General features: G+C 35.1%; 5 protein-coding genes across 6 annotated transcripts; 4 read left to right on the top strand and 1 right to left on the bottom strand.

The window, feature by feature from the left end:
• The first annotated feature begins 8884 nt into the window (after window positions 1–8884).
• LOC126912911 (circadian clock-controlled protein daywake-like) lies at window positions 8885–17865 on the top strand. The gene is made up of 5 exons (XM_050707330.1): window positions 8885–9044; window positions 15740–15959; window positions 16454–16587; window positions 17038–17193; window positions 17618–17865. Exons 1-5 carry the CDS (start codon window positions 8984–8986, stop codon window positions 17767–17769), a joined length of 723 nt encoding a protein of 240 aa, XP_050563287.1. The 5' UTR covers window positions 8885–8983; the 3' UTR covers window positions 17770–17865.
• Window positions 17866–22201: 4336 nt separating this feature from the next.
• Window positions 22202–28863, top strand: LOC118276000 (circadian clock-controlled protein daywake). Its single transcript, XM_035594127.2, has 5 exons — window positions 22202–22364; window positions 26669–26888; window positions 27172–27302; window positions 27655–27810; window positions 28623–28863. The coding sequence occupies exons 1-5, from the start codon at window positions 22307–22309 to the stop codon at window positions 28772–28774; spliced, it is 717 nt and encodes a 238-aa protein (XP_035450020.2). The 5' UTR covers window positions 22202–22306; the 3' UTR covers window positions 28775–28863.
• Window positions 28864–39992: 11129 nt separating this feature from the next.
• Window positions 39993–115937, top strand: LOC118276473 (trace amine-associated receptor 1). Of its 2 annotated transcripts, XM_035594808.2 has the most exons (10): window positions 39997–40015; window positions 40178–40250; window positions 104464–104876; window positions 105243–105368; window positions 106575–106691; window positions 110161–110300; window positions 110424–110595; window positions 112159–112287; window positions 114085–114210; window positions 114291–115937. In XM_035594808.2, the coding sequence occupies exons 3-10, from the start codon at window positions 104658–104660 to the stop codon at window positions 114762–114764; spliced, it is 1503 nt and encodes a 500-aa protein (XP_035450701.1). In that variant the 5' UTR covers window positions 39997–40015; window positions 40178–40250; window positions 104464–104657; the 3' UTR covers window positions 114765–115937. The 2 variants fall into 2 exon arrangements, with proteins under 2 accessions (XP_035450700.1, XP_035450701.1); XM_035594807.2 differs by having other exon boundaries at window positions 39993–40250.
• Window positions 93081–96053, bottom strand: LOC118265152 (uncharacterized). Its single transcript, XM_050707183.1, has 2 exons — window positions 95657–96053; window positions 93081–94867 (listed from the first exon to the last, which is right to left on the bottom strand). Exons 1-2 carry the CDS (start codon window positions 96051–96053, stop codon window positions 93081–93083), a joined length of 2184 nt encoding a protein of 727 aa, XP_050563140.1.
• Window positions 114813–115937, top strand: LOC126912912 (uncharacterized). Its single transcript, XM_050707332.1, has one exon. It carries the CDS (start codon window positions 114813–114815, stop codon window positions 115188–115190), a length of 378 nt encoding a protein of 125 aa, XP_050563289.1. The 3' UTR covers window positions 115191–115937.
• Window positions 115938–135101: the final 19164 nt, after the last annotated feature.

Here is a 135101-nt window from a genome sequence, read left to right as displayed (position 1 = left end):
TTAGGCGAAAGGGTTAAATATTATGAAATTATAAAATATATTTACAATAAATTAATTTGATCAATAAAATAAATTGTTTTATTTTAGTTCTATATCAAAGATAAACGACAAAAACTGCCTCGTTGTTGACTGATGATGATCAGATGATCAACAATAATGCATAGAATAAGTCAACCAACCTGTCCTAGTTTCTTATATGAATGTATTTATCCAAAGCAAATAATAAATTGCTAGCTATATCTGCTACAAAACATAATTTAAATATTTATAGTTACATCATATAAATGTTGATTATTTTCCCGTGGGATAAAAGTAATCTATTACCCAAGTCAGCTCAAAATCTGTTCGGGAGTTTCTAGGGGACCCTATTGTGGTTTGATAACCAAAAGTAAGTATTTTTGCTTGGAGATTTTTCCAATTATTGTCGTTTTTATTCAAGTGTGAACATTGAGGGTGCGTTGGTGTTTGAAATGAAGCTCGCGGAATATGACATTGTGACTAATTTTTGTCTATCATTATTGTTACAATGACTAAAACTGAATTTTACCTAAAGTAGGAGTTGGGGACGGTTTGAAACATTTTTTTTGGGTACGGTTGAAACAGTGTACTTATTATTTATTGTTTTTACACCAAATGACGTGTGAAGAGTGATCTCGATTAGCATCTTTAAATTTGGCTTATTATCCTTATTGGGCTAATGAAAGCTTCAAAAATTGTTTTCTTTCAAACTTTTTTTGTCAATATTATTGTTTAGTTTGCTACTGATTAAAAAACAAACAGTTGATTTTGGTTTAATTTACGTAAATTTTATATCAATGTTAAGTAATTTGTAGTTACTTAGTTTTTTGATGATTGATAATATATATTTTAAATAGTGTACTTTAAAACATTAAAGGCTGATTAAAAATATCGTTTCAAGTATATAAATATTGAAGACTGATTACTAATGTCAAAGAATAACTTAATTATTCTTAGATTTAAAATAAACAATTAATAAAACGTGTTGTAATATTATATTTTGTATTATTTACATGTGTTTCAACTGACCCCATTCACTGTTTCAACCGCCCCTTATGGGGACGGTTGCAACAAATCCGATTTATTTTTTAATTTGATCTACTTTTAAAAATAACTCACCTGGGACTAAAAACATATTGCCTATTAGTAGACAGAAACATGCTCTTTTATTTAACATATCTTCTTCATCGCTCGGGTTATAAAAAGCAGAACTATGGAAGTTATAAGTGAAACTGTTTCAACCGTACCCAGTCTACCCTACAGCCTACGAATTTGATACCTATACGAATTCTTAAGTTCAACCTACTATGGTTGTGGGATTGTAATAGCTAGTTCTTCCTTTTTTGGCGAAATGTATCTACATCTTTTAGTTAATATTAGAAAAAAAGTCATAAGCAGCTTAATTATTGCGATTGATTGGGACTAAAATAAAAAAAGCCTGATTGATAGGCACGTACCTGTCTAATATCCATTCCTTTTTTGTGCCAGTCTAAAGTTTTTAAAAAGCCTAGCCGGCCTGTTTTGAAGCCTTCAATAACAATTTGACTTTTTGCTATCATACCGTTATGCTTGATTAGCAAATCTTAATTAATTCTTATCTAAATACTAGTACAAACATAAGTAGTTACAATCCTGCGTTAGTACCAATTTATGTAACTCCTCCAAAACCACAAAAGTTGTCATCCTTTTTTATTTAAATATTTAAATGTAACATCCTAAGAAAAAAATCTATTCAAAATGGCCCCGGAGTTCGATTAAATAATTCAGTCGTCAAGCGTTTTGCGGCAATTTGCATTGAAACGAGATAGAACAGAAGTCGCGACTCGAAACTGAAATTAAATTGCGATTATACTGAGATTGAAAAGAATCGTGGCTAATGCCCCGTAGAAAGAAATTTAATTTTGTACGCGACACAATTTCTTAGATTACTGCAAGTTGTTTCGGATTAGCCTGATCACTTGTGGGTAGCAGAAAATGGCGGTTTAATTTTGAAAATGGGAGTGTAGCAGTTCATTTCGAGGGTGAATATTGAGGAAGAGACAAAATGTTTGTTAGATTTTTGATGTTATTTACCCACTTTATTACGAAAAATCTTCCGGCTGATGTTGATTATAATAAAAGGGAGATATACATACAGTCGCGAGGAAGCAAATGCTTATAAGCCATATTGAACCCAACAACATCTCGAAGATAAGTACCAATTTAAATTAAAATATTTAAAGTAAAAACTTTGCCCCACATAAGCATTTTCTCCTGTGTCGTGGGTGCGTTTGCAAACGTAAAATTTCACACACACATGACACCAAGACTAGAAACGACTGTTTGTGGATCACACAAAGAGTTGCTCCGTGAATGAATGCAGTCAGTTTACACCTATACCTATGGCATAAAACCACATAAATCAATGTAAATAGGTAGTACCTATCTGTTTAGTTTCCTTGTATAACGAATTAATACAATCAAGAAACATGCATTTTTCTCACCTATTGTTAATATGCTGAGTAATTACCTAGAAGGCACTAAGTAGGTATGATTTTCTTGATAAACATGTACATCGCTCTATTTATGAACTTCGAACTTCGACTGGTAGCTTGTCATACAAAAAATCCCCATCAACATGTTTTTATTGACAGGAAGAAAAACAGTTAGAACTGGTCAGGTTAGTCGTTTTTATGAACGTGGACTGGACTTATTTACCTATCTATTTATCTACTTATACGTATTGCAACCTTTATAGTAGGTAATTAGGTATCTACTTACCTACTAAGCTACTTATGTGAACGTGTCAAACTGTTAATAGGTATAAGTAGGAACTTCATTTTACATATCTGACTGATCACTTAATATTTATGAATTTTTAGATCTTTATTTCATAAAATATCCTGAAATATCCTTTAAAAGAGGATTTCCGAAGTCCTGAGATAAAGTAGATCTTCCATATAAATGACGAAAGGAAATGCAGAATGATTGACAAAAACAAACAACTCAAAACCTATCTATTCGCTTAGTCATGTTGTGTGTTGCATGTTACATACATGTCATTATAAAATACCTAAAGGTTGTAAAAATCTACATATATTATTATGTACCTTTGTGTATGTTTCCCACAAAAACCATTTAAAATTAGAATTTCCTAGTTCTATTACTCTGTGTCCCATCGTCTCGTGATGGTTAGGTCATAACCTCTATGTGACTATATAAGAAGATGTTATACGAACAATTGAATGTTTTTATCCGATTTTAAAATTCAAGAGATTATGCATTCACAATTTCAGGGTCATTAACCTAAGCGTGTAAAGGATGGTCGAATGCCAGATGGAAATTGTAATTTTTTTATACAAATACAAACCTAAGTATCTGATGTCTACTTAGCGCTTGCCTGCTACAAAAAAAGTAATATTTTGTTTGATTGCAATTTTCAGACGTCTCTTTTGACATTTAGTTTGAAGAAATGCTTACCTACATCTCTTGCGTATAATTGCCTTGAGGACAGCTAAGCATATTTAGTGGTTTTTAGTCAGTAAGAGTCTGACATTCCCTCTCACCTCACCCAGGGTGGGAGAAGACATTGGATGATTTTCCCCCCTTAAAAAAGGCAAAGTTCGTATTTAGATCACTGAATAAAAATGTTGATATGCAAACCCCTCGGTGGCTTTACATTTTTAAGGTCTACTCGGGTCCAATGGTCAAGTGTAAGTAAATAATTATAGATACGACCACAAAATCAATAACACATTTTTAGTCACTGTCCTATCAATTTATGCAATTCAAAGCTAAGTATTATAACAAATAAAATACCAATGCAACTACAGATAATAATTTGCACATTGATATTAATAGAATACTTCGAACAATGGCCATGAAGGTTTGGTAATCTTTGCAATAATAAATTGCATCTGCTATAAAGTACTTTTGTTGAGAAATACCTAAGCATATTTTGCAATTTGCGGTGAAGATAGGTAATTTTTATAACTTTTTAGTTTGCATAGAAAGAGATAGAGAGAAGTTAGATTACAATCCACAGAATTGATACCATGATCCAAAAGAAGAAAGTAGGTACTAATCCTGATCACTATGTCTAAGGCAATGCAGTACTCTTAGTACGAGTTTGTTTTACATTTAAAGTAATCAAAAATAAAAAGAGCGCGTTCGGCGCTCTGATTGGCTGGTTTATTCAAGCCGGCCAACCAGAAACTCATACAGAATTGGATTTTTTTTTCGTAGACCGAAAGAAGATCAATCCAACCTCCGAATCATTGAAACCGCACTACAACATCCACTATAACATTAATAAATAGATAACAGTTAACCTGAATGGAATGCATAGAAAAATTAAGAATGAGCATACCTAGGTAAATAGACGTTGTTCATACCACACACAAATATTTGTGTGTAAAGGTCATATGACCTTTAATGTATTTTTTATTTAATTATATCATACCACGCCAAATAACACTTTTATAGACAAAAAATATCACGTAAATGTTTTGAATAGACAGAGCTAATATCGCGATGTCTGCGTTTTTTTCATAAAGTACAGAGAATTACAAAATTACCTTGGTGCTCGTAAAAAGACCATGAAACAGGTTTTTGTCAACGATGATAATAATACTTGTTGTAACTACTTTATGCATGTTTTAATGTGTTTGAGTATACACATACAACATCTAACTGTATATATACATCCGTTTTGTTCCAGTTGCTTATCCCATGTATGACAAAGTAGTTCTGAAATGAACCTTAAACCCTGTATAAAAAAGAACTGAATTTCAATGGCCATTATTACTTAAAAAATCGGAAGAAGGAAACATGAACAAAATGCGGAAATTAGGTATTCTACATTTATGACGCAAAAATATGTTTATTTTTAGGCTAATTTTATACAGGTTTCCAATTTAATTCTGATAATTTTTAATATTCGAAGTTTATTGACATTTTTCGATTCGAACCTTGAATGGGAATTTTTGAGCTAAATGTGTATAATATCAATCAAAGAAGCAAGTAGGTACCGGTTTTAGTTTATAATATATTTAGTTTTTTAAATCTATAAATTAAAGCCAAAATTAGAATACTTAGGCACCTTCCTATTTGTTACTAGCTTTTGCCCGTGACTTTGACCGCGCGGATGGTGACTTTCAGGCAGAAAAGTATAGATAGCTGTGCCCGCGTCAGCGTGTATTTCTACTGTCACCCCTTGATAGTTATTTTTTAAATATATTTCATGTACATAATTGACCTCTCTACTTTACTACATTTATTATAAGTATAGAATTATCGGTTCTTCTGAGCTGCTAAATCTGCCAGTTTGGAGTCAAAAAACTGCCCAGCAGTAATTTTTCATAAATACAGACAGACAGACGCAGCTTGGGAACTGCTATATAAACATACTAGCTTCTGCCAACGGCTTCGTTCCTATCACCCAAGTCAACTCATACCTCATCTGTATATCTTTCATCAAAATCCGTTCAGTAGTTTCAGCGTGTTTAACGGACAAACAACTAAACAAATAAACTTTTACATTAATAATATCAGTGCTAAGTGTGATAAGAATGTAATTACCGGATTAATAGCACGTGACCTAAGCAATCTATACATATAATAAAATCGTAGAAAAGTGCTGTCTGTACATTGAAAATAAAAATAAAAAAAATAGCAGGGGTTATTGTTATGTCGATGTCGAACCCAAAAATGTAATTAACTTTTTTTTTGTCTGTTTGTCTGTTTGTCTGTTTGTCTGTTGGTCTGTGCGCGCTAATCTCAGAAACGGCTGATCCGAGTTGGATGCGGTTTTCACGAATATATTGTGGGATGCTTAAATTTACATTTAGTGTTTGTTTCATGTCAATCGGTTCATAAATAAAAAAGTTATGTCAAATTAAAGAATCACGTCGAACATTCTATGCTTATACCATTAATCTCCGCAACTATTTGACGGATTTGGTTGAAATTTGGTACAGATATAGTTTAGAACCTTAGAAAGGACATAGATATATTTTTATTTCAAAAATCAAAAAATAAAAATAAGAAATAAATTATTTATAAATAATTCTATGTCGATCGTTACACGACTTCGGTTCATGTTATTGTTTTAATTTTCAAAAAAAGTAAATAAATAGTAAAAAGGTATGAAAAAAATAATATCAATATAATAAAACATTTAGTACAAAGAAAATGCTCTAACGGAGTATAGATAATTCTATGTCGATCGTTACACGACTTCGGTTCATGTTATTGTTTTAATTCATCGAAAAAAGTAAATAAATAGTAAAAAGGTATGAAAAAAATAATATCAATATAATTAAACTTTTAGTACAAAGAAAATGCCCGAACGGAGTATAAATAAATAATCCAAGTTGTCTTTATCCTCGATAGATGGCGTTGGGATCGAAATAGATCGCGCTATGGTTTCGTTACATTCATTTGGTTGGGTATCGGCCGAGCGCTTCGGTACTATCGTAGAAAAAGTGTATTATCAGTCGTATGATTATTTGTCTGTAGTGGTCCTGCTGTTTCGTATATTCTAAATTGGTTTCGTTGTATTTGTCAATTAATAAGTTTATTTGTTGGGTTTTCCTGGTTTTTTGGTTAAACTATTTAACGTAGGTTTAGTTTGATATCGATTATTAGTAGTTACTGTAGTTAGTTTTTTTAATAAAATTGTAAGTCTTTTTTTTTAATTAGATTAGATTTAAGTCGTTTCTTTTAAATTATTTAGTTTAAGCTTGGTTATTATAGCATAGAGGATAGGTTGTAATATAGTTTCTTTTTTAATTGTTATAAATTCGTAATTCGTAGCTTTCTTTAGTTTTAAGTTAGTTTAAGTCCGTTTTTAAACTATTTTTTCAATGCCCTAAGTGAGTATACATCTATTAAATTCAAACGCAGAGCTCATTATGTTGATTTTTGAAGAGTTCCCTGGAATATCTTCCACATCTCATTTTTGAAGAGATCCCGCGAGATCGGGAACTATGTGGTTAAAACCAAAAATTTGCCGGAAGTCACTATTCCACGCGAACGAAGTCGCGGGCAAAAGCTAGTACCTAATAAAACTAACGCTTTTTTATATAAAACATTAAGGTATAAGTAATAAGGTTGAGTATTGCATGCTTTCGTGTCAATTTTTTTCTTCACAAGTAGTATGTATGTACCTACATGTTTTTGTACAATTAAATAATATAATAATTTATGTTAGTTTTTTGATGACATTTAGTTGAGCGTTTTTGTATGCAAACATATTATTATTTTTACGACACACGAAACCAGTGTTACTAGTCCTAGAATTCTATTATTAAAATAAAACAGGAATAATGTTACCCATTTTTAATATTAAAATTCAGATACCATATTTCCTTCTTGTATAAAAAGAGACTCTTGCTGGTCGAGCAGCAGGACGTTTTACATGTGATTATGATTGTCTCCCGCCGTCCAATCGTCAGCGCCGTGATCACATACATCAACAGCCTATAGGTAAGTGGCCACTATTGACCAAAAGATTCTTCTCACACAGATAAGGTTTCAGCATTAATCATCACGCTTGCTCATGTCGATTTCAAACTTATAATATGAAATTTTAAGCCCAAGTTTCCTCACGATGCTTTCCTTCACCGTTAGTCACTGGTGTCTACATAATCTTAGATAGTATGCATAACTACGACAACGTCACATTTTTACTCATTTTTGGTAGGTTCGAACCCGCATTCTCATGCATGAGAAGCAGAGTCTTAGACTAAAGAAGTGTCTAATGCACAAATTAGTATTTTTGGAGAAATTCAGCTCTCTGATTGCCTGACCGCAGCTTGGAATTTTACCGTTACTGGGCTACTGCTCTTTATATCCTGAAACGTTTTTTTTTCATTGTTAAATATTTAAAAATGTATTTACAAGTATTAAAAATAAATAATAATACAAAATATCACCTTCAGTCAGTTCATCCGTAATCATGGCGCTTGCAACAGTGCCGAAATATCGGAAACTCATAGAAATAGAAAAACATGGTAAATATCCCGTTTCAAGTTCCAATTCTAAAATATCGCCGGTTATTTATGCGCATTATGTTCTGGTATCTTTTTTCGTATGCATACTTTTACAGTAATCATGCGCTCACTTTTCATTATACTTTCTTGTTCTAGAGTGTCGTTAAGATAAAACTATCCTACGTAAGCCTGTATCAACACAGCCGTATGTAAGTTATCTACCTAAATTGATCTGATATTTAGACTCTAATTACTTCATGCTATCATTGATTTTAGTATGACAATCTAATAACACATTTCCCAACCAGGTAATACAACTTAGTTCTCAATTCACACTCAGTAATTAATCGATCTTACACCTTTTCTGAGGTGGGAAAATCATGCAATGACTTTTCCCGTCTTAGGTCAGGCGAGTAGGAGTATCAGACTCTTACTGACTAAAAACAACCCCGTTCCTTCTCCTGCTTTGAGCCGGAGCCCCGGTAACCTGTAGCGTTGTCCGCAGCTCCGGAATCAACAGTACCTGTAATAATTATTAATTTATTAACACACAATGATGATACTAATATATGTCCTTGAGATCAGATCGCGAAGTTTATATATAACAAGAGTTGTGATTACCCAGTGCGATTGCGACCCCTAACAAAACAAGTCTCAATAATCTCTCTTTTTTTTTTGAGAAGAGAAGGGTACATTATTCAATGCCTTTTTTCGCCTTGAGTGAGGCGAGTGGTAGTGTCTGACTCTCACTGACTAAAAACCACCCCGTTCCTTCTCCTAACCCGGGTAACCTGTTACGTTGTCCGCAGCTCAGGAATCAACAGTACCTGTAATAATGATTAATTTATTAACACAATGATGATACTAATATATGTCCTTGAGATCAGATCGCGAAGTTTATATATAACAAGAGTTGTGATTACCCAGTGATTTGTATCGTGACCGAGCTTTTGAGCGGACTGTTTACGATTAACCTTAAGTAGTTGTACACAATGAGTGCCATTTTAAATACGTTTATTTTATTAACGCAAGTCCTAGTTATATTTGCAGCGTGTAAGTGTTTCTTTTTTAATAATTATATTTATTTATTTACTGTTAGGAATTAACCTAATTTAAGTGTACCTAAGTGTCCTATTTTTGATATTAAGTTATGTATATCATTTTTACAATTTGCGATACTACGAGTATCAGTATAAGAGAAAAATTAAGTTCATATAAGACTTATTTAAGTTTTAACATTAACTGGTATTTCGTATTTGAACAAAGGCAATTTAGGATTTTGACGATTTTAACATAACGTTCCAAAAGCGCACTTTTCTCTTTTGAACAAATAATTTATTCTTAAGTAAAATTTTGTTCAGTTCGTAAAATTCACAAAGTTAAAGTACTCGTGTACTAATCACATTATTAGACACAAAATGACCGGGATTTTCGTCGCGTTTACAGACTACGTGCGACATCAATTATGACATTCCTTATTACGAGTATGTAGCATAATATTATCATGTTCCTAAAATATATTTAAACGTAACAATATTACGATAATCTTGTATGCTTGCTTATTAAATAATCATAATTTTATTTACTCCCAGTGCGTCTATTATAATTTTATTAACACTTCGCGAGAACCTTGTACCTAGTACAGTCAGTTGAAAAATAAGTTGACACACGTGAGTTAGGTACGCGAATATTTGCTAAGAATTTTTTATCACTTTCGATAAAATAAAAATATCGTTGGAATAAAAAAAGGGAATCGATAGTCATTAAATACCTATCTCTACATAAGTAGATCTTTTTACTTGATTTATTTTCTCGATTTGTAAAGAAATATTTATTTTGTTGATCATCTCAACAAATTTTTGTACCTACTATTGATAGTGAAATATTTTTTTTACATAAATATTTTGTATTGGCTTAATAAAATCAGATTGGCAGTAACAGATATTAGCGTACATTTTATTGGTCTATCATGTGGAAAATCAAACAAACAAACTCGTCAGCTTTATAAATATAGCATAACTGTACGACCTATGACAAGTAATTAGGATCCTGAGCTACTGTAGGTTATGATCATAGTCATTAAATAACACATAAGTAGTAGCGTCGGCCATAAGGTCAATGATGCAGTTAATGGACACTAAAATAATTATGTTCTAACCATTTACTAGGCTCTTTAACTAGGAATTTGAATTGGAAAACTGAAGGTAAAGGCACATTTTTGCTTTATTACTACAAAGGTTTTACGCTACTTTTGATAAAGAGGATTTTTTGACAAACTTTTTAATTACAATCTCTGATTGCGTGCGAAAAACCAGATTAGATAAGCCAATAGAGTATAGCCGTATTTTTTTTTTTTTGTTTGGAAGGGGGAAAATCATCCAATGAGTTCTCCGGTCTTGGGCAAGGTGAGATTGAATGTCATACTCTTACTGACTAAAAACCACCCCCATCTTACTCCTGCTTTTCTAGCCGGAGTCCCGGTAAACTCGCCAGGTAATCCGCAGCTCGAATATAAGTAGAATAATATAACTTTGGTTTACGTAAATAGAATATAGTTTTGACTCTTCATGTCATGTCATATACTTATATACATAGATGCCCACATCAATGAGCTGTATGAACAATAGGTATATAAGTTAGACAGTTTACGGTCTGTTAAAGATAAACTTCATAGTTTTGAACCTATTGAACTAAATTTTGATCTTACGTTAACACAGACAGCGAGATAACAATTTGAAAGGACCTTGACACTAACTTGTGAATAAGTCCTATAGGACTTAGCGTGCTAATACAATTTAGGTACTAATTTTTGTCTGCGAAGTTATTTGGAGTTACAAAGTTGATTAATTTAGTTAATTAGTACCTAGATTTCGGTAGTTTCTCATACCACGTAGATATGTATAGAAGCGAATCATTATCAACGGTCTGTGGCAGTCCATTGCTGAACTATGAGCCTCTTCTATTTATGTGTCCTTACTTTATTGGAGATCGAAATATATGTGATACAATGACTTATTTTGACTTAAGGTCATATGTCCCCTAGATGGGGCAGAGAGCGTCCACGAAGATCCTCTATTTCGTCATACAATACCACAATCAATATTTAGTAGTTACCACACATATTTACAATCTTTTAGAAGCCTTCCTGTCTTTAAAATAAGACGCAGATTATATAAATAGAACTTATTTGTTTAAAACAAATATTATGTATGTTGATATGTACTACATATTTATTGACACGGTACAAATACTTAGAACGAGGAATATTAAGATCTCACACAGTTTAATGAAACATTTCAACTCAACACACGTACGAACATTAAACATTATATCTATGTAGGTAATACTAGCTTCCGACTGTGTCTTCACTCGTGTAAATTGAAAAGATTACTCTCTAGTAGGCCTCAATTTTGTAGGAATATTGGGGGTTAATCATACTTTATGTTACTTTCTTAATGTTTTGGAATGGTGAAAAAATTTTTCAAATCGGTTCAGTTGTTTCGAAGTTTACTTCATGCAAACAAACAAAGTATTGGTAGATATAACAATATTTATGCAATGTATGTGTTTGTTTACTGTTTGCTTTACATACTTTTTGTCATGGCCGACTGGATAAGGATGTTGGGTATTTACCTTGTCACTTTATGATGTTTCTAGAGATCATGTTTTGTTTTTAAACTGCATGTCTGATGCAGTGTCTAGGCGGTTATTGTGTTACGATTTAGAGGTTTCTAACTTGCTTGCAACGGATTGATTATCTTCTATTAACTATCTAAAATAGTTACTTAATATGGCTATCTAAAAGGGCTCGGAAAAAATATAAAAAAGGCAATTCTAAAATAAATACTGTATGTATTTTTGTGTTTATTATAAAGAATATTCTTTTTAGAGTTTTATAATTATTATAATTTAAAAATGTTATATTTTGTAAAGATAAATGTAATGTTTAAGATAAATAAATACATATACAAAATACAGCAATAACGTTTACATTTTCAACTTAAATCTTAGATATTTCTTAGATATCCTACAAGATTTTGGTAAAACAAAGGATTGCGCTGGACTTTTGCCAATTAAAGCAAATAATTCTTACCGTTGCCGACTCCAAATACCACCAAGAGAGATTCTAGATTTGGTTGCGTTTACAATTTATATTCAATTTAGAAAGAAGTTACTACTATATATTTTTTTTAAATATTTAAATGATAAATGATATTATATATTTTTGCAAATAGGTTACAAAATAACACTTTTACACGTCAATCTCTTAAATAACTAGACGAAAATGTGTTTGTTCGTGTTTCTTTTAAGTCACAAAAAAGCATTTTCATGGTGCAATTTTTGTATCTCATACCTAACATCTCTGTAGCGGCAGATTGATTCGGGATATTTTTTTTTCTTTGATAACACGCATACGGGTAAAAACATAGGCAGAAAGCTAGTTTAACTTTGTAAAATAATTTTATACGCTATTTAACTGCAACTATCTAGCAAAACCCACAGGATAAAGACTGGTCAGATAAAACAATGAGTAATGCCAGGTTCTTTTTATCTCATGTTGGTTTCTAAGATAGGTCGGTACTACTGTTTACATGTTTAGCTATAGGTTTGGCCTGCCGCCAAAATGTATTGTCACCATTTATACTCTAGTTTACAATACAGCGTACTAGACTAAGGATATAATAACATATTGTTTGCACCAAAATATTGTGGACAGAATGCATAAACCTAGTCCTTGCTGTAGTTTTAGCTTAGGTTATAGGATTAGATTCAATATTTGTGTGTATCATGTATGTATTGGAGATTTTGTTTATATTTTTCTCAAGTTATAGTATGAGATTCATATCATATACTCATAAATATTTGCTTGATACCAATATCGAGTTCTGTCGTAAAGTCTGAGTTCAATTTGTTTGCTTATTTATACGAGGTACTTGTAGGTATACAGGAAACCTTATAATGACAATAATGAAGTTTATTAATTCAAATAACTGAGATCCACATTAAAATAGGAAATAAGGAATACAATTAAATACCTATTAATTGTATTCCTTATTTAGAAACTTAGTCCGCTGCACTAATTTCCATATTATACAAGTACGTTTTAGTAAAACCAATCTTAATTGTTTTTGATGTCTATAAGTCAAAATACCTTGTCTACGGACAACATTCGTGTGTAGTTGTGTAGGATACTATTGACGTTTTGGTTGCGTCTCCGTGTACTTATTTGAGTACCTACCAAAAGTTTGAATTATTCGCTGACTGTACTTACATTATAATTATTATTTTATACCATTCTACTTAGTAAAAAGATTATTGTATAACGATAAGCCTTGACCGTAAACTTATCCATCATGTTTGTTTATTTAATAGCTAAGTACGTATATTTTTTGCCTTTGACTAATCACTATATTAATATGTATAGTAAAAAGTCTTATTACATACTTATATAAATAACATTTTTTACAAGTCAGTGCCTATCTGCACAAGATTTTTTATAAAACGTTTTTTGTTCTACATAGTACATCTCTAATATAATTTTCTTATTATACATCACGTGAATAGGTGATCGTACTCTTATTATTTTTTGTACGCCATTAGTAAAAAGTTATTAAAAATAGTTTTTAAAATTCATTTATTTTCTCGTTAAACCTGTTCTGTTACGTAATACATATTAAGAGACCTTGTTTTGACCAAAAACTAATGGAACTAGACTATAAAATTGCCTAATTTTAAAAATGTACCTAATAGCTAATTTTTGACGTCAGAGAACCATGCTTTGACGTACATTTTTAACTTATCTGTTGCTGCGAGTGTTATATAGTATTATACTCGTTTATTGCTATTCTATAATAAAATTCACGTCTTGTTTTTACATGCACAGTCCAACTGTAAAGTTAAATCGTAGGTCAATAATGGCCTGGTCCAAGACGGAAGAAGGCATTGCATGATTCTCTTCCCCCTCAAAAAAGCGTGCATTACAGTTAAAATTTGATTAATGAGATACTGTATTGAAATTGACAAGAGATCCTAAAAATAAAACAGTTTCTTATTTACCTATTCTATTTTCATTGATCTTGTTGTATTTATTTGTTTATTTATATATCATTCCACGTGTTTTACCAACTTTGACAGAAGTTCACCTCGATACATACATAATGTAGATTTAATTTCCTATGTTATTATTATGATTACATAAACATTATGTTAATTAAATATATTAAATACTCATGGTGATTTAATTAGCCTATACATAAACTGTATATAAATAAACATCGATTGGAAGATTTTCAAAAAAGTTTTTCTATGACTTCTTCAGCCTTGGGTGACGTGAGAGAGAGTATCAGACTTATACAACGTGTAACAAAAGGGGGTATACATATCAAGTACACGGCTTCTAGATAACATAACAAATGATACGGTAAGGGTTTTTTAAACAAATTTTTTCATGGTACCAAGTTATGAATTTTTCAAATCGCGCCGCCGTGTGATTCAAAATTAGGTAGACAGGTACTAGGCGATCAGATTGACAGAATAAATGTTTAGTAATATATTAGCGAGTCATCTCTGTAGTGTTGTGACATGTTTGTGTGATTTTAAATACAAGAACCATGCGACACCAAGTATTTGGTACAGATTTTTTTTTTCAACGTATTTTAAGCTGAAACTTTGTGTAGAGATTCAACCTGTATTCATCAGAGCTTCTTGATGTATATGGGTATTTTGTTACACGTTGTATAGACTAAAAACCACCCCGTTCCTACTCCTGTTTCGAGCCGGAGCCCGGTAGGTAACCTATTAAGCCGTCCGCAATACCACTACAATGCAATGTTGAACAGTTATAATTAAACTAATTCCCTTTAAATACATAGCGTGTTACAATGACACAAAGTCCTAATTGCATTACTTGTCGTTTAAAATGACAAGCAAATAGGCAGTCCATGTACACAAGGACTACGCATCAAGTTATACAACACCAGTATAAACTGACCTTTGAACGCGTGGAAAGATTGTACAAAACGAGACCATGATAAACTGGTTTTTATATAGCTGTGTGTATGTACTAACTAATTGTTATGATTAGCTACTCAATGTCCTAAGTTTACATGAATACCTAGTACTTAGGTAATTAGGTCTATTATGGCATGTTGCAACTGAATGGCGTATCTCCAATTATGATTTGTGTATAATAAGTGGTTTAATTGCAGTGGTTTTTTATATAATGCTAATTAGATTGGGAAACAAAAGAACAAGTTGTATGATGATATTACAAATGACTAGAAGACAATGTTTTCCGTTGCTTATTATTGATGATGTTAATAAGATAAAATTAAGTTGTTAGTAGATGAAGTTACTAATAACAAGTAGTATACTACTAAGTTACTAATACTAAGTTACTTATAAAATGAAGTTAACGTTTTTTCTAGAATGGGAACTTGAAACGGGATATTTACCATGTTTTTCAATTTCTATGAGTTTCCGATATTTCCCGTTTGGTAAATATCCCGTTTTAAAATTCCAATTCTAGTGTTAGTGACCATGTCAGTTTAAAAACTTATACGTTATTTCTTATGAAAAATAGGGACGTAGGTACATTTTATTCAATTTTAATTTCAAATATTTGGATAATTATAAGTACAGTGCTATTTTTACTTATGATGTGCTACAAAGACCTCCGAAATCCTAAGAAAAACCATTAAGTATAAGGAGAAATAGTAACAATATGTTTTTTTTTTCCTAAATTCCAGTACCACCGATCCAAAAATGCCAGTTATCTGATCCAGAATGTATCAAAAAGTCTGCCCAGAGTTTCGTAGAAACATTTACCGCTGGGATCCCAGAGGTGGGCACTGAAGTTTTGGAGCCAGTGCACATTGACGTCATCAAGATCGACCTGTCTGGCCTGAAGCTGACTGTCAGAGATGCTGACATTAAAGGACTCAAGAAATCCGTGATTGATAAACTTAAGTGAGTTTTAAAAACCTTTAGGTATCTGTCTATTTTACAAAGAAAGAAAGATATGTATTGTGTAGAATGAAAGGTGTTAATAGAAAGAAATATATTTTTAGTAGGATTGGCTGTGAAAGTGCAATTTTCAACGGCATTTGAATGGCCATAACGGTCATTTTGTAGGCTTTAAATACTTATTTATAGCAATAGAGGTAAAAAAGCTAACTTAACCTAACCTAACCAAAATCATACACTAAGTAGGAATTACAGAAGAAAATAAAACTGTGATGTAAAGAGAACACTTGTTTAAAGTCTTTTGAAATAATTTTAAAGGCGCTATTGTAGTTCTAATCAACCTCACAATTGGCTACTGTGTCAAGATGATAACAAACACTAATATGACTTGTAGTTTCGTCTACTATAATCTATCTGCTGCAAAGTTTAAATTGCATAGTTGTTCTATTTTATTATATTGTATAAAAGATTATTAAAAAGCCACGTTTTGGTTCCAGGGTGGACACAGCGAAGAAAGTCATCGAGCTGACCTACCATGTGGCTCCTATTGTGTTGAAGGGCAAGTACAAAGCTGGTGGTATGTTGCTCATCCTACCCATCAGTGGAGACGGAGATGTTACTATCAAAATCAGTAAGTATTACATGGTCTTTTCGCTTAGTTTACTTCATTTAAAAATGGTAAATGAAGTATAGGTTTAAGCATGTGGATTTATTCTCTATAGATGATAAAATTAAGTCCAAATGTTAGGATGATACCAGTATTTAAAAGTGTAAATTAATATAATGAAAAAGTCTTGTCAGAAATGTTTTTTTTATGCCAGGTTTTATGAATAGTACCTAAAATACATTCAGCTGTATAAGACAGCGGAAGTATTTAGAATCAGCCGAATTTTTGGTTTTAATTCAGCTGGCCTACACCGAAATTGTTAGTGTAGCATGGATTTCCGCAAAGTAACGCCTAACTCTATTCTATATATGAAGCTAATTATATGTATCTAGCTGATCTAGCCAGCCAGCATAGAAGTAACATTTTCAGAAATATACGCCAATTTTCCTTATGCCATAAAATACTTTTTTTTAGAAAATCTCGGAGTCACTCTGACTATGCCATACGACATCGTTAAAAATGATCAAGGCAAGGACGTCATCGAATTGAAGAGTTACAAATACACATACGAGAACAATGAAAACACTCACTTTAAACTGACCAACCTGTTCAATGGAAACAAACAATTGAGTGAGTATTTCATCATCATCATCTTATTTATCATCCTGCCTTTATTTCAAGTTATTAACCGACTTCAAAAATAAAGGTCGTCAGTTCGACCTGTACTATATGTATGTGCGCGATTACCTCACGTTTGACTGATCCGATTTTGATGCGGTTTTCAGCATAGCATTTTTCTGTTCTATTATCTTTAACTGTTCTATTTCCTTTTTATAAAAAAAGTTATATTCAGCTAACATTTTAATAATTCATATCAAACCATCGTGAAATATACTAAATTAACTAAAAACCACTGTTAACCTGCGTAAATACACTGGAGAAAAGCTCTACTAGTTTCTTGCTCATGGGCAACGTGCGCGGACGCGGCGACGTCACGTAACCTAACCATGTTAAATTACTGTTAAGTTAATGCTATTATGCTCTTGTTTTTCAGGTGACGCCATGCATACATTCATGAATGACAACTGGAAAGCGATTTCCCAGGAATTTGGTAACCCTATGTTGGACAAACCAATTCAAAAGATATACACCGCCATCAAGATTTTCCTGAAGTCTCAGCCCTTAGAAGAAATAGCTGTTGTTTAAGTTGTTGCCAAATATTAATTTATGCTTAGTTCTACGTACGTGGTTTAGGAATTGATTCGTGTTTCTTTTTTAATAAAAACAAAGTTGTAGATGTTTCATTTGTTTGTTTTTGTGTATCCCGCTTTGTTTTAGTAGTTATGCTTTGTAAAAGCTTATTATACTGTACATAAAATATATATATATATATATATATTTTAACTGCCTCTTTGGTTGAATGGTCGCAAGTGCGGCTACCGGATTCGGGTTCGATTCCCGGGTCGGGCAAAGTATTACTGTTTTTTTTTGGTTTTCAAAAATTTCTCAGTACTAACACGGAGTTTGGAATTGTGCCCAGTTTATGGCAATAGGCTCACCCCCTATTATATGGGACTTATCGCATAAATAGTGAAAAGTAGGTGTACATTGTATAGCGTTATTACGTGCTGTAATGTGCACCTCTACCTACCCCTTCGGGAATAAAAGGCGTGAAGTTGCAGAAGATATATTTTAACCTACATGATAAAAACGCATCATTTTTAATCATTTTTATCAAAATGAATTTTAAGATATATCATAATATGAAACTTATATTATAAGTTTTATATTCCCTCGCCTTCGAGAAATAGTATTAGATTCGTTGATACTAACGTTTACATAGAGCGATGCTCTAGCTCTAGGCAATTTGAGCGTAAATAGCAATCAACAGGACTTGACCGCATTAGACCAGTATCGTCCTCAAGAGACAAGTCAGTGCTGACATATTAAGCACATAACCGGCTAAAGATACCTATATCGACAATATATAAACACTACTACGAGTATGTATACGTACTACGGTAATAATATATCATCAAATGCCTATTCAATTTTTAATAGCAATGAAGTTAAAATTGTGAAATTTAATAATTATATCAGGCGCTTATTATAACTATACATTAAAATATACATTAAGTTGTTCATTTTAAAAACTTCCTTAAATAATTCCAGATTTGTGATAATTTTAATTTCTTTTTAATTTTCAAGTTTCTTAATTTAGAGTGTTTTTTATTCATGCTTGTTTGTTAGATTGAAATGAAAGAAATAGGATAAGGCAAACATAGAAAAACATTTTAGTCTGGTCTATTAAGTAATTTTTCAATACAAAACAGTCAATAATTAAATGTTATTATACAACATTGTTCTTGAAGTATTTACTGTATAATTAAAATTGCGTGCTATGTATGAAAAGTTACATTTAGTAGGTATATTACTAACATTTTCTCGTTGTTTCACTCACGAGTGAAACCTAAATGCTAGCCTAAAACCTTTTCAGGAATAGGAAAGATACCTAGAAAATTTATTTTTTTATTGTGTTTAACACATTAAACGCCACGTGGGCAAAAGTGACCGTCGCTAGCGGAAGATTTGTCTTCAACAGATTTAATTATTGGATAATGCCTTATGATATCTACCATGTCTATATGGGACTTTTACTTATATGAAAGCGTAGCTGTAGACATTATATGAAAGTGTAGCCATTAATATGTACTCAGATCATATAATTTTTTACTAGGTCTGTATAAATCTGATAGTTGATAGTCGGTTGGTCTGACAAACGAACAACATCATGGTCATCATAATATTAGTCTAGATCTATAGTCTGGCTACTGATACCTTACTCAAGTTCTTTGCCCTATGTCCTATAATAAATAGTAACAAAAAAAAAACACAAAAAACAACATTCCGAACTTTAATTTGTTATCAAGTAAAATTCGATACTGGAATCAATTAACTTAATCACGTCGTGTAACCACAGTCGTTCGACTTTATCGGTGCCATGCTATAAATTAACTCATTAATAAGTATTTTCGTTGCAATTCGAAACATTTCAAAGATGCTATAAATAAAAAAAAAGATTTAAACAGGAGCTGTTTTGGGTTTAGAGGTTTTAGTGAAATAGGTAATGGTGATGGAGAGTTTCGGAAGTCATGAACAAAAAATTTCGAATTATGACAGTATATGTACAGTATATATATATATGTTTTCAATGTACCCACATTTTACTAGTTATGTTATAAATGCGGTAATTTTTGTTACCATATTTTTGAGGGGGCAAAATCATCCAATGTTTCTCCCGCCTTGCGTGAGACGAGAGAGACTGTCAGATTGGCACTGTTTAAAAACCACCCTGTTCCTACTCCTACGCTTCGAGCCGAAGCCCTGGCAATCGATCCGTATCGGGCATCGTACCAACTGGGCTCCATCTGTGGTAGTCTAATGGCTTTTTGAAGCACACGGGAAATGTGACGTGTCGTAACGAGAGACGAGAGATGATGAGAAACGAGTGTGTGCTTGTTGCTATGTACCGGGCACGATTTCGGACACTGTGCTGTTACTGAGAAGTTTAATTAAACGGAAAACGTCCAATTAGCCGACCAAGAAATTGAATCCAGCTCTCTTTGGCACCCTATGGTCTCCTGCATTAAATTCACCTAAGGCACTATCGTTTTCTTTTATTTTTCTTCTTATAAAATTCTTCTATTCTTCTGATTCACCTCGTTGCGGAATCCAAGACAGCCATTCATATCTCTTTTTTTTGGGGGGGAAAATCATCCAATGACTTCTCCCGCCCTGGGCGAGGCGAGAGGGAGTGCCAGACTCTTACTGACTAAAAACCACCCCATTCCTACTCCTGCTTGTCGAGCCGGAGTCCGGATAAACCCGCTAGTTAGTCCGCAGCTCCGGAAGCTATTCATATCTCTGGGATGCGCTAGACTTCAGTGTGCCGGTGTTTTCATGGTTATGTATCTACTGTAGTTCCTAGCTTACAGGAGTTGCAGCGGTATCGGGAATAATCGGGAGCTGGTGGCGGGCTTATCCCAAAAACTTCCCTTTATCAGCGCTCACATCATTCATTCATTCATTCATTCATGGCCCATGGCCCATCGATCACTCCAACTACCGTGTCTAAAATAATAGTGAGTAAACAATTATAAAACAAGTTTGTTAACATAACATAGTACCGGAAAATTAAGAACTTTGTAATGTCAAGTTCATCTTAACTGCGACTTTAGTTAAAGTAAGGTAATCTAATTCATACCAGTATTTTTAGGAAGTAAAACATTTGGTGTTTATATTTGGTTTTATTAGTAAAAAACTCAAGTTTCTTATAGGTTGAGTAACCTTATGTATTTTGTCATCAAACCTATAAATAAAATATATTTTAGATACAGAACACTTAACAAGACTTAACTAAATCTAACTACTATAACGTAATTAGTTATATAATATTCACAACATGCCAGCTACTTGCACGCGATTTCACCCGCTCTGCTTGGCTCTTATTGTTTCGTAGTATAACCTTTCTCCAAAAATGGCCTATTCAACAAAAACTAATGATTCAATTCGGACTAGTAGTTTCGGAGATCAGCGCGTTCAAATAAACTAACAAACTTTGCAGCTTTATAACACCTCTAGATGGGGCCTGCAAACTGCAAACTATCACAAGTATCTGGGGTGCAATTTTGTTTTTAAGAGGAATTATTAGGAGAAACAATGAACACAACCAATCAATAAGTATTAAATGAAAGATTTATTTTCAAATTTTTCATATTTATTGTGAAACTTATATGTAAATTACTTGTATTGATGATGAATGATTTAACAATGGAAAATTATAATAATACTTTTGACAGCTATGAGTAATGGTCACTAAACATGGACCTTGGTTAAATGTAACCTTTATCATTTTTCGTTGCTACGATGAAATTCGATGAAGGATGGTTTTTCTATATGGATGCCCTCTACTCGAACTAAGGTACAAAACCTTTAGTCCCATCAAGCAAGCCACGATGCCATTATTTTGGCTTGTTGATAAGCCGTATTTATAAGGTTGCCAAAGAAAGAATAGTGGGTTCCAAAGAAATAATCTTCAGATCGTAACTATCTAGAATGTATTTACAAAGATTTCCTTACAAAACCATATGTATAGCTTCTGCCAGCGCGAACGGCTTCACTACCACTGAGACGATATGTACCAAATGTGTTATTCTGGAATATTTTGCCCCAAGATCTGTACTGTGCTACATTCATACATTATGTGCATTGCTTGAAAGTAACATACTCTGCCTATTCTCTTACTTTTATATGGAACTAGCTACTTCTGCAGAGCTTCTCCAGCTTTACTTGGCTGCTCTTCGCGAGATCTTAGCGAGATGTTGTATAGCCTATATTACCTTCCTCCATTTTTGAGCAATAGTTTCGGAGATTAGCTTGTTCAAACAAACGAACCCTTCAATCATCTAGTGTAGATGTAAAATCAAACAACCGAAGATCTATCACAGAATACGAAAACCCATTTCTTTTCAAAACATTCTGTCATTCAACCTTTACAATAAGTAGGTACATAATTATGATGGCCAGTCATAAATAATAGGCTTTTTTTCATAATTGCAATAGTATTTAATTTATGTTCATATATAATTATGTCCGCGGTTGACGTTTTGGTATATTAACGACACTCCTCAAGTTCACGATCAGTTCTAAGTTAACTGTAGGGAAGGTGGTATCAGAAGTTACTATGTTGTTTAAAGTTGTTTGTTTGGCCGTGTTGGCGTTTGCGGGTGTTCAGTCAGCTGGTGAGTTTACTATTTTTTATTTATTTATTTATTTGTTACTAGCTGGTGCCCGCGAACTCCGTTTCGCCAAGAGATGTTAATGCGCCAACAGAAGATAAAAAACTATTATAATAGAGTCATTTCCGTATGTTTTTAAAGTAAAGGTGTTGCATGCCAGTTAAATAACCACTTCTCATATATGTTGATCAGGACACTTTGTACTTCCACCATACCGAACGTCGAAATACATCGCAATAAGCCTAAAGAATTTCTTTATACACCACATTTGATGTTCTACCTGTAGGAGCCAATACAAACAAATTATCGGAGCTAGTGACACGCGAGAAAGCCACATAAAGCTGTCCGTGTGAAAAACAGCTCGTCCTAAGATCGACACCAGCGGCTCGAAGTGTCTGACCTTGTGACTTGTTAATGGTCATCGCAAAACATGGAGTAACGGGAAACTGCACGCGCTTAAATTGAAATGGGAAATGATTTGGGATTAGCGGTATGCGTGGTATAAATACTACTTCACCAGATCCACAACCCGTGAGAATTTCGGCTTCTATGATATTACTTTGAAGTGCAATTACTTTTAGCCGAGTTCCATTGCACAGCTTAGGGGTGTTAAATTACGAAGCAACATTATGGGAATGCCTACTTTTAAAGTAATATTACATATGTGCGGGGAGTCCAGGTGCAGCGAGAGAGTTTAAAAATTCAACCGGGTAATTTGTAACATCCATTTGATCTACCACTGTATTTATAGACCGGTATACAACTTGGTCTCCTTCAATTCGCTATATTAACTATATGAGAAGTGGTTATTTAACTGGCATGCAACACCTTCACTTTAAAAACATACGGAAATGACTCTATTATAATAGTTTTTTATCTTCTGTTGGCGCATTAACATCTCTTGGCGAAACGGAGTTCGCGGGCACCAGCTAGAATAATTCTTTAAACGAAGGGCAATTCACGTAAAAAGCGTTAATTTTCATCGATTTAGCTTCAAAATTAACGGAGTTTCATGGAAACTTACCCCCCCCTTTTTCAGCCCCTATTAGGCATATTTTCCAAAAATCCTCATTGCATCATTCTTAATTTGTAACCAAATAGCCGAATATTAATTTTAATCGAATTAGCTTCAAAACTGACGGAGTTTCATACAAACTTACTCCTCCCTTTTTACCCCCTTAAAGGGCGAATTTCCAAAAAAAGGATAGCCTATATGTTAGCGAGGACTAATAGCTATATAACAAAAAAAGTTTCATCAAAATCCGTCCAGTAGTTTTTGCGTGAAAAGCGAACAACAAACAGACAGACAGACAGACAGACAGACAGACAAAAATTTTTTAAATCATGTTTTTCGCTTCTATTGGTTGAATAAAGATCCCCCATCTTATTTTTTCTTAAATATCTGTAATGTACAGACATGGAGTTGTTATAATTTTATTATATGTATAGATGTTAACGTTTATCGAAGAAAGTTTTACTAATAGTGTTTGTGATTTGAAGTTGTAGAAGTACTCATTAGCACTTTTCCATTTCTTTGGCTCCAATATTGGCAAATATTTGTTACCAATGTTAGTACAAATATTATGTCGTGTCCAAAGTATTGTTTATTTAGTCTATTTCTTCGATTTGTTATTTATAAGAGGTTGATTCGCTGCAGCAGTAGTGTGATGTTATGTATAGCAAATGAAAATGTTTGACTTGTCCTAAGGGTTCAATTTGTGTTAAAAAAATAATTCTAAATAAGTCATGTTATTTATAATTCCATTTTTATAATTTACTAACAAAAAATGTTTTAAGACTTTATTTAAATTGAGGATAACGATAAAGTCAACGTTTTTTATTACCTACCGAGTTTTCAAAAAATATTTTAACAAGAATTTGCGTTTCCCCTCCACTCGTTTAAATAGCTATTAAGTCTTTTAAACTAATTAGCATACCGTTTAGAGTCCCATTTATCTTAATAATTATTTTTAATTTTATTAAACCTACGAAATATCTTTATGCGGAGAAATTGCTATGTTTATTTTTGAACATATCACTTCAAAAATTACTTAAAAATCGCTTTATTTATGTTTTGGATTCCATTTTATACAATGGCTTTTAGATACTTGCATGACGTTACACAAAGTAAAAGTACATTCCATGAAAAGTACATTGTATTAATTGTTGATTAAAACTACTTAATACGCTCGAGTAGGTAAGTGTTTTTATGCCTCAAATATCTCCCAATTACAGTGTTTTCGAATCAGAGAAAGATCTAGCCTGCACTCATCATAATGATTTCGTAATTCACGTAGATTTCCAGAGCAGTCCAATCCAATTGTGTCAATTCTGGTATGATGAGGGATTGTGAGTAATGCTCAATCCACTGATTACTACTTTGTCTGTTCAATACTGAAATTGGTTAGGATTTCTTAATAACACCTTCCTTCTTTCTTTCTTACTCGTAATACTCTAGGCAGAGTGCTAGTAGCATGTAGGTAGCAAGCCGTGGTCACAATAGGTAGGTGACTTTTTTTATTGTAATATCCGTCTTGTAGATTACGTACGTATTTTTATATTCTTGCGGAAACAAATACTTTCGAAGATATATTAGCAAAACGCGTCATTTCCATTGCACTATCAGTGCATTAGCGAGGCGAGGAATGCAAAAATTTGATTTCGATTGACGAACTGCAATTTGAGACCCCGTTGTTCATTAATTAAAGTCTCATTTTCCATGATTACTAATCACTAATGGTTATTGAGTCATTAGTTAGCCTATCAGTATAGTCAGCATTAGAGGGAATTCCTAACTGTATCATCATGAACAGCCTGTGTCTGTCCACTGCTGAACTATAAGCCTTCTCTACATAAAAGGGGTTTTGCCATTATTGTCCATAATTAGCTATCGGGCTGGACATTGTAGTTTAAAGTTTTCTGGTTTGCCAGAGCCTTTTTTTTTTTTTTATCGTTCTATGTTTTCTCCTGCCTTGGGTGAGTGAGGTGAGAGGTAGTGTCGGGCTCTTACTGACTATAAACCACCCCGTTCCCACTCCTGCTATTCAAGCCGAAGACCCGGTAACAAGCTAGGTAGTCCGCAGCTTCGGGGCGGGCATCAGCCTTCCTGGCACAAGCTAAGGTGGTCTTATGGCTCTTTGAGGCGCTTCTAGTTATGATCGGGTATCGAGCTCCCCTTGCTCACCAACCAGTCAGTAGGCTCGAGCCCCTTGTTGATCCTGAATAATAGAGTATTTTAATTTGCCGTCCTTACACGAAATCTGTCACACTCTAAAAGCCGTGCCAGAGATTGTCCCTTGTTTATTTAGTCTTATTACTTTGCAATGCCAGAATAGGTCACTAGCTAAGTACAATATTGAAATGATATATCCGCAAATTAAATTATAGCAACAATAGAATTAAGCCTTGGTTCTAAAGAAATTAGTCATTGTTATGTACTTTGTGTGATAAAGAAAATAATACCTTCATTGAACACATAAGATACACAGTACCTATACACACTCAAAAATATTAGAGAGTATTTACATTTCTTAGTAGATACCTATTTAAAACTTAGTGCGTCATAAATATAAAAAAAAAATGTATGTAAATAGTGATTTCATGCAAAGCATTACAAAGAAATGAAGTCGCTTGACATTGTAGCAATGACAATAATATTTATAATCTTTACAAATAGTAAATGATTGCATGTAATTTATAGTATTTTTATCGATCTACAAGGTTATTGTTACTTAAGTATTTAGTGACCGATAACTTTTCTCGTGTCCTTTCAAAGTTATCTTTTGGGAATAAATAAGGTAACTTTTCAAATCATTTCTTTTAAAGACATTTACCATGCTAAGCGAAAGTAATTTAATGGTAGGTATATTATCTATTTATTCATAAAAACATGAATAATTTTGCAGCATAAGCTAAACCATTACCCCTGACTTCGGTATGTGAATGTGCCGCCGACCAAGAGTTAGGTTCTTGGTTAGGTAAGGTTTTTATTGGGGTTTTCGTTTGTTCCAAAATTAGTAACACCACGGAGTCTGTCTATTCTTTCAGGTTTAAAAAGGCGTGTCATTTTGTTATGTACTTATTTAACCTAGCGATTCCGGGACCGTGTCACCCGCTGTGCTCAGCTCTTTTTGATCGTAACGTGATGTGTTACATAGCCTTTCTCGATAAATGGACTATCCACCATAAAAATAATCATTCAATTCGGACCAGTAGTTTCAAATATTAGCGCGTTAAAAAAACAAACAAACTCTTTAGCTTTATTTAATACTATGAGATATAACATTTCTTCTCATTTTCTTTCACAGAACTGCCGGTTGCAAAATGCAAGCTCGAAGAATCAAGCTGTCTGACGAAATCGTTCCAGAAAATGATGCCTGTATTCATGAGCGGTATACCTGATGCCAACGTTGAAGTGCTGGATCCTATGCAAATGGATGATCTGGCCTTCGATTTGGCTGGCTTGCAGTTTACCATGGACGGAGGTGTCATGAAAGGATTGAAGAACTCTGTCGTTGATAGTGTCAAGTAAGTATTAAGTATTCAGGCTTAAATTTTGTCACAAGGAAAGTAAAAAAAAATGTGCACATAACCTGCTTAATTAAGAGAATTTCGGAAAATCCGAAAAATGTGATCCTATATCCTTCCTTCCTTACTTTAAATTTTATTTTGTTTTATAATGGCTAAAATTAATAATACCACCAATACAAAACTAATTTCTCTAGCTATCTTACCAAGAAAAAATTAATTTAAAACTTATGCTAGTCAAAATATGGTCCATAATAAAATTTCGTATTATCTTTTTTCTCAGATGGGACACGGACAAAAAATCTTTCACAGTGGACTTCCATATGGACATTTCTGTGAAGGGTCACTACACAGCTAATGGACGTATCTTGATTCTGCCCATCACTGGTGACGGTCAGATCAAGATTAGGCTGAGTAAGTACATTGATAGAACTAATTATTTCAATGACAAAATAAGCTTTAAGGTGATAGAAATAAAACTTACATTGAATTGTTTACAATATATTATATACGTCTTTATCAATACGCTTAAAAAATCTCACCTTTTAAATCTTTCTTGGAGTTCCACAAATAATTCAAGATCAAAATTTGTCAAATCGGTCCAGCCGTTCTCGAATTTTACCGAGACTAACGAACAACAATTGATTTTTATACATAGAGATTTCAAATTAGAAAAAAATATACCAAAAGAACGTTACCATAAGGTCCTATAAACATTTCTTTCCATCATGTCTTCTCATTACTTAAAAAATTGTTTAATTTTCAGAGCATCTGCAGTTGAAAATCAAAATTACTTACGATGAGGTGAAGGGACCCAGCGGAAAGGATATCATCAAACCTAAGAAGTACAGCTTTGACTTCGATGTTCAGGAGAATGCCCATTACCAACTGACCAATTTGTTTAATGGCAATAAGGAGCTGAGTAAGTAGATTCTCTTCTTTTGCATTCTTCTTTATGACTATTATTAATATAGTGGAATTTAGGTAGAGTTGTAGTTACACCATAATCGTTCCTCAATATCACATTAGTTTTAACACCCTAATTGGATTAGGAGCGTGCGGTATAAAAGGAACCATACCAGCAAAACTACGAATCTATCTCCTAAAACAACAAATAATCTCATCTCCAAAATTCAACCTTAATTTCAGAAACGAACGATCGTTTCTTCAACTTGCAAAGTTTACTTTTTAAAATTGAATTTCTCTCAAATATCAACAATCTATTCCGTTGAATGTTTACAATAGATGCGGCATTAATCTTTGTCCTGCATAATAGATGGCGCCACATATTGCTTTTCGCTGCTCTGATATTCGATTTAAATGTATGCATAAGCAAGCGGGCCATTTTTTCTTGTGGCTTTTCCATTATAGTCTGATGATCGAGATTTTACTCAAAGGAAAATTTTAAAAGCGGGTCTTTTGATCCGATAATACAATTTAATGTACTCAATTTTATTTTTAATGCATTAATACTCTTGTAGTCTTTTAATAAGTCTTAATGTTTGATTCCTGTTCAAATCTTTGAATAGCCTTGTTAAATGATTTAATTTAATCTTCATTAACTTATTAATTTACTCATATCTTATTGTAAATAGTAAACATTCTCTTTTCTCTTAAACGAATACAATGAGCAATTCAGTTTGCAGTAACATTTAGGTACATATTTATATAACCTCCTATGAAACAAAAAATTCCATGAATAAATAAATAAACAACATATTATTTACCTTCCAGGTGAAACTATGCTGAAGTTCTTGAACGAAAACTGGAAGCAGATTGCTACCGAGTTCGGCAGGCCCATGATTGATTTAGCCTCAAAGAGATTATTCAAGAATGTTGTCAGCTTCCTTGAAGCTAACCCAATTGAAGAGATCACCGGTGCCTAAATCAAAGATGATTCCAGTGATATATATTGAAATAATTTATAATATTTGTTGTGTTTTTGTTAGAAAATATATGTAGTTATCCGTTATTATGTGGTTTTTTACTTTATTACTACTGTGTATTTACTTTTTTAAAGCTATAATTAAAGTTTATTACTTTCCTGACATATTATGATTAGGAATACAAGATAACACATAAGTAACCTAGTTCAATAGGTTTAACGTTAGTATTTTTGTTTACTATCAATTAGCGCTTAGAAATAGTAGAAAAAATCACAATGTTTTTTAACCCCAACTATCACCACTTTTGCAATTTCATTCACATTTCCTAACTACACGCCTGTCTCCCATGGAGGTAGGTAGACATAAAGGACCGCCAATTACTACGAATCTTACATGCCTCTTTCGCTTAATCAACAGTCATCAATCTTTTCATGCATACTTGTTGATTAAGGTTACTTTTAATTTGGCCCTTCTTTAATATATCGCCAATCTGGTCTCTATATTATGATGTCACAATTAGCAAAAAAAGCTACAAAGTCAATAATATATGTTGGAAAAAACTCTCCCCTAATCTATAAAACCATCAAACATCCCTGATTACACTGCCATGTCTATTTACAAGCACCACTGACATTGAAGAGTTGACGTTTAACAGGGGTGTTGCGGGTGTTTTAATTATTTTTATATCCTACGGGAAAGCTATCGGGGATGAAAAACTCGTTAACCTCGTCGAACGTTTCAATTGATTTTAAAGCCTATTAAGTTACATACATAATACCTATCCATATTTGATGTGTATTTTTCGGAAGCCTCTAGGCGAGGCTATTTTATTACCTTTTAAAGTTAAAATGGTGGCGAAATGGATTAAAAATTGTAATGTTATTGTCTTTTTAAATGGACGGCTCATAGTGTTTCATTTATGTAAAATGTTTTGAAGTAAGAACTTATAATGTATTTTATTTGTTTTTAATGTACCTACTAGTTACTAAGCGTTTCTCCTGTATCGTGGGTGCTTTTACAAACATACAAGTTCACATATACATGACACCAAGACCCGAAACAACAGCTTGTGGATCACACAAAGATTGGCTACGTCCGGGAATCGAACCCGCTACACGTTGTATGGAGCCAGTTGCCCAGCCACCGCCAACCGTGTAGTCAGTGTTCTTAATAACGAAGTTTGGTAGCCATGCGAAGTATGATTTATTTGCTAAATTTAGACTATAAATAATGATTCCACGAGTCGATGGTATACCCTATTGGGGGATAATCATCCAATCACTTCTCCCGGCTTGGGCGAGGCAAAAGGGAGTGTTAGACCCTTGCTGAGTAAAAACCACCCGTTCCTACTCCTGGTTTTCGAGCCGGAGCCCCGGTAATCTGCAGCTCTGGACGATTGCTATACCCTAGCTGGGAAATTATTAAAATTGTATTATTATTGTTCATGCATTCACTTAAGAGGTTTATGTATCCACGGAGCATGAAATTGACTTTGGTACTAATATTTAGCCAGAATAAAACAACATCTGCATCCAATACACTTGTGACACAAAAAAAAAACGACAAACAAAACAAAAAACAAACATTGCTTTACATTTTTTTTTAAATCTGTGCCGAAATTTTCGGGACTTTTTCGTCCCGTTATTGTCCTGTTTCAATGACCATGTCGAAACGTATAAAGTAAACGGTTCGGAAACGGTTGCCTCGTTAAATTCGTTGATCATAACAGGGTTAAAGTACAAAATTCACGTGAGTAATCATTGAAGGTACTGTGTCACCTGTTCGGCTGTTCCACGGTGTTTGTGTTAAGGCCTATTGACACTTTATTGAGTTTAACTGATGAGTTTACGTCGTGTTCAAGGGACTCGTGTCATGACGTGTTTGTTGATGTTTCGTGTTTCTACGACAGGTTGGTACAAAGTAGAGATGTCTATGTGTTCTGTTTAATTGGACTGGTGTTTAATTCCTCGTATTTATAAAATTAAATAAACTAGCATCTGTCAGCGGCTTCAGACGCGTTTTAGTGAGATAATACATATCTTATCACCCAAGTCAGCTTATACCAAATATACCAAATTTCATCAAAATCCGTTCAGGAGTTTCAGCATGATTGACGGACAAACATTCAAACAAAAACTTTTGAAGTTTTATCTGTATGGCAATATCATTTCTTTCAAATATGCTGATTAAACGCAGGGAGCCGCTGGATGCAGGTCACTTCCAACCAGCCTTGTGGCTTGTGTTCAGCAGTGGACGACTTGTGGTTGTTATGATGATGATACCGATTTAATAACTTAAGTTCATACACCAATCCTGCTACAGTGCTAAGTTTCTTTAGCTAATATCTTCTATAGGAAAAAATTACTGCAAGGCTAACAAAAAGGCTGCGTGGCGTATGCGTACGCTGCTCATGATGAAGAGTCCCTCTGTGACTCAAAACTAGTAGAGCTTTTTTCCATTAATATACGTGAGTAAACCGCGAATCTTTTAGTTAATTCAGTATGTCTCACGATAGTTACTATAAAAATATAGCTAAAATCTTCTCATTTAATTCACAATAAAGTATACGTATTGCCCTTAACAGTCCTGTGGATGTTTATATCATTTTTTCCAGCCAGACGACCATTGATAGGACTGCAGTATTAATATTTTATTTTGACGCAGTTGGTATACACGGACGGACATCGCCTTACAGAGGTCCCGTTAATTTTTTATCGCGTATCGCTACTGAGTTTTTTGGCTAGCTCGTGTTGGTACTAAATTGTGAAGGGGGATGTAAGATTTTGTTTATCTAAGTTCTTTTTTGTCAGCTTGTAACTTAAGTGTAATATTTTGTTGAACCAACTTTGTGATTTTGGCTACGGAGTTTGATATGAGTTAGTAAAAAAAAACATAAGAAATTTGACAAATGTATAGGTTTCAATTACCGTATTACTTTCGTGAGACATACCTACTATATTTATTATTATGTAAACTGTTGTCGCGGAATGCTGTTCATGAGTATGAGCCTTTTTCATGGCTTCAAACTAGTAGAGTTCCTTGTCAAACAGTTACGTGAGTAAGCCAATGCCATAATTTATTAAATGTAAAGGTCTTTTCATAACAAACAGATTGCTTCAGAAAATTGAAGACACATCCAAAAACAGCCCTAGCAGTAACACACACACAAAATACCTTTTACAATTTATTTTAAACACATACGAACCACAAACAAATAGTATCTAAAAACACAAAAACAGTCATACGCAAATTGATTAAGAAGTTCGTGGAACAATTAGCCATTTTAGCCGAAGTCTAGCAGACTTTACTCGAGTTTCAACCACTGGCCAATAAAGGTATACACACCACACACTGAGCTATACAACCAGTATAAGCTGACCGTTTGATACGTAGAAAGATCATATAAAGCGAGACCAAGATTAAGTGGTTTATTGTAGCTTAATATGCAGCCGTATGTACGTCTTGTCTCGTCAAGTCGATGTCCCAGGCCCCTATTCTATCGATGTAACAGACGTTGATTAATTCGCTCTACCTACCTTGAAGCCTGTCCCTAATTAGGGCAGATAAGGTTATCATTACAACTTGGCAATTGACAAGGGTTTCGAATAATGATATGGTTTAACACGTTTCTGTATGGTTTGTGAAGGTTACATAGATTATGGTGTTGTGTAAGGGTCGGTGGGTGAATCTAACAGGTTCTTAAGTTTTGAAAGTTACATTTTGTACACAACGTCTCGCTTTGTATCCCCGAAGGGGTAGGCAAAGGTGTACATTACGGCACTTAATGCCGCTGTACAATGTACACCTACTTTTCACCATTTTTGTTATAAGTCCCATGTAATAGGGAGTGAGCCTATTGCCATATACTGAGCACAATTTTACTGAGAAATTTTCGAAAATCCGAAATAAGCCGACCCGGGAATCGAACCCGAGACCCCTTATCCGATAGTCGCACTTGCGACTACTCGACCAACAAGGCAGTCGAGATACATTTTGTAAAGGTTGTTCATTTGGCAAATACATATTAATTTATCCCCTCAAAGACATAAAGCAGTGGTTGATTGGGTTGGGCAATCAAGCTTACAATAAATTAATTATTTATCGAACAGAAGAACAAGAACTTTTCCAAAGTAAAACATCATAAACAAATGAAGCGCCTTCTAAATGAATTGATGCGACAATCCAATTTATTGTCTACATTTAAAATCGAAGTTGTTAATTCACAAAGATTCAAGCTACGAGTGCGATTTGTCGCACGACTTTTCACCAGAGTCTACGTAGGACTTACAAAAATGTCTGGAGAAGTGTCATATGACATTTCACGCCTCTGTGTAGAGGCTTTAAGGCTTACTGGACGTAACCGATTTTAATAGCGTACGTGTCGTGTCAGACACAATCGGATACCGATTTTTCAGTCCAGTGACCACACGTTTTAGCACACTTGTCCTGCATTAATGCCTGTCCAGTGGGCCGGTTTATCCTTTTCTTCCAACAAGTGCTTACAATACCCAAGGTGGATTAAATTAGAGTCTGTTATATGCGTTACTAAACTAGTGGATCGGCTTGTTGAACCTTGTAAAAATGTTAGTAATATTCATTAGTTATATTCGGTTAGGTAAATCAAATGGTGTCAGTAATAAAAAGATTTTTAACCTCTTGTCTGTTAGTATATGAGACACAATGAAAAACACATTGTTCGCGTAGATTTGTTCCGACATAAAACGGGTTAATGGATCGGACAGATTTACTTTTAAAAGGACAGGACAAATAATCTGATTTGTTATTTTTCAATCATAATAGGGATGACGACGGGTATGTCCATCAGTTAGGTAATGAAAAAATATTGAAAATGATTTTTTTTAGTTAGTCGTATACGAAAAAAAAATCTAAGATAAAACGAATTAAAAGTTTAGGAGCGAGCAAATACCTCATTCCTACGTTTAAAATGTACCTTCGAAAGTACAAATACTTTACTCTGTAGGAAAATAAAAAATACGTGTCTATAAATTTAAAATAATTAATCTACCAGATGGACATTAAAATAACAATTCCTCATCTATCCTATTATTGTTGTATTGCATCTTGTAATCCTTTTTCTTGTACGAAATAAGTGTACTGTGACGCTAAACAAAAGAAGTTGGTCTTCTTCGTTCATTCTATACAAAATAATTGAATAAATTCTGAATCAATTCATTTAAAAGTTAAACGGCGCAGGAGAATTAGCAAAGCCAATAAGTTTAACAATCAAATGTTTTACTGTTGTTTTATGATTTGTTTAAAATTCATTGCTTGTAAAGTGTTTAAATACTTCTAAGTTAAATTGCTTTCATTAAAACGGTGATAAATGGTTCCTTGATTATAATAGCTAGTCTTGATGATAAACGCTGGTGCATCAAATGGAAGCTTCTCAGTAGCTATGGTCAGTAGAGTGTGTGTAACTTCAAGTGGTATGTAAATTTTGGAGTAGGTTATTTTAGATTCTACTAAGGGCCGATTTTTCCAATGCCAAATAATTTTATCGGTCATTCGGTTTATTCTACGAATAAAAAAATCTGTGATGATTAAATAAAATCAGCTAAAAGTCTGTAACAATATCAATGAAGTTACTTGATTATGCACGTTCGTTAATTATATATTTTATGCTATTTAATTGTAATATACATGACATACATTTTAATTAAAAATGCTTTATACTCCACACAAAAAACCAAAGAGCTTACAGTCCCGAAACATTACATATTTATACTTATTCACCTTAACGGATTAACCCTTTAAGCACAATTTTGTGCTTAATTCAATTACATAAGTCCCCATTTGACTTCCCTTTGAGCTTATGTAGTCTCACGGAGTCTCACCAAAGATAAGGACGGCTGATTTGCATAAAACAATTATTAATTATATCTCATGGGACGGTACCATTACGCTAGAATACCAAACATTGGTACCATTGCAAATGATTGTTATGCTAATTTCATTAATTTAGGTGACAATGTATTCATAGTTATGTCCTGGCATTTTGTTTTTGTCTTAAATTTTGTGTTTTTTACGAATTGCATTTATTCATAGAATAGGACATAGGTTAAACTAGATAAATAATTAAAAATATACTCTTAATTTTACGTCTGAACTGGTCCTGATTGAAAGTTGGATTAACTCAGGCTTTCAATCTTTAGACGCGTGACAATAGTAATTAAAATTGTTAAATTGAATGCATTTTAGATAGTTTGTAATCTATGATAGGTTTTTTAAAAGAACACTTTTTTGACGGTGTATCATCAGCCAATAATTTCGCCCGTCTCCCCGAGAGGGAGTGTTAGACTCTTACTGACTGCTTTTCGTGCCAGAGCCCCGGTAGCCCGCAATGCAGTTTAAAAGAGCACTGGGCACTAAGAAATAATACAAATATTTTAAGTAATAAATAACAGTGTAATCATCTCAAAGCCTTAACAACACCAATACGCGAATAAAACCACAATGTCACGCCGCCAATTTCGAACACCGTAACTCGAAAACTGTAATTACTCAAACAAATCTCGAACGAAGCCACATGTCTAAATTGTGCGACGTAACAAATTTATCACTTTACTATTTTTAACATTAATTTTCATTATGAGTGCCAACTAGAATCCGCGAAATTAATATTCAGCCGAAATACGGACAGTTCAATTTTAAACTCTTTCAACTTTGCCCATTATTCATGGAACCACCATGTTTCAAACTCGGCGTGTCAGTGGCCCATACAAAAAGTTTTACGGAAAATACGAGCTATGTAATAACAGAATCGGAAAATGAATGATGAAAACCCGGAAAACTGTATAATTTTTTCCTTGTTTGCAGTTCAACGATGTGCATTTTGCATGTCCTTTTTTGAGCTGCTATTTCTGTGAGTTAAAATAAATGTTTTTCTGCTAATAATGGTTGGTGGCTATATAAGTAGATACCTACGTTTCATTGCTCATCGCTTTATCAGCCAGTTTTATATGAATAATACTAGCTTCTGCTAGCGGCATCGCCCGCGTTTCCGTGGCATAAAAAGTGGCCTATGTGATATTGCAGACCATAATCTACCCCTCTTTTAAAATTCATTTCGTTTTGACGTGAAGGAGTAACAAATATACAGACTTTCGCATTTATTATTACTATCGCATTAGTAGGATTATAAAAATATCTAGACCTCTACACAAAATATGTAATTTTATAGTATAGTTTTAAATTTTCTTCAACTTTCTGTCCTAAATTTAACGATAATCCTATTGGCAGTATACCTACCTACTAGCTACAAGGTACCTACATATATCGATCATTTTGGAATCCTTGCAGGGTAATCTATCGGATTACTGACACTCGCAATATGTTACTGAGGATTAAGCAATTATAGGCAATTGAACTATCAAAATCCAATTAAAGAATCACGTCACGTCAGTCTCGTTGCTATGTTCATGTCAAATTTCAAACGATTTTTTTTAAATGGTGTTTGGATCACCCGATTGTATTAGAGAATGAATGAAGTTATTTTATTATTACTTTCGTGAGACGTACTAAATTAATTATTATGTTATCGGCCTACTCGCGTAAATGTTTGATGAGGAACTCAACTAGTTTCAACCCATGCTGGAGGCTCATTCATGAGCAGCATTGGCGATTGTCGCAATGTTATGGAGTAGTAACGCGTACAGCGTGATAATCGCCTAAGATGTGTATGGATAAAGTTAATTTAGTAAAGGCCTAAAAATAATGTAGGTGTTTAAGTCTGGAGATTCGCCTACTTTTGCAAATTGTTTTCCGTATGAAAAAGACGAAATAAATTTTAAAATTAATGAGAGTACGGTCCTTAAACACATGCCTTTTATGTGGTAAAAGCATTGTTTTTACTGAAAAACCTTGCATTAACCTCAAGATTCACATCTTAACACATCGCCCTTGATCTAAGTTCAACAAAGAATCGATTTCTATAGAGCTATTGTTTTTCAAGAGTTTCATACAACCTGCTAACCTTGACTATAAAAGTGGCAAACTTTGTAAAAGGTTGAAAGTCAATATAATACATCAAAAATGTTGATCTTTAAAGATATGGAAATTCCCTAACTTAAAAAGTTAGATAAATTTGAGTTAGACACCAAGTGTGTTTAACTCAGAAACTTAAATCCATCTTATAAAAATAGACCTTATTCAGAACTAGGGTTTTATTACAAACACTAATTTCACATTTATTCTTTTTTATTAAAGACGTTGCCCCACACTATGATTTTTTCCTGTGTCGTGCGTACAAGTAAACAACTTTACATAGACATAAACAACAATTTGTGGATTACATAAAGAGTTGCTTTAAAATTACTACTACAAAACTAAAATCCATCCCGTTCCTTCTCCTGCTTTTCGAGCCGGAGCCCCGGTAAACCCGCTAGGTAGTCCGCAGCTCCGGGTACTAACGGCCTGGAAATAATCTACGCGATAGCAGTTATATCACATCTCACAATCGCATTCGTTCACGACATTGGCACAGTGGCGACAGCCTTATCGGCAAGCTTCCTGCATATGGACTTCCCGCTGATCTGTGCAGATGGATTGCAGACTTCCTGAGGGATCGGTCAATTCGAGTAGTCATCGATGGCTGCTCGTCTGACCAATTTGGTATCAACGCCGGAGTCCCTCAGGGGTCAGTACTTTCAGCAACGCTCTTTTTGCTGCACATCAACGACCTGCTTAAGCCCGGTATCTTTGGGTATGCAGATGACAGCACAGTTGTTGAAAGGTATGTGTCCGATGCGCGGACTAGCGGAACACAGATCCAGTCTCTAAGAGAATCCATGGTCGAACGGTTGAACTCGTCCTTGAAGGCGGTCTCCGATTGGGGTGACGCCAACTTGGTCAAGTTCAACGCTACCAAAACCCAGGCGTGTCTATTCTCTGCCAAACGGAGTCAATTTCCGCTGGCTCCTACTTTCCGAAATGTATCCGTTCCAATATCGGATCATCTAGAGCTTCTGGGCGTAACTCTATCGCCAACGCTAAACTTCGGCTCTTATATAGAGTCGAAGGCGCATCTGGCTGGTAGGAAGTTGGGTATCCTCTCGAAGGTGAGACGGTACTTCACACCGAAACAACTGCTGAGCCTGTACCAAGCGCAGGTTCGGTCATGTATGGAGTACTGTTCTCACCTTTGGGACGGCTCGGCTAAATGCCAGCTAGATGCGCTCGAACACATTGAAAGGCGTGCCAAGAAGCTCATCAACGATGATGCGCTTGTGGAGGCCCGGCTTCAAAGCCTTGAACACAGGCGCAAGGTCGCAAGCCTTTCCGTTTTTTACCGGATACATTTCGGAGAGTGTGCGGGGGAATTGCACAACTTGATTCCCCCTAGTCCTTTTCATCATCGAACCACAAGACAATCGGCGAGGCGTCACCGCTTCATGGTAGATATCCCACCCACTCGCACGAAGCGTTTCGCTTCAAGCTTCCTTGTGCGAACTGCTAGGGAGTGGAACTCCTTGCCGGAGTCTGTGTTCCCTGATGGGTATAACCTGGGTGTCTTCAAGGCCCGAGTGAATAGGTTGCTTATGGGCAGACGTGCTCCACCGTAGGCCGCATCATCACTTACCATCAGGTGAGATAGCGGTCAAACGTCGACCCATTAAATGTAAAAAAAAAAAAAAAAAAAACATTGGCACAGTGTCCTTTATTTTTTTTTATTTGTGTAAAAGTAGGAAACAACAAACTTAACTTTTGTATGGATTCTTTATGATAAACTTTCATTCAAGTTTGTATGGGTTCACAACAAACTGACTATATACATAATCATAACATTATATAAATTACGTATTATTTTCCTTAAAAAAGGGGTGAGCAAGAATTAGGAAACAACGTTACCTAATTTTGGGGTACATTAAAAGGTGACACATACTAAATTAACCAAAAATCACGCGGCGACGTCGCGCGGGTTACTGACTACCGAGCGCGTATACTGTTCGTGATGAAAAGTCCCTCTGTGACTCGAAACTAGTAGACCTTTTCTCAACAAATTTACGTGAGTAAACTGTGATTTTAAGTTAACATTTAAAGGTATTACTCTTCTAGAACAGTAAGGAGACATTCACCGTATGCCAAACACATTTGAACTCAAATAGGATTAGTTATCGTTACTAATTGTATTGTAGCTATTAAAAAAAATCACCATAAATAATAAAAGTACGGTACTGAACTAGTTTTTAAATACCTATATAACTGGTGAATTGCCTTATGTTTTCTTATAATATATGGCAAAGAAAACTTTAACTTGTTAAAGTAGAGATTCCAGATATATTTACACTAATAATATAAAAAAATATTGTTTGTTTGCTTGTACCGCGAAATGACTCGACTTATTCGAAAAAGAATAATGCCATTGAAAAGCTTACTTTCTTAGAAAGCTATTTAGAGACCACAGCATTAACAAATTTTACACTCAAATAAATCTATATTCCACAAAGGCGAAGCCGCAGGCAAAAATTGGTTACTACAAAACTTTATTCTTTGTACAACTGAGATTTTATTTTTTCAATTTGAATAATGTTCGTAATTTTGTCATAGATGTTGAACATCAATTTTTGTAATGTCTTCAGATAATTCAAAGTCTTACAAAGTGAAGAAACTTTGTTATAAGAACAATAGAATTTGTTTTATATTTCTATAATTATATCTTCGGGCATTTTATTCGAAGAAAAAATGTGCCTAAAGTAACATGGTCTTAACTACTCTATGTAGGTTGTAATTTTTTTTTCATTAGCTGCTAGGTCAGTCCCAGTCTTAACAAATGTATTTCCTACTCTACGCTATAACCAGAAGGAAATTAATGTTAATTCCAAAGCAAGTTAAAGGATCCAAAGCAATAATTTCGAGCCCTATTTAATAGCTATAATTAGAGACAAAACACAACGAACATTTAAACATTAAACTTAAGAGCGCACAAACTCTAAGGTATTTGTACAAAATGCAAACAAACCAGATTAAACAAATACAAATGGCGGTATCAAAGTAATACCGCTCAATAATAACACCAAAACAATCCCCTAACTGGTTCTTAAAGGTGTCCATAATCTGTATACTTGAACATTGAAGATAGAGAAATCTGAAACAAGGCTCGTAATCAGCTTAGCGCAAGTACTATTGGACTTATCTTCTCGGCAGCGGGTGGCTGCCCACAGGGATCGTCAAATATTTCAGATTTTCAGCATCACTACCAGTCTCCAGTGAAACGCCGCGCGGGTAGGACGTCCGATCCCCCACCGCACCGTTCCCACTCCGTTCGATAAAACATCCCGATTATTAATATTCAAAGTTTATCATCGATTCAAATCATTCCGATTGATTGTTAATGTGGATTCATTTGACTTCAAAGTGAACTTCAAACTTTTTTTCCTTTTTTAGGTCAAAATTTTTAGTGTTTCAAAAGTGGTGGTGTCGAGTTAATGAATGTTGACTATGTTCACTGGTTCATGTGGTAAGTGTCTATTATGTAATTATAATGTTAACTTCCACATAAAAGCTCTTTAATAGGTAATTATGAGTCAGTAATTACGCATTTTACCTTTAGTTTAATCCTATTTTCGCAACTAGTTTTATAGATCACGCCCTTTGAAGTACCTACTCTTAAAAAGGTTTAGAATAGAATACCTACAGATATAAATAAATCAAGAAAATTTTGTTAAACTCCAAATATTGAATAGAGCTACAAAAATTGTACAATTCGAGACCCGTTCAGGAGAGATAACGAAATAAAACTTTGGTCCAAGTTCATCCGAAGGGTTCTGTACACTCGAGTGATTCGTCAACGTAACAAAGTGGAACCCGAGATTGACAGAGACAAAATTTTCCGACTAATTTTTCACTTTAATCACAATGGAGTCGTTGTTAGCAAAGGTTTAAATTCTCTTTTACATTCAATCTTGACTTGAAGTAATCAAATTTAAAATCTTGTCCCTTTTGTTGATTGAATGTTAAACCAAATGATCGAATGGAAATCACTTTGATCGTAACTGTTCGAGTCTTCATTCGATTTTTTGTTAAATGTTTTATTCGTGTAGATAGAGAGGTACGTTATTATTTTAGATGACTGTTCCAGTATTTGACAGTTACACAGAGGTGTGTAGGAGTTACATTTATAAGTATAAAATACAGCTCTAATTTACTTCTCTCATTTCACTAACCAAATTATTTTAATTAGATCGAAGATATCCAAGTAGCGTGAAATCTATAAATGAATCCATAACTTGGTTACAGCAAACGCTTTGATATTTCTTACTGTCGAATAATTGGTTTAACTTTTCTTTGCCGTTTGCCACTCCCGATGAAAGGCCCTTAAAGCAATTTTGTAAAGGAAACGAAATATCACGAAATATTTTTCGAAGACAATGGCTGAGCTAGTCGAGCGCGGTTTTTGATGCTCCCCCAGACATAATACTTGTCAGTGGATATTGTATTTTTGTATGGCACTTAAGAACGAACACAATAAAGGGAGTACACACAAATGAATAACTGGAATTGAAAGGTTTGTTAGATATAAACCTGTCATTAAGTTATACCGAATAGGGTAAGTGACAAATTTTTATTTTAATGTCCGTCGTGTAGATTGTTTCAAAATATCAGACACGTATTTTCTTACGGTAACAAATACTTTCGAAAATATGTTGATTTGAAATATCGCGTGACATTAGGGTACGTTTTATACAGAGAAATGACGTATTTGCGCCCACTGCTTTACTTTGATTCGTTTTATCTTGTATGACAAAATAAAAAATACGTGTCTAAAATTTTTTATTACCTAACTAGACGGACAATTTTTTTTTAAATTTTCATATGCCATCATCCCTATTTTTTTAAATACAGCCAGTGTTCTTCTGATATCATTAATATCTATGAACATAATATAGGTATCTAAAAGAAAATCGGTGTTAATAACACTAACACACAACAATTGATTTGGTTGAAAGTTTGTGGAATTTTTTTATCTAAACATTTCCCGACAATCCCATGAGAACGGGATGACACGTTGAAAGTCGCGAGCAGAAGCTAGTTACTTATAATTACGTATTAAACACACGTTTCAAAGTAGATCATTAATTACATTTTATGAGTAAACAATATGAATAGTACTATAACGTTAAATGGAATATAATTACAATATGTTCTGTATGCTTATTAAAATATCTCAGAATTTTAATTATCACTAGTGCCAAGTAATATTGTTTTATTAAAAGAGAAATTAATTGGTAAAGCCACTGTATAATGTAAACCATTTGTGTTATAAGTTCAATGTAATAATAACGCCAGACTCCGTGTTTACTACTGATAAATTCTTCGAAAAGCTAAAAAGCCAGAAAAAAATACTTTTCCCGATCCGGGAATCGAACTCGAGGCCCTAGCCGGGAGTCGCACTTGCGACCATTCGATCAACGAAGGCAGTCAGATAGATTAACTCTGTAGTGATGTATCTTATGAAAGAGGGTAGCCATTGCCCATACTGTGATGACGTCTAATAAGGGGGAATGAAAGAAAAAGATATATTTAATCGACTGTCGAGAAACACGAGATAAAGACAGACTTATTAAAGATATTGAGATATTATTTACCTAATTAATTTAATTGCTTACCTTAACTAAGCTCTATAAAAGGTTTTCTTCAAAAGGAAATTTCATACAGGAATGGAAATTTCTAAGAACACTGCAGTCAAAGCGTTTGTCTACTTAATGTTCTTGAATTCTTTGAGACACAATGCATAGTTTAAACAGCCTGGTCTAGAAACGTGAAATTTAACACAAGAGCTCTTTAGGTGAGGTAAATGTTGTTTAATGCACCTCTCTGTTACGTACAGTTTTAGAAAAAAGTGTTAAAAATTCACAGTCACCTTGGTCTCATTCAGGAAAATGGCTAAACTGAGCACATTATTTTGTCTTCCATACCATTATCAAAAGTGTTTGTAGCGAACCATTGCGCGCCTGTCAATCATTAAGTCGATATTTTTTTTTCATAAAACATAATAAGTAACTAAATAGAAAATTGTTATTTCTTTAATAACCATTACTCACAGTAATAACCAACGAGCCTTCAATAAATTTTTCGACTCACGAAATTTGTTTTCATAAAAAATATTTTGGCCATTATTCGAAGCGAGCGTGCAAATCAAAAAATTTTATAAAAATGAGGATAACAAATACAGTCAATATCCGGCAATATTGAAACAATAAATACTTTTCTCAATTAAAACGTGGAGTAGCAAAATTTTCGCGAGAGGAAATTTGAGTTCGCGAATTACTGGCCACAGATGAAAAAACAAAAGACAATAAAAATAAAAGGCTGGCAACAAATCACGGCGAAGGATGTGTAAGGATGCGTAAACAGCTTGTAGGGGTCCTGAACAATGTACTTTTTGAACTATTAGCAAAATTTACCGCAGAGTAACTGATGTTGGTGTTGGTAGAGCATTTAATGTAAACGAGCGACTTTTTGCCGAACAAATGTTGGACAGTTTCCATGCCGATATGGGTTTGGAAAATAAAATGGAGTGCTCGTTTGTTTTAGGGCTGTAGTACCGCAAAATTTTTGCAAAGTTGGTGAGTTTTAAAAATATATGAATATCGTAGTAAAAATATGAGGATATTTTTTATAGGCACTGTCTATTTTTTGATCAGTAGTGAGGTTGATGGGACCAAACCGGCTCATGAGGTAATTTTTGCTGCTTCTAAAATTACTTCTATTGTAACAACTTTAATTTATTATTAAGTTCTGATCTTTAAATATACAAATTTTTAGAAACTAGTTTACGTAGTATTGATTGATTTATTGTACCAGCGTACTGATACTCAACTGCTTCACGTTTATCCTTCAGGATAATATATCCTATTCGAAATGCATACGATGCGTGCGATGCGTACGATGCGGGCCTGTGGACGCGTACCTTTAGAATCCATTTTTTTAAACGATATCTTTGCTCCAACAATTTCCAACGACTATTAAACAATTGTTGTATCAAAATTTCCAATTAGACATCCTAGACCAACAAAGCTCGTCTATCATATTTCTGATCCTTTCATCGTTTATAGGTTATTAAATATCTTGGAATCTTTAGCTAAAATATTCACAGATTCACGATCGCTTTATGTTTTTAGTTTAGACAGACAATTACTAAGGCTTGTCTAGCTTTTGTTACTGGGTTTCTCTGCATAATAGTTAAGGTTCTTAATTACAACTATTCTTTTAGGTAAGGCTAAAGTTTTTTACGGTTTGAAAATTAAATCATGTATTGTTGTAGTTTTGGGGTCAAGGATAAAATGGTGTCTGTTAGGCTTAGGACTTTTAAGGCTTGAGAATCGATACTTTTTAATTAGGTACTGATGAGATGATATTGAAAATATTTATGTACTGTCTTTACCTTTTTACGTCTTGCCTGTCTCCCTAAAGATTGTAATTATTGTATTGACAGGACAAGAGCGGTAGTTAGCCTCTCGTTTCTAACCAAGTATATTTATTTAATATTTTTCTACAGAAGACTTAATAATTAAGTAATCAATTCAAAAATAATACGACTCAAATTATGATACGCCTTATTAAAATTTATAAGCAAGTTGCAGATACTTGACATTTCCTTTTTTTTTTCTTTGAAACACAACCTACCTAAAAATTATAAGTATTCACTATCAAACATTCTACCTTTTTGTTTTTGTTTAATTTTTTGACGCTGCTGATTGATTTTGCTGTTAAATAATGAGTCTCTATCGTGGCTTGAAACTAATCGAGTTCCTCGTCAAATAGTTACGTGCAGAGGTAGGATGTTAAACATAAAAAGGTTGACCCATTAATCTACACACGTTGCCAAACTTTCAGAACATCGAAGTATATCTATTAACCTACCTACTACAAGGTATTCGACTACCGTTCAAAACTTAACTAAAACAGAGCAAGCGCTACTGAACTCCTTTATAACACCAAGTTGGTTACGAAAGCAGTTACGTACACCAAAGGATCTTGGGATTATTACCAATAAGTTCCTTTAATCTTATTTTACAGGTTTAATTCAAGTGAATAATTAATTTACTCGAAATATTCCTGAGAACCAGAGACTGTTGTGTGATTGTTGGATTTAAGACGATTTTGATAAATTTTGGAAAGATAAATAAGAATTGTTTAGAATTCAGAGATTGTGATTTTGCTACCTACACAAATGGTATTGTCAATATCTTTAGAGAAGAAAATCTTGTGTTCTCACATAATTTTGTCAGATATTGGGTCTGTCTATCTAAAGGTTCTGGAGGTCTTCGTATCTGGAGAAAGTATGAAGTAAATACAAAGAGGAGATGTTATAAGTGAATTTCTCTTTAACATAATGCGTGTCACTTTACGGGAGCGCGAGACATTACAAACCACACCCCTCTCTATTTTCCATCTAGCGGTCCCATACTATAAAGACGTTGCCAATTGTTCACATTTTAATGTGCCACTTTCTGAGCGCTTATAACCCATCTACATCTTTTTATTTATTATATCATTGGGCAGGGCTGTTTTTTTGTATCACAGTGCACAATCACATTATGACATCTCCTCTTTGTACTTATTTCATAATCTAAACGAATGCAGTGGACTGGTAAAAACTAAGTTTAAAAGACCATGCTTAAAAGGCTTATTCACTCAATGATGAATGAATGAATTAAAAAACTTGAAATATAAAGATGCTTCACTCAACACATCAAATGTTTTTTTTTATTAAACAACATATGTTATTTAAGTAAACCATTTAAAAGAAAAAGGAAATAAACGATGGCCCATAATATTCTTTTTACACACACAAATCATTTACAAAAATAGTTTCGTCTCCACCTTCCCTGACAAATGCTACCCCTACAAGGGACGTAAATTACATTTTATTGTACAAGGAAAGACGGGGTTTTGAGTTATATTTTTAACCGTGTCTTTTTATGGCAAACATGATGACTTTCTGCAGTTTCCTGAACTGAATGTTAATGCTCAGTCTATGCATTGTTTGTTGTCATACACATAAATCCTACTACGTCTTCCTTCTTCATTATTCGTTTGTGTGTGAAGAGTGAATATATAACTTATTGTGTTGTTAATAAGGTCGTATTCTATTCTGGGCGATTTTTAATGAGTGGAAAAATGGGAAACATTTTTTTCGGTGATAAAAATAGAACTACGATTTTTGGAGCAGGTTGAGGCTGACTAAAACGTTACAGAAATACGAAAAATGTTTTCTACCTATGTAACTTTTATACAAAAAGAATATGATTTCGATCTTGGACTGACTATATAATTACACTAAGTTAGAACTTACTCGTAATATCAGTTACTAGCTTCTGCCTGCTTCTGCTGCTGGCTTATGTGTTATTCCAAACCATAATCTACCCCTGTTCTAAATTTTATTTCGATTTCTTCAGCCGTTTTGACGTGAAAGAGTAACAAAAAAACAAACATACAAACTTTCGCATTTATAATACTAGCTTTTGCCAGCAACTTAGCGTGACAGTAACCGAGGGATAAAAAGTAGCCTATGTGTTATTCCAGACCATAATCTGTCCCTGTACCAAATATGATCCCGATCCAGTCACTCATTCATTTCCATATTATTAGTAGGATTATAATAACGTAACTGTTAAAAATTATTTTCAATAGAGGGGAGGGGACTACAATGATCTACCAAACCTCTTTGGAGTTAGCAACACTTTAATACGTTAAACATAGCGTATGAAAACCCAACTAAAATATAAACAGTATTTAATGTGAAGCTCTTATAAACCTTCCGTTTCTATTAATATGAATAAAATATTCTATGTAGGTACCTAAGTATATTTACCTTATTTCCCACAAGACCTTATTTACCTATCAAAATATTTCTCCACGAAACATATTCGTAGTCTAGTTGTGTACGCAGAAGCTTATAATAATATTTATTTATGAATATAGGATAATGCCTAACGTTTCATACGTAAGTACTTATTTTAATATCAATTTTACGAGTACTAGCTTTTCTCGTGAATTTTCTGGCTTAATCTTCAGATTTTCATCTCAATTTCTCCGTCTTTAAGATGTTTTTTGTATAGAATGTTTATATTATCATTACTTTCTATCTTTCTATAAATATATACATAAATAACCTAACGCCTATGTGGCTAGGTGGAGGCTATGGAACGCCAATTGCAACGATTTTTACGTACCTCTATCGCTTCAGCAACAGTTATCAGTCTTTTCATGTATGCGGGCTGGGGATTGCTTTTTTTATATTTGTATCAAAATCGAATAAGGAATTTCAACAAAACAAACACTGTTACATTTATGGGATACCCTAGTGACTTGTGGACGCATACGTTGCTACATTATATACCATACATCAAGTCACGTCCTTGTCGTATGTACGTGTAGATAATTATGCAGAAACAGCACCACATACTGCGATACTCACACATTTCTCTTTGATTTTCCTCATAAAACAAAAGTTTCAGATACATTTATATGCCAGCTAATACCAGCAGTTTTATGTATGTACTTAATGAGGCATAGAAAACTCTTGAGTTGAAAATTATATACAACAAGCGTAACTTAGTAAAGAGTAGATTTGCACGATTGTAAATTAGCAACGAGTTTCTGTAAGTAAATTCACAAATACAAACAAACGTAATCATGCAACATTAAACCTTAATGCAGTGATCAAAACGTTTATTTTTCGCTAATGAGTAGAACAGTAGCTAATTTAGAAATGAGCATTTCAGTGTGTATTATGAAATTAGTGGAAATTGGGAAAATAATAAACAGACTTGAGACAATTGTTATAGCATCTTGAGTCCTCCACGTTATTGAATTACGTTGTATGTCCTTGGATGTTCAAGGGGCCTCTTGTACTGAAGTTGACCTCAATAGTAGCTGGAGGCGCCACTGAAGTGGCCAACTATTGGACGAAAATAATAGAAAGCTTTACAAAAGAAACGACGACTATCCTCTCGTATTATAACAATATCAAAAATATTTTCTATTTTCATGTGTATTTTGTGTTTTATTGTCGCCTGTTGGAGATTACGTACAGCGCATATTATATATTCAGGTTAGTTTAATTGCTGAATTTTGCTTACAAATTGTAAAACGCCTAAATTACATCTGTAATTTTATTACAACTTTCGAGAGACATAGTACATTAATTATTATATTTTCGGCTTACGCACATAACTCGACTTGGCGTGGTTGAAATTAGTCGAGTTCCTCATCAAAGAGTAACCTAATAATTAATAACGGCTGATAACATAACAATTAATTGTATCTGTAAATAAAAAGTTAAGTTTCAACCATTTTAATTACCTTTTCCAAACTGCAAACCAATAATGAACCCATAACAAAACTAAGCACCTGAAAACAGTTCAGGGTATATCTACAAGACATTACAATTTCACGGTACAAAGAACAACTGGTAAATTCACAAATACTGTTAGAATTTTCTGCTCAACAGAGCTTAAGTTAATGTTTTCGGCTTGTAGAATAACAACCAGTGAATAACTCGAGGATAAGTTGCTGCATCCATTATCACCACACGATTACCACGTCTGTGAGTACTGGGAGCTCTTTTGTGAGAATATCTTGTTCTAGGAAAAAGCCGCTAAAGTCAAAAGGGATTATTGTGATGTGAATATTGTTTGAATGTCATATTATTATGGTTCTTTGAGTGATTTGGTATTTGGTTTTGTGGTAGTGTTTTTGTACATTGTTACAATTTTCGATTCCTCTATCAGTATCTAAGATTACTATGTATTAAAATAGAAATTGAAAATGCAAATATCTAAAATTCATTTTACTTGATGAGTGATTCCAACAGACAGAACAGTTTCTGTATGACAATGTACAAAGGGTAAACTCAAAGGGTAATTAAGAAAGTGTAAGACGAGTAGTATTAGACAAATTAACTATCGTCATCTCGCCTTTTTTTGAGTGACTGACTTCTCCCGCCTTGGGGTAGGCGAGAGGGTAGAGGAGTGTCAGACTCTTACTGACTAAAAAGTACTCCGTCCATATTCCTACTCTTCGAGTTGGAGCCCCGATAACCCATTTGGCAGTCCATAGCTCCGGAACGTGATCTTTTGTTTGACTGTATTTTTCTTTAACGTGACATTTTAACACAATAATCTATACCTCTAGTAAAAGGTTGTCACATAACGCTATAATACGAACAAACATTTGAATGTAGTTCAATGTTTCGTGTCTATTAACGCACCATTGAATAAACCTTTATGGTTACTGCTAAATGCGAAACAAGCCTTGATGGTACGGTTAATCTCCTTAAGAGAGGGCTTACTAACTTCATACGGGTTTAACTTTAGTAATCGAAATAGGTAACTCCTGTTTGTGAATTTTGATGTAACTATTAATATGCTAAACTGAATGTAGGTAAGTGGAATGTTTTGTACCTAGGAATGACTTTAATACGTTTGACTATCCACAATACAGGAGACAAACCTAAAACAGTAAAACTTTACACAGAGTAAACGAATTGTCCAAAAATAAAATGTCACATCAATTTTTACTTTCAGTATGGCCATGTTCCGTCATTTGCTGAATGCATGCATTCGTCAAAAACGATAGGCGGATTTAACGTTGCCGTTTCATGGACAGTTTTCATTGTTTCTAAGCAAGATGCAAGCATTTGTGAAGGATGCATGCAATCGTCAATTGACGCAACGAGTTAGCTACACTTTTTTGTGAGTCCTAAGCTATTTTATGAGATTAATGTCAAACATTGGGCATAATACACACTCCATACTATTCCTGACAATTTTAGAATGCCAATATAAATATTTTTTTAGAGAGACTGTATAGTGAAATACGCAGTAATACAAACATGACTGCATATTTCACAGCTGACTGCGGTATTGAGTAAAACCGCAGCGGTCAATTTAATTAATTATTGACTATAATCTTGATTGTGGTTTTGCTCATTTTATGTCATTAAATACCGATAATAAACCACTGCACGTATCTATTACTGAGAATTATAGAAATGTATACTTTTAATTGAATCCTGTATTTATTTACTAGTCTTGTTGGTAGTTCCATGTAATGAAGGTAATTCCACTCACTGGCCATTCCGTAATTCAATATCGTTATATCAATGGGAAATTGATTCATTTTAGATAAATCGTTTATTTATAACCGTAACTATATATTTGTGTAGCTTTTCATATTATTTGTTTCTTTAGTAATCAGATTGATGAATTAACTAAGTAAAACATTTTACCGGTAAAATGTTCCGCCACATTTAAATCTATATTGGAACTCTAATCATCTATCACACAAATAACATTTCTATCTTTTTTCCACTCATCCACAATCATACAATTAGATTATCATTCAAATGAAGGAAGTCTCGAACTGGGAATAAGGTAGGATCAGAAATTTTAATTGAAAATGTTGAATAAATAATTTGTTAAAGTATGAAAGGAAAAGTTCGTGGTGAAATAATTTTCTGAGCCAACCGCTTCTTAATATTATTGAGTTGGTACAAGAATTAACATTTCCAACGTCTGCATTACCATTGAAGGTTTGGACTACGACTTTACGTTTTGTTTCTGTTTCTGTTAGATACTTAAGGAACAAAAATGTACGTGAAGGTTTTGTGTTTTATCAGCTACAATATTGTGTCTATAAATGTATTGTTAGGAGTCAAGGAATAACAGCTTTTAAGAGTTTATAAAAGCAAACTTCACACCGTTCTGAAGCCCATTTGCTCGAGAGTCGTCGAGGAGGTTACATCGCTCAAGGATCGTGAGACTTATATTTTTGTATTCTTATGTACTTTCTTATTGTTTCTTTGATCATTTATGTGCTAATTCAATGTGTGGTGATTTGTGGTAGATAAGGTTACTTTTCGTGATTGTTATTTTGTTCCTAAATAAAAAAATAAAGAGTTGTATAATTTTGGTTGTGTGTTGCGTTTTTTTTTAAATATCCAAACTTCTGATTCCTAAAATCAGAAGTGGGATAAAGAACAGCTTTAATTGCCCACTAGATTACCAGTAAAAACATTCAAGGAACAAAATATCAAAATATTTTTCTACCCGCAAGTTTCACTTTTGGTTTTCGCTTATCATTTTGATATTTTACGTGTGTGATTGTGATTTAATACCGAATCTTTGTGCTCATCATGCCGGGAAGCCATGAACGTCGTCGTTCACGAGGTCGATCTCAACGCGTTTCGCGAGACGAGTCCCCTAGCAGTGAAACCGAATGTAGGTCGCGCCGTAGATCACGACGGAACCGTCGTCGGGAGCGTAGCGACTCCGAGGAAAGCACGTATTGTCGCCGCCGCGAGGCTCGGGACCACCGCCATTCTAGATCTCGATCTCCACATACACCCCCGCGTGCAAGGTACCCGTCAGTGACTCCACGTACTAATAACTCGTTACAAGACACTCTCAGTAATATTATGACAAGGCTTGATGCTATCGAGCATAACGGTGCGAACGCGATATCCACGCCTAATAATTTGCCAAATTCTCACACTGAAGGAAACCTGCAGGATCCGGTTCGTGAAGCCGCTTCGCGTTCGCGTAGTCTCGACGTCTTGAGCGATGTTCCGCAACAAGTCCGCATTAATAATTCCGAGGGTTCTTCAACGACAGTTCATGCGGACAACTCAAGCGCTCGCGGATCCGAAGCCGTGTCCACTGTGACCATGCTCGCGGAAGCCTTGAGATCTTTGCAGCCTACTAGGTCGCACAATTATTACGTATCTAATTTCGATCCGAACATACACGATATTGACGCATGGTGCGAGGAAGTGGACCGAGCCGCGATCGCGAACGCTTGGAGGGACCATGAATGTTTGTCGCGAGTAGCTTCCTGCCTTAAAGGCGATGCTAAAGTTTGGCTCAACGAATGGGTCACCAATGATCGAACGTGGTCAAATTTTAAACTTGAGTTTAAACCCCTTTGTCCACGGAAGTTAGATTACGCAAATATTTTATTCGAAGCAATGAACACGACATCCGACAAATACACGACATATGCGGAATACGCTCGCCGTACTTTGTTACGCTTAAGGATAGTTAAGGGTCTTAGCGATGAGTTACGAACTCTAATCGTCATACGTGGTATTGATAACCCACAAATTAGAGCGGCCGCGGCGAATGCAAACCTAGCAACCGAAGATATAGTCTCGTTCCTTTCAATTTACGTGAAACCGAACCGCGCTAAACCTGATTCTCGTGGTACCGCGACAAATAAACATTCGTCTTCGAACTCATCTTTTGATCGCGGACCCAAGTGTTACATATGCAACCAGCGTGGACATGTGGGTCGCAATTGTATTAAAAAGACTCGCAAAGAATCCAGTGATAGGTCTACCGTAAAATCTGGGACACAAGGCTCTGTTAACGATACCACTGCTGCTAGCAAATCCGAATTGCTATGCTCGTTTTGTAAGAAAAGGGGGCACACAGAAGAAAAGTGCTTCGCCAAGAACCGCTCAGAACAAAGGAACCAGCGAAATGTTAATTTGTGCGCGAGTCACGCAAATAACAAGACAGATATTGTAACGGCCGTTGTCCAGGGTATCCCCATGGACGCGCTCATAGATAGTGGAGCCCAAAACGTGTCGCTGATTTCTTCAGATGTTCTGAAGCACCTTTCTTGCCAAGTTAAACCAACACACTGCGTTCTCAAGGGTATAAGCGAGCGGGAAATCGTAGCTTCTTCGTTCATTACGGCAACTATTGAGCTTAGTGATATTTCTATAGAAACTGACCTAGTGGTAGTGCCAAAGTCATGTATGAACACTTCTCTTATTATTGGAACAGACGTCCTTAACCGCGACGGGGTAACGTACGTACGCACCAAAGACAGACAGTACATCACTCGAGCTAGCGATACTCCTGCTTGTGTGAACGAAGTTCTACGTCTTGACCAAACGTTGGTCAATACCCCTTTGCAAGGCGCTCTGCGTGATTCTCTGATGTCTGTGATTAACAAATTTTCAAACTTTCTTATCACTGGTACCGCGACGAGTACAGTTACAACTGGTTACATGGAGATCAAACTAACTAATACCACTCCCATCGTATACCGACCGTACAAGCTCTCTTATAACGAGAAACTTGTAGTACGCGAAATAATTAGAGATTTATTGGATAAAGGCATCATCAGGGAATCACGATCAGAGTACGCCAGCCCCATAATACTGGTGAAGAAGAAGGATGGGTCCGACCGAATGTGTGTCGACTACAGGGCGCTCAATCGTATCACTGAAAAGGAGAGATATCCTCTCCCCCTGATAGACGACCACATTGATCGGTTGGGTCGCTACACCTTCTTCAGCAGCTTAGACATGGCTACTGGTTTCCACCAGATTCGAATCAAAGAGAGCTCCGTTCACGTGACGGGATTCGTCACACCAGAAGGGCACTACGAATTCCTGAAAATGCCGTATGGTTTGACGAACTCCCCGATCGTATACCAACGGATAATAAATCACACCCTTCGCGAATTTATCGACGCCGGAAACGCGCTAGTTTATATCGATGACGTCCTCTTGCTAAGTAATACCGCAGAGGATGGCATCGCTTTGCTCGAGAGAGTCCTGCAAACACTCACTAAATCAGGCTTTTCGATAAATTTAAAGAAATGCTCTTTCTTGACAACCGAAGTCGAATACTTGGGTAGGTCGATAAGTTTTGGTCAGGTACGACCGAGCTCTAGGAAAATAGCGGCGTTAAAAAACTCCCCAGCTCCCAAAAATGTCAGGCAGGTCCGTCAATTATTAGGACTGGCAGGATACTTCCGCAAATATATTAAAAACTACGCAACCAAGACCGCGTGCATCGCCCATTTAACTCGAAAGGGGGTAGATTTTCATTGGGGTCAGGAACAGGAACAAGTTCGGCAAGATTTAATACAATGCTTGACTAGTGAGCCTGTCCTCACCATTTTCAACCCTGAGCTAAAAACCGAAGTTCACACAGATGCGAGCTCTGCCGGTTATGGGGCAGTACTTTTACAAATGGACACTGATGGTGGAAGGCATGTGGTGGCATACTTCAGTAAGGTTACGCAAGGAGCAGAAAGCAAATACCATAGCTACGAATTGGAGACGTTAGCGGTCGTGAAGGCCTTGCAGCATTTTCGCCATTATTTGGTGGGCTTGCAATTCAAGGTCGTCACAGACTGCAACGCTCTCAAGTCTACGGAACGTAAAAAAGATCTGCTTCCTCGCGTAGCTCGATGGTGGATTTACCTCCAGGATTTTAATTTTTCTCTCGAGTACAGAAAAGGGGTTATGCTTCCGCATGCCGACTACCTCAGTAGAAACCCCGTTACCACCATAAATCAAATAACGAGACCTCGTAACTGGGCGCAAATAGCGCAAAACGCGGACCATGAAACTAAAGACCTTATACAGAAACTCTCAGAAGGTCAGCTCGACTCTAGTCGTTATGTCTTGAAAAATGACCTATTGCATTACAAATACACGCCAGTCGGTGAAGAAGCACGCCTTCTTTGTTTTATACCCAAGGGCCATCGACTCAGTCTTTTACGAATTTTCCACGATGAGCATGAGCACGTGGGTGCTGATAAAACTCTACATCTCATCCTAAAACATTTCTGGTTCCCCGGGCTCCGCCAATTTGTGTCTAAATACATCTCCCATTGTTTAGTATGTATTTCTAAAAAGCGAGTGCCCCGGGCACCGCTTCAGAATATCTCATCCTGGTCAAAACCCGAAACCCCTTTCGACACCGTTCATGTCGATGCCCTGGGACCACTGCCAGAATCGGAGGGTTACAAATTTATCTTAATACTAGTTGATGCTTTTACAAAGTTTTGTATGTTGTACCCTATTTACCGCCAAGACACCAGTGAGTTGAAACGCGTCATGTCTCAAGCCATTTCTTTATTTGGAGTTCCCAGACTGTTAGTTACTGACAGGGGTAGGATGTTTGAGTCTACGGACTTCGTGCAGTGGATATCCGAACTTGGTTCAGACCTGCACTATATAACTCCTGAAATGCACGGCGCGAACGGGCAAGTGGAACGGTATATAAGAACCGTTCTTAACATGCTTCGTATCGAAGTGGGACATAAGAACGCCTCCTGGTCGACCACACTTTGGAAGTTACAACTGGTACTAAATATCAGCAAGCAGAAAACTACCCAATCCTCAGCCATAAATTTAATGATTGGTACGGACGCCTCTACCCCAGCTATACGATCGTTGATACGGGACCTAGCTACAAGTACTCCAGATACCAACAGAGAAGCTCTGCGGGAGATGCGTCGAAGTCGCGCTAGCGAACTGATGAAAAAGAACCAGGAACAGCAAGATGCTTCAGCCAACCAGTTTAGACGTCCACCGCGCGAATACAAGGTGGATGACCTAGTTTTGTAATAAAGTACTCGCAATCAACGGGAAAATTAGACCCTGGAATGCGAGGACCATATAGAGTGTCCAAAGTCTTACCTAATGGGCGCTATGAACTTAAACTTCTCAGCGGAAGCTGCGGGAACACCACTCAAGCAGCCTCCCAATACATGGTGCCTTGGAAAGGAGAATGGTGCCCAGAAAGTTGTGCCGCTTTCTTTGAAAGTGAGTATGATTAACTGATCCTGTTTTTTTTTTGTTTTCAGAAGTGTTAGTCCCTGTGGCGTTAGTCGCCCTACAATGGGACGTCACCAATGGCGTTTGTCGCCAAACATACGGGTTAGTCCCAACGGCGTTAGTCGCCAAACATACGGGTTAGTCCCAACGGCGTTAGTCGCCAAACATACGGGTTAGTCCCAACGGCGTTAGTCGCCAAACATACGGGTTAGTCCCAACGGCGTTAGTCGCCAAACATACGGGTTAGTCCCAACGGCGTTAGTCGCCGAACATACGGGTTAGTCCCACCGGGTTAGTCCCACTGGGTTAGTCCCACCGGGTTAGTCCCACCGGGTTAGTCCCACCGGGTTAGTCCCACCGGGTTGGTCCCACCGGGTTAGTCCCACCGGGTTAGTCCCACCGGGTTAGTCCCAATGGCGTTAGTCGCCCAACAATGGGATGTGTTCCCCATCAATGGTGTTAATCGCATATAGACGGACGCCCCAGGGGCGTGTGTCGCCTAACCATGGGATACGCCCCACTGCGAAGGCGTGTGTCGCCCAACGTCGGTGACCGTCACCCATGTAGCGTCAGTCGCTGTGGTAACGTATAAGGCAATGATATGAAATGGTTGGGACGCCTACTATCTTATATCGTTAGCCATTTTCCTATTTATGTAATTATTAAGCGATCAGTATACTTGTGTTAATTGTGTGAATAACCATAGCAAGCTCTTTCAGATGACGATACTGACGAGGCTGAAAATAGGTCAGATCACTTGGAAGGCGACAACCCGGCACCAGCTTCGATTGGGTTATCCATGCCGAGCTTAGATGAGGAGGTGGGAACAGAACAGCATCCCAGTGCAGGCGCATCCCAAGAAGTTCAAGTCGAGGACGACTTGCTGTCAGGAGAGGCCGTGTTAGAAGTCAAGGAATAACAGCTTTTAATAGTCTATAAAAGCAAACTTCACACCGTTCTCAAGCCCATTTGCTCGAGAGTCGTCGAAGAGGTTACATCGCTCAAGGATCGTGAGACTTATATTTTTGTATTCTTATGTACTTTCTTATTATTTCTTTGATCATTTATGTGCTAATTCAATGTGTGGTGATTTGCGGTAGATAAGGTTACTTTTCGTGATTGTTATTTTGTTCCTAAATAAAAAAATAAAGAGTTGTATAATTTTGGTTGTGTGTTGCGTTGTTTTTTTTTTTTAAATATCCAAACTTCTGATTCCTAAAAATATTAATACAATGTATAAAGCAATCTGTGATTTATTCTTTTTATTCTTGTCTGCGATAAAACGTTGTTACTTGTTTGAATTTAAATTTGAAAAAAAACCGACTTCAATCTACTCGCTTTGATGTCGGTTAATATCCTTAAACTTGGTCGTAACAAACACTTTTCTGAAAACCGAATCATAATCAGTTTGGCCAATCGTAACATATACGTTCAGGTCAATTACAGATCCTCCTTCTTTTTTGAAGTCGGTTAAAAAGTGTGGCAGATCAGACACCCATGGAATACAAAACTTGAAATAACATTCCACCATTAAATAACCAACACTGACATCTAAATTCATTAAGATTCATTCAATAAATCAACCAATTTTTACTAAAGATTAAAATGGAAATGATTCACAAAAGTTTTTAATTAAAAACGACTCGGGAAGTTGTTGGGAATACCAAAGCTCTTCAATTTAAACCGGGTTTAGGCACGGCTACGCGCGGTCTAATCTAGGAACATCTTGAGACCTCGAGCTAGCTACAGTTCTTAGTCTCAACTCTTCACAGTGACGTGTAGCTGCTCTTGCTTTGATTTTATTTAGTACAGCAGCTGTCTTGGTTGAGCGTGGAAACGTTTGCAGTTTTGTAAAATATCGCGTTAAAAACGGGGACTTTTTAATGTTTTACAAAGTAGTTGTGCGTTAAACAAGGCTTGTGCGATTATAGTTTTAATTTTGTGCTATAAAAAAGTGATAATTTTTAAAAGCATTTAAACCTTTTAGTTCTATATCTGAAGCCAAAGCAGTATTAGAATGCCTTACTTTAATCACAACAAAAAACATTCAGATAGGGAAACAATTTATAAATCCAGAAAAATATTTAATGGACAACTTTCCCCATTCCTTTACTTCCCATTTTCCTTTACGGAACCTATATTGAAGTTATGATAAACTTCTCTCAACCGAAATTGTCTACGACAGTAGCGCCACGAGTATTTATTGTTACATTTTACTTTGGCACTATTTATTACAGCCACTACTCATGTGGTATCAAGAAATATACGACATTTTTCAAAACAACTTTACAACGCATTCCCCGAAGCTGACTTAAAACTACACTCACACACATATCACATTCATTCTTCTACTATACTTGTGTTGCATTTGCAAAATTTACTTTGTTTTAACTCCAAAACAAATTGTTTTATTCATACAGACAGTTATAAAGTCATTTATTCAAAAAGTTTTCAAACAAAATTTCCACAGGATTGTAATAAAATTCGAGTTTTATTTAATCTTGTACGTAGAGTTTTTACAAAGAGACATTTATTACATTCTTTCAAAGTTATGTTCACAGAAGTCTTTAGTAAACATAGTTAATTTGCGAAACAAGATTTAATTAACGCGAACATCATCATTTAGTATGAAATTTTCATAACTCCCGTCAAGTTATTAGGCGTCGTCGTCGCCTGCGTCAGGCCTTTGAAGCCCTTTGTGACAATACATGTAGATTTCACTGAGGTGTGCGTACCCCGCTTTTAATTAAGCCCCTAAGTTTACACAGTCTTAATATATTATAGTAATAATGTATATAATCCCAGGTTTACTCTTAGCGAGGAAGAATTAAATGAAGGCACTTTGGCGGATGTAAATTGTGGATAAATACCGTTTGGGTTAGCACGCTGTTAATCTTACTTAGCGGGGCGAACCGATTCTGTGAATTATTTCAACAATGTATTGGGTAATTAGTCTAATTTTTATTTATGGGGATTTGCTACGCCGTATTGATAAGGAGTTTTATAAAATACACAATGTCTACATTTTTTAATAATCGATTTATTAATGAAACAAACACTCGACATATAACATACGTTATAGCAACTGCTAAAGTAAAACTACGTATTACCAATAGAAGTAATAGGTAGGTTCGTATATTAACTATCAGTCCAACATACCCTTAAAAATACTTTAAAGCAGTGAAAAATTAAGCTAAAAGACCAAGAAACAAACCATCCCATCAAGAAGCAAGGGAATCATTGTTTAAATATGAGCAATACATATTTGAAACAATGGCCAAAGTTTGCATTTTGACCGAAACATTGAGACTTAAGTATTTTGGCCGTCTGTTCCCAAGAGTGACTGGAATTAACCCGACAACGTTGCATACAAAACTTGGTGAAATACACCGGAGCAAACTTCACGGTCGTTTATTTGGAATTTAATGGAATACTCCACTTTGACTGCAAAACAGTTTGCCATCTTTGTTTCTCCTTTTTTGTTCTCATTTTTATTCAAGTTCTCACTTAATACTTATTCAACAGTACACTTTGAGTTTTTACGTTTGTTTTATTTTTTGGTTGAAGGGTCACTTTGATTTAATTGCGTGTCGTTTGTTACGCTTATAAAATATCATGTAGACTTTTTTTAATGAAAGCTGTTTTGCTTGTTTTGTGTCCTAGACTAAGCTAGCTTAAACTAAATCACGTCAAGGTATAAACAAGATTGTTTCAAAGGTAAATCAGAGTACCTTTAATGAAATCAAGTTCATAAAGTTTCATTGTAATCAAATATTAGAGGATAAACCTATTCTATGTATAAATATTTACAATTTAGGGTAAATTAAACTAGACTAAGCGAAGCCAACAATAAATAGCAAACAAGATACTATCCAATTTTGTTAAACAAAGGCTAATATTATGATCATAGTAGGATCGCCTTACACGTCTATGCTAATAACAGACATTTCAATTTACCTATCGCGAGATTATTCCAAAGTGATAATAGGCACGGCTTTATCGCACTAAAGATCTTAAATATTTACTATTGAAATTCGTGGAACAGGACTTTCGGACCCCAGATTTTAATTCGGATTGTTCCCTATTATTACATTACATCCCTAAATAATAATCTACCTTTGAAGGATAAAATAAATAAAATTCCCATACCGCTGTGTAACATTTTCATTCTCTGGGAATATGAAATTCTGAGACATGTTCTTAAATTAGATTTCCTTATATATTCCGTACATTGAATTGATGTTTATTTCTTTATCATTTCTTGTGGGTAGATATTATTATTACTTTTGCATACTCTTTCTTAATTGTTTAGTCATCGAGTGGTTTATGGTTCCTGATCGTGCTTTGTAAAGAGTATGATCATCATCATCATCAGCCGAGATGTCCACTGCTGAAAGGCCTCCCCCTTAGTCCTCCACGTAGAACGACAAGCCGCCACCTGCATCCACTGGCTCAAAGAGTATCATCAGTTGGAATAAAAATAGATGGGAACCATTAGTGTTTTACTCTCAATGTAGATAAACCCTCCACTTTTCTCCACTCTCTGCTTGTGAAATAGCCATCTTTTCATCCCTTTGAACCATAAGAGTCTGAAAATAGAAAGTGCACTTTAATTTTCCTGTTCAATGAAGTTAGAAATATCAATACACACTACAGCTAGCATTACTGTTTTCTAGAATTACGTTAGAAAATAGAACAGAAATTAGAAAATCTCTGGAATGAAGCCTCATATTCATGGTAAACATTTGTTTAGCAACAGTTTATGAACAGCGAGAATGCTGCTGGAAACTTTGTTTAAATCAATATGGGTTGTCCATACACGCCAGTCTAGGTTAAAATGTTGCCTAACGCTTAAGATTGAAATAATTTTAATAATTTTATTACAACTATCGTCAGACGAACTACGTGCGTTATCGGCTTACTCATCCGCGACAAACGACGCTAAATGCTGCTCATAAATATGAGCCTCTAGCATGGCTTGAAAATAGTCGAGTTCTTCGTCGAATAGTTACGTGGGTAAGTCGATAACATAATAATTAATAATATTAATTGCATAATTTTATCGTTACTTACTACCGTTACGTTTATATAAAGTTGCAAATACGTCCGTAACTGCTTGTAACCGTAGCAAGTCGTCATGCGTCAACATTTGTTGATAAACTGATGTTTTCGCTCGCCGGGCGTCACCTCTGCAACATGGCATGACTTCAACTTTACAACACTAATGTTGCCCACAATATGTTCATGCAACTATATTGCTAAACAAATATCTACCATGAGGCTTTAGAATACGTATAATAATTATGTACATTAGTACATCACACAGCTACGATACATGTTGGGAAATATCTTTCAATAATATTAAAGAACTTGAGTGAACCTTTAAGAGGTCTCAGGCCTTAGATCCGTCGGTCATGTCATTGTTAACAGGTTCCGGACCCAGTAGGGAACCCTTTTGCTCGATATGTGATTTTATTTTGATAATAATATGAAAAGGTATTAGAAAAGAAAAAGCTGTGATATTTCAAGTGAAAAAGTTAAAGTTGGATATTTAATGGATTTGTTATTGTGAATAGTTTGCGAACACAATCACATAGTAATAAATAGATATTTTATTTTTCTATTGTTATAGCATTATTGCATATACATTTGCATTAACAATGCTTATTTGAGTGTGTATTATGCCCGAAAATAATGGCGTCTAGCAATTATTTTTGGTTTCCTGCAGCATTTATTTTTATAAATAAACGTAAATTCTTATTAGAAACAGTTTTTTCTACTTACTTTTCTACTATTGTAGCAGTTCAACATTGCATTTTAAGAAAAGCAAGAACAATTTTCGGACGTCCAAAAAACCCATAATAAAATTAATTCAAAACGATAGTCTATTCAAAATCGAAACACAGATAGGCTTCTATAATGAGGCCCTTTAAAACGAGCGACCTTTTGAATATCTGAAATAGCTTGGGAAGCGAGAAGGATTCCTTCAAACGTGCCGGTTCTACGTGCCACATTCACTCTAGCCCACCCTATTTTACTCAATTACGAAATAATTTTGTCCTCAATCGACCTATTTTCAACTCAATAGGAGACTTATTTGGTTTAGTTTCGTTATCCGACTCTTAGACTATTATTTTATTTTTTTAAACCGTTTTCTTAGTATGAAACGCTTTAACAAAAGTAAATTGATATTGTGATAGAAAATGGGTTCTAAGAATTATTCTATTTCGGTTTGTTTTTATGAATTGTGGGTGTTAGATTAGCATGCGCCTCTTAGCCTATCTTTACAGAGGATGAAGCGTGTGATAACGTATTTTCTAAGAAATGGGCCATTTAAGATTTTACTGTTGTAAGTAAAATTGGTGGCGAAATTACGTGAAGAACGTTTTGTTGAAAGGAGGTTCTCAGTTTGAGCTTTATGTATGTATGTATGTGCGCGATTATCTCGCGTTTGACTGAACCGATTTTGATGCGGTTTTCAGCATAGTGTTTTTCAGACTTTGGAGAAGTTTTAGGTATATTACCTGACTTAAAAATGGAGGTTCGCACTTTATGAAAGCGGTTCCCTTTAAAAACACTTTATTACTTACAAACATCGGTTTAGAGAGAATAGAGGTTACTTATTTTATTAGTCAAGTACAATAAGTACTATAGTATCCGTTCCTGTCTAAGTCGATTTTATCACATAATCAATATTCTAATTACAGTGTCTGAGGTCTGGCACACATCCCCTTACATAGCCTGATAACAGATCTCTATTTTGGGACCTTAACATTAAATAAAAGCCGTGAATAGACGAGGCGGGTCTAAGGGAACACTCTGTTGTGAATACGGCCTAGTGACCAATTTAAGTAAAAGGTTGCTTAGTTAATAGTATTACGAGTCAAAGAATTAAATCTTTATAGGATAATCTAAAAGGGTAAAAGGAACTCTAATGATATTATAATTGGGTATATTTTACGAGTATGTGCATTTATATGGATGAAGATTGGATAAGGAGGTACGTATACAATATTTAAAATTAATACATAATGTTAAACGAAGCTTGGAAACAACAGAAAATAAGACCTTTGATCTTCGAGGGTCATGTTACGTCGATTACCTTGATTTGTTAGAAAAATTTTGTAATAAAATTTTGAATATTTACACTAAACTGTTTCTTAACACGGTAATCCTTGTTTTTTTAAAGCGTTGCCCCCCACTTGTATTCAAAATTTGCAAAATAAGTTCACATACACATGACACCCAGACCCGAAACAATACTGTGTGAATAACACAAAGAGTTACATCTCAGATCGGCAGTCGGTTGTCTAGCTACCGCGCCAACCATGCAGTCTGTCAATTAATGTTTCTGATTATCATTTACACAGAAAAGAAATACATGTTGTGATGATTGAAAAAAAACTATTTTATTAATTTAATACTTATCACACGAAGTTATATTATAATAAAATTATAAATAATTATTTCTTTCTTTATTTTCATATCTAAATACGTTATCTAGTTTTCTCAATTATAATAAAATTGTGAGTGTAAAACTGACCTACTATTGTTTGTGAGACATTTCTTTGTTGGAATAATACTCGCTAACATTACATTTGCGTAAGATGATGTAGATGGCGCATTACACACATTCATGGGCCTACTCCCGTTGAATACAAATTGCCCTTACTTTCAGATCCGGTCAGTGTGGTGCCAGTTTTATTGCAATTTTATATATTTAAATACTTTTCTTTGTTCTGTCGCTCGCATTTTCTGTGGCGTAGCGGACCTATATTGTGGGGTATATAAGTCTGATTTAAGTGATGATCGATTTATCTTCTTTAATTGTTATTCGCGTCGTTTGTTGTACGTTTTATTTACATTATATATTTATGTGTTTAAATAAGCAACATAGATCAGGGTATTACCTGTTTTGTGGAAGAAAATCGTCCATGATGACTTCTCCCCCGCCTTGGACGAAGCGAGAGGGAGTGTCAGACTCTTACTGATTAAAAACCGCCCCGTTTTTTCGAGTCAGAGCCCCGGTAAACCCGCTATATAGTCTGCAGCTCCAGAGTCAGGGTATTACCTACCCATTTAGTATAAAAGTAGTACTGGCAGTTGGTTATAAGTTAAAGTATCTACAACAAAATATATAAAAAGTATGAAATGTTACAGCATGCAAACAATTTTATATATAGCTCAAATACTCATGCATGTTACACGAAGCAAAGGGAGAAATAGACAATTTGATATCTCACAGATGTTACCTGTATGTTCACTATTATATGGATTGCCATTTTGGTCAGTAACACCCGCAGTAGTTGCTCAGACAGGTGTATACAGACAGACAGATGTATCATACGTTTCGATGTGTTTGTAGTGTATAATATTAATATCTGCAGAATGCACATACATATTGTGTTTCACGGAACAATCTGTCGATTTGTACATATAGTTAAGTAACATATTTCAAGATAGTTATTACAGAATTTCAAATTAACGCAGTACAAAACTTTTGAATTTTTAAGGAGGTATATAAAAAATACCATTACTACATTGACCTTATGAAACACAAAACTCCAAAAATAAAAACAAAAAAAAACACTATCACAGTAATACATAAAAAAATAACAAAATAATTTATACATGTATATTTGACACGTGGTGCCACATTTTGGCACCAATATAAATAAAACTTGCTCGTTGTAGCAGAGGAGTCCCACCCCCACAACGGAGTCCAAGTGCGTTACCAGCCTTTTGGAGGCTGGTAGCGTGTTAGCGCATCTGTAATTCCTCCGGCGATGTGAGAATAACAACGCTGATCACCCACCATCGGGTGATCCGTCTGTTCACTACCTCCTATCCTATAAAAGAGCTTCTGTCTTTCAAATACCCATCACTGAAAATCGATTACATTAATTTTGAATTTACAGAATTAATACGGAAGGGTTTTCCACGTATTCTCTGATAGAATATTTAATGACTCCTGTTTGAGCAGTGGTTATGATTAATTTACATAGGGAGTATATAATTGAAATATTATTATATCAAAGCTATTACGAATGATTCAAATTTTCATTAAATTATCCTTTACCTTCCTGGAATAAGGTAGAAATTCGATTAAATTACTATTTTCTTTTAATATTAAAGTTTCATTATTAATTATCGGGCTTCAACAGACAAACTGGTATATAGAGAGAAGCGAGGCATACCAACCATGCAATTTTTATTTAAAAATATTGCTCAATTCTATCTCTATGTCTGTAGATTGAGCAAATAACTCTATTTCTTATTTATATTAATGATTTACCTTACCTTGTGAAGGATAACCATGGGATAGTACTGTTTGCTGATGATACATCTTTATTGTTTAAACTCAAACGTGGACAATTAGTCAGTGATCATGTAAATAGTGCTCTCTCAAAAATAGTACGCTGGTTTAGTGCCAATAATTTATTACTTAATGAATCAAAAACTAAATGCATTAAATTCACAACACCAAATGTTAGACATGTGAAAACCAGCGTGCTAATCAAGGGCGAGGAGTTGGACCCTGTAGATTCAACTGTCTTTTTAGGTATAACTCTGGACGCTAAGCTACAGTGGGCTCCACACGTAGATAAGTTGTCGAAAAGGCTCAGCTCTGCAGCATATGCCGTTAAAAAAATTAGAAATTTAACCGATGTAAATACAGCGCGATTAGTATACTTTAGTTATTTTCATAGTATCATGTCATATGGTATCCTCCTGTGGGGAAATGCTGCTGACATTCAGTCTGTCTTTGTGCTGCAGAAAAGAGCCATTCGATCAATTTATAATCTTAGTCCGAGGCACTCTCTTAGGGAACTATTTAAAGAAATTAATATATTGACTGTTGCTTCTCAATACATTTATGAAAATGTAGTGTATGCTCACAAAAACATTAATTTATTCAAAAAGTATTGTGATATACATAATATAAACACTAGAAGTAAAAACAAATATATTGTTCCCACTACTAGACTTAAGAAAATAAGTGGTTCGTTCAGATGTCAATGCATACGCTTTTACAATAAAATTCCCAGCGATATTCAAAGTTTGAGCCTGAATAAATTTAAAAATGTTATTAAAGAAAAACTGTATAGTAAAGCTTTTTATAAAATTAAAGACTACTTAGATGATAGTCAGGCTTGGGAGTGAGCCGCTATAATGTCCACACAGGTCATGTTGACATGTTTGTAACACAAGTTACATTTTTATACAATTTGACATGATATACATTAATATCATTCGATATTTTTTTTTTTTACATATTGTTTTTAAAATTGTTAGTTTGAGGACCGTGCGAGAGTTTGCCTAGTCATTTCACTTTTAGTTAATTATATTCTGACAGTGTGAGCATTTGTGTGGCCTACCCAAATGTTCTTTTGGTTAGTATTGTTCGTCGGATCATTCAGCAACAGCCGTCAGCTGAGCTAATTGTAAACTGACACATGCGTGCTGCCATCTGAACAGGTCCGCTCAAACTGCTGTGGTTCTTTCCTCAAAAGACCACTACAGAATAAACTTGCACGGTTCTCCGACATCTCTAATTGATTTTGTCTGGACTTTAAAAGAGACTATGACCTCTGAGTTTGTTTCGGCATTTCTTCTCAGAGTAGTCAGATAGGAAATGCCGGCCTCATCTAGCTATTTGAAATATTGACGTGTAAAAGTGTTATTTTATAATCTATTTACAGAAATAAATATCATTTATCATTTATCATTTATCATTATAACTGTTCCGATTTTGAATCGAATCTTTGTCATTTGGGTTAGTAAAAGGTATGGTTTTTAATTCATTACTTTATTTTACTTTACTTTACTTGTAGTACTATAAAATACGTAAAAATAAATATGGACACACCATAAAAATAAATATGGCCAACGGGTATTTTTAGAAAGTACCTAATAACTTACTTGAAAAATGTTTAGTTTCTGGAACTCTCGTGTATTAAGCGTTTTTCCGTCTGACTGCCGTAATTTTTACGGAAATTAGAACCATGGCATTTGCAAAAACGTTTAAGATATCAACACAAACACAATGTATTGAATACTATGTATGTAAAATAGTGTGTAACAGACTATAGAGACAATGTATTTTGGTAGTCGAATTGAACAAGCTGGCTGGAAACGATACCCATGTGCGGTTTAATTCAAGCTTCGGAAGTACGTATCCACAGATATTTACTGGAACCCACAAATGTTGGGTACGGGCACGTGGAGAACCAATTTATATTGAGAATTGGAATATGGCCTCCTTTTGGAATAAATGTTGTGAAATTGTGGTGTAAATTGGAACAGAATTGATAGATCTGCTCTCAAAAGTTTAGGAATTACTCTAAGGTATTTTTACCCGGAGTTACGGACTGCTTAGCCGGTTTGCCGGGCCACCGGCTCGAAAAATAGGAGAAAGAATGGGTTGTTGTTAGTTAGTAAGAGTCTGACTCCCTTTCCCCTCGCCCAAGGCGGGAAAAGCCATTGGATGTTTTTACCCCCTCTAAAAAAGATATTTAGATTTTTTTAAACTAAAAACAAAATATATATACTAAAAATGTGTTTGTTATTATTTTAACTCCTAAACAAATAGACCGAATAAGATGATTTACGTTTTGGGTAGGCTCAAATCACTAATTTAATATCATATTGCTACGATTTTCAGGTTGTATTCACCCTATAGATTAAAAAAATAAACTCCCACTTTTTTGTGATGTCATTTTAAGCCTATATTGCAAAAAGAAACTTTAAAAAGAAAAAGAAAACGTGATCCTCTTTGGTTAACAAGTATAACGAAGTAATAAGATATCATTTATTTTCTTAGAAACTAAGGGGCAAAGTTTTGAAAGTATTTTTTTATTATTTTTCTTGTTACCAAGTATCCAAAGGTAGTAATAATTTCCCACATTTTATAAAAGACATTTATCCACTTTTGATTGCCATACAAAAAAAATCATGCATTGGCTTTACTAAAAAAATACAAATTTAAATTTAGGACACCTGTAAATTATAACTTTTATGAGACATACTAAATTAATTATTATGTTTTTCGGCGAGTTCCTAGACTAGTTTTAAGCCATGCTAGAGTAGGAGCGTGATAGTCGCCGCATCGTGTCACTGAATATGAGTCTCTAGCATGAAACCGTAAGCTGAAAAACATAATAATCAATTCTTCCAGTCATAATTAAGCTTCACTTAACAAAAAACGAATTCAATCAAAACCATCAAAGTAAAATATGAAAAGATAACAATACTCGCGTATGAAGAGGTAGCTATTATTTACTCGCTTAAGTACCGAAACGCTGGGAAAATAAAATTCAACTGTGGACGTTTAATGAGCCGTAAAGCTGATTTCCTTTTAGTGGATAGTGGCTACATAAAAGTAAATGTCATGTTTTTCAATCTTTATAATGAAAACCCTTTTGAGAATCGACGTGATGTATGTAGTTTCGGACCTTTCATGCGGTGACTGGAAGAAAAGATGTAGCAGATACTTTTTCTTTCTTGTAAATCAGATAGAACTAACTCTAGAATTGGATAGATAGAAAGATACTTTTTCCGTAAATATGCCAGTTATTTCTACGAAGATATGGCTATTTTTGCTGTAAAATATAGAATACTACGTATCTATAAAAATATCTGAGTTAAGTAATTAATCTTCTCAGAAAATAGGCCGCATCATCGTTTACCACTAGGTGAGATAGTACTAAAACGTTGACCCATTTTTTATAAAAACCGGAGCTTTAGCCTGCCTAGCGGGTTACCAGGGCTCCGGTTCTAAAAGCAGGAGCATGAATGGGGTGGTTTTTTGTCAGTAAGAGTCTGACACTCCCTCTTGTCTCGCCCAAGGCGGGAGAAGTCATTGGATGATATCCCAACCAAAAAACAATTTTTATAAAAAAAAACTAGAATATTCTAAAACAATAGACTTTACTTCTACTAATAGTATTATAGAACACAGATTGTTTATGACATTTAAATTCGTAGATACTTATACAAAAATAGATCTTGACTCCAACTTAATTAAGCTACTTTTCCATAGGAAGAATTATTTAATAATTCTTTCATTGTTCGGCCAAAAGTTCATCAACGTTCAATGTCCCGTAGTGATCACAAAAGTTTTTTTATAAAACCATGTTCCTTTCTTAGAAAATAATCTAACTTCGTACCTGCCTGCCTACCTAAAAAACTTTTTAAATTTGGGGTCACCTATAAATTATTATTACTGGTTCTCGATTCACCATTTCGTAAAGTAACGCCATTAAATAATTTATTTTAAATGGAAAAAGGTTTGCGTTCACGAAATCAAAGCATTTTATTTTAATTAATTTACAAATGTACAAATATAGGCAGTTTTGAAACGCCAATAAAAATGTTTCGTCTTAATTATCATATTATCGGTTTTTCACGTAACTGTTTGACAAAGGATTCGACTAGTTTCAAGCCGTGCTAGAGGATCATATTCATGAGCAACATTTCGTGAAAACAGTTACATGTCTAAGCTGATAACATAATAATGAATTTAGTAGGTATGTCTACGAAAGTTATAATAAAAAAAATCGTCTGTCTATTTGTTAGTGAAGCTAGGTACACAAGTAACAAGTTTAATTTAATTCTTATTTTCATAGTTATGGTGTAAATTTTATAGGACAGAGTACGAGACTGTTGCCATTAGGCTCAATTTTAACCTGTATGTATGTGTAAATCTGTATGTATGTATGTACGCGACTATCTCGCGTTTGACTGAACTGATTTTAATGCGATATTCGGCAACTATTTTTCAGGCTTAGGTTCTACTTAAAAAATATAGGTTCGTATGAACTATGGATAGCGCTTCCCATTAAAAAAAAATCAGATTTATAATTCCAATGACACTTGGCCCGACCTGCTAACTCAACATTACCTCTCATACTTATTGCAGACTTACAACAATAATTCAGTCAACGAAATAATCTCCACCGTTACACAGATGTTGAAGATGTAGAACCTTATCGATTTGTATTGTCTATATTGTAGCTATGTGTGTATGTGTGTGTGTCTATACACTTAGTTTACAGGTCACGTTGTGGGCGTTGATTAAGCTGACGAATTAATAAATCAAATAATTATATTAGAAGCCAAGGCTTATTTCAGTATGTGACTAAAAGTCCCGTCTGTTTCCAAATGTACGTATCAAACATTAAACGTGTTGTTTGTATGTTTTCGATTATTAAATGTATGAGTAAATATTTTAATAGCTGCATTTGTTTTAGTTGCTCATTAATGTGGAGTACATTAGCTAAATTCAATTACCGGGTCTCCGGCTCGAAAAGCAGGAGTAGAAACGGGGTGGTTTTTTGTCAGTAAGAGTCTGACACTCTCTCTCGCCTCGCCTAAGACTAAAGATTGGATGATTTTCCCAGCTCAAAAAATAGCATAGCATATCTCTGCTGGAAAAGTACCCAAATTAATGAGAAGTACCTATAATAGGGGAAAGACTTTTATTAAACCTTTGTCAGTTGCAAATGCTGCTGATGATAATGTTGACCATTACAAAAATTACATAAAATTAATAATAATTTCCATCGATTCTTAAAAACGGGGTTAAAGGGGTCAGCCACAACCTCGGTTACTATGAAAGAGAACATTCGTATTAATTTAAATGAATCCCATGGGCGCTTTTTGGTCCGAATCCCGTAAAATCCCATATCATAATAACTGATTTTAATTACCGCCAACATTAATAAAAGAGGTAGAATTAATTGTGTAGGTAGTATTCGAGAAGAATCTTATTAAACATTATTACTCTTTGACGCTTGCACTGAACACTACGTACATAATTAAGTTTTATGCGTTTAATTATTGGAGTATATTAATGTAAATAAAACACTCCTCCATCGCATCTACTTTCATGTAATCTAGAAGAAATAGCTTCCAAGTATTTATTTTTTTATTTCTTACAAACCTTACTCTCACAATAAGAACTAATCAAGAAGTATTCGATTCTGTAAAGAATTTCTTAACATACAAATCTTTCAACAATTTATTGTCATTAATTTTCATAGATATAGCCAATAGTAATTACTAGATGTTTTCATTGAAAAACCAAATGTTAAACCAAAATCAATGTTTGCTATGAAGTACAAATAGTTATGACAGTTCGAAATAACTGATACCAATACTAGATCATGTTCTGACAATATGGAGTTGAACACTGCCACACAAATTTTAACCTTATTATTCAGTTCTACAACAGCTTGTGTCATATGGGTTTATGAAAGCTGAGTATGACTAACTATTGGGTTCAGTTTTCCTTGAAATTTAAATAAATATTTGTTCGTGGTAAGGTATATTGGCAGGTAATGTTGATGTCTCTAGTAACCGAGATTGTTACATATATTGGACAAAAAACATGATTTAACTACAAATAAGGTGGACTTTCCAATTAAAATTGTATTTAATTATTTGAGGTAGTAAATTATATCTCGTATTGTATGAGACTCAAATCTTGAGTGAAAATTACATGAATGGTTATCGAACACAAAAACGGTACTGATACAGCGTTTTTTGCTTTAAAAACAATACGAAAATGCTGTAAACTCGCTGTCAGCGCACGGACTGCGCGCTTACAGCTTTTGTGTATTGACGATATGAAATATATTAGGTATACTAGCTTCTGCCCGCGACTCCGTCCGCGTGGATGTCGGTCTTCGCGTGGAAGTTTTATTTCTCCATTTTGAGTAACTCTGACAATGACATCTTATAAATATCATCGAAATCGAACCGTTAGTTTTCACGTGATGCCTGAACATATATAGACAGACAGACAAAAAAAAATTAATCACATATTTGGGCTTGGTATCGATCCAGTAACACCCCCTGCTATTTATTTCTTCTATATTTTCAATAATTTTGCCCGCGACTTCGTTCGCGTGGAATAGTGACTTCCGGCAAATTTTTGGTTTTAACCACATAGTTCCCGATCTCGCGGGATCTCTTCAAAAATGAGATGTGGAAGATATTCCAGGGAACTCTTCAAAAATCAACATAATGAGCTCTGCGTTTGAATTTAATAGATGTATTGAGCCTTAGGGCATTGAAAAAATAGTTTAAAAACGGACTTAAAGTAACTTAAAACTAAAGAAAGCTACGAATTACGAATTTATAACAATTAAAAAAGAAACTATATTACAACCTATCCTCTATGCTATAATAACCAAGCTTAAACTAAATAATTTAAAAGAAACGACTTAAATCTAATCTAATTAATTTATAAATTAGACTTACAATTTTATTAAAAAAACTAACTACAGTAACTACTAATAATCGATATCAAACTAAACCTACGTTAAATAGTTTAACCAAAAAACCAGGAAAACCCAACAAATAAACTTATTAATTGACAAATACAACGAAACCAATTTAGAATATACGAAACAGCAGGACCACTACAGACAAATAATCATACGACTGATAATACACTTTTTCTACGATAGTACCGAAGCGCTCGGCCGATACCCAACCAAATGAATGTAACGAAACCATAGCGCGATCTATTTCGATCCCAACGCCATATCGAGGATAAAGACAACTTGGATTATTTATTTATACTCCGTTCGGGCATTTTCTTTGTACTAAAAGTTTAATTATATTGATATTATTTTTTTCATACCTTTTTACTATTTATTTACTTTTTTCGATGAATTAAAACAATAACATGAACCGAAGTCGTGTAACGATCGACATAGAATTATCTATACTCCGTTAGAGCATTTTCTTTGTACTAAATGTTTTATTATATTGATATTATTTTTTTCATACCTTTTTACTATTTATTTACTTTTTTTCGATAAATTAAAACAATAACATGAACCGAAGTCGTGTAACGATCGACATAGAATTATTTATAAATAATTTATTTCTTATTTTTATTTTTTGATTTTTGAAATAAAAATATATCTATGACCTTTCTAAAGTTCTAAACTATATCTGTACCAAATTTCAACCAAATCCGTCAAATAGTTGCGGAGATTAATGGTATAAGCATAGAATGTTCGACGTGATTCTTTAATTTGACATAACTTTTTTATTTATGAACCGATTGACATGAAACAAACACTAAATGTAAATTTAAGCATCCCACAATATATTCGTGAAAACCGCATCCAACTCGGATCAGCCGTTTCTGAGATTAGCGCGCACAGACGAACAGACAAACAGACAAACAGACAAACAGACAAACAGACAAAAAAAAAGTTAATTACATTTTTGGGTTCGACATCGACATAACAATAACCCCTGCTATTTTTTTTATTTTTATTTTCAATGTACAGACAGCACTACGATTTTATTATATGTATAGATTTACGATATAAGATTTAAATTTAAATGACAAATAATTTACTGGATGCTGTTAAAGTGTTATATGCCCTTTACTATGCTTCTTTACTTACTCAGCGTATGAAAACCGTATATCTTATACCTATATAAGAACTGAAGGGTAAAAGCATACTTATGCATATGACAAGTAACTTATTCTACCAATATTCATAGACATGTACCAATGCATATTCACAGAACGTTACGTAAGACGGTGTCAAAACAAGATGATTCACTATAACACGCGATGTCTTGTCTCAGACACACGACTATTGTTCCAAGTTCTGATCGTGATATGCGAGAATTATTGCTTCTAATAATTAATCGGAATGCTATTGACATTTCGGATTTTATCGTGTGAGAAATTATTTGTCTTTGTTTCATATAATTATTATGTGTTTGTGTTAATATTTAATGGTAATGGTAGTTTTTATAAATAGAGTAAAAACAAATTTGTGCGTTTGCATTTAGATTTTTGTTATTTATTAAAAAGTGTTTTAGTGTTGTAAATCAGCAGGCTTCCTAGAAACGGGTATTAAAGCTGAAAATTTTATTCATTTTTTATTTATTTACTTTTTTGTTTGGGTCGAACTCATATAGTACTCGTAAGTTAAAGTGAGTAAGATTGGTGACCAGCTCCCCGATCACCGGTTTACTGCATAGATACCACCCCATTTGATATACATCAAATATAATTGAGTAGAAACTAGGCATTTGCTTAGTGGAAAAGGTCTCTCTATCTCTATGTAACAACAACGAAATATGTAACACGTAGGTACAATATAGGAACGAACATGTAAGCTCAGACTGCTGACGTTATATAATATTATTTCCTTCCTTACAATTCGTGGAAATGTACATCCATATCACGCCCTATCTTCATGCGTAGATCAAGCCGTCGAATATATCGGCATTTTTCATTCCATTTTCAGTCTAGGTACGCATTTATGCCGCACGTGATGTTGGTAAAAGGTAGGGAAAATGTCAAAGTACACAATACATTTTGGTACGTAGCACGTGTAATAATAAGCGATAAATTCGAAAAGTTCGTGCCAAACTTGGTGACAAAGTTGGTATAAAGAAAAAGTTTGCGTACGTGCGGCTTGGGAATAGCTGCGGGGAAAGAAAAGTGTTTCTTACTTAAATAATTATCTGACAACGGATTTTTGTTAAGTGAATAATGAGTTTGTTGTAATCTTTGTTTACTTGAACTTTATTTATTTATTAGTTTCTGTTTCTGTTTCGTATTGCGTAAGTCGAGGGTCACTTCAGTTACTGTCAATAAATTAATTAGCAATAGTATCCACGTGCCTCACGTTATTGAAAAGAAAAAATAATGCAGAGGGTGCTCAAAATTTTATTCTAAATCAGGAAAAAATATATATGAATCTTTCGTGGTACACTTTACACAAATATTGACTAATAAAGACAATGACGGGAGGGTTTTTTTTATTTTGTCATAGAAGATAATAATACTCAGATAAAACGAATCAAGGTTTCAGAGTGGGAGCAAATACATGATTTCTACGAATAAAACATACCTAGATATTTCAAATCAATATATTCGAAAGTATTCGTTTCCGAGAGAAAATAAAAAACAATGTTTTAAAATAATTCATTAAACGGACATTAAAGAAAAATTAGTCAGCCCTATTATATTTTGACCAATACCCATTCAAAATCGCGTGTGTGTTGATGCGAACCTCGTACCATGTATTATCACTTGTAGTTAAATAACAATTTCTTTTGATATAATTATTAAGTTAAATATCTAACTACTAAAACCCCACTGCACTATCTAATTAGTAATCACTATTCCTTAAGTATCACTTAGCGAGAATGGCAGTAATTTACCGCTGTTATCTGACGTCACAAAGGTGGGGACAGCTGTTCTATTGTCTCATTTGTCTTCGAGATTGAGTGGTTCCTGAGCGTTAAACCGTAATAGTGTAATCTCATGGTTCAGATGATATAACTTTGTTGGTAAGAACATAATGTCTGTTTAAGGTTAAGGTGAAACTAAGTTTCTATTTCTCTACAAGTAAAGTTGAAATTGAGTAGATATTATTAGTTTTTCGAAAATATTTATTCATAGCATAATGCCCGATACGTGGAACTCGTAATATAATAAGAAAAAATCTGTATTTCCAACACCGACTTTTCAGGCCCGTGCCCTTCTATCTACTTCTGAAAAGACATGACGTTAATAATACTCATGATATGTCTTCTTGCGTTGTCGTTAGTAGAGGGCACCCGAGACGAATATATAGCGACCAGATTGGCGATATATAAAAAAATGGGTCAAATTAAAAGTACGCTTATCCGACGAGCATGCATAAAAAGACTGATGACTGCCAATGAAGCAAAAGGTGTAAGGTTCGTAGCATTTGGCGTTCCATTGTCTCTGCCTACCCCCATGGGAGACAGACATGAAGTTATGTATGTATGTCTCCTTGTAACACTTCTGCTTACTCGTATTCGTGTAGACACATTACATATATTATACATAGTTGAACATAATGTTCATTGCATGTTAAACAAGTCATTGATTGTGATTAGCAATAGCACCCGCGGCAACTACTGAATTCGTTACGTTAATTGTATTATACGGTACCTACATTACAATCTTATTGAGTAAATTATACTTGATGTAAGTAATTTACTACACAATATGTATAATGTAGTACATATAATTATTATTAGATCTTCCTTGAAAGTTAAGTCTGTCTATCACATCACACACATCACATCAACAGCCTATAAGTGGCCACTACTGACCAAAGGCCTCTTCTCACACGGAGAAGGTTTGAGCATTAATCATCACGCTTGTTCAATGCGGGTTGGCGAATTCAAACTTATAAGACCAAGACGATGTTTTCCTTCACCAAGTATGTCTATAGTTTGATTTTTTAGTTGCATAAATCTTTACCTTAAGGCTTTGTCCTCACGATGTTTTCCTTTATTACATCTCTGCCTAAGTATATCTAAAGTTTGATTTTTTAGTTTCTATAAAACTTTACCTAAAGGCCCAGAGCTGCGAAGTTTTTTACAACGATGTTTTAAGTCCCTCACTGTTTTGTTGTGACAGAGGATAGCGTTATCTGTCACAACTCCATCTCAGGGCTTATGTAAAACATAGCTGTCCAGCAATTTGTTCATGGTTTAAATGAAATTTTAATACATAGTGCAAAAAAGAAACTATGAAGAATTGTTCGTTTTTAACGTAGAAACAAGACGTAGGTACCTGCAATTTCCGTTACAGTCGAGGCTATCTGACGGACAGATCCGTCATCTACCCCGGTCACCGAGGTGAACCGGCAATTTGCGGCGTTCCACAGGGATCGGTCCTGGGACACTCCTGTGGAACATAGGCTACGACTTGCTCGCACTGACCTGAACGGCGTCAGCGTGGTTTGCTACGCTGACGATACGCTGGTACTACACACGGGAGGTCGCACCAGGCGGCGGCCGACCTGATGATGAGAGGCCATGTGTTTTTATGCCCGGGAATGCGCCACCTCCGGGTGGGTTCCAGATCATGGCAGGAGGGGTTTCCATCGGCGTCGAGTGACGATGAAGTACCTGGGACTCGTCCTCGACAGCCGGTGGAAATTTGAAGAACATTTCGACGTTTGGCTCCCAAATTGGAACGAACGGGGGCTGCTCTTAAGCGGCTCCTACCCAACCTCTCCTGCCGGAGGTTGTACGCGGGGATCGTGCGGTCCATGGCCCTCTACGGGGCCCCGGTACATCTAAGGCGACGACCAGCTGTGATGTCACGTTAACATTTACAAAAAACACGTTTCTATAAAAACATGAAGTGTCGTGCAAAAAATAATTGGGCCAAAGGCCCAGAGCTGCAAAGTTTTTTACAACGATGTTTTAAGTCCCTCACTGTTTTGTTGTGACAGAGGATAGCGTTATCTGTCACAACTCCATCTCAGGGCTTATGTAAAACATAGCTGTCCAGCAATTTGTTCATGGTAAGTGCGGGTCTGCGGACGACGAGCAAGAGTAGCTTGCCGCCCGACCAGAACCAGACTCGTGCGTACGACGCGATGCGTTCCGCGCGTGGTTCAAATAGCCATCAGACCACCATTGATGGGGCCCAGTAGGGCTGATGCCCGATCCGGAGCTGCGGACAACGTAAAAGGTTACCGGGGCTCCGGCTCAAAGCAGGAGAAGGAACGGGGTGGTTTTTAGTCAGTAAGAGTCTGACACTCCCTCTCGCCTCACCCAAGGCAGGAGAAGTCATTGGATGATTTTCCACCCTCAAAAAAAAAAAAAAAAAAAAGGTACCTGCAATTTGGAACACGCTCAAAATGGGTGATCTGATCCTATTGAATAGATTATTTGAATTTAGCTTAAGTTACAAGTTTGCATAGTATTTGTTGTTAAAAATGGTGGTCGATAGTTCATAAATAAAAAAATATGTCGTCGCCAATAGGTGCTATAATAATTTCGCCGTCTACGCTAAAGTACAGACACTTTACGCAAGTACCGGTTTTGACCTTTACCGAAACAGTGCTCAACTCGACTGTCACGTACAAATATGATATTTTACGCATAGAAACTGAACAAGCCTTTGAGAAAGCCACTACTATTTTTACGACCCTGCGTTCTAAGGAGATAAGTTCTAAATCACACGGACTAGAAATATACGATGCTATTTATGGCCGAATCTAAGAGGTCAAATGTCCTTACACTATTGCGATGAAAAATACTCATAAACTGGAATAAATTTCACAGAAAATTGAATACAGTGTACTCCATTACGTAGTAGTACAAATATCAGAGGAGATGTGTGTTGACGCGAACCTCGTACCATGCATTATCACTTGTGTGAAAGCAAGTGACGTCGATTCCCTGAGTACGGGCCATTAGTCGTCTGCTTTCGCACTCTCCAACGCTTCCTTTGTGACGGTGGGAGACAAACGATGCGATTATAGTGCGGAAATGGACACCAATTTATGGTATCTGACGTTTGGGTTCACGAAAAGTATCATATTATCTTTATGGGAGGTCAAAAGGCTATTGAGTAGCAGGTAAAAGTTTAAAAGGCAGAAAGCAATACAATTTATTACTTAACTAAATATTATAACACTAGGCTATTAAGCTACCAAGGTACATACTAAGTTTTATTCACTTGAGTCTCACTCACTTACCATTTGTTGAGCATGTTGAACAAAGTTGGAGGACTTTATAATAATAAACTAAACAGTCGCCATTATCGCCACCAAACTGATGAAGCTAAAATAAAACTTAGCAAGCAAATAAGTAGTGCCAATTCACAATAATCAGATTTAAAATTTAAAGTCGCCAACTCAATACATATAAATTGAGTTTGAACTAACTCGTAACATTTTTCTCAAGTTGTTAGCAAAACAAAATTCTAAACCTATTAAATGAACTTTGTAACTGTTTATAAGGTACTTTGTTTGATAAAATGTAAAGTATATTTTAGTTTTAAATAATTGACTAATATGATGGAGAACCTCAAAGTTTTCAGATTCCAAAAGTTTGACGACTTATTTGTTTGGGTATTTGTGAGCCAAAACTTCTCACTATTTGTAAAATATTACTTACTTGTTAATTCAACAACTATGATGTGTGAATTGTAAAAACCAAGGCACAACACTGATATTTGGTAGACTGAAAATGAAAAATTAAACAATTAATAGCAGAGTTAATCGCACCTTCTGCACAAGGAGTTCCTTTCTTTGGGATATCAAAAGCATCATTGTACTTAGGTCAGTTTCTTCTGGTGCAGATGATGGCCACCTGGAAGGTTTTAGTGAGTTAAAAACCCAAGTTCCCTAGTCTTTTCTCCCTAAGAGCTTGGCCCATTTGAAGGTTTCCCCCCATCAACAAAACAAAGGTTGCATGGCAAACGTAATAATACTGCCTACATGAACATTATCAAAAAATGCTACTGATAACTCATCCCTAATATTGTTATTATAAATATTTCCATTTCAATTCATTCTTTCGTAAATTCCCACAAAAAATGCAAATCTTCAAAAAGTGTGAAATAAATAAGGACACATTGAAATTTTGGTTCGACACGTTTATTACATAGTTAATAAAGAAAATGAACATATATCATCAAATATCACGGGTGTCGGCGGTTGTTCAGATATGCAAATTCTCCTATTGATTTTCCATCAGGTGAGAGAACCTCGTTCGTCTTCGGAGAGAATGCCTCTTGAATGCCTTTAACTTCTATACTGAAATGTATTAATGAAATAGCTGTGTTATTTTTAATGTGTGAAGGTAATACTCGTAGAGCAATATTAAGGTATTAAATATAAACATACAAGCTTACTCAAACCTATATTTTACTTGACTGCCTCGTTGGTCAAGCGGTCGGTAGCGTGACTCATGGGTTCGTTTTTCGGAATAGGCCACGCATTACTGGGCGTTTTCGGTTTTTTACAAATAATAGAGAAAGCTAGTCTGGAATTGTGCCTGGTACCAACACGATAATGGCTCACACTCATGGGGCTCACATAACTGGTGCAAAGTGGATATTAGACTTAATATGACGTATACCTATTTCTGCCTAACCTTTTCTGAAATAAAAGGCATGATGTTAAATTAATTTATTACGTTAAGCAATCATACATTACGTAAATAAACTATTTCAGTATTCAGCGTTTACTTACCTACTAGTTAAGTAAACAAACAACCAAGTTATTAGGCAATGAGATTTGAGCTGCGACAAACCCGACAAACAAACAATTTCGCACTTATAACATTTACATATGAATGGGTTTCGCAAAGATTATTCGCTTTAGGTCTATGACGAACACGATGCAACAAAAATATGCAAATGTATGGAAAGTAGTGTTGAGTACAATTTGCGCTAACAAAGTGATAAACAACGCGTGAACGTAGGAATCCATTTGTCGGAACATGTCTTACTCAAATATGCAATGAAAATGAGTAAGGGAAATATACGAACTATAACACAACTGCAAAAAATTAACCTTACATACTAAATCTATAGCACTTCTACCTTCCTTTCAGGGAATAAAAAGTATGATGATACGTAATTATATAAGGTGTTTAAAAATTACTTGCTATAGGGTGCGAAATTTCGTACCCAGTGGCGAACAATTAATTCAATTTGAAAACATAAAGAAGTTAATAAACATTGACTCTACTCTGCATAACGTGGTTCACAAATACACACGATGCGTCGCTTCATCATCGTCATGACGAAGCGACAGAGACAATGAAAGAGATAGCTTTCATTTCACTTATACGTAGATTATTTTGTATGAAACTAATCATAATTTATAATCAATCATTATATTTATATTTACAACTGTAATCTTCAAACACAACACCTCTCATTAAAGCCATGGCAGATATTATTAAAACTCCTTATATCTTATGAATGTGCCTAAAACAACTAGCCTCTATCTTTTGAAACAGCTTTCAGTTAACCACGATGTTTCTTTCCAATGCCTAAAAAATGTTATCCCTGTCATCTTGTCTGTGGCATAGTGTCTCTTCACAACGTCATCAGTGGTCGTATCAACGGTATTGAGGTCATCTTTAGTGCAGGTGCAGGGCTCTCGAAGCAAACGAGATAGCGTGGCCAGGTTAATAAACAACACTGATGATAGTGTCACTGTTTTAGAGATACTAACAGTGTTGGTTTGGGGTTGAAAAGTGTGTTAAAGGTTTTAGTATACGGTTGTATCCTCAAGTTCATATGGAAATACAAAGGGGCCAAGTGTTACTTTTAGTTTTTGTTTCTTTTATCTTTGTTTTCAAGATAAAATAATTCAAGATAAAGTTTACGAAAACTAACATATAATATTTATTTTTTCTGTACATTACGTTATGTAAGAAAATGATAAGTTTTTTAATTTCTCTTTTGATTCTGAAGCAAGTGGAGAGGATCAACCAGTTTGAAAAGGTAGCTTTAGCTGAATAGAAGAAAGAATTGAATTAAAATTTTCAACAATAGGACAGTATTCGTTGGATGCAAAATTATCATATTAAGGACTTCATTTTAATACAGAGAAAGGAAAGAAGCACAGATGCGCATTGGTAAAGCTAAACTGTGAGAAAATTATTGAAAAAAAAATCGTAGTCGTAGTCAGACACAAACATGCTGAGGATTTCCACTAACCAGGGCTAAGTGCCTTTTGATAGCAGGCATAACACAGTTGAAATGTTTTAAGTTAGTTTCCTGGAAGGACAAAATGTTGGGTAATGTTCCACTTGTATAATTCTTGGAAACAATATGGTATATGGAATATGTATCTGGATATTGGTACCGTAGGCCTATTTACCACGCTTTCCAATCTTCCCAATCCTCGATTTCTCAACAACACTTGGATTCCTAAACCTCAAAAAAAAAGACCGACAACGCACTACTAACGCTTCTAGTGTTGCGGGTGTCCGTGGACGGCGGCGATTGCTTACTACTATCAACTAATCCGTCTGCTCGTTTACCTTGTTTTAAAATGTGAGAAGAATATTTACCTACATTATTATCATTGCACATTGTGTACTAATATAATAAAGAGACAAAAGATATTCAAAATTGAATGCGAATACTTATCATTTTATAATGTAGGTACGCTACCAAAGAAAACCAATTGGTATTAATAGAAAATTCGAGAATAAGCAATTAAGTCACCGTACCGCACATGTGAAATCATTGACAAAAATGTAGATACACCTAAATTCTTCGTTTAATAATAAATGCGAGGCATCTGTGTACTCAACACAAAGCCTTGGAGTATTCGAATAATTTATCCATTTCTGTCCTCATGGAATTGACATCTTTGTAAGATTTTTTTCTTCTGAAGGCCCATCGCAAGTATTTTTTACTTTAACGCGTTTGAAACGTTATCATGCCGCGTTTGGCGCTCTGATTGGTCGGTTAACTTGGAGCAGCCAATCAAAGGGCAGAAATGCAGTAACGTTTCAATTGTATAAACGTAAATGTAAACTCGTATGAGGCCTTTAGATGATGTTAGAGACACATCAAACGTGTGGGAAATTCGTAAATGTAGCAAAAGTTATTCACTGTCAATTGTTTACGAATCGGGAATACAAATAATGGTACAAAGAAACAGCATTAGTTTGTGTTGCTAGCAATATTTTTATTTGAAGTTCCCTTTTTGGAATAATAATAACGGCTTGTTACTATGTGTAGGTGCCTTATAAAGTAATTGTTTGCTTTTGAACTTTGCTGTTTCCTGAATCAAAATATGTTGAAATCAAAGGATGTTTTTCGTATACAGTTCGCTATCTTGTTATATACTTTTTTATGCTACAAGCTTTTGCGCTGTTGCTACCAGCTAAATTCAAAAGACTTAAACCAATAATGTTTTATCGATGTTGATACCTAGTATGCCAAAAAAGTACTCAACTGAAGATACTGTTGACATTTTTTTATTTATCAATTCAATATCCCCATGCATCTACTGGTCAGCTTATTTGATTAAATCAGTATGTGTACCGTATACAATAAGTAATTCCAAAATAATTCAATAAAAAAAAAAACTATAGAAATTCAATAAACCCTACATAAATAAAATAAGTCAATTAATAAAATATTCATAAACATATTCACAATCAGCTATTATTGATTTCCATCGAATTATTCGCCTGAGTAATCATAATACATATCGAATTATGGATGTAGTTACTTTTTTACTCGTTTAGCAGCGAATTTGGTTTTATTGTGGCATATCTCATATTCGATTACAGTAGCGGAGGCTTCAGTAATACGATCAGCGTCCTGCCTTACTTTTTCATTTCCCAGATTTTATGAGACCGAATAATGTGGAACAGGAAAAGATACGTGTTGCTATAAAGAAGAAAGTTGGATATATTCTAACATACATTACAGTGTGTGTATTAAAATCTTGAGTTCTTTATTAATTAAATGTTCAAAAGTTTTTGCTTGGTACGTAATTAGGTTTGGTTTGGTACGAGCAAGATTTTATGTTTCATATTTTAGACATTTTGCTGTTACTTTCTTGTTTAAATATGTAATGTTTGGACTGTTACATGTTTTAGGGTATAATTAGGAGTTACGAATGTGTGTACTTAAACGTGTGCTTTTGTAATTCTTGGATAAAGCCAGACAACTTTTTGAATAAATTAAGTAACCACGACATAAGAGGTTATCCAAATGTGGGGCAAAGTTTACAACCTAATTAATATTACAACCTAAACATGGCCAAAAATACATTAGGTATTATAATAAGCCACCTACTTATTTTCTCAGCAGAAAAATGTATGACTGTTATTTAAAACATAGCGAAACAAATAATAATTTTACAAATTGCTCTAAAATAATCATTTTTTAAGCCCCAAGAGTAGGTACGTAGCGCCATATGTCCTAACATATTCCTAAAAGCATTATCAAAAACAAAAACATGAAAATAGAAATGAATCCATCAGCTGCCTCTGACATCGGGTTAGAGGTCTGAGGTCTTACAAATGAAGGCGAAAAACGTGACGGACACATTTACACATAATCCCACTTTAGCTCTGATATTAATAATATCCCGTCGGAAAAGTAAAAATGGTCAAACAGATTGCTTTCATTTTTTTCCTCGCGAAGATTTGTCTCGGCGACACGTGTATATGTCACCATGTTTTGCGACTAGCAGTTACTACTACAGGCGAAATACTTCTCGCCACTTCTCGCCTGCCGGTTAAGTCATCCGAAACTGGCTAATGTCTTTTAAATAATTTCAACGTTATTGTTTTCGTAATAAAGACATTTAACGGTATAGAATAACTCAATGTGCATGGTATGATGGCATCTGTTGTACCTACCCTCATGTGATTCTACGTATCGCATCTCAGTTATCTTTATTTAGCCATTCTCTTTGGGAAAGCGATCATAAAAACACAAAGGACATTACCCGAGCCCTGATTTAAAGACAAAGACGAACTTGCAACCGTTTCCTGATCGGATGTTTATTTGTTTTTCCCTCAGAATTTGCGTTGGCAAACTTTCGTCAAATGTCTGGGTAATCAAATTTAATTTCGTTTCTCTTCAACTTTAGGGACTTTGAAGAACTTGTTTTGCAGTTACAAAGTAGGTAGGTATGTGTAGTTCATTGAGTTCTTTTTCAAACAAGTTTTCTAAGAGATTCGAGCAAGTACTGAACGAAAGTTCTGTCATATATTTACCTCCACAGATCTTTGATAGCAAAATAACGCTCCTTTCAGAATAGCTGTATTGAATCTTACGAACATTGAATAGCTATCGGATCGCAAAAAAACCGTGAACATAAAACAAAACCACATAACTAAGCTCGTTTCAATACGCCGCAATAATTTCGGTATCGGCATAACAATGTCTTAGAAATAGAAACCTATTTGGTACAAGTGATCGTAAAAATGTAAGGTTTCCCCACACGAGTGTACCAGACCGTATCAAATGTTGTTTTCGTCGGGGACTTGCAATGTGAGAGCGAACCTATTTCTCGTCGTCGCTAATTCTCGTGTCTTTACGGGAATAAGCTGACCAAGTTTCCTCACTTACTCTTAAACTTTTCCCTTTATAGCTTGTACCTTCAGATAATACGAGGTAAAAGTTAGAACGGTGTACAGGAAAACTACCCATTACGGTAATTGTTGGTCGTTATTTGTATAATAAGGATCGCTTTTTGATTGTGGTGCGGTAAATTTAGTGGAAAATTAACATTTTGTGGTACAAATGGGTGATTCGTTGCAACTGCAATGGCTTCCTTTTGGCATGTTTATTTCTTTCTTGTGTTGAAGAAAAACATTAAGTAGTTCATTTGAATTGTTTTGTCGTTTATTTGGAATGTCTTGTGGTATTATGTTTTTTTATAGTGGCTTGAAAATGGCGATGAAAACAAAGAAGTATCAAATAATATTGATCGTTAAAAATTCATAATTTTGTAGTGTAAAATTACACGTATACAGTGTATATGAAAATAATAGTTTACAACATACTATCTCACTAATATTATAAATGCCAATGTTTGTGAGTTTATAGGATACTTTTTCTCCCACGGGGATGCAGGCAAAACCACTGGCAGAAGCTAGTATTAAATATTTTTAATACATTTTATATTAGTTCATTCAGTCATTTTAATCAAACTCAAAACTATGTTAAAATTATTTCAAATTTATGTACAAAAACAGACTACGTGCCATAAATTATACTTAACTTAATTTAAAGTATTAAAACATCAACTACAAAACAAAATTCCACTATCAAAACTACAATAAAATAAAACAATGTTCTTTCACTAAAACACTATCCTCATTATTCTTAGACGACATTTATAAATCGCTCAGAATAACAAACAACAGAATGTTACCCATTTTATCTCGAAAATTTACATAAAACAGCTCTCAATTACTTTTTCAATCCAAAACAGTGTCAATTAAAAAGAAATCTCGAAACATAAAATCGTTACAAGCCGTCTGTAACTTAAGAAAAAAAAGTAATAATACCTAATGGGATTTAGTACATCATTAACCTATAAATGGCCACTGCTGACCAAAGCCTCCTCTCACATGGAGAAGGTTTGAGCATTAATCACCACGCTTGCTCAATGCTCAATAGAGGTTAAAACAATACACCTACATTTTGTCTGCTTATTTGTATGTATGTATATGTCTACATATTATGTCTATGTGTCTACATACAAACAACGTAATGCGTCTGTATTACGCAAGAAACTATTACACATAATTAAATACGATTTTTAGTCTTGTATTGCAATACGTTTATGGAATTATAAACTTCATAATGACTTCAAATCTATACCTCTAAAATCTTGCGCAAGAACCAGTTCCAAATAAAATTTTGATATTACTCTTTTCGTTACTATCTAAATATCCACAAAAGGTTTTTAATCAGCAAACGTGGTACAGTCGCCGTAATAATGTCGCAGTCTAAATAGAAAACACAAAGAAAACTGGGAGAATAATGTTCCTACATATTATAAGTTAGGAGTTGGTTTCGCTCACCAGTCTTGGCCGTCTAGCCAAGTTCATGTTGCAGCCAAATGGGACAACATATCCCTGACCTGTTTTGTGCGTTTATTTTAGGGACACTTAGTTGAATTTGTTGTTTTTATTTTTCGTTTTTTTTTTCGCTTCTGATGCACCAATTGTATTGAGGTTGTGTAGTTGTGAATATTATGTTGTGTCGTTCTTTAATTTAAAACAGCTTGTTGTTGCTCATTTACTCATCATCTGCATCCATTTCTTTGCATTTTATAAATTTGTTCGGCAGTCGCTTACAACTTTGCGGTTTTGTGGGAAATGTCTTTAACTCCATTGCGTCACCTTAATGGCAATAGTTAGGCAATAAAGACTTGGAATGGAAATGATTCCGTGGACCCAATTTGGAAACTCTACAAAAAATAAGATTTAAACCACGGATTTACAGTAAAATGTTGTAAAAATGGTCATTACGTAGTAAGAACTGGTATTTCATAATATATAATGGTTAACCAAATATCTCCGGTACTGATAGGTTTTGTATAATTATAAAGAACGTAGTGATTACATTTTAAGTCAATACCTAACGAGCATAAATAAAAACAATTGCGAGAACGAAAATAAAACAAACTTTAATTTAAAAATAGTTACCACAATTATCCATGACTTATTCAGAAATTATTTAGTTAACTAGTTCAAATTCGCCCAAAACAACGAGTTTCGACCGCAAATATATCTCCTTAGAGAAAATTCCAATTATTTCCACGATATCAAAGATAATAATGTAACAACGGTAATGTACCGTTGAACGGCAATGGACATTGGAAAGCCCAAGCAATTTTAGACACAGAAAAATAATGATAAGAGGAAAATACTCGTATTATTTCACGAAATAAAGATACTAGATGCTCAATAAAGTGGGAGAATTGTTAAATGAATCGTGATTTTAGTTGTAAGTCTCTCAGTGGGCGGTCCGTGAGAAGCCAACTCGATATTCTATACGGCTTCCGGGGTGCTAGCCAATTCACTCACACACGAAACCTCATAATAATATCGAGTTTTATTGTTGCTAATATTTGTTTTTTTTTTTTTTACATTATTGTCTCAGACTGTAACGGGAAATTTATGTTTTGATGTTAGATTCAGGATCTTTAGTTTGTTTTAATTGATTGGGTAGTACCCATAATATAAATTTAATTTAAAGTGCATTAGCTATTATTATAAGTGCATTATTTAGACAGTGAATTGTTTAATCAATACAGAAGCTTATTTTGTATCAGTTTAATTATAAGACGAGGCAACGAGTCAACACTAAACTTATCCAAAATTGCCAATGAATCGGCTATATAGCAATCAGGATTTTCAACAACCTACAAATTACAACAAAGGACGATATAAAATAGTATCTCAATCCGAGAACAAAAGACAATCACAAAAGTAAGGAGAAAAGAAATAGCGGTAATTTGCACCCGTTGTCGCATAAAACTTATAGTCGGTCTTAAATCTTTCAGTTTTTGAGACATCCATTATACCTAGGTAAGCTCAATGGTTTCACAAACATAAATTATTTCAAATACCGCTGTCTTTTGAGGTAACAAATAAAACAAGTTAACTTCAAGAAGATTTCAAAGAAAATCGGCTGACTAGATTTATTCGGCGAAAATTTTGAAGCTATCATCGTATGAAGTCGTACGAGCGCGCCGAAGCATAAAAGACGGATTTTACGATTGCGACTGTGTAAATAACTCATTTTGTGAAAATATTATTTGGTTTTATGCTGCGACACTGGTTTAAGCGTGGTATACACATACGGGTACTACGGAATAGCACCAATTCTCATAGAATCGCGACTGAACTCGACATGCGTCGATGACGTGGCTGTGTGTGTGATATCGCCTCAATTTTGACACAAAACAATTATTTTTATTGGGGAAATTTCGTGTTCATATTTTGTGAGTGTTGGCTTCGTTCCAAAACGCGAAGGTACGGAAGTATAGGGACCAAATGCCTAAAATGGCAACAACAGTAAAAGCTTTTTCGCGTTTATCGTGCGATATCTGTATTGAATGAACTGTGACCGAGGCAAAAGTTTATCTATTATCGTTGAAGTCATATTGTAACGAACTGTTTGGCAAGAAAGTCTTGGTAAAACCATCTTGCCAAGTCCGAACGATTATTTGTTGAAAAATGTGACTACGCCTTCCTATTGTGGGTGCAGTGAAAAAATGTGCAACGCCCTTTACAATATCAAATGGTGATTCTATTTTATCGTCTTGGCAATGTGCCGGTGAAGATATAAAGTCTTAATTTCGGTCTAATAACTTTTCTCGGCGTGTTAAGCTGAGTGTAACGAAAACCTATTGTAGCTTAAGTATGCAAAGCAAATCACTTAGCAAGATTAAATTCAGTGAAATGAAGTTTGCTTATTTATTGTGATGCTACAAAATGTGAATTTGTATTTTGGAAATGTGGATTTAAAGTGTAATTTAATAAATCGTTGTAGGCACTGTAAAGTCTGAGAAAGGGTAACTAACGAATTGAAAACCTGTAACTTAATTACGATTAAAATTACGTGTAAATTCTTAAAATATCTAAGCTATTTTTTTTTCACTTAACAAACGTCTATTAAAATTTAAAATATCACCTATGACACGGTCAAAATGTGATCATAATATGCGCACATATTATGATATATGATACATGCAAAGACTTATAGCTAAAGAAAAACATACATAGCTAATAATAGCTATACTTAATTTAGATTCCAAAATTCTTTAAAAGTTCATCTTTGAAGTCCGTAATCGTTAACATCAGGTTTCTGGAGGCAGTTACTCATAAAATATAGCTGGGGTTAAAGCGAGACGCATTTTTACAACGAAATTCGCCCCATCTTTGCGGGGTGATTCCGGAAAACAGAGATGCTTGAATTTGTAAAGTAGGTCGTCTGTTGTCAAGTCAAAGGACTGTTTTGATATTATTTTATGTTGTTTTTGGTTTTTTTATGTTTTTGATTTTGTGGTCAGACTCTTTATTATTATATTTTTTTTGCGGTCAGGTACTACGTTTAAAAGTAGATAATGGTTAATAAGCAATTTAGCACGTGGCTTCGGAATTGATTCAGGTGCAATATTTAAGACGTACTTTTCGTACGACTTAAGTAAAAATCATTATAACCAGTACTTACAAGAGTAGATATAATTAAATTGTGATATATATTTTATTATTCTATAAGAACTCCATAACGGCTACATAAACATAATTCTTACACCGACAAATAACATAACTCACGGCATTATTACTGAGAGTTAAACAAAAAATCTTACAGCTTCACGCTTCGTATCGTTTTATAGCTCCAGATTACAGAAGCTTAGAGTCAAGTCTCATAAAAAATTTAAGATTTATAGGTCCCTAGCGGTGTACCCAATAGCTTTTATTAGATTTAAACGATGCTCACACGAAAATTATTATGATAAATTGTCAGTACGTTGTTACAATATGTTTGTCGAAGAACTTTGTTGTTTACTTCGAAATAATTGTTAGTTAATTATGTAGTAGTAATTTGCTTCGTTGGTTAATTAGTTGGAAGTCTGAGAGACCAGTTAAACATTTTGTTTGAAATTGGCTGAAAATAAATATCTTCGTGCTTTTTAGTCCGTAGGGATAGGCAGAGATGCACATGGTTGCAGCACTTACGTTATTAGTCCAATATTATAGGAGGTGTGTCTATTCCTATATAGACATTTCTAGACTCCGTGCTACTACTAAGATTTTTTGCAAAACCTAAACCAGCCATACTTTGGCCAAACCGGGAACGAATCCGAGACCCATGCCCAGCACTTGATACCAATAGATCAACGAGGCAGAAAACCATTTCTTTTGAAGATTTCTCTTTGAAATTAATTAACATAAGACACGTTACAACTAGCATAATCTACATCAAAACTTAATTAGGATTACACTATAAACATGACATTTGACATTACTAGCTTAAAGATATTTAGTTTAGTTACACAATCACCTATCTACAGGCCAGTGGCTAGCCTAATTTCTAAATTAATTTACCCTGAAGCACTAGCAATACTAATTAAGGTAGCGACGTCTTAATGCGACATTTAACAGCGAGTGTTGAGGTAAGGATGGCTTCGCGAGTGACAGTGTGATTAACTATTATAGGTTTGGTGTTGATCCGTTTGTGGTTGATCGCTGTCTTGCGTGTGATGTGTCTGGTGTACTGTCTATGTGTTGTGTGTTGTCTGGTATGTATTTTTTGTGATTATGATGTACCTGCTAGCGTAATCTGTAGTTATATCTCAGTGAATTTTAGCATTTATAATACCTAAGTAGGAAAAGCTTATGGTTATTTTAACTTTGATTCGGTATTTATTATATTAAGATAATACACAAACCAACACACTCACTTTCCTATTGTACTGTATGTATCATATTATAATGTATTACACATATTGTAATGTATGTAGCTTTCTAGTTACCTACTAAAATTGTACGGGCAGAAGCCCGTCATTGTCATTGATTTTTCCAGTAACCAAAACGGAATCTTAAAACACTTTATAGTCATTAATATCTGCAATATTCTGTATAATCGTATTGGAATTCTATTTAGGTACGAGTAGGTACCTTTTCATTTAATAAATTCCACTTCCAATAAAAAATAAAACTCATATTTTAGCCTTTTAATCAATACTCAAAATATTACATTACGTACATTGTTCACGTCCCAAAAATATCTCGTGAGAAATAAAACAATCGTGTCCAGAGTAAGACAATTTATTGCATAAAACACTGCTCAGGTCATATATTGACGGAGAATCTTAACACCGCGATGTACAATATGACGTCACGGCACAGTGTCATCTATTATTTAATAAAGGTACTAAACTAAGAACATTTGACTTGACATTGACTTTTGTCATAGTAAATAAATAAGTAATGTAAACAGAATAGACATTCCGCCCACCATGGACGGCTCTGTCCATCAACCAAACATGACAATATTAACTTAAATTAATTCGTTCTTGACTACCCATTACAATCTAAATCTAGGGCCTTATATCTACAATACAAGTTCATGCTTTATGTAATAATATATAAATTTCATCAATAAAATGATAAACAATAACTAAGTATTGACAGGTAAGATAATTAATTTAGATATAGGTCTTTTAATCTCATTATTTTTACACCGTATTGTTACCACGCGAGTAATATTGTCCAAACCTGGATGTTTATTTGTAATGATACCGTATAGCCATCTAGCGGGTGGAAGACCATCCTCCTTCACCAGAACTACGTCTCCAATCTCAGGTTCAGGCTTACAATCTGTCCATTTATATCGGTGCTGCAATTGAGTTAAGTACTCTAGTGACCATCTACGCCAGAAATTTTGAAGCATTTTTTGGGTAAGATGCCACCGCTTCAGATTACTAACAGATGAATTTTCATAATTAACATCAGGTACAGTTACCAGAGGTTCACCCACGAGAAAATGCCCAGGCGTCAATGGACACGAATCCTCTGGATTATTAGAAAGCTGAGAGATAGGCCTCGAGTTTAGGCAGGCCTCAATTTGAGCCAGCACAGTTGTCATTTCTTCAAATGTCAATGTACTGGTGCCTATAATTCTCTTTAAATGGTGCTTCGTGGACTTGACACCCGCCTCCCACAATCCTCCAAAGTTTGGAGCATGGGGAGGTATGAAATGCCATGTCGTACCATTCATAGAAAGGAAATCCGCTATCTCGGAAGCTACCACAGACTTTTCAGCATTGAATAGTTGTCGCAATTCTTTTGCACTACCAACAAATGTGGTCCCGTTATCACTCCACAGGTCCAATACTCGGCCACGTCTGGCTACAAAACGCTTGAAAGCCGCAAGAAAACTCTGAGAAGTCATGTCGCTGACAACCTCGAGGTGAATGGCTCGAGTGGACATGCAGACGAATAAACATATATAACCCTTAGTGGAGTGACGACCACGACCTTTAGAGCTTCGGATGCTGATTGGACCTGCGTAATCCACACCACTGCATTGGAAAGGCTTCTGAACAGACACCCTGGCCTTCGGTAACTGACCCATCATTTGTTGATTTGTTTGTGTGGAATGTCGAATACAGATTACACACTTATGAACATGTTGCCTAACGAGAGTCTTTGCATTGATTATCCAGTATTTGGATCTTAAGTAATTCAACATCAATTGCGGCCCGCCATGCAAAGTTCTCTCGTGAGCCTCTGCAATCAAAAGATTGGTAAAGTGTGATTTGTGAGGAATTAAAATGGGATGCTTCATATTCTCATCAATCGAAGCCCGGTGCAAGCGGCCGCCAACTCTTAAGATCCCGTCATCGTCAAGAAAAGGACTCAACGAGGTAAGTCTACTACCCTTATTTAATTTACGGTTCTTTTTCACAGATTCTATTTCATCACTAAAGGACTGGAGTTGACAGAGTTTGATACAGGTAAGTACAGCTTCATTTAATTCCTTTGTAGTTAGCCAAGTAGTTATTTTAATTTTATTACGTTCTGATTCTTTCATTCGTAGAAACCTTCTACAGTAAGCTATTACTCTTATTAACCTACTGAACTTAGAAAATCTAGTTAATAGACTGTCATCAAATTCTACTGCAGTTGCATGACATTTTCTTTTTATCTTTCTTTCTTCTAACGTAGTTTCTTGTATATTTCCTCTATTATAGTCTATTTTTTCATTCTGTAACCATACCGGACCTCTTTTCCAGAGTTGCAGGTCGCTACATTCAGAAGGGCTAACTCCCCGAGATGCGCAATCTGCTGGATTTTCCGACGACAACACATGTGACCACTGACTTCTATCCATAATGGTAAGTATTTCGGAAACACGATTCGCGATGAACGTTTTCCACCGACTAGGGTGGCTGCTTAACCATGCCAATACGACGGAGGAGTCTGTCCACGCATATAAGTGCTGTTTGGGAACTTCTAGAGTTGAAGCGACTTCTTGAAGAAGTTTTGCTAGTAAGACAGCTCCACAGAGCTCTAAACGAGGGATTGATACCTGCTTAACAGGAGCAACCTTGGTTTTTGAAGTCACCAAGGTTGTATGAATTTGTCCTTCTCTATCAATGATGCGAACGTATACCACCGCGGCGTATGCTACATTGGATGCGTCTGAAAAGCCATGCAATTCTAGAACCCTGTTCTCTTTGCTAGAGTTGATCCAACGAGGCAGACGAAACTTAACAAGGTTACAAAGGTTCTTCCGAAAGTCAAGCCACTCTTTTAGCAATGGTGCAGGTAGTTCCGCGTCCCATTCGATCCCAGTCATCCATATTCGTTGAATGAACACCTTCGCAGTGATGATTATCGGTGCTAACCATCCGAGGGATCGAATAGTCGCGCTATGTCCGAAATAACCTTACGCTTCGTAACTGGCAAATCTAGCTCATTAAGCTGAATAGTATAAACGAACTCATCATTGTCTTTGTCCCACGTTAAACCTAATATCTTTGAAATTGCATCCGTTTTTAGTTCCATGTTCCCTTGTGTTTGTGGTATTTGTTGACCGTCTTCAATTAATCTATATAATTCCCTGTTATTACTAGCCCACTTTTGGAGCTGAAACCCTCCACGTTTAAGTAGCTCCGATATCTGCTTGTATATCTCTACACCTTCCTCTATGGTTTGACAGCCCGTCATAAGGTCATCCATGTAGAAGTCTGAAAGAACGCGGTTCTTTGCTAAAGGAAATTCAGCGCCTTCGTCCTGAGCTAACTGCTGCAATGATCTTACCGCCAGGTAAGGCGCCGATGATGTTCCGAACGTTACTCGCAAATGACGTAATACCTGAATTTCGTCATCTGGATTCTCACGCCACAATATGCGCTGAAAATCTGTGTGATCATTGCACACCCTAATCTGTCGATACATCTTGACGATGTCCGCGACCAGACAGATAGGTTCACAACGCCACCGCATGATAATATGACGAAGTTCAGGTTGTAGAGGAGGACCCACCATTAAATCGTGATTAAGAGATACCCCGTTGCTACCTACACATGATGCATCAAACACGATGCGCACCTTTGTTGTACTTTTTTCATTACGGATGACGGCATGATGAGGTAGGTACACACAACCTTCTTTATCCTTATCTTGTACTATATCCATATGATTAAGAGCTATATATTCATTGATAACAGCTGAATACTGAGCCTTGAACTCTGGATTCCTTAGAAATCGCTTTTCTAAGGTTAAAAAGCGTTTAAGAGCAATGTCTTTTGATCCACCATATTTACAAGCAGGATCGCTTGACCTGAAGGGCATGTGCACAATATAGCGACCAGATTCATCTCGTTTGGTCGTGCTCTTAAATATTTCTTCACACCTTTGTTCTTCTGGGGTCAAGTAGACCTTGTCGCTAACGCCTTTGGGTTCAGCTTCTAGTTCCCAGAATTGTTTGAGGAGTGTATTCTCATCTGTGAGAGTAGAATGCAATGTGACGACTGTATTGTGGCATGTCTCGCTTTGATTGATTTCACCTACTTGACCAGACAAGATCCATCCTAGTCTTGTATTTTGTGCGATGAGTTGACCAAGTGAACCTCTGATTAAACTTTCTAACAAAATCTGGCCATAAACTTCAGCACCTAAAAGCAAATCAATCTTGTTCGGAGTATCGAACGAAGGATCTGCTAAAGTCAAAGACGAGATTGTAGTCAAAACGTTTGCCATAACTTTCCTTTCCGGTAAAATAGTCGTCAATTTCTTTAAAACATAAGCCTTAACCGTGATAATAAAACTAGGGTCAACGCGTGATTTTACCTTAATGAGAACCATCGAATTTAATGAAATTGTTGATTGGTCTTGATCACAACCTATACCTGAAATTGAACCTTTAGTTGGTATTCTTTTGAGACCTAAGAGCTGGACTGCGGACTCCGTCACAAAGGAAGCCTGAGATCCCTGGTCTAACAGAGATCTTAATACTATAGCAGTACCGCTCTTTGATTCCACTGCAATCAGCGCAGTAGCCAATAATATTTGGCTATGACTATTAGCAAAACAACTTACAATATTAGTGGAATTACTCTGGTTTGAAGTGGCAACAGCAGACACACTGCTTTCTGCAACTTGATCAGGTTTGTTACTATCACCACCTGATTTGGAGACATTTTTGAGATGAAGAAGACTATGATGCTTCTTTTTACATATATGACATCTAGTGGACTGGCGGCATGTATATACGGAGTGATTTGCCCCTAGACAATTATAACATAAACCGTTTGTTTGGACAAAATTACGACGCTTATCAATATCGAGACCGGCGAACTTTTTACAATTAGCAAGCTTGTGGTTATCCTGACAAAATATACACAATATAGTCGATACATGAAGTGACTTGACTGGCACATTACGATTGAACTGACGACCTTGACCTTTGTTATCTAAAAATTCCAAAGACCGAAATCTTTGTTCAAGGAAAGATTTGAACTGATTCATTGTAGGCAATTCGTCTGAACAATCACTAATTTTCATTTCCCATTGTTTACGTGACTCAGTATCTAGTTTTAAACTCAATACGTAAATAACTATAACATCCCAATGCTCAACCGTTATGCCTAAATTTCCCAAAGCATGCAAACATTCATTAGAAGTATCTAATAACTCCTTAATAGCACTAGAAGATTCTGTTACAATATTTTTTTGACTCATAAAACGTTTAATTATACAATTAGCTAAATATTTTTTATTGTTATAGCGATTCTCTAATTTACTCCAACAGGTTGCATAATTACTACTAGTAATAGGGATGTGCCGTAAAAGACCTTCAGCCTCTCCAGACAAATGTGATTTCAAATAATGCAATTTTTGAACGTCGTCAAGTGCATTATTATCGTGTATTAAGGATTTAAATAAATCTCTAAAACTAATCCATTCAGAATAACTTCCAGTAAACATAGGCAATTCAATCTTAGGCAATTTCACAGAACATATCTCTTTAGAACCTTTCGCAGAAGATTCAAGCACTTTAGCTGAACTATCTGAACGAACAATTTTTTTCAATGCTTCCTTCAACTCTGTTTTATACTCAGTAAATAATTCTTCCGTAGTCTCATAAGTGTTTTTTATGTTATATTGAGATTTTTCATAATCAATAGACTTAACAGATGACACAATTTTCATATGAGTTTCAAAAAAGGCTGACCAGTTAGCTTCTAAATTTTCTAGTCTAGTTTCTATATAAGAACTGGTTAGTCGCTCCTTAGGTGATTTCTTAAAATTAGACCTTGCTTTACTGATAGTAGACTCTAGATTAAATTGTAAATTACTCAACGCTTCCATGTTGATATCAACAAATAAAGTACTTTACACAAACTGTTCGGGAAAGTTATGCTAAGTCCGTAGTCAACACGTAAAAAATCACAAGTCTTTGAACTTATTACACTTCGCTGCAAAATCGGGCATAGGTTCCCCGTAGTTCACTTTTTATCGAAATTATTCTAAGTCCAAATTGTTAAGTAAATTTTTCTAAGTTAATAAGGTCTAAATTTGCCTGTTATTGTTAAGTCTCAATGTATTAATTTAGTTACTTTGATATTATAAAGTACTCACAGTTTGTCCTCGTATCACATCACTTCACTGTCACTCACTTTTACGTAGCTCGTCGCAATGATATGCGGGGTACTCCTCCCCCCGCACCGCAGCTGCCGCGCACGCCAACAGGAACCACCGCCGACCGCTGTGTACCACTTGTACATATACGCGTAAGCGCCAAACTTATACGATCCGCCGATGCTGCCCGCGCTGACGTTACACTCGCGCCACTCGCGGCAGGTTGACCATGCAACCCTACGACCACAGGAAGACGATGCACACCAGTCCTTCACCCGGCTCCGAAGGACCACTTGTTCACGTCCCAAAAATATCTCGTGAGAAATAAAACAATCGTGTCCAGAGTAAGACAATTTATTGCATAAAACACTGCTCAGGTCATATATTGACGGAGAATCTTAACACCGCGATGTACAATATGACGTCACGGCACAGTGTCATCTATTATTTAATAAAGGTACTAAACTAAGAACATTTGACTTGACATTGACTTTTGTCATAGTAAATAAATAAGTAATGTAAACAGAATAGACATACATCCATTAATAACATTTCATAGAAAAGAAGATTTATATTATAAAAATATTAAAAAATCTGCATGATATAAAATGGACTGAGTTGAATTGGCGCATGCAGTAACTGTGTCAGCAAAAGATCGTGCAGGGATCCCGGCCATTTGATAGCCGGAACATTCTATGATGGAAGTTAAGCTTGAAATAACGCATGACTGAGTGCAGATTTTAAAAATAGTTTTAGATAGGAAAATGTCCCTTTCAAACGCGGATATTTTGACACATTTCTGCTAGGTCATGTTGAAATATGCATTTGATTGGATTTTGTTAGAACTATTGAAACATATTTTACAGTTTTACAAGGATATTTTAAACTCTTGGCAATGTTTTCACGAGTACGAGATTTTGATTAGGCACTTAATTGAATTTTTGCTTTTATTTATATGCTGCACAGTTATTTATCCCTGGTTATCATTGGTTTGTTTTACTGTTATATATTCTTAATCTAATTTTTGCTAGGATTCCACAACAAAGGTAATAATTATAATTGCATAGCAGAAATAATATTGTCTCAGTCTGCCCCCGTGGGAGACAGGCGTGAGGTCATGTATGTACATACATACATGTATGTAAGAAACAATAATATCATTGAACAAAATTAATTCGTCCATATTGCATCCGATCGATCGCAAGCACCAATAGATAAATTAATCGCAAAATAAAAAACCTCAACACGTCTTCACTTGTACAGAATTTCCTCAAGATACACTTGAAGAACTAATAAAAAAGTATACAATTTTTATTCAAGCCTCGTTCCCAATAAAAATATGAAAACCAAAACAAAGGTCACCGTTGGGGCCAGACACGTTGTCGCCAAATGTGGCATTAAGTTTGCCCGAAGCGGGGATATTATCGCAACAATATAATGGAACTTATTTTGGCGGCTTTTATTGTTTTTGTGCAGAATTTATTCGTGAAATATTATATAAGTGTAGTAATTATTACAAGTTTTAAGATGATTTCAGTAATTTATAAGTAGGTGGTGGTTTCATAGCAGCAAGGATAAATACGACCAGAATAGACCAATAATTATTAAGAGTTAATAACCAAATAAAAAAAAAACTTTAAAAAAATCTATATTACATATAATAAAATCGTAGAAAAGTGCTGTCTGTACATTGAAAATAAAAATAAAAAAAATAGCAGGGGTTATTGTTATGTCGATGTCGAACCCAAAAATGTAATTAACTTTTTTTTTGTCTGTTTGTCTGTTTGTCTGTTTGTCTGTTCGTCTGTGCGCGCTAATCTCAGAAACGGCTGATCCGAGTTGGATGCGGTTTTCACGAATATATTGTGGGATGCTTAAATTTACATTTAGTGTTTGTTTCATGTCAATCGGTTCATAAATAAAAAAGTTATGTCAAATTAAAGAATCACGTCGAACATTCTATGCTTATACCATTAATCTCCGCAACTATTTGACGGATTTGGTTGAAATTTGGTACAGATATAGTTTAGAACCTTAGAAAGGACATAGCTATATTTTTATTTCAAAAATCAAAAAATAAAAATAAGAAATAAATTATTTATAAATAATTCTATGTCGATCGTTACACGACTTCGGTTCATGTTATTGTTTTAATTCATCGAAAAAAGTAAATAAATAGTAAAAAGGTATGAAAAAAATAATATCAATATAATAAAACATTTAGTACAAAGAAAATGCTCTAACGGAGTATAGATAATTCTATGTCGATCGTTACACGACTTCGGTTCATGTTATTGTTTTAATTCATCGAAAAAAAGTAAATAAATAGTAAAAAGGTATGAAAAAAATAATATCAATATAATTAAACTTTTAGTACAAAGAAAATGCCGGAACGGAGTATAAATAAATAATCCAAGTTGTCTTTCGATTTCGAATCGAAATAGATCGCGTTATGGTTTCGTTACATTCATTTGGTTGGGTATCGGCCGAGCGCTTCGGTACTATCGTAGAAAAAGTGTATTATCAGTCGTATGATTATTTGTCTGTAGTGGTCCTGCTGTTTCGTATCTTCTAAATTGGTTTCGTTGTATTTGTCAATTAATAAGTTTATTTGTTGGGTTTTCCTGGTTTTTTGGTTAAACTATTTAATCTATACTAATATTATAAAGCTGAAGAGTTTGTTTGTTTGTTTGTTTGAACGCGCTAATCTCCGGAACTACTGATCCGATTTGAATAATTCTTTTTGTGTTGGATAGTCCATTTATCGAGGAAGGCTATAGGCTATAAAACATTACGCTATAACTATTAGGAGCGAAGAAATAAAGGAAAATGTGGACAAAACGGGGGAAATTATTAATTCTTGAGGGCTTCCGTTGCGTGCGCTGCGAAAATGGTTCAAGATACGAAAATTATATGTATGAAAGAATTATTCCTCTTAAAATGATCTAAAAAAAGTCCGCGACAGTATATGTCTATCTTTTAGGAATAACTTACTAGAATCGTTTTTATGGTAATCAAACTGGGTCGAAATTAATGCATTATTTGTTAAGAGTTGTATTAACGAAAAAATATTAATCTTTATCGAAATAAATGTGTTGTTCATTAAGAGTATTTAATTGTGAACAAAATTGTCTTTGACATCACTAAACTTCAATAAACATCTTAGAAGATATTACAATTTTAAAATAACTCCGATATAAAATTCACCCGCGCCGCCTGATGTGCGAAACATGACGCTGCCAGGAAGAGAGGCATTGTTTGCGAACGACGCGGAGCCTGGTGTAACTATACTCAAAAAAATTATAGTCTTACTAACGAAGTAAAACATTTTTTGACCATCGAAAGCGTTTGTTTACAGCGTAGAATGGCAAAAAAGCGGTTTACCATACGCCCACATTTTATTGTGGCTGTCTAACAAAGTATAACCAGATTCTACGTATAGTGCAATAATATCGGCTGAAACATTTGACAAACAAAAAAATCCAATTCTTCAATTTATTGTCATAAAAATATGATAAGGTATAAAAATATGGTCCTTAAGGATTTCATAACCTTGCGTCACCATGTATGGAAGAAAACATTTGTTCTAGAACGTACTCTTTCTTTTTTTTTTGAGGAGGGAAAATCATCCGTTGGCTACTCCTGACTAGGGTGAAGCGAGAAGGAGTGTAAAAATCACCCCGTTCTGATTTGAGCCGGGGCCCCGGTAATCTTTTACGTTGTCTGCAGCACCGGATCGGGCATCAGCCCTATTGGGTCCCATCTGTAGTGGCCTGGCTCTTTGAGGCGCGCACAGAACGCGACGCACGGTACGCACGGGTCTGGTTTTGATCGGGCGACGAGCTACTCTTACTAGCCGTCCGCAGACCCGCGCTTACGGTGGCCGGGGATCGTCACGAAATCCTCGACGCCCGGAGTGTCTTCTGCGGCGGCTGGGGCGTGATGAGGATCGTTCCCTCACGCGCTCCGCCTCCTCCTTAGCTAGGATGACTGCTTCGCAGAAGGGGGAGACGGCGTCCCTTTCCCCTTTCGCTCCGCACCTTGGCCTGAACTAGAGCCGGACGTGAGAGGTTACCGTCGCCATTCACATCCCTGAGGACATGGCGGCTCAGCACATGCAATGCACACCGCCACTGTATGCTCCACCATATCTTCTGGGCGGTCCTCACAATGACGACACCCAGAAGAAACGTCCGGGTGTTTCCTCCCGCCGAATTCGAAACAGGTACCAACCGAAACTTCCGTGTCCGGTACCTACCTGCGTCAGGCGGTAGGTGAGGACGCCGTGACGCCTCTCAAGCCACTCTTCAAAGAGGGGACTTACCACTGCTATAACGCGCATGTAGCGAGCCCATCTAAAAAGTACCCTAGGAATTTTATTTCTGAAACACAAACCTGGGTGGCGGTTACCCAACCTATAGGCGCAGGTTTCCGGAAAACAGTGGAAACACATATAGTATAGAAATGAGTGTGGATTGTTCCTTATAATCATAATGCAGTGCTATCACGAATTTTCAATGCACAAATTAACCGTGGGTAGCTATAATTTATGAAGCTGAGAAAGTTGTTTACAAAAATAAATATAATGCCTAAAATAACTATTCCACGCGGACGAAGTCGCGGGCACAGCTAGTAATTGGAATAAGAAACAGTTTTTTTTTTAATGTTGCCGCACTCTGTGATTTTTTCTCTTTCGTCGTGGGCGTTTACTAGCAGACAAGTTCACATACACTTGATACCCAGACCAGAATCAACGATTTGTGGATCACACTAAGAGTTACTCCTTGTGGATTTCGAATACGTTGCGCGACGGCCGGACCGACCGTACTGATCTTACTAAAAGAATCAGGCTTAAAAATCTACAATCAAAGTTTTTAATACAGTACAATAACAACCATATAATTATTTTTTACATAGAATGTGTAATTATTTTTTTCTTAGAATGTGATGTTTTGTTTGAATATTCTCATTTTTCATTAGTGTTAAAAGTCCAGAGACTTTATCACAGCGAAAAACAACGAAACATGTGAGTATATTCTTTCTATATCATAAAACCAGTATTCTTTATTTATTATCTATTAAGTGTGGGAGAGCCATGTTTCGGCACGAATGGGCCGGCTCGACCGGAGTAATACCACGGCCTCACAGAAAACCGACGTGAAACAACGCTTGCGTTGTGTTTCGTTGTGTGAGTGAGGTTACCGGAGGCCCAATTCCCCCCTTCCCAATCTTCCCCATCCCCATTCCCGAACAACAACCCTTAAATTCCTAACTCCCAAAAAGCCAGTAACGCACTTGTAAAGCCTCTGGTGTTTCAAGTGTCCATGGGCGGCGGCGATTGCTTACCATCAGGTAATACGTCTGCTCGATTACCGGCATGTCCCATAAAAAAAAAAAAAAAAAAAAAAAACCAGTATTATAATCCACGACCCCAACTCTTCCGTGAGTAATAAAACGCTGCTACTAAAAGTAAGTGGACGCCCGCAGTGCTCCAAGCATCTTTGCAACACGTTGAAGTCATCTTGTGTATTATAAAATTAGAATTGTCCACTATACATTATATCCATATTTTTTACTTAAAAAGAAATGCCTTTTTTAAGGATGGAAAATCATCCAATGACTCCTCTCATCGTGGACTTAGCGAGAGGGAGAGTCAGACTCTTACTGACTAAAAATCACCCTCACTTTTGCTCTTTGAGCCGGAACCCCGGCAAACCCGCTTGGTAGTTTGCAGCTCCGGATAAAGAGATGCCTGATTGTTTTAAAGTTACATGAAAGAGTTAATATTTGTTATTACTCTTATTTTAAAATATGAATGATCAGATAGAGTCAGGTTGATGTTCCATGTATAGCAATACACTTATTAGTCTCGTTAGATTCTAACTCATAACATCCTGGTTTATGAAATCCTATCATGTGCACTTGCATTCACTTCTTTTTGCAATTAAAGACTAACCACCGTACCCAGTCTTTTGATGGTTACTTAACGCAGTCTTTAGCTATTGTTTTCAAAATAAAATCGTTACTAAGGTGTAATTTAAATGTCTAATAATCATTAAATGTCTCTGAGTACGGCACTTAGTCTATATATGAACATGACTATGTTATTAGGCATTTACGCTTCCACACTATCAGCTTACTATCGATATAATTTCGGTGACGGAGGCGAAGCACTAATATACTATACCACACATAAGACGTCTAAATAATTATAATTATTAAAACCACATCACTTCTAAGGTATCTCGTTATGTAAAGAGCTTTTACTGATACACTCTAATGAGTATAGCGAAGTACGTATTTACGTCAGACCAACACGCGACATTCAAAACTCGAGACCCAGTTTCTTTGATCTTAGATAAAGTCGTGTCCCCACTTTGGACTTTGAGAACCGCGAGCAATGAGTGACCCTGAAGATATTATTAATAAGATATTTATTTAAAAAAGCTATAGTAGTATCTTTGAGTCTGAAGGTAAATGGTAAATGTAAGTAAATCAAGAAATAGCTTTTTCTTTTTTTTAATATTCATGAATTGACCTAAAGTGGCCCCAAAGTCTTCAAGTCCTATAACAGTAGAATCAATAGACGTCGATAATGGTGATAGAAAAACGTAAGGTGAATCACATAAGCATTTTATGTCAACCTACAAACAAGTTACCACTTAAATCTTTTAGGTTTCTTTTCAATTGTTTAAAAACAACCTCAAACATTCTAGATTTCATACGAAAGCTGTTTTTACGAGAAAACATTTTGAACCTTGCGACCTTCTCAGTCTTCTTAATGAAGGTTTTTTATTATGTTTTGGTCCTTTGGCACTAGATGTGAAGCTCCCTGTATTTACAGTGTTGGCTCTCGAGTAGTAATAAACTTGTCGAGTCCAGACTTCAATTTCGGCTATTAAGATGTTTGTTTGTGATAATAAAAAACAATAATTAGTTCTAAATCTTCTCGATTATGTGTAACGAAATGTTTATTCAATTCTAAATTAGAAGGGAACACAAAACTTGCAATTTGCAACACATTTTGTACCTTCAAGTACTTTGAAAATGGTACGTTTTAAATATATTTTCTTAACCGTTACAAGGATCAATTTTCCTTGTAGCTTAACACTCTCGCCATTGACCTTCCAAATTGATCCTGTTAGTCTTAAAAAGGTTGGTGTAACAAAAGTTCTTCACGAACCGATGTGTTGTTGATACAAAAAGAAGTACTCACTATTTTATGGACGCGTTCCGTTTCTCCGTCAGATGGATCAATCTACTTAGCATTAACTTCCTAATATATCTCTTGAACAAAAACAAATTTATGGACGCCAGTAAAATTTCGCTTCTGGATCCCTTTTTCCTTTATTGATATAAGGGTGTCTACAACTTCGTATACAGTTTGGACAGCATTGAGATTACGAAGTTGTTTATGAGCTATGTTTCTTGTTTTAGTCTTATTGATCAATCTTTGATTAATGATAAAATGTGCTTTGTGACAACTTTTGTAACTTTGTAAATGTTACGAAAGAGTTTTTGGGCGTTCATTGACCTTATATATTTTGTTACAATTTTTGAATTATTTTACAACCTCAAAAATTCTTATATTTAATTAACTTGAATAAAAATATATGTATAGTATCGTATTACGCTTGACACAAGACTCTATTTCCTACAGGAAATTGACAAAGCTCTAGCCAACAATCTGAGGAAAAGTTCCGATTGGAAAAATATATCTCAAGGAAAAGATTCCAAAGACGCGTCTTGTCACGCACGCTCTATATATGATCTTTTATTTTTCCTTCCTTAAAAGTACTGCGAAGAATTTCTTGCTATCATAAAATGTTTTAAAGTAACAACGTGCGACACTAGGGATTTAGTCTTGGGAGTGCTTCACAATTTACTCCTAGTATTATTCGACGTCAAAAGTCTGATTAAGAAAAACAACCGTTTTTTGGGATGACGAAATTTACATAAACTAGATATTTACCAGCTACAAAAGTAAGTGTTTGGGATAATTGATTCTGTTTCCTAGAAACGATTCAATCAATTAATTTGGGACTTAATGTTGTTTACAGGAAGGACGCAAATACAACAAGACTGGTTATTTTTAGCTTAAGATAAAACAGGAACTTAATTTGAATTTCTATTGTTCCAGATTAAACATGAAGATAAGAAGAGTATTAGAAGAAAATCGAGTTGCAGTTGCCAATTTATGATGATGTTGATGCGAGTTCTAAGTGTGTTGTATTATGTTTGATAACAAAAACCAAGAAAGTCTGAATACAGTGTACATCAGATGATCTAAATGCCTTATTTAAGAGAAGCTTGCGCTGCCTTCAGGCGCCGACTATGTTTGACTCGACCAAAGGCGCACTACTCGTAGCGCCATCTTTGTCGAACAGCTCCTGTTGGCTAAACGGCAAGGGTTGGCCCTCTACATTTCCAGCACCAGCTGACATATTAAAAGCATTTTTCATATTCGCTCTTTCTATGTCTATTGTTTTTGGAAACTTGGTTCTCATCTGCGTGTTAAATAACAGGAGGTACATCAAGTATATTGACAATCAGGTATGTATGTACAGTAATTGTCTTCTGCCTATTTCATAATTTGAAGATTTTTTAATGTTCAAGACAATTAATGTCGTTAGCGTTCTTTAGTAGTCACCACTCGTAATGAATGCCCATTGTTAAATTTGAAATTTACCTCATTTCAGTGAAGATTTCTCTCAATTTTCAAACCGCCAATTATAATAAAACCTTGGTTGTGTCTGACTAATTGCTTGTCAGATAATAACATTGTTAGGCAGCTGAATAATGGTTGAATATTACTAGGTTCTACCTAAGTTATTTGGCGTCATAAGACATCTTTCTTGGTCATTAATTCACAATGATAGTTCTCAACGAAAATAATTTATGTGATGCCATATTTTACAGCCAAGATACTTACTGACCTCGCTCGCACTGAACGATTTATTCACGGGAATCTTGATAGCTCCTGTCGCCCTGCTCCCAGCTTTGTACAAGTGCTGGCCATACGGGGAGATATTCTGCCAAATACAGGTTAGTCACGAACGTTATCAATCAATTCCTTTGATTTTGTTTCAACTAAAATATTGATCGGATAACATACTGCAATTTATAGCTCACTTGCACCAAGAGCAGTAGATCACGTTACATAATTCATATTACACTTAAAGTGTGGCAAACTAACTTTACGCCTAAAGTACTTGGTAAATATTGAACTTGCAACGAAACTTACATAGTAGACAGAAATAAAATGAGTACATTAAAATTAGTTTGCCATCAAAATTTCAGGAGAGTTACTTAATTTAGTTAGAGCTAGGCGGAGTTACGAGGTCCTCGCAAAACTTTGTTTAAACAAGAGATGAAGAGAAAATGAGTAAAGTTGCCTCGAAGGAAAAAAGTTTGCAATTGGCAAAGCAAAGTTAAATGGTAATCGGATGTCAAGGAAAAAATTGCGTAACTCAGCTGATTTTTGATGATAATTTGGGAAGATGAATTTTATTTAAAAATATTCTAGCCCAAAAATTGTTCTCAACATTTACTAAAGAAATCAGTTTGAAGGCTGTTCGTAGTTAAAGGAGCAACTTTATAAAAGGGTAATTGTTGACGTACCAGAGAAGCGGCGATCCGTGAACAATAAAATTTGCTAAAACTTCTATGAAAGCACATAATGCGGTATCAGCTAATGGTTTATAGTGACCGAGCACAAAGTTAGGTTGGAGTTTCAGCTTTGTAACTGGCTCCAGACGCTTGCTGACTTGTTATTCCTTTTACGAAGTGGCTCTTTTGATACTAACATCAAGGCTATTTACATAGATACCAAGAATTCCTTATCTTTGATGTTGCTTAAAGGGTATGAAAGAAAAAATGGTTACCGAAACTTTGACATTTCATTGTTGTTCTTGTGATGTCAGCTCTCTTAGAATATTACCAATTCCGTAATGCCTGTGGTACAGATTAAATTCTATATAGGCAACGTGTTGTAAGCTACATCGAATAAAATTAATTTATAAATTAAGATATATTTTGTACAAATTGGACATAAATATGGTTTTGTTTTTGGTTATTTTTAGGATTTTCTTGGCGATTAATTAAATGTCGCAACACAATACACAAGCATCAAATTAGATTTCAAAGAAAAACGTATCCATGATAAATATGAATACAGAAATATTTTTCCACGAAGCAATGTTAGTTTTTGCGGTGCTGATTCTTCGAATGAAACTATTTTCTTTATTTCAGGCTTTATTGCGAGGGGCTGTGAGTCAACAGAGTGCGGTTATTCTGGTCTGCATGGCTATCGACAGATATTTGTACTTGTTGCATCCGGACACCTATCACAAACATTCAAGTAAAAAGGTGAGTGGGCGGACATGTTGTTATGCTTCTTTTCTATATCGTATTGACCACACGTATGTTGCTTCTAACTACAGTTATTGGCTAACTGACTTCAAAGAAATCGTTTTCCAATTTTGTTTTACATTGAATTTGTTTGACGAGTATTGGGGTTAATTTCAAGAGCGTTATTTTCTTTTTCAAATCTGTATGCCATGTTATTATTGATTCGGTGTTAAAACAACAAACAAACTTCGTCGAATAATGACTGCACGGTTGGCGCGGTAGCTGGGCAACTGGCTGCCGTGCAACGTGTAGAGGGCTCGAATGCCGCAAGGAGCAACTCTTTGTGTGATCTACTAAATTGTTATTTCGGGTCTGGGTGTCATGTGCATGTAAATGCCATGTAAAAACACCAATGACACAGGAAAAAATGTTGGACAACGTTTAAAGAAATAAAATATAATAATTGAGTTAGTATTCCAAAGCTAAAAAGTTTAATGACTAAATCAAACGTTTCAAATACCTATTTAAACACCAATCTTAGTATCAAACATAGATTTGTTCCCAAAACACAACATTAGCCAACGTAAACAAGTTTATCATCTAAATATCTAATGTCTTCCTACTGCTCGAGTTCCATTGGAAACTTGTTTGTAAGTGAAGTTTCTACCTTCGTGTATCTTTCTTTGAGGGGATTAGTGTTACTTTATCGGAAGTAAACTTTGTTAGATGCAAAGGGTCGTTGAATACGAGAACATGTTTAAATTAACTCTACCGAGCTCCCATGCAAGATGTTTTGTGTAATGTAACTGAGATTTACTTAGAATATAGGTTTTAAATCGGTGTTTCATTTCCTTGTTAGTCGGTACATATAGAACTCTCTATAAAATAAATGTTTTGTTTCTTAAGTCACAGATGATTAACCATTAGACTTCGTAGGTCTGTAACAAATTGTTTGTTCCCGCGGTCTACGATACGTAGGATAGGATATGACAGAATTCAGTACTAGGAGACCCAAAATTCTGCTCGGTACTCGGTATAAGTTCTAGTCACAATATCGCATTAATATTATAAAATATGTGAAAGTTTGTTTGTTTGGAAGTTAGTCCCTTAATCACGCTGAAAGTACTGAACAATTTTGATGAAATTTGGTTTTTCTTTTTACTATCAATCGGATATTGTGACAAAACTATAAGTAAAGAACCTCATTTTCCTTTATTTTAAGAAGACCAAATGTGACGTCATTTATTTACTTGTTATCGTTTTTTATTCAATAGTAGTCCAGTCAATTTAGGATTTCACCTCGGAATTCGAGATACCCAGCTGTAATTTTGTATATACTTGTATATTGACCCCCTAAAACTTGTCTCAAAACCTACATATGGTAGGGTGTAAGCAACTATTAAATTTTAAGGTCTAACTAAGTGTGTTTTTTAAAAAATGTATCAATTCTCAAAAACTAATTATGATATCTCGTTCAAACCAATTTTCGTTGAAAGTTTCCATTAAAATCTATAGCATATATTTTTTTTAGTTTTCTTACTCACTTATTTTAAAAGTTAGAGGGCAGGACACATTCTATAGACCTCATTTTTCCACTTTGGAAGCGTCTATCTTTCAAACGATTGATTTTGACGAAAAATGGTTTTAGGAACCATGACGTATTTTTTAATGTCCTATCCATAGACAACCATCACGGATAGGTTAGACGAAAAAAAATTTTTTTGAAGAGATGCAGTGACCGCGCGCTCTCCTCCCTCTATCTCGAAAACGGTTCACCGTATAAAAAAAAGTTTACACAAAAGTTGTATAGAATTTTGTATTCTACAATATTGGTATTGAATGCAAATACCAAAAACCCATAGGAAATGAGATATTTCCAAAAAAACGATTTTTGGGACATTTGAAACTGAAGTTTAAAAGTTGCTTACACCCTACCATATGTAGGTTTTGAGACAAGTTTTAGGGGGTCAATATACAAGTATATACAAAATTACAGCTGGGTATCTTGCATTCCGAGATTCTTACCTAATTTAACCTTATTTGACTGGACTATAGGTACATACATTCAATAAGCATCTATGAGAGTCGAATCTATTTTTAGTAGACCCACGATGACTGCCACAAGGGAATCCCTTTTTTTACTTTGTACACATGTAACATACGCTGTGCCAGAGGGAATTTTACAGGATATATCTCTAAATGACACTGTAAATCCAACACAAAAAATGGCTCCTCAAAAAATCTTTGGATTTAAATTTTTTTGTTTGATTTTGTTCCAAGCAACTAAGTTTGTCTGTATGGTAGAGATTTGTATAGTTTAGTGTTAGTCCAATGTGGATGTAACAAAAATATAAAAACTACAAATGTAATGTCTAGTACGGTACTTTATCATTCTTCTTTTTCGTAAAAATATTTTTTAAGGGGGTAAATCATTCAATGACTTCGAGACGAGAGGGAGTGTCAGACTTTTGCTGACTAAAAACCACTCGTTCCTACTTCTGCTTTTCGGGCCGGAACCCCGGTAAACCCGCTAGTAGTAGTAGTAGCTCCGAATTTTCGTAAGAGTAAAGGATAAAAAAATTAAAACATCTGTCTGATTCAAACATAGCAATGGTCCTAGCTACCTATAAACCTATTGACTTTTGTAGCGGGCATCCGATATCTAATACGAGTAATACCTATTGTTAAAACTTGTTCAAAGTCACTTCGTATACTATAATAAATATAATTTGTTCCAGGACGATGTGTCATAACCTTAGTTTAGACATTATTACGGACATTTAATATTACTGACCTTATCCAGTGTCCAAGCTATTAAGGGACTTATTATTCATAACGTTAGAGTATAATTTAACTCCTAGAGCTCAACTCACTAGACTGTGACAATATATTCAAGTATAATTTATTAGAAGGACTAGGACATTTTGGCAATGAATATGATGAAACGGAAATTAAACATGTGACAGTTATAAAAGCTATTTATATTATGGCTTCTGATTTTTTTGGAGTTTGGCTCGTAATTACAAAGTCAATAATGTTACCAGTTTTTTAACTTTTTTTATGTCTGCCCCACACTAGGATATTCTCCTGTATCTTGGGTGCGTTTAAGAAACATAAAATTTTACAATCACATGACTCCCAGAGCCGAAACAACAATTTTTGGATCACACAAAGTGCTGCTCCATAGGGGTATGTAACCCGCAACACGCGTTATACGGCATTCAGTTGCCAGTGTGTCAGTCAGAATGTTCATTTATGACGTCAAAAAATAAAATCATTCTGTATTAAAATATCATACAGTCTATAATGTAATCGCGCTTGTAGTTTAACTATATGTGGTTATCAACCACATTTCATTAAATTATATATAAGTATATGTTACATTTCTCCATAATCAATATACATACGAACTATCTGGTTTTCTCCCAAACTCTTCGGACAGGAAGGAGTATCATATAAAGCCTGAAGCTTTTGTCTTTGTTCACAGGGTTGCGTCTTAGTTATCAGTATAACGTGGATACTATCAGTATCACTATTCGCGATCATGGTGCTACCACGATCTGGGTATTACTTCAACTCAACTGGACTTATGGCTTGTGATGTTTTTCATAGCAGAGTGGCTTTTAGGTAGGTGAAACGAAAATTCTTGACTTTACTTTTGAACCAGTTTCTTAGGAGTATTTGCTGTTCTATAATCTGTACTATGTAGTTCATAATAAAGTATATTTTAATATTTTCTATCTCTACAAGGATTTTATCATGCTGTGCCTACTACTTCCCGACGACGATGGCTCTGATGTACTGCTATGGGTCAGGGTTCCACGTCAGCAAAACCAGAGGGAAATGTGATCCCGAACCTTTAAGGCCTAATGGAGTACCTGTGCCTTGCGCGAAGACATCACATGGCGAACATGAAGTTGTGGTAAGCGATGACCTTGAGAATAATAAATAAAGTGTGTAGAATTATGACACTTATTACTATTAATAATATGGCTTGTGTTTGGTTGATTGGTTACGTGAGAAATTGCTGAACACAAGATTAGAATTTCGATTTTAAAGTGGATTTGTTTGTCTACCATACCATATTAAAATTAAAATATAATTAAATTAAATTATAATTATTTCCATATTTAAAAATTACTACAATGTACCTATTAACATGTTTTGGTTTATTGTCAAATAAGTACGTACAATATATTAACTAACACATTATTTAAAACTTAAAAATATACTAAATAACTATGTACCTATTTAAATGAAAAATATAGAGATAGAGGACAAACGTATACATGTCTATGTTAAATAACCCACCTTTTGTATAGATACTATGTTAAACCACGAGCATGTATTTTCCAGTAACATAATGTAGGTAAAGTTACAAGGACCTTGTAACTATGAACTAAAGCTGACTATGAAGTCGACGTCTAATAATAGACGCAAACATTTATAGGACCCATTAAGTTATTAGCTTTTCATACATAGTGACATTTTACAGAAGTTTTAGACTAATAAAACACTAAGTTATCATGTTATTGTCCTAAAAATAAATTATGATAACCATTAGGTATATCATTAGAAGGTTTTTGCAATTTATCAAAATAACTTTAGGGTATCCAAACCCCAATCACTTAACTTCCAATATTATCCATGCAAATTTTATTACAAACAAAGTCCGCAACGATTACACAAAAATATTTGTTTCTTTAAAAAGGTCACGTAGCGCATATTCATAATTTACGAGTTTAACTTGTTTTGCCTACCCCCGTATATCTTCTACCTTAGATGTAATTCTCGTATAAAATACAATAAGCATTCATTATACAGATAAAGTTACTTTCATAAATCAAAATGATAAATAAAATTTCGCTCACAAAGTAATTGTATCAAACGGAATAATATTATCTTGTGTGCGCCGTCTCAGAATCTTTTTTTCAAAACTTCGTTACCAATGTGCTTAGGCACTTCAATTATGATATATTGTTCTCTATTTTTAGTACAACTGACTCCCCCGTTTCATTGATTAAAGTGCCGTGTTCCTTAGCTTGTATTAAATCCACAACAATAAGCATTAAGTTCTAGAATTACGACTCTGTTTTATAAATCGTTAGATTGATTGGACTAGTATCCTTTGAAGTGAAGGAAGATTGTTAATGGAAAGATTTCGAGAACATTCTTGACGTTTTACTTGAGATAATTTTATTGTAAATGAACTGAAATTGACGTTGTTTCAGTGATAGTTTTGAGTTCAATTACTTGGATCAAATTGCTTTTCTATTTTGACGTTTTCAGAATTAAATTGCTACATTTAAATTGGCACCTTATTTACAAGACATAAAGAGTCATCTCAGCCTCTTATGTTGTATTATAAACATGAGCTGAAACTACTTTATCAACTTAAGTATCCGTATAGCTGTGTCCTCGTCCAATCTCATCCCATCTCGTAATTTTAAACACAAATGATGATGCTTTTATTACTCCATCACAGATTCAAGCGCCAGTGAGACCGCACAGCGTGAGCACATCACGAACGATGGCAGCAATGTCATTAGGTTTCATCGTTATGGTCACTCCAGCTACTATACAGGAAGTGGTTGCGGCCTGTACCGGCTGCAAGGTATGGATTTTAGCTTTGTTATCTATTGTTTTGAAATTTTGATTCATGAGTATTTCATGTGTCGTTATCAATGCCTTTTTTGTTTGAGTGGTTAGTACTAAGTAATCCTGGCACTCAATTTGAATCTTTAGGTACTAGTGTTGGGCTTTTCGTTGTAATATAGTATGGTGTAAAATAGTTTTCCCAATATCGTATAGAGGAAATTACGTTCTGTAAGTAATCGGTCCAATTGTATCGTCCTCTTCGAGAAATAAAATGCGTGACGCTATGTTATGTTGTTACCACCACTCGAAAAACGTCGTCCCAACATAAATTTCTGTACAAATGGCAAAGGGTCTAACACAATTCTTTTCTAAACGTGGCAATTACTAAACAGTGTCTTGGTTTTTTTTTTCTAAACCAAGGGAAAGGGCTTCTGAATCGAAATCTTACTTTCTCAACTGAATAATAATGAAAGCCTTTCGGTGATTACGAGGATAAACAGTGCAATTGCGCTCTTATTTGGTACTATTTTGTTTTGTTTACTTTGAAAGTAAATAAATACATGGTCCCAATTCGCTAATCCTTGTATTTTGATAAAACTAATAATATCTTGTAATAATATAGACTTGCAGTTGTACCGTCAATCTGGGGTGGACGAGCTACCTGATGCTATCAGCAGGCTTAATGGTGACTTGGCAGCTGTTCGAAGTTGGTCAAACAGGTTCGGCATAGCTGTCAATCCAAACAAGTGCCAAGCCATAATTATAGGAAGCTCTTGGAGCCTCAGATCGATTGACGGTGCGACACTGCCTCCCATCTCCTATAATGGTGTGACTATCCCATTCAGTCAGGACGTCAAGGACTTGGGCTTAATTATTGATAGCACATTGAGCTGGCGTGCACAGGTTACTAGTGTTTGCCAGAAAGTTACTGGGTCATTGAGGGCGCTGTATCGTTTGAGGAATTTCCTTCCATCCTCCGTAAAGGCACAGCTGGTGCAGAGCTTGATTTTCCCCATTATTGATTACGCTGATGTCTGTTACTACGACCTGAATGCAGATCTGCTCAACAAACTGGACCGACTTCTAAATAACTGCATTCGATTCGTTTTCAACTTACGTAAATATGATCATGTTTCTGCACATAGACTGCAACTAAAGTGGCTGCCCATACGCTTGCGCAGGCAGCAGAGGGCATTAACCACTTTATTCTCTTACCTTGACTCTCCTTCTTCGCCTAATTACCTTGCTTCTTATTTCCAATATTCTTGCGCTAACCACACTAAATTTCTTCGTTCGTCTCAAAATCGACACCTCCAGTGTGTCTCTCATCGCACTGACTTCCTTCACTCTTCTTTTTTCATTCAAGCTGTTCTTCTGTGGAATGCGCTCCCCAAGGAGATCAGAGTGGCAAAAAATCGCAGTTCCTTTAAATTTAAAGTCCGCGAGCATATATTTAAGGATTGGCAGTCGCAAAACAATTGAGGAAACTTATTTCTTCATTATGTGTATTTTATTATTTATGCAGTATATGTAGTCGTTTAGCAGTAGATATATATTGTATTGTGTGTATGTATACCTATGTATATAATATGTATTATATATGTATATGTATTGTATATATTGTATATTGTATTCTTATATTTATTCTTTTGTACCTGTGTTTTGGCTTCGCATCAATCCGCTTCATTTCTCTGCACTACCCTATGGTTGACTGTTAGAGAATGCCTTAAGGCATTAAGTCCGCCATTCACTGTTTTTTTTGTGATGAAGTATAAATAAATAAATAAATAAAATATCTTTTTGTCCCAAACAGGTTCCGCCTTCTTTGGATTTTATTGTGACGTGGTTGGCCTTGAGTAATAGTTTTTGGAATCCCTTTCTGTACTGGCTGTTGAACAGCCACTTTAGGAGGATAAGTCATGAACTGCTACAATATTATGTGAGTATTTAGTGTCCAATAACGTGTGAAGTATTTTTGTTAAATGTTCTTGTAATTATAGTGAGACTTTTAATTCACAGGTTTGCTGCCGAAGATCAAAATCGTTTCCAAGCTACGAGAAACCTACAACAGGATGTTGTGGTTCTCCCGTTACATCAGACGGACTACACTCCAAAGGAGAATTTGAAGGACTCGGTGAAAAATATTGGGGCGAGATATTAGAACGTACTGTATCATCGTCCTCACTGCATGCTATACAGAAAGCGTGCCATCGAGATCCACTTCGGTGTTCCGGCTCTTTCAAAGGCTGCTCAAGTAGTGCTTGTAAACAAGACCCCAGATTCTTTGATGGCTATGGCCCCACAGATTACAGACAGCTCGACAGATCAGCCTTTCAAATTGAATCCTGTTCACGTCAATGCAGATTGAAGAACTCAGACATGTGTCTATTTAGACCAAGCCCTGGCTTGGAGTGTGGTCGCTCTCGTTCCAACTTGAGCTTGGATGAGGGCAACTTCAACAAGACTTGTAATGGTAGGCATCCGGAATTGTGAGAGTTCCGAAACTGTCCGGTTTTCGGGCATAGAAGTAATAGTATAAGTATGTATCCCGGAGTGGAACATTTTAATTCGAATATTAAGTGGAAGTTCGATGACTCGCCAGGTGTCGACGACGACATGCAACATTTAGAACATAATCTCGATAGGATACGCAGTTTAAGTCACGAGAGAAGCTTTAACGCTTACGGACTAAAAGAAAATGATAATTTATTAGAAGTGGAAGTGAACGACATAGTGGAAGACGATTCAGATGAAATCAAAGACTATGGAAACGGTTGTGCTCATGACATTCATGATGAAAAAAGTGAATATAGTGTTCATAAGTTCTCTCGTAATTCATCAGTGTCTAATAGGGAACTAGATGTCATCAAAGAGAGCTCCAGGAGCTCGAGTGATACTGAAGTGACGTTGACTCGATGACTTCCGAGGGTAACCTTTGATAAAGCCGTGAATGTTGTTCATTTGGATTTATCCCCGGAACATAGACACTATTGTAAGCAAAAGTGTATATTGTCAGATAAAAGACATCCTTAGTTGTTTGATGGTTTAGAAGAGAAATATTAGTTTTAAGTACATGTGGACCAGTAGCTTCGGGTCTGATTTCTGTAATTGATTCTATAGGGTGTGAATGTGAATGGACTTTGAAAACAAATGTGCCAAGATTTTAGATGTAGAACATTGTGTCTCTATCTACCTCTTTGAGAGGCACGAATGTTTGTGTACATAATTTTCCCAGAACGATAGTATACTGTATTAAGTAAATATTTATACTACGTATGAATAGATACAGAGTGTTAAAGTTTTAGTATCAAAGCAGGTAAAAGAAGTTTTGTATTTTTTGTAATAGTCGAATTGGAGAATTATGCAATTATACATAACTATTATAATGAAAGAGATTTTGTGTATTTCTAATTTTAATATCTTATAAATTAGTTGAACTATCTACTGTATTTCTTTGTACTTCATGTATGAACATTTCACAGATACCCAATGTGAATTTATTCTGTATGTAAATAATAATAAGACTGTTTGAAGGGAAATTCTTAAAGTTATTCAGATCGCACAATACTTTTCTTCTATACATAATAAAGTAATGATTAAAAACATTGTTGATGTCTACTTAAATGTTAAATCAGCAAACGGAAAGGAAATAAATTGTTTATATAACTTTGTGTCTCATTTCATCAAAGAATTAAAAGAAAACAAAACGTTCGGAAACACATATAGACGGTAGCTACACAAAAACAACAAAATTGGGAGATACCGTAATAAAAAACGACCTTGATCGTGCAAATAAAAGGAAGCTATAAAAATTACGTCTTTCTAGAAAACAGAAACAAAAATGCATATATTTTATTACGGGAATGGTGTGAGTTGTAGGTGGGTATGTAGAATGGTCATTAATAAAAAATCAGCTCCAGATCAGGCATGAGGCCCTACTGGGCGCCATTAGTGGTGGTCTGGTTCTGGTCGGGCGGGCTACCCTTGCTCACTGTCCGCAGAACCGCATCCCAGTTGACCTTGAAACATAAAAACAACAATCTAAGCTAAGCACATGTGACAGATATTGACAAAATACAACAAGAAGACTTAAAACAGAAATCAAAGTTACCAATGTCCAGGAACCCAACAATTTACGACTGAGAAACTAAACTAGTCTCTATCTATGATATTCTTAGTTTACGGCTATTTTTATGACCAGACTACGGGTTTACAGCTTAAAGCGGACGCATAAGCGACAGTAAACGTAGAGATGTCCGGGCCTTAACACCGAGGCTTATCTCAAGGACCTGTCAACATTATATTTGTATCATAGTTGTGGGAGCATGCGATTGTGTGAACTACAGCTTGGGTTGAATCTAATTACTCGAAAAAGGGAACTGTGAATTTAGTGATAGGGCTTAATTTAATTTGTACTACTATCATAATTTCCGCTTTTAATTTCCTCTGTGTTGGAAAAGGGACTCAATGAATAAACTTACTTAAAATATTTAGTTTAGTTTTTAATTTTGTGCTCATATTACTTACCAAAACAGATACATTACTCTTCGACGTTACTCATTTTTAGGTAAAATTGTTGACTGATAAAAAGTAATGTTTGGTTAAATAAACTCTTCGACGTTACTGGCAAATAGTTTGTGCCTTCGTGCCTATAATCTTACTCTACCAAGATGGTAAGTATTATGTACTGTAGGCTCAATTTACAGTTCTAGAAATTAGTTAGTACATAAACAGGTGACGTTGATGGTAAGTGATCGTCCTCATTAACGTCTATGACACCAGAGACCATCTCTGAGACAAAGCAGACATTTCATTTCAAGAGTTCGTAATTACAGAAATGTGGGTGCCCGTGTAATCATAGGAGATCTGCCATCCCTAAGCTGAAATGTTTCACGTGCCTCTAATTACACTGATGCTCATAGACACCGGCTTGCTTTCCCTGCCAATAGCGCAGTAACTATAATACCTAAGATATCTGTAAAATTAATTAATTATGCTATAACTAACAAATTAGAATGTTACCTTTGTTAAAGTCTGAGGGTTGAAATTCGCAATAGTGTTGTGTGAAAAGGTAGTTTTTTTTTGATGGAATAAGGAGCAAAAGAGCAGACGAGTCATCTGATGGTAAGCGATCAGCGCCGCCCATGGACACCCGCAACATCAGAGGAGTAACCGATGCGTTGTGTGTCTTTTAAAAACGAGTACGTTTTTTTCTTCAAGGTATGAAGGTTTGTTCAAATTGACTTAAAAAGAATTACAAAAGGAGTAAAAGTCGTGTCCATATTGAATCCATGCCTGAAGCTTGAGAATGCGGGTTTTAACGAGGCCAGTATCAACGTAGACTTTTTCAGGTTGGGATGTGTATTATACACCATCTTGTATTTTTACCGCTTTACGAATAGGTACCTTATTATAATAGTATTGAGCTGTTATTGGTATCTATCAGTTTTCAGATAGGAGAACACTCCTAACCGACTGCTGACTCCCATTAGCTTTTTTTTTAAGGGGGAAGTCATAATTACCTAATTTTCCCGCCTTGACGAGGCGAGAGGGAGTCTCAGACTCTTAATGACTAAAAGCCATCCCGTTCCCAGTCCTGCTTTTCGAGCTGGAGCCCTTGTAAACCCGCTAGGTATTCCGCAGCTCCATTAACTAGCAACAAAATAATTTTCACGGAGCTGCTTACATAATATGACTGTAAAGAATAAAAAAAGGAAGAAAATAAACGACGTCCTCGTCAAACTTTTCTTTAACAAAGATAATAAAGTTAAAATGATATCGAAATTGTTAACAGAAACATAAAAATACAAACTTTCCTCCATTTTAAGAGCGTTCCGATGTAATAGACAGTTTACATTCTGTTCGTGACTAGAGGCGTGATAACAAGAGACTCCTGACTTTATGGCATGAAGATTACGTCGTTAGTTGCATACGAGTGCTTGGCACTTTGATATAGTTGGAAGGAAACTATCACAGTAGAAGATATTATACACAATATTAAAATAATAAGTCTACAATTCAAATAATGAATTTCTTTTAACGGAATTACAATCTAATTATTTTCCGTTAATATCCGTGTTTTTTTAAACTTATCAGTTCCTAACATCAATATAATCCTTTATCATTTTACACCACCGCTTATTATATTAAATACTTGTTTCACTTTGACTTCTCTGCATCATCCAGCGGTTGGCTGGTAGAGAATGCCAGTCGGCATTAAGCCCGCCTTTGTTCGATTATACATAAAGTGTTAAATAAAAATATCCTGCAAATTGCGCAATAAAGGAAAAATCATCAATGGATAAAGATAAACAACGTCATCCTTTTATTTAACACAATAGCAGTATTTTTCAAAAAGGAAATCTATACACGGTGAGGCTATATTTATACCAAAGTATGCATTTATTCTTCTGAAGCCACCATAATTACTTCACTTTTTATGTCGCGGACATAATAATCTGTCATAATTTGCAGGAGAATGTTTTTTTTATATTCTTGCTGGGGCGTATTTAGTCAGGAAATTATAACAAATGGTTGTAGCCGCGTAGACAGGGAAAATCTTTAGCGTGAAATACGTCCACCATGTTTTATTGTCATTGTATTAAGACTAACTGTGCCTCGAGGCGTTTCGTGTCTGTCATTTCGAGTTCCACCGTGAGTGAAACCATTTCATTTGTCTGAACTAAGCTTTTAATCTCGCAAATTATGAATACTTCAACTAAAAGTTTGGTAATATACCGTCTTGAACAAAGGTTATGCTGGGTCAGCGGTGAACATTTATTATTTCAAAGTCGTAATTTTTCAAACCGTTTAAAAGTATTTCGTAATATCATCTTAAAAGTAAATATTCTCTTTTATACTTTATTTTAGTTTTATGAACAAATGACATGATGTATTAACGTTCTGGATCGAAAAGTATTGAAAACAAACAGTACTCCGTTTGCTTTATCTCGCAGTTTTATTTTAGGCTATTAATCATGACATACATAATATCATGTACTAAGCTAATATGTCACTAAAATATTGTTTCTCTTTAAAATTTTGACGGTTTAATTGTAATAACTATCAAAGTATACCTATATATTGGAACGAAAAACTTTCAATAGAGAAAGATTTCATTTCATCCTGTATAATCAACTATGTGAAACAGAAAAAGGCGACACAAAATACTCTTTATACCTACACACATACAGACTAAGACTGGGTCTAATACGCGGAAAAATGAAGTAGATACCTACGCCACTCCGCTAAACTAGTTCACACTATACTACGCCAGAACAAAACTTGACACTCATTTCGTACGCTCACTCATTCTGACCCTTTACCCTTTATTCTCATTTCCTCAAACTTTACCCCATAAGAACTAACCCTTCTAATGAAATATATACTGCAACACATAATAAATTCTATTTATATCGAATCTATGATATCTAATAATTCCGTAACACGTACGGACAGACGGATCGTTTTACAATACACAGTATAACGAATGATATTATTATTTTATATGAGACCCTGTTCGGTCACAGTGAATGTTCAATACGTGACCTGTGTTGGTATGGGGCGTAATCTTACGCTATGGGCGGGTTGTATGTGATATTCGTGTAAAACTCTACCCTTGTTAATAGAATTACATTCATGAAATATACAAAATATATAAGTACATACATACATAGACTCGGTTTAACTTTTTGCACATTTTTGTTGATTTTTTCCATTTGTTTTTGGCGTGATGTGGAAATACGTGGATTAGGTGAATAATCGTTATCAATCGTAGCAGAGCATAAATGCTAAAACGATAAATTTCAGTTGTCTAAGTATAAAAACCAACATCAACCTCCTTTTTTTGAAGTCAGTTAATATACTAAACTTACTCCTGAACGTAACAAACACCTTATCGGTTGGGTCAATCGTGAGATAAACGAAACAAAAAAAAAATTCTTTTTAGAAGTTGGTTAAAATTTTAATTGATTCCTAATGCTATCTTTGGTTAGTTATCCAATAATATGTCTAGATTTAAGACTTCTAAGTGTAGCAAAGGTTTACATTTCTCCTCTATTTTTTTGTTGCAAACTCGTATATATCGCATATGTAGTTGATATTATCAAGGAATTAACATTGAAACGCTTTAACAAAAAGAACAATGACATACTGAAATAATAACTTTATTGTATTCCTTGCCCAATTTTCCAATAAAACAGGTTATAATGCCAGGAATACCTGCACGTTTATAGAATTTTCCCCATTATTACTTTACTTAAACCGAATTATATAACAAACCACAATGTCAATATAACTTACACCAGGTATTTTCATTAAAATAATTCCTCCATCGAATTTATCGATAGCATAAAAGGAAATTAATATCCAATAATTCAAAAATACCTTTTACTTCCACATAAAAGGAAGAACGTGGAACGTTCAGGTATGGGATCTTAGACCGAATAGGTTTTACATTAATACACCACTGTGCATTGATTCGTGGGAAAATAATAAGTGCCATTTTTCTATGGTCGGTTTCACTAATTGAATTCAAGATGTCTGTATTTAAATTGAAAATTTGCTTTTCATTTTCTATTGTAGATCATTTTCAGTTCAAGTTTAACAGGTGGAAAATGAGGTTGACAGACCTCTATCTGTGAATTTTCGTCTGCTATATATTTTTGTAGTCTGGGAGCCTTTTAATTGGATTCGTAATAATTGTTTTAAAATCCACGACTGCAAGGCTGGTGCGGTGGTTGGGCAACTAGCTGCCATGCAACGTGTCTCGGCGGCGGGTCTGGTTGTCACGTGTTTATGAATTTGTATGTTTATACGCAAACACGACACAGGAGAAAATTCTAGTGTGGGCAACGTAAAAAATATTTAACGGTATCATAAACTAGCACTGGACTGTCACGGGCTATTCATGATTTTGAAACAAATAATTGAATATAATATACTGTTTTAAAAAACAAACACTGGCGTACTTTTAAAATAAACCTACCGAAAAACATACCAAATTACATTTTAACAAATTCTATGAAAAATAATATCTGGTAAAACGTTTCTATTTTTATGCGAAATGTTTTAATTATTTTTGGATATTTTGACATGGACACATTTCAAAGAATACTGACATCAATTTAAACCATCAAAATAACATTTACCTGCGTAACAAAATAAATAAAACACATATTCAATTTAGTCGTTGAATCAAAACATAAACATTACATCCAACAGTATTAAAATAAAATAGTAATTTATTTTTTCAAACCCTGATTTACACTATGTACTTAGATGACATATAAAAAGAAAAAAGAAAATTTTAACTTAAAAACAAACTGTATAAAACGAAACCACTTGTAATGTACTGAAAAGTAATTAAGGATAGGACATGAAGCTGTTTTTAAGAGTCCTCCCGCTAGAAGCTTTAAATAGATTAAATAAATACACATTTCTTTCTATAGCGACTTCTTCTTTGGTTGAGAGGTCACTAATGCTAAAGTGGAGCACCGAACCTAGAAATAAATTTTATTTAAGTAAGTTTTTAGATTTTTATAATCTAGTAATCAAATTATGGCGTTAGAGTAGACGGTAAAAGCCGTGGGGACTACATATTAATCGGGAACTACATGGTAATTTAGCCTCCGGTAACCTCACTTACACAACGAAATACAACGCAACTACGCAAGCGTTGTTTCATGTCGGTTTTCTGTGAGGCAGTGGTATCACTCCGGTCGAGCCAGCCCGTTCGTGCCGAAGCATGGCTCTCCCACACTTAGTTGGTTTAGTTTTATTATTTCCTTCATAATTTTGGTAAGTATCTCCCAACAGGTCATTCATAAATTCAAATCAATGCATATTAATTTGTATGACAATCGAAATTGTGACAAAGGCTCTCTGAGACATGACAGAGTGTAAATGCAACTATGATCATCTATCACGACAAGCGAAACTTAATCTCAAGAGCAGTTGGTCCGCAATGCTGTAAATTCAGCTTCTAAAGGGGATTTAAATAGATCTGTTTATTCTACCGACTAGTAGACTTACCGATAAAAACTTCAAGCTGAGAGAAGTATTCACTTATTCAACCGAAACAGACAAACGAGCGTAGTTGAAAGAAGTGAAATAAATCATTAGAATATTATTTAAATTACTGAGATTCTTAAACCACATAAAATAAAATTTAATCTGTTTTTCTCTGTAAGATATTAAGTTGTTTTTAAGCCATGGTCGTCACACGTGGTCGTGAAATGCCTCTCTACCACTCGTCTCTTTTTAGAGCTTTCTGCCGCCAACCATTTTCACAGGCATCGAGTTCATCCCGCCATCTCCTTCTGGGCCTGCCGCGACGTCTATTGACGTTGATATTAAGTTATTAACATAAAAAATGTTTAAATATCGTTCCGACCTTATAAATCCTGCAACCAAAATACCATAGCAAAAGGACACATCTCTCAAAAGAAGTACACAGTCGAAGTCATTATATCTGTCTTTAGGAAAGAGGATTGAGAAGCATTATTTATAAGAAAAAATATTTAAATATATGTTTCTTAGTCTTTTGTTTTCTGTTTACAATCTCCTATTCACTTTAACAACTGCATCTAGTCATCTAGAATACTAAGGCAGAGGTTATAAAAAGTTTTATAGTTTCTATCTGCTATAATGAAGCCATCGTGATCGGGTAATGCGGTGTATTAAAGTCGGTGCCTATACGAACCGTTTACGGTTACTTGTTTCCGTTTTATAGCAGAAACTGTATAGAGAACGTACTTCGTAATACAGAAAATATAGTATCAATAGTATAGTCTTAGTAGCTGTTTACAGCGCATTATATTACTATACAATAATTTAATTTTTAAAGTATAAAGAATAGATGAAGTTGTTACACCCACTTTTTCACTTTTACTAGACGCTACAATTTTATGATAAGCTAAGTCAGAAGGTAACTATAAATGTTTGGCAAACGTTACGTTAACCTAATTGTAGGTACAACCAAATACAATCTTTACTTCAATGACAGAAGGTATTATTCCAATCCAAATATTTATAGTAGGTGTAAAGAACCATCCGGAGCTGCGGACTACCTAGCGGGTTTACTAGGGCTCCGGCTCGAAAAGCAGGAGTAGGAACGGGGTGGTTTTTAGTCAGTAAGAGTCTGACACTCCCTCTCGCCTCACCCAAGGTAGGAGAAGGAATTGGATGATTTTCCCCACTCAAAAAAAAAATAGGTGTAAAGAACCATTACAAAACATAAAGCAGGCTAACCCTCAACCGAAAAGACTAAATCAGGTAATAAATAAGGAGCAAAGTCTCCATATATAAGTTGAGAAAAATACCCTAAGAAGTACTGACTGAAATATGAGAGAGTGCGGAAAGGATAATGATAAAATGGCTACCCGGAAGAATAAGTCAAGCAGTCAACTGAGGGTCTCATGTGCCAACATTTGAGTCATGCCATAAATCTGCGTAATCTACATAACATGCTAAACTTATAGTAGCTGTATATATGACGTATGTATATATGTTTATTTTGTTTTTCTTTGTATAAAAGTGTTTCTAAAGTTACATTGTTTTCAGCAAATGACTGAAAAGTAATTGGCCATTAAGAAAACCTCAAAAATTGTTATAATACTGATTGTTTTATCAAAAATAAAAAATGTAGTTTATTTTTCTCCATAGGAGAGGGAGTAAGAATTTTTATAATTATTTATTATTTTTCTGTTTTTTTTTTTCTATAAGTTATTTAAGATACAGTACGATTATAATTTGGGAAGCTAAGGAGGACGATACGTTTAGAAATGCAGAAAAGCAGTCTATCTAATAAAAAAAAAACACCACAGAAAATCTACTACTCTATACGAGTATAGTTTCAAAAGAAAATAAACATGTTAGGTGGGTCGATAGTTATTAACTACTAGCGAACTCACTAACTTAACTAGTAAAGTTAAATTGGGTAGATAAGTTATATAAAACTTTGCAATAAAAACATGAACTGCCGCACATAAAGACGAGCATATTTTGTTCCATATTTTAATGGGCACATACCTATTATACGTATATGTGTAAGTGTACGCTGTATCTCTCTGAGACTGCCTCGTTGGTCGAGTGGTCGCAAGTGCGACTGCCGGGCAAGGGGTCTCGGGTTCGATTCCCGGGTCGGGTGAAGTATTACTGGGCTTTTTTCGGTTTTTTCGAAAATTTCTCAGTGGTAGCACGGAGTCTGGAAATGTGTCCGGTATATGGCAATAGGCTCACCACCTATTACATGGGACTTACGACATAAATTGTGAAAAGTGGGTGTACACAGTGGCATTACGTGTCATAATGTGCACCTCTGCCTACCCCTTCGGGGATTAAAGGCGTGACGATATGTATGTATGTACGCTGTATTTTATGGGTAAAAACACGTGGTTAAAGAAATACATACCGTAAATCTACTCTTATCCAGTTATGCTCGTAAAAAGGTCCAAAATCTGACCCGCCAACAAGACGAACAGCAACAATCCGTATTTTTTTATGACCTAACTGCGATGTACAATCCGCGGCGCCACGCGTGTATATTATGAAGAGTCCTTTGTTAAGAGGAAGGTATTCAATAGTGATCGTATAAAAAAATCTATGGTGATGATCAGGTGTAATTTTGTATTCAATTATATTTTAGAAAATTTTTACATCGAAAATCCTTAAATCAACTGTAAAATACCGCCTGATAGTTCTACTATTCTGTGATTGTCAAGTAACTCAATTGTAAGCTCGATCGCGATCTCCCATCTTAGTGTGAGAATAATCTCGACCCATGACGAGCGAGAATATCCTAGCTGACTGCTATTCTAACTCGATGTAATATTCAATAGAAAAATGAAAAATTTCCCCAGTAATATTCTAAAACACTCCAAGGCACACATTAACAAAGAATACTTCCCTAATTAATCATAACCCAAATGACCACTCAAGAGCAATCAATTAATTTCAACCGAATCTTACTTTCGCCCATTGATATCAATTGTCTTCAGGCAATTAGCAAACGGCATCAAATAGCCGAGATTTATATCACTTAATTTGTGTACAGAAGCCAATAAATAATTTTCCATCCAGCGAGAATATTAATGTGACGTAGCAATACTTCTCAACTGATGCAAATAAATTGTTATTAGGTGATTAAATGGTTCGCGGTGAGACTGCGTTTATTTAATGAAATGATATTTAGGTTTATTTTAATGGCTAGCTTTAAACTACGTTTAGTGTTGATGGTAGGTTATTATAATTGAATCTTTACGCTTGATTTGATATACACAGAATGACAATATTGAATAAAAATACGTGCAGTTACCCAGTTTATTTTTTAAGAGTGGAACGTCATCCAATGACTGCTTCCTTCTTGAGTGAGGTGACAGGGGTGTCAGATTCTTACTGACTAAAACCCACCCTGTTCCTACTCCTGCTTTTCGAACCCAATTGATTTATGAATACACTTTATTCGTGTTTGTGTTTTGGTTTGATTATTTTTTTATCTTTAAGAACTTTATTGTACAGAAAGAGTGTAATGTGACTGTACGCATCATTACTGTTTCTTGGTTTTATACGATCTCACATATTTCCTCGCAGTTTTTCGAAGAAATAGGTACGGAATAAAAAATATAACAAAATGCGTTCATCCTTCTTCCTTATACATTTCTCTATGTTATTTTTCCTATTGTGTTTTGCTCTGCCATAAAATGGTTGATATGAAATTCAGTATCTGATCGCTTGATGATATCTTAGACTATCACAATATTAAAATGTCAAATTCCTCCAGATGCTTAGATCTGTATGTAATAACAATAACATTGTTTAATAATTTGACTTCCAAGAACGTTTTTATAGTTCCGTTAGGATAATAAGTAATAGGAATTTAGTAAGGGAATGACATGACCTCAAAGAGCTTTGGTGATCGTTGGTTTTATCAAAAAAATCTTTAATATCATTTTTTACGTTATAATATTACATTTTTATGGTTGGTTTTTGTTACATGAACAGAGTCAAGTAGGTTATTTGATTTTTTACTTATTGCTGTTCGCTTGACGGGAATTCGTTCCCTCACGCGTCCCGCCTCCTCCTTAGCTAGCATGACTACTTCGCAGAAGGAGGAGATGGCAACCCAGTCCCCCTCGCTCTACACCATTGCCTGAACCAACGCCAGACGGGAGTGGTCGCCGTCGCCGACCACACCCCTGAGGATACAGCGGTGCTCAGCCTATGCAGGGCACACCACCGCCGTACGCTCCACTGTGACACCCAAAACACACCAAGCGTTACCGGCCTTTTGGGGGTTAGGAACTTGAGGACTGTTGGAGATTTGGGGATTGAGAAGATCGGGGATGGAGGTAATTAGGTACACCTCAGGTAACCTCACTCACACAATGAAACAATACAATCTACTTTCGCAAACTTACAATAAAACCTGAGATGGCCTATAAATATACGTATAACAACAGATTATTGCAGCATTCCGACAAATAATCGCTATCATTCTCCTTTGATGCTATCGCGTTTTCCTCAAACAAAACTGTACAAACATGAGTTTCAGGAATCAATTCCTATACATACATATGAACACAGGAATCAATACATGTAAATAAATACACATGATTTAATATCATATTATATTACAAATATGTGCTAAAGTCGAATGCAATTTCCAAGCAACTTATAGTCTTAGTCCAAGGATTTGGATTAGCTAGATAGTGCATGGATTAACAAATCAGTCTTTGCTGAGCATTTATTATGAGGCGAAAATCATCTAATGACTTCTCCTGCCTTGGGCGAGGCGAGAGGGAGTGTGAGACTATTACTGACTAAAAACCACCCGGTTCCAACTCCTGTTGCGGGTTTACCGGGGCTCCGGCTCGAAAGGCAGGAGTAGGAACGGGGTGGATTTTCGTCAGTAAGATTCTGACACTTGGGTTCATTAAGTCATTGAATGATTCCCCTCCTCAAAAAAAAAGAGTCAATCTTACAGAGAAACTAAATGTGTTTATTTATTTCTTCAATTAAGCTGTATCGAAATTAGTATCGAGAGTAATTTCAATCAATCAAATTCATCAGGATTACTTCATTATTTAGGATCGGAACGGCTAACAGGCCTATGTACTTAGATCACGAACATCTCACATTCACAGTTGCGGTTACCCTGCGGTATCTAGCGTCCCTATATCGGCGCTCTCGTCTAAAGGGATATTGGCAAGGAAGGAAACAGCCTTCCAACATTACGGAAAGTAGGCTCGGAGTTCCGTATAGCGGTGGCGTGTCACCGGCTCTGATATGTGTTTCAATTCGTGTCGCACGGTTTTATGCGTTGCGGTTTAGAAGGAAAATTGAGCTCTGATTTGTTATAAGGGTTTGGTGCTAGGGGTTAATACGGGGTTATTGGACTCGCATTGTTTGTTACAAGTATGTAGATTGCTTTTTGCAGCTTGGGATTTTGTTTTTTATTTGGCGTTTTTTTCTCTATTTTACGTCTTACGTCTGGTTGCTAATATTTTTTGTTCTGTAGATAAATCAGTGTAAAAACTTACAACTAACTGCATTATTAATGTTTGAGTATATGAATACTGTTCTTAGTCTTTATCAATCTATATATTAATACGTGATGCAAAAACTTTCGGAACCTTTTTACAAAAATTGCGCGGACGTAGGAGCATAAAATTTGGTACACTTATAGTTTATGTGTAGGAGAAGTGAAAAATGTTAATATTTTTCAAAAATAATGCTTATAAAGTACATTAAATCAATAAATAAAACATTACACACACTACCATGCATAGCATCGTATTTGACAAAATGTCAAAATTGATAGACATTGCGATGATATTCTCACGTCTCATATGAAAAGAGGTTTCTCACTGAAGGAGGTTTGGTTATTCATGATGCGCCGGATTATATTAATTTGAATTACACAAAACTAATAGCAATTTGTTAAATAAAAATTATCCTTGAACGTATGGAAAGTGGTATTGTAAATTAAATCGTATATGGTCGAATTTCGACCACTAGGCGACCACTAGTAAATAATAATTGGATCACGTTGTAAATGGCTTAAGTGTGGGAGAGCCATGCTTCGGCACGAATGGGCCGGCTCGACCGGAGTGATACCACGGCCTCACAGAAAACCGACGTGAAACAACGCTTGCGTTGTGTTTCGTTGTGTGAGTGAGGTTACCGGAGGCCCAATTCCCCCCTTCCCAATCTTCCCCATCCCCGATTCCCGAACATAAATTCCTAACTCCCAAAAAGCCGGCAACGCACTTGTAACGCCTTTGGTGTTTCAAGTGTCCATGGGCGGCGGCGATTGCTTACCATCAGGTAATACGTCTGCTCGATTGCCGGCTTGTTCCATAAAAAAAAAAAATTAAAAAAAAAATGTATGTAGCGTGTCTCAAACTGGACTGCTTACCGGGGCTCCGGCTCGAAAAGCAGGAGAAGGAACGGAGTGGTTTTTAGTCAGTAAGAATCTGACACTCCTTCTCGCCTCGTCCAAGGCAGGAGAAATCATTGGATGATTTACTAAAAAAACAATTCAGTACTTTTTCCACTTCATCGTCAATTTGATCCCCATTTCCCTTCATGAATACCAATAAACTACCTGAACATACTAAAAATGTTACGTGAATGTAAAAGAAAATCTTATACATTGCTTGCATAAGCAAGAACTTGCAAGAACGTGTGTAGACTACATCTGACGGCTGTTAGCGCTGTATAGGGAATGATTGACACAAATTGGGCGTATTGCTAGACTGTCGATATTGGATACCAATCACAATTTCCCACTAGATGAGGTTGGGGGACGATCAATTAGTACCATGACTTTGTTAATTGATAGTGATGGATGGTGGTCTCATTTTTGAGCTATTATAGGTCTTAGGTTGTAGGAAGTAAGCCTGTAGTTTTTAGCGTCAGAAATTATTTGTACGAAAATTAGAAATTGTATAAAAGGTACAAAAAATAATAATTTTATTATCTTGTTTTACGTTTAAGTAAGTAATTGTCATTAACGTATATTTTGGAAAAAAAAATATTCATTAAATTTAATACTAATACAACTGCAAGCAACAGATATCAGGAGACCTCTAAAATACGATCGTTAAAAATCCTTGTACCGACGGAAAGCTCCAAATTGCTGGCAATCGCGAAAAATATAAAATATAACAAAGTTCATAATAACTGGATCGTTTTATGGGAGTTTGTTAGAAATTCGTCTAATTAAAAGTTTAAGAACAGCCTACTTCGTCGTAATATGTTAACTTGTATATTTTACATCGATTAGGGGCAGTGGGGGAAATCAGCTCGTTACCTGACTTTATGGACTTATCGAAAGTGCTGACTAATACACCTTTCCCGAATTTTTGCCATTCGAAGTGGTTTTACACAGTTTCTGTGTTCTACCTGACGATTTTATTAATAGGGGTACTGGCGTTCTGGGTTTTACGATTTTTTGGATTGTGTAGGGATTGCAAATACGGTTGAAGTTTTGGAATAGAGTCACTTTCAATCATCAGATCCAAAAAGGTACATAATTGTATGTTACTTAGGATTTACATCTGCCATATAGCCACGTTCTGAGCGCTTATAACCTATCTGCACTTTTTTACTTATAATAATTATCATTAGGTCATATTTTGTGTCACAAAACTCAACGAAATCTACTTTAAAAGGAACTAATACTTCCATAGTTATATTTCCATAACTGATCAAATCATCGCTAGACTGTGTCAATATAATCTATAGGGACTATACTATTGTCAATCCTAGTCCATTAATACGTTTTATTCAGGTCAACACTTCTAACTATTGGTAGAACTGGCACTGGCAGCGAGTGTTCTCTAGCGATTGGGAAAATTTATAACATTTGTTGCGAGCTAGACTTGCGTGAAGCACATAGTTTGCTAACAGTTAACGTATGAAGTTAGTCGAAGTGTAAGCATTGTTGTAATGTTCTTGTAATTAAGTGGGTAATATTGTTGGATGTTAGAATGTTGCGGTAGATATAAATGAATAACATCAACAATAACTATTTTATAATTTTACTAGCGACTCCGGTGAGATTTCCTTCACTCGCTCTGCTCGGCTCCTAATTGATAAGCACATTAAAACATAAAGTTAGTATGAGATCTGTAGCCATGGTTGGGTGCGAAGGGCTAAAAATCAAGCTCAGTGGCAAGTCATTGGAGAAACCTATGTATAGAGGGTTTAGTACGAGTTTGTTTTACGTAGCGAGATTAAAACGAGAGCGCTTTAGGCTTTCTGATTGGTTGGTTCATTCAAGCTCTCGTTTTGATTTCGTTAAACCTAAAGCAAACTCTTACTAACGGAACTACAACAGGTTGCTAATTTTCAATATGGTTATCCAAAAGACTATTAACAACAAAATATCATTAATCAAACTTTCCTACCCATTATAATATTATGTACGCACTGATCAGAATATATTAAACACGTTCAGACATGAGCGATATAGTCTGAAACAACTTGTTCTCACCACGTTAGCCAAGACTAAGTCACCGAGTCACCCAATATGGCTACCAGCCAAGGCAATAACATTTCTGTTCACATAACAACACTTGGCATAGTTTAGTGTTGTGCTAAACTTATCGATGGATGATCAAATTGTAATGTAATGGGGATGAGCTGACCTTTAGATTAAACTAAGCCATTTAGGTGAGGTACCTTTGAGTGAGCATGACAAACTCCAAGCTGACATAAATGCATTCTAGGTCTAATTTGATTTTAGTTCATTACAGGGCTCTCACATTTAGAGAACTTGATTGATTGTAATGAAGAATGTTATATTAAGTTTTTCGAATTATGTGTGGAGCCGAAAAGGTGTCCATTATTATCTTCTGTACTCAGAGACATTTAAGGCCGATTTCATTTAACCTATCTAATCTGTGGATTTGGTTCACTAGAGATATTTTTTGATATTGAAACTAGTTTTGCATTTAACAACAATCTGTTAAGATATTCTATTTTTGACAATTTCGTGTGGACTTAATCTATCCTTATGCCTAGTTTGATAGTTGTGTCTGTCAGATACTTTCGCAAACAAATGTAGGTTTTAATTCGAAGGCACTACAAGTTCTTTTGTGAGAATTACAAGTAGCTTCCCTTGCGATTTTTTACTCTAAGTGACCATGCACTTCATAAAAATCCACAAAGTTTGGGCCACATAAGAAATTAATAAACAGTAGGATATGTAGTATTTATTTACATAAATATCATATAGCTCATAGCCATTTTCAGTTCTCTTGTCAAGGAAAGTGATAATGATGATAATTCGGGGCTTATTCAGATCACATTATCAACCAAAATTATTAATGTATTTTTGTTGTAAGCTAGTTGACATCAACCTAAAATAATATTAGTGTAAACCAGTGTTTCTCAACATAATCTATTTAGTCCTTCGGGGATAAGCTCACGATGTTTCGCTAAACAAACAAACCTACTGTTTTATTTGTCTACTGAGGGTCATGTTGACCGTCTGCCGTCTGATGCAGCCGCCGCCATTTTGTTTTATTCCATTTCCATTTTCTCCAAGTGACGTCATAATGTTGTCTTGTTTTGCTTTTATTCAGATGCTTTCTCTGCGACCAGTATCCAACAATTTTAGAATTCAACATTTATTTTAAATTTTTATTTTGGACTTGAGAATAGTCTGGCTGGAGTGAAAATGTCGTAGTTGTTATTTTTGTAATTGTATTTGTAAAGAGATGATATTGTACTAGAGTGTAACTCAGGACACTCTTGCACATTTTTCTTTTACGCGAAATGTTTGTAACGAGCTCTCACTTATAATAATAGACAGATTGAAAATGGCAAGTTGTATGCACAATTTCTGTTACTAAAGTTGAAATTCTTTATTTTCTGAAATAGAAAACTATTTTTATCCTACAAGTTGCCACTGTTGACCAAAGGCAGAGATGGTTTGAAAGAGCATTAATCACCACATTTGCTCAATGCGGGTTGGCGATTTCAAACTTATAATTAGAAATTATAAGCCCAGGCTTCCGCACGATATTATCCTTCATCGTGTGTCAGTGATATCTAAATAATCTTAGAAAGTACATATTATATGTAATACGGAAAAACTCACATTGGTAGTTGCCGTTGGTAGGCTTAGAACCTTCATGCATGAGAAGCGGACGTCTTAAACCTCCGGACCACCACGCACGACTTACTTACATACATATCGATTAAAACAATCAGTAGTAGGTTTAATAGCGTGAAATCTTTCGCACCATTGACACCTAATACAATCCGGTTACTGATTTATTTATTTATTTATTTATTATTTAAGGGTCTCCAACAAGGAATACACATTGAAAACACGAATAACAATACAATCAATATTAAAACTATGTGCTTCCTCAATTATAGGAGGCCACATCATGCAAAAATATATATATATATATATAAAAACATACACAATATCGAAAACTAAAAAAATACAACATAGAAAAGTACTTTCATAGAACAAAATAATGTGAAATATGGCACATCAAAAAAAAAACATAATCGGACAAATGCAATCACAGTCAAAATAATATCAGAAAAATAATCAACTTAAACAAAGAACAATATCTGAAATCAAATCAAATTAAATTAAATTGCATTAAATTAAATTAAATTAAATCACATAAAATTATACAATAATAATAATGATCCAAAAAAATTACCAAATGAATAACCAAACAATCAAACACATATAAGCAAATAATCAATTAAAAATAATCAATAATTAAAAACAATCACACCCGATGCACATTAACAGTTACATATTTGTGATAATTTTCGATGCGTCAACAATCGAAACTACCTGCAATTATTTTTTTAAACTTTCGGAGAATTGTGTGTATGCGGGCTCAAGATTGGAAACTATGCTTCTCAGAATTGTTATATTACGTAGGTAGTATAGGAATAGGAACGTAGTAGTAATTGTTATTTTGTACCTACCTATTGCTACGGTGAGGAGTTATTGAAATAATGTCGTTTGAGAAAAACGTATTCAATATCAATATATTTCTGACATAGTTTCGTCCTATGGTAAACCCTAGAATCGTAATCCTAGTCCTAGGACTAGTATTATATAGACATAAAAAAATACAAAAAAAAAATGTAGGTACAACGGTGTATTTAGAGTACCATAAATGGAAAGAACAATTTGAAAGTAATAAGTCAGGTTTGTAATAAACAGTTTCAAAAAAAAAAAAATGTAACACTATGATCTTCAAACTGCCCGAAAATTCATCAAAGAAATGCAACTAACATTAAGTCCTAGTAAAGATTAACTCTGAAATGTTAAAACATTTTCTGTTGAAACAAGTTAATTATAAGTGCGACTTGCATAAGTACCTGTAGATTTACTTCTTACAAACGGACTTAAGTGAGGAGCGACTGGAAATAGTTTGTAGGAAATCTTATTCTGTAGCTACAGACGACTTTTTTCATGTAAATAAAAGAAGTGCTCACTTGTAATAAATGAGCGCCGGTAACTTTTTTTTTCATACCTTTTAACAGTTTTGTAAAAACGATTAAAAAGTCTGTGTGTCTGCCAAAAAAACATTCGAATAAAACGGTCACATTTAAAAACAGAACGCTTAAAATATAGCATTCCAACATCAAAATTCAAAACCGCTCAAACGTAAAAAAGGAACATTCATCATTTTTTTAAACAATGCCATTTCTTTACAGCAAAAAAAAAACGGCCAGCATTAAAAAATATACATGAAACATGCAACTTTGCACCTTTTCCACGAGAAAATACAAACACGTAATATTTTCTTTTGCACAGAGGAATTTATTCAGGGTTCAGTGGGCTCGGCAGAGGGGTCCGTATACACTATTGTTTATGCGGCTCTCCCCCAAACCGCACAGTAATGAGTGTCAAGTGCTTGCGACAGCGTCGCGCTTTAAAATCTAATTTGTACGACAGGAATGCTTTTACACAGTTTTGAACTTCGCAAGAAGAATACGACGTATTACCTTTGAACTCAGAACTTAATGGTAACCGTGTAGACGTTGAATTTTCAAGTTAATAATTTTCTTTTCCGACAGCGTCGCAGTCTATAAAGGAAGAAGGCTTGTGTTCAACAGCACACGACTAAACTTGTGGTTGATAAAACAATTTTAAATTCAAAAATGACTACAATTTCAGCCACCATTTTCTCATTATTCGGTTACAGGACGGATATTTTAATATTCATCTCAATGTGTATGAAAAGTCACGTTTGCTTTAATAGGAACATTAAAATAAAAAATGGTTATCTTCTCCTACAATTATGTACACAGCACACCACTCCTAAACATCATTGTTTACGCATCCAGTACACCGTAACCGACGCCTAATGAGTGTCAAGTGACGTCACGAACGTCACCATTAGCGCCACAGATAACACACACCCACTCGTTTTGAGTTCGACGCTCGAAAAATAAAACCTCCTTGCTGAATGAAAATTTATTTTCGTGAATGGAGATGTGTTTTGAAATGGAAATGATGTGTTTTGTAAGAATACATATCTCAACTATTGGATAAACAAAAATACTTGGTAAATTCATTCTGGTTAAACTAAAAATATCAGTTGACATAATGATAAGAGAATTAGATACTAACTGCCGCTCTCAGAGACATTTAATGGTTATTTAAACTATTCCTTAGTAACAAATTTTGTTCCGAAAACAATTGCTAAGTAACCAATGATTCTGAGTGCGGCAGTTAGTCAGCTTTCAATACAGTGAAAACCTTCAAATTAATCAAAAATACTTCTTGTGCTGTTTCATAATATCACTTTTCTTAAGGAGTTTGTAAACACCTAA

This window comes from Spodoptera frugiperda, chromosome 31, assembly GCF_023101765.2.
Source record: "Spodoptera frugiperda isolate SF20-4 chromosome 31, AGI-APGP_CSIRO_Sfru_2.0, whole genome shotgun sequence".
Taxonomy (NCBI): domain Eukaryota; kingdom Metazoa; phylum Arthropoda; class Insecta; order Lepidoptera; family Noctuidae; genus Spodoptera; species Spodoptera frugiperda.
The sequence above is the reverse complement of the archived record's forward strand: the minus strand, read 5'-3'. Positions and strand labels throughout refer to the sequence as shown.

Coding starts and splice junctions, on each gene's coding strand:
- LOC118265152 (XM_050707183.1), bottom strand. CDS start 96,053: ATGGAAGCGTTGAGTAATTTACAATTTAATCTAGAGTCTACTATCAGT. Junction 94,868..95,656: donor ATTGCCTATGTTTACTGGAA/GTTATTCTGAAT, acceptor TCTCCAAATCAG/GTGGTGATAGTAACAAACCT.
- LOC118276473 (XM_035594807.2), top strand. CDS start 104,658: ATGTTTGACTCGACCAAAGGCGCACTACTCGTAGCGCCATCTTTGTCG. Junction 110,596..112,158: donor ATGGCGAACATGAAGTTGTG/GTAAGCGATGAC, acceptor ACTCCATCACAG/ATTCAAGCGCCAGTGAGACC. Junction 114,211..114,290: donor ATGAACTGCTACAATATTAT/GTGAGTATTTAG, acceptor TTTAATTCACAG/GTTTGCTGCCGAAGATCAAA.
- LOC118276000 (XM_035594127.2), top strand. CDS start 22,307: ATGTTGTTTAAAGTTGTTTGTTTGGCCGTGTTGGCGTTTGCGGGTGTT. Junction 27,303..27,654: donor TCAGATCAAGATTAGGCTGA/GTAAGTACATTG, acceptor TTTAATTTTCAG/AGCATCTGCAGTTGAAAATC. Junction 27,811..28,622: donor TAATGGCAATAAGGAGCTGA/GTAAGTAGATTC, acceptor TTTACCTTCCAG/GTGAAACTATGCTGAAGTTC.
- LOC126912912 (XM_050707332.1), top strand. CDS start 114,813: ATGTATCCCGGAGTGGAACATTTTAATTCGAATATTAAGTGGAAGTTC.
- LOC126912911 (XM_050707330.1), top strand. CDS start 8,984: ATGAGTGCCATTTTAAATACGTTTATTTTATTAACGCAAGTCCTAGTT. Junction 15,960..16,453: donor TCCGTGATTGATAAACTTAA/GTGAGTTTTAAA, acceptor TTTTGGTTCCAG/GGTGGACACAGCGAAGAAAG. Junction 17,194..17,617: donor CAATGGAAACAAACAATTGA/GTGAGTATTTCA, acceptor CTTGTTTTTCAG/GTGACGCCATGCATACATTC.